The 125,873-nt window shown below is 42.8% G+C and overlaps 2 protein-coding genes across 2 annotated transcripts; one reads left to right on the forward strand and one right to left on the reverse strand.

Annotated features, from left to right (window-relative positions):
• Nucleotides 1–1,642: 1,642 nt before the first annotated feature.
• On the reverse strand, nt 1,643–67,676 carry LOC106639152 (interleukin-1 receptor accessory protein-like 1-B). The gene is made up of 7 exons (XM_014352613.3): nt 66,690–67,676; nt 19,421–19,602; nt 10,501–10,717; nt 4,215–4,351; nt 3,948–4,112; nt 2,978–3,115; nt 1,643–2,502 (listed from the first exon to the last, which is right to left on the reverse strand). The coding sequence occupies exons 1-7, from the start codon at nt 66,920–66,922 to the stop codon at nt 2,042–2,044; spliced, it is 1,533 nt and encodes a 510-aa protein (XP_014208099.2). The 5' UTR covers nt 66,923–67,676; the 3' UTR covers nt 1,643–2,041.
• A 29,860-nt stretch (nt 67,677–97,536) lies between these two features.
• LOC106639189 (acetylcholinesterase) lies at nt 97,537–122,273 on the forward strand. The gene is made up of 8 exons (XM_014352674.2): nt 97,537–97,789; nt 105,711–106,166; nt 107,181–107,411; nt 108,245–108,536; nt 108,619–109,254; nt 109,706–109,867; nt 111,039–111,217; nt 121,737–122,273. The coding sequence occupies exons 2-8, from the start codon at nt 105,725–105,727 to the stop codon at nt 121,895–121,897; spliced, it is 2,103 nt and encodes a 700-aa protein (XP_014208160.2). The 5' UTR covers nt 97,537–97,789; nt 105,711–105,724; the 3' UTR covers nt 121,898–122,273.
• The last annotated feature ends 3,600 nt before the right edge of the window (nt 122,274–125,873 follow it).

Raw genomic sequence — 125,873 nt, forward strand, 5'->3', positions numbered from 1 at the left:
CAGAACTAGAGCCTGATATATTTTATACTGTATTTTGTGCTGAAATACGAGATATTTGAGTTTCATTGTTCAAATCGATCAAGTTACGTGTTTCGTGATAGAACTTGACGTTAAAAAAATTACAAAGCCAAGAAATTACGAGGCTTTGGATCACGTAGACATGTTTCTTTTACAACAAAAAATCCTATTTTGAGGTTTATCAATTATTGATACCAAGACGATCGCTTAAAATACTTACAGCTAACGACAAGGCTATTTTATTACAAAGTACATATCATACGGTTACAAAAAGTGCCTTCGATTTTTTTTTGTAAGAAAAATTCACATGCGTTATGAGCTTTGACTATACGAAGGAGTTTTCTCGTTAAACGATCGCATGAAATTCTAACTTAAAATCGTTTTACAAAATATCCACCAAAACAAACGCATTTTTCAAGTATCAAAAAGTAATAAAAAAAAAAAAAATATCGATAAGGCGAGTACAAGCGTTAATCTAAAAACTAAAACGTATTCTCATTAAAAGGAGACAATCTGAAAAATGGAGAGGAATCAAGAGTGTGCGTAACGTCGTTCGATCGAAATCACATTAGCTTAAACATTAAACAATACATACATATATATATATATATTTATAAATAATATAGTACACATATTGATTCTCGAATAAATAATGGCACGAAAGTGCCAACTTTCAAACTTTTTTTTTTCTGTTTTTTTTTTTTTTTTTTTTTTTTTTTCATTTCAATCCAACAGTGCTCAATCATTCTATGTACAAATTGGGACGTAGGTATACTTAATAACTAATAATTAATAATTGAGTCGTCTCAAGGAAGACCTTTTGGCTTTGAAAATGCACAATTTCTAATAGATACTCGTAACAGAGCAAATCATTTCATAACAGCACGTCGTGTTATGTTATAGTATAAAAACTCATCAAGTCTGCACAAACTCGTGGTTCACTAACAATCAACATAAGACTTATTTCCGTCCTTTATTATTTTCACGATATACTCATGTGAGACATGTACACAATAGGCATTTACCAAAGTACCTATAGGTTGAGAGAAAAAATGTACAATAAGGTTATTTTGTGTTAACTTTTTCTTTTTCCAATTAAAATTAATTACGTATCGAACGAAAAAACATCACTTAAACATTTAATTTCAACGAGTATAAAAAATCTGAATGAAAAATTTGTGCAATCAATTTTCGTTTTTCCTTTCTGGCAGTAACTGAACTTATTATTTATTATCCTTATCCTTAAAGATACTGAATAGATGGTCTTTGTCACGTGGCAATCAGAAGATTCGTTTATACAATTATTTTTATTGAAAAATATGCGCACAAATTGTTTTTTAATTTTTTCAACAATTCATTCGTAACAATTAAATTTTGCATCTTATTGATATTGGCGTACGTTTACTTAAAACGCAAAGCGAAGGCAACAATTCCAACGTATCTACAACTGTCAAGCGAAACTATATTATATTTTACAGAAAATTCTCCGTTTTTCATTCACTCAAAAAAATTCAATTTGACCCCAATTTAAACGGAAATCATACAACCTTGACTTAAAAAACAAATTAATGACTTGTTTTTTTGTATGGAAATTAAAAATTACGCCTTTTGCGCCTCGACGAGACAATCGACACGGAAAATCCAAAAAAGGCCTTACCGCTACGATATACCATTTTGTAATAAGTACAAGAAAAAAATTAAAAAAAGTATAAAGCCCTTAGACTATAAAATCGTTATCATATAACGTTCGTTCGAGTAACAAAGTATCAGTTCTTTTTTTTTTTTTTTTTTACACAAGTCGTGCACGGCAAAGAGAGCAAAGTAACACTTTTGATCGACAATAATCACACGCGCATTTGGACAGTTAAAATCTTATTTACAGGAAAATGCAGACACGTTTCTCGGCAGTTGCAAACTACCAACAACAACAACAACAACAACAACAAGAAGGAGAACAGCCGATCCGAAACCCATAGCCGACTCAAAGAAAGACGGTCTCGCAGTCGCTGGAGCTCTCCTCGTTCTACACGAGCACCTCCAGGCTCTCCCTCGATCTCGCCTTCTGCTGACCAACCACGGCGCCGCCGACTTGATGGACGATCATCGTCCTCTGACTGCCGGTCACGACGACGCTCGACTCCGAGCTCGCCGCCAGCCTGGCCGGGGCCCTCGCGGCCGGCAGGGCGAGCCTCAGCCTGTGCCAGAAGCCCCGCTCGTTGCGCCAGCGCAGAACCTCCGGGCCCGCGACCAGCTCCGGAGTGCGGACCTTGTGGCCGCTCGTCGCTCGGCTGCTCTTGGCGAGGACCGGCGAGGTGGGCACGTCCCTCAGGGCGACGACTATCGTCCGCGACACGCTCAAGCTCGACAGCTGCTTCAGCACTTGGCTCACGTTAGACTCCGTCCAGTTGTTCGAGAGGGACTCGGGGCTCAGGATGACGAGCACGCGCCGGGCACGGGCTGCGTGCGGGCTTATCTCCCGGATCCCTGCAAATGCATTTTGCGTCAGTTTTTTTTTTTTTTTTTTTTCTTCTTCCCTCTTCCTGTATTTTGTTTCATTGAAAATTGAAAGGTAAAATTAATCCTTTTAAGCCTTTGCAAGAAACAAACTGCTGCAATTGAGACCTCGTTCGGGGTGGGCCGACCGGCTAATTACCCAGTCGCGTAAGATTGTGCCCAAAGACATTGTCCTTGCAAGGGGGGGGGGGAAATGAAAAGGAAAACGACGCGTATTGTTTTTGCGAAACGATGAAATGGCGAGTTTTCTCCTCGGTTTTCCGGCTCGCGCAGAGAGAGAGAGGGGGGGAGGGAGTTTAACATCCGAGAAGGCGATGCGTTTGCACAAGCAACTCCTTGGTTCGTAATTAAATTTGATGGGTCGGAGGGATCGCGGCGCCGGTCGAGTTTGAGTAGAGCTAGAGGAGCAAAGGGAGGGACGGAAATCGATCGGTTTTAGACTCACAGTGCTCGCTGAGGCTGGAGAGCTCGAGGGAAGCGCACTTGTAGCGGTGCCTCGTCTCGAGCGTCGATATGACCACGTGGACGGCCAAATTCGTGTCCTTCTCGTGGTAGCAGACCAAAGCGTCGCAATCCTTGCCATCTGGAATTAAAAAAAAAAAAATAAATAAAAAAAAAAAGAAAATGTATGGTACTTTGTGATTTGCGAGTATGGAAATCGTTTTGTGCAGCACCGGCTGAACAATAACCGGCGGATGAATACCAAAATTTTGCACGCTGCGAGTATTCACAGGTGTGCACGCAACGGAGTCGCTTTTGCATGCCGAACGGAATTTCGGATGCGACGAAAATTCACTGCGGCGTGTATTGTGCGGGCGAGAATTGCGCAACCGAGCGATTACCGCGAGCAGAGGGAACCGGTTTTTCCATCCAACTATACATACACCTCGGCGTTTTTTTTTTTCCGGAGACGATAAAAAATACGAGGAAGCGTCGCTGCGTTCAATATTTATCACGTTACGCGAGCTAATTTCGTATTTTAAGCGCCGCAGGTGCTCAGACACGGAAAAAATGATTCACTTGGCACGCGCGTTGTTATCGATGACCCGACTTTTTGTGCTTTATTTCCTCCGTACGTTGACGCTTTCCCAAAGGTGGAATATGTATACATACACGCGTATAGGCAGGTGGAGGAGTGTGTACGTGTTTTATTATTTATAAGGGGATTTTGTTCGAACGAACGCGAGGAATAGAAAAAAAAAGAAAAAAAAAAAAAATGGTCGACGAAGTAGAGGCACACGATGAATAATGCAGCGCGCACCGGACACGCGTTATATTTAGCTCCTCGTGTCCCTATGTATGTAAACTTATAAAACATGCACGCAACGCGATGGGACGTTCGTGTGACGTATCGATGGCATTTATGAGTGATTGAGAAAGACAGGAAAAGGGGGGAAAAAAAAAAAAAAAATTACCATCTTTCTCGAGGGGTGAGAATTTGTCGCGAAAAAAAAGCGTCAGGGGCAGCCAGCAGCGAGCGAAAAACGCCGCAGCCGAGAGCAGGAGGACGAGCACGAGCAGCGACAGGAGCAACGACTTGTGCCACGAGCCGTTTGACGTGGCGAACGCCAGCTGGGACTCTGCAACAGATTAAAAGATTATTGTTTTTTTTTTTTTTTTTTCTTTTTCACATGAGTAGATAGCTCGGTAGATAGTTTGTTGTTTCCCCTCGCTTGGCTTACCTTGGCGGTACAGGTGGACGAATATCTTGACCTCGTCGTCGGCGATGCCGTTGCTGATCTGGCATATGTACTCGCCGTAGTCCTCGAGAGCTACGTCTTCGATCACCAGGTACGCCCCGACGATCTGGCCCTTGTCCCTGTAAACGCCAACAAAAAAAAAAAACAACTCGATTATATTGACTTCCCGTGCACACGTGTATCTATATATATTAAACTAAAAGAGCCCATAAGCGTCGCTCGATTGACGCACTCGCTCGCAAGTGCGCGTCTGGGCTTTGATACCTCGAGAGCCGCTCTTTTATCTCCATTGGGGTATCAAATCACACGCCCTCGGGGTGTATTTTCGGCGCGAATAAATTCGTACGGCTGTTTCGGGCCATTGCACCTATACACTTGAAACAGCCAAGTGCGAAGCTCTTGAAAACTCGAGGAGGAAGGATGTACAATAAGCGTAAAAAAAAAAAAAAATTACAAACGGGGAAAGGAGACTCCGTCTTTTTTTTTTCCTTTCCCAACAAAATTAACAGGAGTATTAGGGGGGAGGAAAAAAAACAGCGTAGGTTCCCACGCTTTGCGACCGAAAACGAGGAAATATTAAAATTACGCGCTTGAAATGATAATTGGACCTTTTCTCCGCGCGCGCGACTCGCTAATTTAATTAGCGCGTGCACACCTTGTTGGGACCGGAAGACGGGTGTGGCGCGGTGCCTTTTTTTTCCACGTCGCTCTGTTTGCCTTACGGTTCGGCGCGCTCGAGATGACCGTTTTTAACGATCGACGCGAGTTGGAGGACGAAAAAAAAAAAAACAAGAAAAAAGTACACACATGGGGCCGATTGAGCTTAGCTTTGCTTGTCGTGCTTAGATGACGACGGTAAAAGAGCCGCTGTTTAAAAATTTAACGCGCAAAACAAGTGCATGGGTGAAATAACAGGTCGAGGATAAAAGAAAAAAAATCCAAATTGACGAGCTGTTATACGCTACACACATGAGCTCGTAGGTTGGTGCCGACGTGTATATGGTTAGTGATCATTAAGTCTTTATCCGAGGTATAAAGTCGTAGCAGCTTCAACGTGCCTTTTCGTCCGCAGCAAAACCCCGGAGCTTGCAACTCCAAAGTATACACGTGTTGCCGTACCTGTACTTGTACGAGTAAATAATTACACCGTAAGCGGCCCTGACGTCGCGTTTTCGGCTTTGTTGGGAAATCGCAGTTATCGAATTACCGAGTTTTAATTAACAAACAGATGCTTTTGGAAAAAAAAGAGTATACGTACGGCACAGCGGAGGAGGAACAAACAAAGTTTCTACTTATTATCGTCGCGGTGGTGCGTTGTTTAATTCTTCTATCTTTCTTTTTGCGTCGGGAATCGCATGAAAAGTTCGTCAAAGGCGATTTAATGCAGTTAAAAGTTGCGCTCGGCAAAGAAAAGTAATAAGCAAGCTCAGGGAGCTGCAATTATATGCCGGAGCGACGCAGGGACGAGAAATTGAAATCCCCTCAAACGAAAGGACATTACGGCTTCACTCTCTCTCTCCACGGGGATTTCAAGTTTTTTTTTTTTTTTTTTCTCAAGAAAATTGCCAAGGGAACCCTTTGTTTTTCCTTTTTCCTTTTTTTGTTTTCTGTTGATTTTAATACAAGGGACAGTGTTGTTACTGCGAGGGTCGTTATTTTTCCACACGCGAGTGATAATTGTACCTATTGTCCTAATTCACCAGTCTAGATACCCTTTTTTTTTTTTCAATGCTCCGCAAAAAATGTTCCTCCCACGACGAAACCCGAGTCCCCGCGGTTCAACCTATCCATGTACGCCCTTTCTCTTCCAAAAAACCACATCGTCGCGACGTCGAGACAAGGAGGTATAACCACGTCGCTAACAATCACATCGAGCACGCGAGTGTACATATAGAAGCGTCGTCATCTCGACACCGTATACACAGTATAATGTATACGTGCAACAAACGAGGTGGAAAGGCAGAGGGGCTCGATGACTGCGCGGATGAAGCTCGTGGACCACCCATTGCACCAAGGATACGCGCCATATGCTCTACAGGTATATATACATTACCGAGGTGTGGGTGGGGGGAGGGAGGACTACATTATATTCCCTTGCTTTACAGGCCTTTGTTCTTGCGCGTCGCTGCAGACTCAACTTTTTTTTTTCTCAACACACTCTCTCTCTCGGCTTGTAAGTACAATCGCGCGAATATATATTTGTGCGATGTACACTCGGTGTTTGGCGCGCGTGGCAACATTTATATAATGTGGGAAATTTTTTAGATTCACGAGCTCGTGAATCATCTTTTGTTTAGGAGCAACAAACGAGACGCGCTTCGCTGTATAAGTCCCCAAGACATTGTCGTCACGATTTTGCATTAGTATCGTCTTCTCGTGTTAATCCTTCGAGAAAAAAAAAGGGAGATTTTGATCGAAATTTAGGATGGGGTGGATTTCTCAAAAACTCTTGGATACGTGGGTGTACTTGTATTCAGAGCACCGCAGTTTTAGCCTAGAAAAGTAATAAGAAAAAAAAAACCCCGCAATGTCACTTTAACAACGAGGGAGCATGGACAACAACAAAAAACAGCGAGTAAAACCATCACATCCCTCTCCATTGCGCATACGCTGTAGGTATGTGTGTACGGGCACAAAGTCACGCGCCAGCCACGTATATAATAGCAGCGCCTCCTCTTTCTCGTGCAGGCTTTGTTCCTTCTCTCCTCCACTTCCGTCTTTCCTTATCCGTTCCTCCTGGTGCACAACCATCCCTCCTCCCCCCCCTTTTGCTATCCGAGAATCAGAGACACTCGAGAAGAGAGCAGCTCGTGCGCTTTGCTCCTGCAAAAAGTCGGATAAAAGCTCGCTCCCTGAAACCGAACCAGAATCGCCTTATCGCCTTCCCTTGGCCCTTATCCTTTTTTTTTTTTCCTCCAGAGCTCTATCGCTACGGACTGACCCTTGGGGCCTTCATTGTTTTCCATATCCCTTTCGACTCGATAAGAGTTAGTGGTGCAGGTACACATGCAAAGAGTAATGATGGCCCTCACTTTAATAAATGCTGCGGTGGCCGGAGCTGTTATGTACACACCATAACATATAGACACACACGAGCGAGATCGTTTATCGGTTTGTGGATACAATTTTGGAAAAAATACCTGTATCATATTATGTGTGGGTAACGTGATCGCGGCGTTGTTGCTGTTATTGTCGATGTAAAAAAATTATTTTTAAGTTAAATCGCTGATGAAAGAGAAATCACTCGAGAGCTGAAAGCTTCGTTAATTGGCATGCGTTGCAACCATGGGTAGAGGTATACACATAGAAGGAGAGCTCAAACGATGGCTCTATTGAAAATTTCGTTTATGGTGTAATTTGTTTTTTGATACGCTCGAATCGTCCATGTATACCTATTCGCCTTTGGAAAAAATTTAATATTACTATACGAGAGAGATCGATGGGGAGGGCAAAAAACGGGGGTTACTAAAAGAACAAAAAATTTAAAACATGAATAAAAGGGCGATGGTGTGGGGGGTAGTTTTTAATAAAAAATGCAAGTGAGCAACTTTGGACGAATTTTCACTTCCATTTATGTGATTGCTGTTTCGGTGAATAATGAGACTTTCCACGCTCTTTTGGCTGTCGAAGGTACAACTTTTATTCGGACATCGAAACGCAGAGCCGTGCGCATCTCCCGAGTAAACGAGGAAGGAGAGAAAAGGGGGTTATTCCTCTCTGTAGTTTGTATCCCTCGGCGAGTGGAAAAAAAACGCAGCAAGGATGAATGAAAAAAATTTCCAATCGCAAAGATGCAGGTAAGAGAAAAAACTCACGAGGAGGAAAATAAGTTTTTGATTCCCGGTATCATGTATATATATATATATATATATAATGTACAATAGCACCGGGGATGCTTTCGATGCGGATGTGATGAACTATATAACAGATATCTTTTTCTTGCTGGATGTATTAATTTTTTTCTTTTTCTTTTTTTTTTTCTTCTCAAAGTAAGTCGACACAAAAGACCAGACGAACAAGAAGAAAAAGGTTTCCGCGTGTAATAAGAAGATGATGGGACATGTCTCCTCGAAAAGTTATTACACTCTGTCGAATTTCTGCAGATTTATCATTACGGCGTACGTATATAAATCATCTCGTATCTATCGAGTCTACACGTATATAATGGAAATAAAAATCTCTCTCGTTCCTTATAGAATCCTCTTCGCCTTGGAAAAAAAAAAAAAAAAAGAAAAAATATCTTTCGATATCTGTATTATCGAAAGAAGAAACGCACCGCTCGATCCTTGGGACGTGAGGGAAAAAAAAAATGTTAATCGAGATGGAAAACCCGATTGCAAAAGAGCGCGCAGCTAACTCATAAATCGATGTGCATGAAAGAAGAGAAAAAAAAAGAAAGAAAAAAAAAGAGCGATGCTCCAAGCGCGCGTGACCGGAGCTGCATTGCAGGGAGAGAGAGAGAGAGAAGATTCCTCCCTTGCGAGCGAGTTACTTCTGCGAACGCGAGAGCGAGAAATCAGCGGCTCGGATCGCGCATACTTGCCGCCACACAATACCACGCCTCTTTGACCGCTGCAACAGCGCATTATGCACGTAATAACGCGCGTCCGAGCGGACCTAAAGTATATCTGGACCCACATCGCGGTTTATTTCCTTTTTTTCTTTCCTTCTCGAAAGCGTGAGAGGATTTTTCTTTTTTGCTAAAATAAAGGCACGCGGAGGAAAGTGAGATCGCGGTGTTTTCGCTTTCGTTAATGATCGCGCGACTTGGTTACGTGACGGGACGAAGGAAGGTTGACCGACGCGTCTTTTTTTTTTCCTCTCAGCGTCGCGTTCCCAAAACTCATTAAAAATTTGTGGAAAACGTAAAAAAAAAAAAAAAAAAAAAAATAGATTACGCGAGCAATGCGAGTCTCGCGCAAATGAGGTAATGGCACGTTTATTTGCACCGATTTGTTGTTGCATCAACGAGTGAGCGCGCGTGCCGTGGAATCCCGTACGGTGCTTGCGTACGTACACCCGTTACAAACCCTGACGGAATTTCACGTTTCCAGTTGTTTGGCTCGAATTGTTTTGCAATTGCTCCACACGCGACAAAGTTCATTTTAAGTGCTTTTTTCTCTTCATTCTCTTTTTTGTGGCGCACTTTTCGATAACGAGCTATACTTGTATATATATATAAATATACTTTTTTTTTACAAGATCGTAATGCCCGTTTGAGGAGCACATCTCTCGTAACTTTAATTGGCCGGAGGAAAAAAAAAAAAAAAAAAAAAAGATACCTTGACGTTAAGGCAACCAACAAGAACTTTTATCCAATGCTAATCGAGGAGCTGCGCACTCTTGGAGTCATTAAAAAACACTTAGGACCATTTATCGAGGCTTCAAGAGCTCCCAGCCCGTCGATGCAAATAGTAGGTACACACGAAACAAATGGGATCGACAACGATAAAACGCATAGATGAATTGTTCCAGAAACTATACCAAGTTGATTCTGCCTCGCCGGTAAATTTGGCGAACTATTCACGTTGCGCTTATTCCTAGCTCGCGTCAGTCAAATTATCGTACATACGTATACATTATGCACTACAAGAATAAAACCGAAAATAATTCACTTGCAATGAGCACATCGTTACATTATACTGATAAAAATATCAAAAAGGGGACGCTTAGTTGTTGTATTAGACCAGCGTACAATATACCTCTCTTGTGGATCCGCGAGTCCAGATAGTTGCCGGCAATCGGATGGAATCCGTATACTGTGCGTATAGTTGTTTTAACTTTGTTTCCAGGTGAAACGCCAACCAATTTAATATTGCGCACGGCAAAATTCCCCGGTAGCCGTGGGCACGGAAAAATACTTGCCATTTCTCATGGACGCATACACACTCGGGGTGTGAAATTAAAAATAAGGGGGTGCGATGATGAAAACTAATGCACTCGGGTATAGAAGTGAAAAAAACACGGCAAGCGCAGCGAGTATTAGCGACAGTAACAAATGAGTTCTCGACAAAAGGTCCGCGCGATGGAGGGAGGGAGCTTTTGTTCGCGGAAAAGCTAAAGGAGGACGTATTAGCAGAAACGGGTGGCGCGAGCTCGGTTGAGTCCCGAGGGAGACTCGAGTCGTTTTTCTGCCGGGAGAGTGATGATGATCGAGCGTACCGCGGGAATGTGCTCTGATTTTCCGTCCCTCTTTTTCCGTGATTGTTGGAGGAGGTGACACGGGCAAAAAAATGAATAAATAAAAAACAATGTAAAAAGTACTTACCGCGAGGCTCGGATGTGCGAGATGCGATCGTAGCCGACGGGAAAGGTGGCGTTGCTGTTGGCCTTTCTCCAGGTGACGGAGATTGCGGCGTCTGGCATCGGAGCCCGGCCGATGTAGGCCTCGCAAAAGAGTCGCGCCCTACCCGCGAGCGGCACCAGCTGCGAGGACGGCCTGTAGGTCGGCAGGGGCCTGCCTCTGTAGTCGTTTGAACTACCACCTGGAAACCATGAATTTTTTTACTATTACTATTATTATCATCGTTGTTGTGGGGGTGTTAAATACAGTTATGTTGCGTCGTTTTGACCATTTACTATACAGATGCTGTTGGTTACACGTTTTTCGCTATGAATAACAAATACAGGAGGTAATTTTTTAATTTTTTAGGTGATTTTTATGACAATAGATTCCTCAATAAATACATATCTTAGTAACGTCCGAAACTGTATATATCTAAAAAAAAACAGCGCCACATATCTTACAAAATGTATAATCAACATTTACCTTTGATTGTGGAGATTTTACAAAAATTTGAAAATAAAAAACGGATTTGAAGTGAGCTGTGATAGAGGGCATAAAAAAAAAAAAAGTTATGAAAAAACGTCATGGAAAAACTTTAAATTGGCCCATACTGGTGTATGTGACCGATGGCCAAATTAGACCAATACCTCTCACAGAAACACATGTACGCATACAGTTTAGCTGGACAAAACGAAAAGCAACAATCGCCAAACTGAGCGTGTCGTCGTCAAAAAAAAAAAAAAAAAAAATCGACTAGCACGCACAGCACAAAGGGAGTCCCCTCAATCACCGTGGCGCGCAAACAGAGAAAAAACAGAGGGAGACTCTCTCGGTGGTGCGCGAAAAAAAAACCGCCCCTCGCCTCTCAAAGCGCCAGTTTCCTGAAAAATCGAGTGATCAACGATTCGCGTCGTACACGCGTGCACACCGAAACGTCATCGCGTCCCCCCGAAATTCAAAGGCAACGTTGATGGATGTACGTGCATCGCAAAGCTTTTTCGTTCTTTCCTTTTTTTTTTCCAACACGTACAAACAGGACGGCGGGTACTGATGTAAAAAACGAGCGAAGCTTGAAAATTACCGCGACGGAGAAAACACACGTGCAGTCGCAAGCGAAACGACAACGAGTCCGAATCCCAATTCTGCCACCGCATTATATAGTACGGCTCTCGTGTGTGTCAGCACATTCGCTAGGGCATAATATATATAAACTTTGGAGTCCCTGTCAATGCATCACATGTACAGGCTATACCTGCTACAAAGTTCCCTCTTGTACACAACTTTTTTTCGACTTTTTCGATGTCACTCCGGTCTCTCTTTTCTTTATTCCTGCCTCATCTTCCATTATCCATTATTTTCACTCGGTTTTACCACGATTATCGAGCAAAATCCATTAGTTCGACAAACCGCGAATTATCAGATAATCGGTCGTCAAACACTAATGGAAATCGCACCGCCATCGATGATCAATCCAAAACCACACGGTTGCCATTACGTCGATTTGCTCTCGTCAAATATTGGAGGGACAGCGTGATACGGTTATTTAATGGCAATAAACGCTCTTGGGGAAGGGGAGAAAAGAAAGAAAAAAAAAAAAAAAAGGAGTATAGACCCTTGATATATTCTGGTCGCGCTGCAAAAGCGCATCCCAACGAAATCAGAGCGAAAGGGGAAGGGCTAAAATAAATAAAACCCAAAGGAAAAAAAAAAGGATATTCGGAGGACGGGACAAGAGTCGAATAACCAACAAGCCGGGTTAGGGGGGTGGGGGAATCAAGTTTGCGAAAATTTTCATCCCAACAAAATCGAATCCACCCTTTAGAGAGAGCCAAGTTCGTTACTGGGTACGTGACGACGCGACGGACCCACGAGCATCCGAGGCAATTGAAAACCCTCCCCCCACCGCCTTATTTTCCCCCGTCGTCGTCGTCGTCCTACACGCGAGAGCAGTCTAGTCTCAGTTTAATTACGAGCCGAAAGCGGCGATCTGTTAATTGAGCTGCAGTTGAAAAAACATAGGAGAAGTTTCACTCGGATGAACGGGTTTATCGAGAGGAGATCTCTCTCTTTCTCCCTCCCCCCGTTCTCAGAGCGCGCCCGTATAGGACATTAGCTCTTGTGTAAGCACCCGATGGGCGGCTGAAACGTAATTTATAGACCTCATTTGTGGTTAAAAAAAAAAAAAAAAAAAAAAAAGAAAAGCGGAAAATTGAAAATTTCGATCGCTACGCGGTTACTTCTCCGTGAAAATGTCATCAATCACGGTAATTGACGTAAACAATTTTTTTAGCAATAAAAAAAAAAAAAAAAAAAAAAAGCGTACCGTTAAATCGGCACTCGCGATGATTAAATTAGCGACATTGGCTAAGAAGAGTTTGCATCGAAAAGTCAAATAATGTACATCGGATGAACTCTCGCGAAAACAATTATTCCCAAGACAAGGAAGGATTAGGAAAGAAAAAACTACTTACCTAGAAAAAAAAAAAAAAAAAAGAAAGTTTGCTCGAGAGAGCCCTGTAGAGCAGCTGCCGGCTCTCTCGCGCGATGGAATAAAATGCTTTTAAAGCGTTGTTGGATGCTCTATGGGTGTATTTGTATAAAGTCGTAGGGTGGGGGGGGTGTAAATACATATAAACACACTTAGTTGGGAAACAAGAAAGGGACGCGCGAAAAAGCGCGAGATTACGGAAAATGGATTACCGAGTCTCCTTCGCCCCCCTCAAATGGAAACTCTCTGTGCGCGTTTGAGTGCAATGGAAAAACACACCGCCTGCTATTTACCGAAGGTGAATAACGAAGGATGTATTTTTTTTTTTTTTTTTTTACAAATCATACTCCCTGTACGTGCCGTGGATTAATTACCTGCTTTTAGAGGGGGTAAACCGAACTCATCGGCGTAATAACTCGAAGCGAAGCGACGACTCGTATAGCCCCGAAATTTCAGCGAAATTTGTCACGCCGCGGGAGATCCAGTTTTGCCTCTCCCCGCACCACGACGCGTCGCTCAGATATCAAAGACGCGTATGTAAAATTAAGTCGCGTTGCAGCTCGACAGTATTGAAAATTGAAAGTAAAAGAAGCAAAAAAAAAAAAAAAAAAAAAAAGTGTCAAGCAAGCGTAGGTACGAAACGTCAGATAATAGAGAAATAAATATACGTATTGTTCAGAGGAGCGAGAGAAACGGGACTCGTGATGTATGCGAGTGCAGGAGACAATAGTCTCGACGCCGCGTGCATGGGTACCTATATAATATGTAGTGACGCAAGACGTACGCGAGATTCCGATTTCAAAGGCTCTCTCTCTCTCTCTATTTTTTCCATTCGCATATACATGTATGGCACTCGCCTGCATTGACAGGTACAGATGAAGAAGGATTACTGGCGTGTGTGATGCAGTGTGGCAACGAAGAGAGAGAGGGACGAGGGGGTACACCTACTTATACGTCACCCGCAGAGCTGTGTAATACTGTTTGACAAATACCGCGGACTCACGGGATTTCCGCGTATACCGGGGGTTATACGCGAGTCGTCGCGACTATCAAAGGACATATACATATATGCATATACGGTCTGGCGTGGAGTCAAGCGGCAGAGAAAAATGGAAGGATCGCGTCGTTTTCCTTTTTTGGTCGCGAGCGCGTGATGGTTGCCGAGGAGTGTAATAGATTATAAGTGACGTGCAATTTTGTAGGTTTTTACAGACTATAACAACGACTAGCGTTTTGTTCAATTGGAAGAGTTTTTGGCTCAAACGGAGAGTATCATTTTTTTTAGTTTGGTAAAAAAAAAAAAATTAGGTTGTTTGATCGGTTTTCCTGATTTTTCCCGAAAAATAGTCCTAATTATACTAAAAAATCAATAAAGTCAATACCAACCGATTGATCAGTTCAATTTAAATTTTCATACCAATAAGTTTATCGGCAATCAGTTGATAATTTACAACAATTTTATTTTAACACCCAAAGTAATATATTTTAGTTTCATTTATTTAATTGAAAAGAGATCGAACAATAAACTAAAAGCCCACGCCGTATACCTGCCATCATCCTTCAACCGGTAAAAATAGTAGTAGGTACAAAGAAGTTGAAAAAGAAAAAAAAGAGAAAAAAAAAATGTTTTTCCTATACTCTAGGAAAACTTAGCAATTAGTTTTAATAAGCCCCTCGCTCGCGAAGGAGAAAAATTAAAAGCAAAGCCCATCGAGAAATTCCGCGCCAAGGCGTGTTTCACGGAATCACGAGGCACTTTGTACGCATACAAATTTGCGCTAGTGGCGGAAATAACAAAAGAAAAAAAAGGGAGGGCACCTTCCTCCCCTCGATAACAAGAAGAGGCACGCTTTATAAGAACAAAGCTCTTCTTCCTCCTTCGTAAGACAAATAAATTAAACACAAGCCGTAACTATACACCCATAAAATTCAACGGTAAACAAATGGTCTTTTTTTTGCACCACTGCTCGTCATCGTCGCGTGAACACACAATTTATGCGTACCCAAGCGGTTCGCATTACACACTCACCATCCCTACCTGGAAGCTAATTCTTATCTATCCAACATCGAGCTCTTCTTTTTTTTTTCCTGCGGTGTATGTAATGTGTGCGTATGTATGGCCAGCGCACGAATAACCTCCGCGCACTTGTTGCACTTTGGTTGTGGTAGGTGTAAGGGTAACGTAAAACACTTTGTCCTCGGTATAATGAAACATGCGTTACGAGGAAGCGAAAAGCGATTAGATGTAGCTCGCAAGTTAAGCTGAAGAGATAAAAATTTACGGTATACGTTAAACTAGGCGTGGTAATCTGGTCTCTTGAAATAATAAAAAGAAGAAAAAAGGATCGATGCATCGATGAAAAAAAAAGCATCTCGTAGACGCGCGAGTACAAAGGTGCAAAGGGTTTGTTGTTCCCTGAGGCGTTGGATCATTTTTCAGTTGTCGATGCGAATCCAAAACGATAGACGAACAAAAAAAAAGGGGGGCTTCAAGTATTTTTATCGTTCCGAGAAAACCGCGAGACGTAACGACAAACGCGGCAGGCGTGCAATTACGATTAATGGCAGGTGAACGACAGGACAGGGAGAGCTCCCCAATACTCCCACGAGTTTTGTCTCCATCCGGTAAAAAAAGAGTGGCGAGCTAAAAAAATAAAAATAAAAATAAAAAAGAGGATGCGAGTATATTATATCGATCGAAAGGGGATTAAAAATGAACGCGGGAGCTTAGGGCCGAAGGAGACCGTGCGAGAGAGACCGGCGCGAAAACGGAAACGAGAGACGATGGGTGCGAGGGAGCATTGGTTCTTGGAAGCGATTCATATAAATATACGCACATAATGTATATACTGTCATCCCAGACACAAGTCTGGGTCATGCAGAGCCATTGGCGAGAGCTACAAGGTAAAAAGCATTATCACGTGGATGGCTATGGGTGAGACTGCAAACAGAGGGGGGCATTGCAATGTTGTCGAAGAACGAGGTGACGAAGGGGAGCTCGAGTGGAATGTTGGTAAAATGGCAAATCTGGTATGATCGCGTCTTAAAAACTTTTTCAATAAAAATTCATGAAAGATTCAGTTGCGTATTTTCACGAGGGGTGGGTTCTTTAATTCCGGATTCAACATTACAGGGACATCAATATTATTAACTTGTCAAATTTTCATCGTCATTAGGACTACGTATAACTTGAAGATGCCAGGACGCCAAATTAGCTGCTCGATGTAACATACGACCCTTTTCAAAGCAGCAAATTTCAATGTACACATATACACTCGCACCTTTAAGTTATGAAGATGACGTTAACGACGTCGAAAGTATTAAAATAGAGAGCAAGTGGGGAGAAAAAAAAAATAGGGGAGTTTATAATCATATTACAAAATTTGAGTTCAATGTACTTATATATATAATAACAGGTAGTATAGGAGTGGATTGCCATCCAATTTGGGGTAATAACAGTAGTAGGTATACATCCGCGTTCGGCTGACACAGAAGACAGTGGCATCGGGCGAGGAGACGCGTACAGCCGTGTATATAGTCTTTAATAAGAAGAGAGTCCTGTCCCACCCCTTTTGCCCTCACTGTGCTCCGCCTCGTCAAGCCACTGCGGAATAAGATACGACGGCCTTAATTGACCGCCAGCCTCTCTGTTCCCCTTCGGCTTAATCTCCCGGTGGACCCTCGCTGTATTAGCTTCTTGCTCGTAAAGGCATACCTGTATACCTTACACACACACTTTGCTCCCCGGCCGCACTAATTGAATCACGGACTCGTGAACTCTCGCCCCATCGTGCACGTGTATTAACCATCTGACGCATTCGTATACACAGGGATATACGTATACAGACCCGATGGGAGATGCAATAACCATATAGAGTCGAAAGAAAGGGGATGGTAAGTTGCCCCCGATGGGCTTTCACGATCGAAAAGCTCGAGCCGCCAACTTGGTGTATTTCTCTCAGCTGTCCGACTCCTGCTCGGGTTGTATATGCATGCAAGCGAGCATCGGCGCCTGGGAAAAACTTGCAAAGTTCATAAGCGCGCGCCAAGTACACAAACAACCCCACCACCGTTGGTCGAAATTCGGAAAAGTGTGCGCCCGTGTATCGCGAACTCCTGCGAGGAGGGGGGGGGGGTACGATCAACTTTGTCGGTGGATCAAAGCGAGGGGGGGGGAAAGAAAAGGAAGAAACACCCCGAGGTATATATACACATGAGGTAATTAGGTGAGCGAACTCGGGATTATATGTGCGCCTCCTCCGTTTGAAAGTTCCTTTGCTTCGGAGGTAAAAGGGGCGGAAAATTCGAGTCGGAAGGAAAAGGAGGAAAAATTATTCGCAGGATGTAGGAGCAAACGCGCCTTTCTTTTCCGTTTTTTTCTTTTTTTTACGTTTTATTTCCTTCCGCGGCGTTACCTGCGGGGCTTTTTCCACTCGTTTGAGTGCTGGTTCGCGGATTTGAGCAGCGAGCCACCGTACGAGCTCTATACATATACACTTTTGCGGGAACAAACGTATATAAAAAAGATATATCGCGTAGCGTGCACGTGCATGGGAAGAAGTAAAAATGCGAGAGGTGCTCTCGCGGGTGGCGGAGGCCATAACGTCGTCCGGTGGAACCGATCGGCGACTTTGGCGCGCAATGGGCCAGCAGAACGAGAAACACGATGGGGAGAAGTCGTGCCGCGAGAGATGGGACAAAAAAAGGGAGGAGGTGGAGGGATTTCGTGACTCGCGACCCGCGAGACAGATTACTTTTAATGGAAGCCACGGAGGGAGCTCCTTTCGCTTACTTTCTTTTTTTTTTATTTTTTTTTTTACTTTGCCCTCTTTCCTCTTGGTCTTATCGGCGCTTGTGTCTTGTCTCGTTGCAATGCAAGTGGTCCACGTGTATACATGTAGATGCGGGCTTTGGGCTTAATTAAGAGGAGGAGAGGAATGTAAGATGTGCACACACGACACGGAGAGACACAAGGGGTGACTCTGGGATAATTGCCCGGGGGGAGTGGTGTCGCTGCTGGTGGCGGGGATTAGAGGAAAGAGTGGGGGTCCTTGAGGGCACAAATTGCCGGGCAGGTATACACGTACATGCTCCGTTCTGCAAGTTACTACCGATGGGTTTTTTCTTTTGTCCCCCCCCTGGGCGGGTGGTTGGTACGACGCATGTCGTACACTGTGGGTACAGCGAGAAATCGCACCTGACGGCCCGAGGTATCTGGCTCCAGTTTTTTTTTTTTTTTTTTTTTTCCTTTAGCTGAGTGTGTACAAGATTGATTCGAGCGATGGCGAGTCTTTAACGAGGTTGGGCAGTTTTATCGAACAAGTTTTTTTTTTTTTTGTTTTTTTTTTTTAATTAGTAGGCCATGGTCTAGGCGTTGTGATGCACCGTGGTGTCGAAGGGCTGTGTCCTTGATTTTTAAAAAATCACTCGGTTAAAAAAAAAAGGGAAAAAATAACATGACGAATTTCTATTCGACCGTGGCTTAGCGATCGATTGTACATACACACACACACACACTCGCACACCCAGGGGGCGCGTATCAGTCAACGAACCCGAGACTGCTCTTCCGTCCAAAGTCCGACACTATCCCGACAACAACACCGGCAACAGATAGGGACCGATTATCGTATTATCACTTCTCCACCTTCCACTTCCTCTTTGCAATCAAATACCTCGATAAAACACACATCATCACCAGCATGTATATGTATGTGAGAGCACGTGCGGTCGCGCGAGGTGATGTATATCGAGAACAGAGGGTAGAAGGGGGAGGTGAAAACCATACGGCTACCGTAGCCCTATACCCGCGGGAACCGATCCAATTGAGCGAAACGGAAGATAATACTTACGGGCCGTGCAGGCGCGCGGTCTCGTCTTACCCCCTTCATGACCATCATTCAGCCCGGGAATGCAAAAACAAACTCACTGCGAGGCGAGAAGGCGAGGTTTTTTTTTTTCATCTGTTGTTTTTTTTTTTTTTTTTTTTTTTTTTTTCCTCTTACATACGTCTCCGCGATGTCGCGATGTACCGATTTACACACTGCACGACGTGTCTTGTCTCGCGAAAATTAATTAATCTCTTGATGATAACCGCAGGATTATGTCGGACGGCGGTAAATAGGTAAATAGAATATTATCTCCTCGCGTTATCTGATTTTACAGTGCTTATAATCCCTCGATTCTATAACAGTATACGATAAAGATGCTTTTATCGGCGTGGGCCGCGTTTTTCGATCACGTCGGCGTTTTGGGATCATGTATACCTCGCACTTGATGTCTGGACGTATAGGTGGCCAAAAATGTGACAAAATGAGTCACCGGACGCCTCGATGGGGATATAAAATAGATGGGAGGGGCGATTCTACGCGAAGAGAAGAGAGAGAGAAAAAAGAAAAAAAAGAAAAAAGAGCTTACCAAGAATGGCGAGAGTGATGTCGCCCTCGAGGGTGGTCGTGTCGTTGCGGGCCCGACAGGAGTAGCGCCCGGCGTCGGATGGTTTGACCTCCTGCGTGTAAATCGTCTGATTGGCGCTCTCCGGGTACAAGATGAAGCTGCTCTCGCCGCCCGGCCACGGGTACGGCCGACTGTCCTTGTACCTGTAACCAATAGCATTTTTTTATTTCACCTGCATACTCTCGATTACTTTTTTTTTTTCTTTCACATCAACGGTGGAACGCATCATCCGCTGGAATTTGAGGTAAAATGATAGGTCGCGTGTGCACGTGAATAATAATTAACCGGTTACTAGAAAACAGAAATAAAGGAAGGGGAGACCAATTGCCCTGGACGGACAAGAGAAGCACGCTCACAAAGAAGGAAAAAAAAAAAAAAAAAGAGTATTAATCAACCGCTCGGCATTGACACCCATATTCCCTTTTTATTTTATTTTCCGATAGTATTTTACACACCGAAAAGGAGGACGAATTTTCATCTTTTTTATTTTATTTTTTTCACACCATTCGGGGAACATATTATAATAAACTCACCCCCTAAACCTACCCTGCTTATCATCAACCCCCGCTTACTTGTATAATATGTACCTACCCTAGATAGTATATTGCCTTTCACTCGCTCATACCTACGTAACTATCACGCGAAGCGTCCGCGCGTATACATAGATTAAATACAACACCGTCATTACCTGCCCTCTCTATATATATTTTATATTTCCATTCGCGTGTGTGTATACAGGTATACGCATATATACGATTGATTGTGTGTTTGATCGCATGAGAAAGTAATGGGAGTATATCAGAGAGTTAGCCCAAGCAAATACGCAAACACTTTTACGCACATGTAAATAAAGTCGAGGGTACGAAAGCCTCGATGGACGTATCAATCGCCGCTAGTTTTCATCCATGTTGCGTTTCTCCCTCGCCATGGGCTATTATTATCGCTGTGTGCGAGGGTGTATCGATGACGATGATTGCTCTATATTTTATATGGTTGGGGGATCCTCCCGAGGGGTAAAAGCGTGTATATATACAACACACGGAGCAGAATCGATGTAGAGCAAAATTCATAATGCATTGTCGTCGTCGTGGGTTGGTGATTAAGCGCGGGCAATTCAGAAACGATTGGGCTTATACGCGTCGTGCAGAGCTTAAATTTGATGCAGGCGTTGGGGGGGGGGATGCTGAGCTGTTTGTTCGTAAGCTCCTTTCAGGTAGAATCTCGCGTCTTTTTTCGTGGAGGTGGCTCGTTCGTTTGTTGAATGGCAGTACGTGGAAGTCCATACGCATGGAAGTTCGATTTTTTGCGATATGAGATCTATACCCGCGTGTTGTACGTGGTATGGCGTGTATAAATATAAACACGGGCTATAGACGCGATGATATATAAATACGCCGATATAAAGTGGAACTCGTGAAAGAGTAATCGTTATTCGGGAAATCGCGCGTTTAAGGATTCATATGGCGCGGTTCTCGATATGGGTGCCTTAGTTTATTTTTTTATTATTTTTTTTTTTTTTTAATCTCAACTCATACATCAAGATATCAGTTTCGTTTAAAAGATTTTTAAGATAATGATGAGCTTTTTCCATTCATCTAGAGTAGAAACGCACGCAGAGTTGGGCACGGGGGCTTTTTTCATTTGAAAATTCGAATACCAATAATATTTTCAATCGAATAATTGAAAAAGTAATTTAAAAATTTGGTTCAGTTACTTCGTAACGAACTGTAAATTATACTTATTTGATGAAAAAAAAAAAATGTTCAACAACAATGCTTTTTATTCGGGAAAAAAACTTTGTTTATTTTGAAACTGAAAATCCATCAAGTAATCGTGTCCTAGCCGGAACATACGTCTATCTCCATAACTCCGATGTGTCTCGATCAAAATCAATGAAAACGAAAAAAAGCCCTCTATCCGATCAACAGAGAAAACCTATCACCCGATTCCAAAAGCAAACTAAAAAAAAAAAAAAAAAAAAAAATAGAAGCGACGACCCTTTTTTTATCTCCCATGCCTGACACCACTACCCTACAGCGGGGCACGATAAATTTGAATATCGACACGAGCCCATCTCCTGCCGCGAGAGGAGAGAAGGACGAAAAGTAAGTCACGTTCGCGCAAAAGACAAAGAAGGAGAAAGAAACCCGCCTCCACCACACTGCACCTAGACAGTATAATATACAACCCAGTGTCGTGTAATTCCCTTCGTCGAAAGAGGTATAGGAAGGGAAAGGCAAAATAGAAACAAGAGTCGACTCTGTGCATAATACCCACCCGGGGTACACCCTTTTCCCCCTTGCAATTTTTTCTCTCCCGTTTGCCTCGCTCGCCTTTCCCACGAGTATTTCTCTTGACTAATCGTTAGCTTAACGCGTCACCCCTCTTTTTTCCCTCCCCCCCTCCGACCGCGGCTTCTGTTTCTCATTTCTGCGAATCAATCTCTGCTTCGTTTCAGATAATTTAATAGTTGATACGCTACACAAATTTGGAGCACGTACATGTCACATCTAGAGCCACACCATTGTATACGTATGTCGCCGCTCCACATATGCCGATACTCGGAAACTAATTATCTTAGAGCAGGTACATGTATACACGCGTATAAGCTACGTCTTCGTAGTCCTCGTTGCCTTTGTGTTTCTCAAGTACATGCATACATATACCATTCCTAAGCCGGTGACTAAAACTTTTCCCCTCGTCGTTCGCCAACTAGTACAATAATTTATCGCTCGCGTCTTTATTCCCGTGTACCAAAGCTTCGTTTCGTCAAAGTATACCGGTTATAGGAATATATGTAGGAACACCCACCGCATACTCCATTACATACAAGTGCGTGTCCCAATATAGCATTCCAGCCGTGTACTCCTCCCTGGCTAACAATAGTCATATCAAGCCATACGCAGGTAGGGGATGCCTCCAGCAGCTTGTGCCCTATTCGCGTACAAACGACATAGTTCAAGTGTATATACCGAACTCGCGTGCAACAGCTCACTTGTGCCCCCCGCCACCGTGTACTGTCCATTCGTAAGTCAAGCGAGGTACGACAGAATATTGTTTTTTTCGGAGATTTTTTTCTCGTAAAACCCTTCCAACTCGCTCATCCGATCCCGGATTAATTTTCATCGAGCTGTATACGACCGGATTATCGACTCGGTTGTGGGTGTACGTTGCACCGGGCTCGCCGAGGGATTCTTTCTTTTTTAATTAATCAACCCCAATAACCCCCCAAGCGAGCGGTAAACTCCCTTTCGTCGCTCTCGAGCAACTTTGCAATTTTAAGCAAAAAGGCACTAATGAAATTTCAATATATATATATACATACATACATACATACAGACTTTGATCGCTTTCCCGAGATTTTTGTTCCCCTCCCCTCCCTTCTGGCATGGGCTACCGATTTAATTTAACCAAAGTTTTTTTTTTTTTTTTAATTAGTTTTCAAGAGCTACGGCAATATTCTAATCGATCTTTTAATGGAAAATTTTAATTTAAACGCGTATCAGCAGTGCACTGAATTCATGACGAATACCGTATGAAAAGATATATTTGTTTTGGATTTTCAATAGATAGTATGGCGTGGATGATAAATTAAACGTGAAAAATCAATTTACAAAGAGAGAGAGAGAGAGACAGCATATGCGCCGAAACGCGGATTAATTACGCAGTATGGTTTTTTCCGTACAATCCCTTTGACGCGCTCATACGCGTTTTTGTAATAACTCTCGTTACCGGTTAAACGTGTTTTTACAATTTTGTGTCCATACGTGCAACTTTGCATACAGCTTTTTTTTTTTTTTTTTTTTTTTTGTTCAAGCTCAATTCGTGTTTGATAAGGGGGGTTTCGGTGCCAGAGTTATTTTGCACGTAACTTTACTCGTACGTGGTATTTTACGTGGGAAAAACTAACTTCTCAAATTACTCAAAATTTATTTTATAGCGTGCGAATAAACAAAAAAAAGTATATGATTACGGCAATGAGTGAGAATTAATAATTAAGAGATTTCATCAAAGGCGGAGAGAAAAATTTTCTAAAAACTCCTCTTCTGCACAAACTTTAATTTCTCACCCAATGTTTTTGCATTACAAAAATTATTACATCAATCCATACTCACTTGCGGCAATGAAATATCCAGTAATTTCCACGTAATATAAATTATTGAAAATCACAAGCATCAAAAACTCCGATTGAAGCTCACGGCGGTATGTATATATTAATTATTATCTCAAATTTCGGATTCTCAACTGAAACTCGGCCAGTCCGTCAGAAACTCGCGCGCCATTGGAAAACTGCATGAATCAGAAATCGAGTCCTCGGAGCGGAAAAGTTATTATGGGTACGCAGGCGAGTCGTTGAATTTACAGAGCTCGTTTTCATTACTCGCGCTCCGCAGGTCTCGTATACACTGCATTTATATACCAAAGGAATCCGCAATTAACCAGGTAAAACAACATTGTTTTCGGGTCGTTTCTTCCATTAATATATATATATATATATATATATATATATATATATATATATATATATATATATATATATATATAACTTTGATTTTTAAGAAAGTTTGTGTTCTCTTACCCTATAACATTGAAGAGTTTTTGTCCATCAGGTCAAGCAATCATTTAAAAAACGTAATTCATGACCAAGCACCTTTTAATAATTACAATGATTATTAATACAAAATATATATTTCAAGTAAAAAGTAACTCTTGATGTTTAACATCTAAAAATGTAATACTCCTCGTACCCTCCGTAAGTCACAACTAATGTGCTCAAAAACTGTTGTACGAAAAAGTTTCCTAATAACTTTATCAATCGGTTTCAATAATTTTTTACGATTTTTGTTTTGTTTTAATTATTAAAACGCATCACTTCCTTGAAACCTCCATATTTTGCATACATACTTTAATAATAATAACAATATATTTTACACCTACAAACACAAACCGATGCACTAACAGTTGCAAATAAATTTCTCTTCCTCGTTCAAAATTGACATACACCCGACTATGCAAGCATTATGTTATGTGACGGATGGGCAGCAGCAATATATTACAACCCCGCAAGACAAGACCTCTCTTTTACACTTTGTACTCGCGTGTATATATATACACACATTCGCATCAAGCGAAATTCAACCGATGCGTGTATATATACACACACCATCGGAGAAAAGTTTTCTCGGTTGTGGTATACTTGCAAGAGCAGAGCAAAAGGACGACAGAGGAAGCGCAAGACCCGCTACACGTACACATCTATATTGTGTATTGTACAGGTACCAGAGTCAGCTGGCCGACCGGTAGTTAGGATAATAGCCGGGTAAAGCTCTTTTTCCCTACCTCGCGCTTCTATACTCTTTTCTCCGTCTATCTGTTTTTTTTTTTTTTTTTTTTTTTTTTTGTTTTCTTTTTTATTGTTCCACGAGCAACGATGCAACAGCAATAATTTCGCCCCTCAGTCTCGCCATCGAAACAGCAGTGCATCGAAAGAGTACAAGGGACGACGATCGTTTTCTTGTTTTTTTTTCTTTTTTTTTTTTTTAAACCTGCAATATGTAGTCCGCTTCCCCTTCGATTTCTCCAAGGAGAAGAGGCTACCGCACAACCGGTGATTTCGCTTATTCGGTATCATCCACCACCGGCACTGGACCCCTCACCGATGTACATCCTACTTATACGTATATATACTTAAAAATCGGCTTCGTTTTCCTGTCCCTCGATCAAACTGTAATTCCCAGCCCCACACAAAATTAGAGTCTTCCGATCCTGCAAGGGTACACAACATATTATTTGATCGCTGCACATATATATCGCACGCGCTAACTATCGTCTTTGCACGTATGTATATACGTCGGCTGTCTGGTAAATTGCACCCTCCCTCCGCATGTATATACAGAGCTCTCATCGTCGTGTGTACTTGTGTGGGGCAACAATCGTCACGCCACTTCTGGCGAAGAGGAGGGGGGGTGGGGGGGGGGAAGCGCGTGGCAATTAATTTTTCCCCGGAGCTCGTGCATCGTTGGGAACGCGCTCGCAAGAGGAGGGGTATGGGAGGACGGGAAGGTGTACGCAATTGTTTCGTTTCCACACATGTAACACGCACGCGAGCGCGCGGAAAAGACGCGACGAGAGGAATAATGGGTCGAGCAACAATGTAACTATTATATACTTGCTGTACTTGGTTGCAAAAATGGGAAAAAAAGGGAAAAAATTATCCGTATAAATATATAAGAGAGTGCGTGCACGCGGGTAAAAAAATGAGGAGGAGTGGGGGAGAGATCCAAGGATGTGTGCGTTACTTTTTTTCACGTCGCGTCGTCACTTCTATTTTACCCTTTGAGTACGAGCCGGCTGTGTATTCTACTCCGTTTCCCTAATTCCCTGCACTCACGTATTCGAATTTATACGTATAGACACATTAGCTATGCGTGTGTATGTGCGCGTGTAATTGCCTTCTGGAAAAGGAATAATTGGCTACTCGCGTGCGCCACCACCGGTGGTACATGTATGAGTACAATATAAATATATGTGTGTGTAGACCGATACTCGGAACATCACACTCGATTCACCCCATTCCCTTGTGCGCTGGTCGCAAATCCAACCGAGTGTTGGCTCGCGATTAGTGTAAGAGCTATAGGTATACGAGGCAAACGAGAAGAAGAACATTGGGTACATATATACACGGGAGATGAGTTACTTTACTAATTTGTGGAGATAATAATATATGATCAGGTAATGTACCTCCACCACAAGTATGATCTACATCGTACACTCATTTGGAAGGTACATAGTTTCAAAAGTTAGCAACGATTTCTTGAGGCTTTGAAGCAGTCGGTTCCCGGGTGTTGGGGGTGTGGGTACGGGTAGCCGAACTCCCTGAGAGACGCGTCCATGTGTCGGGATGCCCATAGAGTTTGGAGGTGACGTGTGTCCGCCTTGTAATCCATAACTGCTCGAGTAAGTAAGTATGGCACAATGTGTATCGTATTGGGAGTTTCGTGAGCGAATGGTGATGGCCACTCCAGTGCACAGTGGTTTTAAAGGGTTTGTTGTCTGGATGCCACCGCTAATGTCCTTGTTGGAGTTGGCGATGGCGTTAATGGCCCTATAATGGCCATCTCGGAAAACTTTGCTTGTACAGTCCCTTGGATGTATATCTTTCCTTGGCTCATGGTAAGTATGTGGAGTTTCACTTTTTCTTCATGTGAGGAAAACCGAGTTGGGCCCAAGTGCTCGATGACGCCGACACGATGAGTGGGCGCCTGGCAAAATGAAACGGCCAAATTGCCGGGAAGAAATCAACTTTTCACTCATATTCTTCACTCTCTCATTTCTTTCAAAATTGTTGGATACTGTATGATTTAGGTTTTGTCACAATATGCAAACATTGTTATTTTTCTATACGAAAATGATAATGCCCTGTTTTACCAAGTGTAACCATATCACACAGACACAAGTTCTCTCTCGCATATCAGTCGTGGACCTTCGGTTGGTTGGTTCTGTTACTCGAGTTAAATTAGTTTATCGGATGTACTATCTCTCGTGCCAGTGGATAAAGTTTTACGTGCGAGTGAAATACCGCGAGTCCAGAAACGCTGATACAGAAATTTGTATACTCTTTCGCGTATACATATGTATATACGAATTCCTGCACGCAGCCTTTCAAAAAGCTTTTAAATGGATGCGATGATACTTCCTTTGCCTCGATTGGGTAATACGTGACGAGGGACTCCTTTCCTCTTATAAATACAGTATAATATATATACATACCCTGCTGGTGTTTTACTTTGGGGAAGCGAGAATATCGTCGGGATGTACAATATTTGGCCCTGAAATTATAAGCCAATATTTCTCTCGTTAGCTCGGGCGTATTTGGGTTTGACCGCTATATGCAATTGGGAACTTGGATGCTTATATATACATAGTCGAGGAAAGAGACAGTGGATTGTTGTACTGTACGGCTTCGGTCGAGCGAACTTTGTCCACGACACAACTTTGGGGCGCAATGGTATTCCAAACCACGTGTATAAGATACATTTTATCCCACGGACACGGGGAGCAGAGCCGTGTAATCTTAACTTCCGGCCAAGTCAGCCTACGCACGTATATATATGGTGTCGTGGAATCGGCCAATCGATTTCACTGGCACAAGTGCTACGTGCCCCGTACACAATCGAGTTTCCAGTTGAATCGGGCCCGAAAAGTTTTGCGGGAGCACTTGAGGTTTCGAGTGCGCGATGATCGCCCTCCTGTACAGCTGTTTCATTTAGTTTTGCGGTCCGCCCGAGATGTTACGTCTAAATTTGATGCCATTAGTTTCAAACCATCCGGTTGGAGTTGGTTTTCCCTTTCGTGGATTCACTCGATACGGATACTTTGTTTTGCGCGTAAAATTGTACGACGATCTCATGTCGGGGGTTTCGTTGTTCCAGCAATGTGTTGAGTTTTTTTTTTTTTTTTTTTTTCATCACTATCCATTCCATAAAAATCACTGGGTTAGATAACTGTAAAATAGTATTGAAAATCTGTTGGAAAAGCCATGGGGGTAAACGACTTGAAAGTTGCAATTGCCGATCGACGATCCAACTTTGTCGGTCTCTCCCTCTCTCGAGTTTGCGTCGTGTAAACATACACTGTACATGCATAGCGAGGGCGCTCGGTGGTTATTAAACTCGGCGGTCCCCTGCGATCACATTGACGCGGTAGTAGTTTAATACACCCACTCTCTGTGGTTGACAAAAGTACACCCCGTAATACACGACATTTGCCTCCGCGTCAATACATACATACATATTTATACATTTGAACATCATGGATATGTGTGTTAATCTCATTGGACAAAGGAGTTGGATACTAGTTCAAAAAGTGCGGGACGGGGGTAATGCAATACGATACACGTACCTCATATGCATACGGTGTACAGATGTGCTTTGCAAGTTTGCATTCGATGTGAATATATATATGCACCCGCGATGCGTTTCATTAGTTGGGGAGTCTGTGGCGGTCCAACTCGTCCCCTATATATTCCTCCTTCCCATCCTTCGGCTTCTCCTCCCCACGGGGGCGAGGAAACTTGGATGATCGTGCTCGGGTGTTCTGTATTTTGAATACGTATGCACGCGTTGAATGTACACCCGAGGAGGGGGTGGCAGGAAAATTTCTCACCTCGGTGCTCGCGAAAGAGGTAACTCAGTGGGGAGGAGGACGCAATAAATATGGGTTATTGCTCGCGGGTGTGTGGGTCTATACAAGCGAGGGCGCTGGTGGGCGCGTAGGTTTCCCGATGTGATGACGGGATTTACGATGTGTGCCTATACCATCATCATCGGGGCACCTCGTTTTTACAACAATTCTTGCAGTGACTTGGTTACTTGTTTTCGATGCTCGAGATAGTATCGCGTGAGTACAAATATGTATATACGTGTATGAAAAAAAAAGAAAAAGGAAAACAGCGGTCTCTCGGGTACTCCCATCGCGGTGCTCGAGAGGAGAATCATCCAGAGCACGGTTGCAAGTAAACTCGACTCGAGCGGGTGCTCGTGATCCCTCGCGCGAGTGAGATGGGATTTTGGAAGGAACACCAAGCGATACAAGAGAAAGGAAACAAAAAAGGGAACCAATAAATCTCTATCCCGTGTGTTTCTCTGAGCTCCCTCCGACCCGAGATGAAATTCAATGGAAGCGAAGTTGACACATCTTCTTCCTCTTCTTCCCCAATATGCGGGGGAGGATGGAAAAAAAAAAAAAAAAAAAAAAAAAAAAAAAAAAAAAAAGGAGCAGGCGAAAAACGCTCTCACGAGGGAGGAAACGTCCGGAAACGCGAGCCAGTCGGACGGAAACGAAAGCTCTTTGATTCCTGTACACACCTTCACGCGCTCCTCCCAGCCGTTTCTCTACTTGGATTTTTTTTATTTTATCCCCGCGCACACTTGGGATTATCATAAAACACCGCACACGTTCATTAGTCGAAGCATCAGAATACGTGTGCGACGAAGCTATACGTACACTTTTATCGCTGAATCTGCTCTCGAGCCGACAACAAACGAAAAAGGAGTGCCGGTGCGCGGGAGCAGGTACACAGGTAAGAGGGGCGCACACACAGGCTATTTATTCCCCCGTCGAGCTAATGCATCTTATCTCCGTTGACTTTGTTCACCGGCGTATTTATCGTCCCGCGAAGCACTTATTTGCACGCGCCGAGTCTCTCTATCCACGACACCGCAGACTCTCCCTCCGAGATTGACCTAAAGAGCGCGCGGGGAGGGGAAAAAATGGCGATAAAACGCGCGGCCTCCGTGTTCTCGTTAGAATTGCCCGCATGCACGAGCGGAGGAAATATTATTACGCGTGGGGGGAGGGGGAGAGAAGAGCCCTCCCCGCTTTTATTAAAGAGAAGTCGGCGCGTGACATTTTTCGACGATCGTCCCCGGGAGGAAAACCCTTCCCCTCGGATTTCCTTGAATCATCGCAAATGTATTCCCGAGGCGGAGTTTCGGTGAGAAATTTTTCCTTGCCATTTGAACGAAAAAAAAAAAAAAAAAAAAAAAAAAAAAAGTCGAGTGCGTATACACTTAATACACTCGGATCCCCGATTCGGCACAATGGGAGCCATCTCGCGACTTATTCAATCGTCGCGTCGCAATCAGTGCTATACAGCGAGAGGGAGAAAAAAAAAGGGTGAGCTTTCTCTCCACGCGGGGTATTATATCCACCGTCAAGTTGTGGGGGTGGCGGCGTATTAAAACCCAAGCGCGAAAAACAAATCTCGTTTCGTATTCATGAAATGCTCTCCCCTCGACAACGTCGCGGTGATGGTGTGTGGACGATGTTCGACGCCTGCCTCTTCTTCTATTCGGCTCAGACGAGCGAGTTTTCCCTCTCCGCCTACGAATCGAGTACACATACATTTATGACTCGGGAGATGGAAGTCAGGAGACGCGCATGAGACTTTGCATACCTTGAAATTGAAAAACAAAGGCGTCGAGCTCGCGGGTTTATGTATGCCGGTGGATTGCGGCTGAGGGAGTCGTGAATATTGATGCCGATGGATCGGCTTTTTTCATCGCCTTTGGCGAGGATGAAAAATATTTTCAGTACCAGTGGAGCTCGGATTTTTCCCGATCCGCTTGTTAAAATAACGAGGGCTTTTTTTGTATCGCGCTGGGATGGGCCAGCGAGGGGGGAAACGGCTCATCCTGTGTAAAAATTGTAAGTGGGTGAAAGGAAAAAAAAAAAAAAAAAACTGAAAACACCCGCACTTCCCAGTGTTTTTAGATAGGCCATCGAGTAAAAAACGGAGCCTCGAGGAAAATTCGATCCAAGTCCAAAGGAGCGGCTTGCGCGCGCGGAGGGCGGAAAATACATCGTATACTAATGAAAGTCGTCATCTACGGTAACACGCAGAAAAGGGATCGAAGAAGAAAAAGATTACAGGCGCATATAGGAATACCCTGCGCATAGAAAGGAAAAAAAAAAAAAAAAAAGAGAGATAGAGAGAAAGCAAAGGAGGAACCTCCCGTCGAGCGCACGACTGCCGTCAACCCCGGTAAACGCAAGCGCGCCCCTCGTACATCCCTTTCTTCATCTTTCCCTCTCACAGTCGTGCAGGCATTAGAGGATCCGCCTCCGGCTTTCGTGGGTGTGTATATATATATATATATATATATATCCCATTGTGCATTGTTGTTATTATTGTACTTGGGTAGTCTGCCTGCCGTTGCGTTGCTGTGGCAAGAGCAGAGGGGGAGGGGCGAAGGAGCGGGACACACGAGACCAGCTGAGCGTGAAATTCGCGCGAACCGGGCGACTATAAATTTCCAGCTCTAAGAGGAATAGGGGATGATGCTAAGATTTTCCGACAATGTGAACGAGGAAGCGAATGAAGAGATGCACATTTCGTAGGTAAATATAAATTTACGTGAGATGGGGGGGGGGGCGGGAAAAGGTACGGTGTCACGCTTTGACTGGGTAGCGAGATGTTTGACTTTTTTCGCGCGTTGGAATGGAGGACTGTGGGGGAACGTGCGTTTTTATTGTTGGGGAGATGATGGTTGCGGTTGTTGGGATTGGAGAGTCGAGTGCCGTTGGGGAGGTGTATTACGAAGGGTGTGTGTAGTGCACAGATGAATTTTATGGAGTGACGATATGTAGAGACTGCGTAGGGGATGCCTCTTTTACAATGACACGACATTTCATACTTCATTTTGCTTTAGTAGATTTAACATTTAATACATAACAGCAGTCAACTATTAGAATCGATAAAAAAACGATTACTGCCACAAGTTCTAACTTGATCAAGTGTTTTTATAGGTTAGAACGAGCGACTCAACGTTTAATTACAATGCAATAAACTGTTTTTTACTACTTCTTTCTTTCAAAAGTTGATGGTCATTATATAATGAATTTTACACGATTTTTCAGAAATACATCGAGTTTTATTTTTGAAAAGAACAAAAGATTGGAAGGGGGAGCCATTTCGCAAACATAACCTCTTTCCCTGACGTTCTTTTGATTAATGATATCCTACTTATCAAATTTATAACAAATATTCAGTTTGGCTAACATTAAGTTGACATCTTGGATATTACGCAATAACTGCCTTATATACTATTTAACCAAAACCATTTTTCTATTCTGGTGAAAAGATAAATATGCATAACGATAAATCCCTTTGAAATCGAAATGTGATGTAAAATTCGATAACATTGGAAGTCCTTTTTCCGCTCGATGAATCCTCGCAGCAACATCCTCTTGACCTCTGAATGGAGAGAAAAAAAAGGTGGGAACAACTAGTGCCTCTTGCACACGAGTGCGTGCGATATATACGAACTTGTATACAATCCAAAAAAAAAAAAAAAAAAAAAAAAAAAAAAAAAAACATACAGAGGCGCCCAGGCCGCAAGGGAAGATAAAAAGGTGCACCGAAACAGTTTGTTGGTGGGTGTGTATACGTATGTACGAGGTTGGTAGGGGCACAAAGCGAAACAGAAGAAAAGGAAGCTGTTTCTTTTTACAAAGGGCCCCAATATATAATACTCTTCGGAACGTACGCCGCATACATACATACAACAGGTATATAGCGATCGAGCAGCGCACGCGACTTTCTGCGAAGAGAGTAGGTTTCCACCGGTTCAACCAGTGTGCCACCTATCGTAATTTTTTTTAACTTACCCCAGCACAAAAGTTCCCCGGCATATGGGTTTTCCGATTCTGCATCGTTTGTACTATGGTGTTAGAGAAAATTCAGAAGACAGTTATTGGAAATTTTTGTGCCGTAGTACGTGAAATAAAGACCCGGTACACGGTACAGGGGACATGTAGGTGGCACTACTGGAGACGAGGTAGAAACCTCTCTCTCTCTCTCCCTCTGTGAAGTTGGTCTTTTGGCCGACGTTTCTTTTTTTTCACGGGAATTTCGTAAAACTTTGCTGCACCAGCTCGAACAAGGGGCTCTTCCCCTTCCCTCTTTTTAACCCACACAATAACAACAAAACAGGACTCTATTCCCTTTAAAATATCATTTCTCGTCCCTCGCCTCCTCCTCCCCGAGAGAGATGAGTGGCAAACGAATGGGAAGTCAATGATTTTCGTTTTTTTTTTTTCTTTTCTGTCAAACCTTTGCTCCTCCTCTTTTCTTCGGTCTCTCTCTCTCTTTCTCTCTCTCTTTTTGAGAAAAAGCCTCAACGATTTTTCGATGTTGCGAGTAAGAATCGTGCGTTTTTCTGAAGCTACGGGTCGCGTGATAAATTGGCACTTGAGGTTTACATTGTACGGGACGAGTATACACTCACCTGTAGATATATACTGGGAATCTCGAATAAAAAGCCTTTAGAGGCCTGACGACGCAATAACATATGTATATGGCATCAATTGGTTGTTAACCATCGAGAAAAACTTCCCAATTTCACAATAATTGAAAAACACCCCGACTATGATACCTGGAAACAAAACAAGAGCGAATCTTTGAAACAATTCCAAAGCCGAGCAATTTTCAATCCCGACAGCGTTAAGCCAGAGGCAACCCCCTAACAGCTCGGCTCTCTCTCTCTCTCTTGCGCACACATTTGCCTAAATGGGCCTTCTCTTTGTAGAAAATAACTCCAGGCATTGGTATTCCCTGTGCTGCCAACATTATACTTTTGTGCCATTAAATTGATAATGTGCCAGTCGTTTTTACTATTGTTTGAAATGGTCCGAGATTGTACCAGGGATAGGTCGTAAATGCGCGTATAATGGCCAACACGAGAGAAAGTGAGCGGAGAAGTTTGCCGTGTAGGTAATGTTACGAGGATCGAGTCGAGCTGACGATGGGAACTTTCGATTGGGCCAATTTGTATACTCATTACTCTCGTGTGTATACATGTATAGCTGAGCGTACACGAAGATAACAAATGGTTCGTAATGTAAGATGACGAAATTTCAGAGATATGCAATTTCAGGCTGTACAACTTTGCACTCTGATGAACTAGTTTGGAAATACGTGGAAATACGTATTACTTCGATCGGATGTAGGAAAATCATACGCCCACCGACAAAATACCGCGAGTACATTAGCTCGCGCGAGCAGGAAGTCCCACCTCCTTGTCATGTACAGCACGGATTTTGTGCTCCTTTTCGATCTACGGACAGAGGAAATTCGTCCGCGTGTAACTACCGTGGCCACAGTCTCTCGTCTCGGAAACACGGACCATAACCATAACCTTGGTCACCGCGCACCGATTTCGCCCAAGAATTTCTCAAACAGAGGGTGAATGGGACCCACACCTATCCACCTATTGGTATAATCTTTGGCTCTCGATGTTTTTTTTTTTTTTTTTCTTGTTTCATCTCCCTTTTCGCGTGACTCCTTGTTTCTCCTCTCGTCTCTCTTTCTCAGCCTTTCTCTGATTTTTGAATTATGCAGCCCCCACAGACGGGATTCCGAGAAAGCCTCCTGCACCGCTGACCAACAACGAGCGAGGGGCCGAGAAGCGAACCATACTATCGGGAGCTCTTCTTCTCGCTCTCGACTCTGCCCCTCTTTTTTTGCATTCCGTCTTTTCTGGGAAGTCCGTCTTCTTAAATGCGCGTTATTTTCGCTATATATATATATACATGTGCGAGCTGGAATAGGTCATTTCTTGGATCATTAGCCGGCAGGACGACGTATCATTGGCGCCCGCGTCCTCCTCGTCGCACAGTATAGCTGCATTACGATAATCATATATACGCTGCTGCGGCGAGGGTTGGAAACGAGTTTCTTCGGACTTTGATACTACATTACGGTGTCACTTCTTTTTTGCCTCTCCCCCATCATACTAATAATCCGATGTGCCATTACAGGACGTTTCCTCTCCCTTGACCATTCGCCCGTGCAATACGAGTATATAATACAATATATATTTATACAGTATATATGTTAACTTGGCGTGGGTGGGTGTACGTGCCGTGATGATAATTGTTTTCCCGAAACATCATCGGCACGTTTGCGTTGCATCGCGTAACAACCGGGGGGTATAATTAATATTATCGCCTCTCCACGGTCTTTAATTGGAAATTGCATGTTTTACAGGGTATAGACGCATGCAGGTACTATACACCGCGAAAATCAATTAGACACGCCGAGCCCCCCCTCACCCCTGTCTTTCTCCCTCGTTATGTGTACCTCTCTCGTGTTTACGTGACGTGGGCACATCTGCAGTTTGCGCACTGAAATTACACGGTCCAGTTCTCCATGCGTGCATGCATCGTGTATAATTATTACCTCTTGCCCTCGAGATCGTTGTACGCAAGCACGCACGCACGGGTTGCAATTGAAATACCCTATTAACAATAACATATTCTAAAAATAAATATAAACGCTGTTTGGTTGTTTGGAAAATGGAAACCATCGAGGTATTTTGTCGCGCGGACCCGAGCAAAAAAGATTTTTATTTTATTTTATTTTATTTTTTTTTATCATTCGCGTAAGACGAAAGGGGGAAAAAACAAATGTGTGGTAGCGAGCGAAAACCTGCTCCCGATCCGAGCAACTGGAAATAAAATGGAAAAAAAAAGGAATAACAGTAATAACATACATATATACATGTAAACCAAGTGTTACCCACACATTGCTGTCACCGATCGATCGGCTGGCCGGCCACTACTCCTCCCTCCCGGTCTAATAGCGTTCGCGGAATCGCGCTTATAGCCGCCCCACCCGCCCCCTGCATGCATGCCTTGTACAGAGCCCGAGTATGGTTGTGTAAAGACAGATTGCAGAGCCGAGCGAGTAGGAGGAGGAAAGCGTATACGTGTCTTGGTGCATGTATATATAGTATTGAGCGACGACGGGGCCACTCGAGGATGGTTTTCTTCTTCTCGCAGGGGATGATGGGTAAAGGGGGAGGAGGGGATCATGGGTTTGTAATCATCGGGGACGATTTTACATTTGATCGGTACCCGAGAGAGTTGCAATCGTATATTGTATCGTTGGGTGTTGCGCGAATCAACGTCATATGTATATACAAATTATGTACTACGCGTGTATGCGTATTGCGCGGGGAGATAATGGATTTTATGATTGTTCCATCCACGCGTGTCGCATTGTACGGGCGAGTGCCCTTTTTTTTTTTTTTTTTTTTTTTTTTTTTCACACGAGCACTTTCGCGAAACGAATGCATTGTTCGGAAAATAGTGCACTTTGCCGGTGCGAGAGCGTTTATTTTATTCGAGTCGCGAGAGAGAGGAGAGACGAAAATTGAAGGGGCGGATAAAAAGCGAGCCGAATGAAATGCAATCTCACGCATGCGTGTGTCGGTTCATTCATCCCAGCTACAGGTGCTCGATAGGGTATACTTGCAAATATAGAAGCTATAAAAAAATGTACCCGCGCAAATCATTTAATTGTATATACGAAAAAAAATCACCCAGAGATTTGCATGGCCATTTGGTCATGAAAATTGCCTCGTACTCCATCCCATTGTTCCAACACGAGCGTGCACTCGCTCTCCTTCCCCGTATCGATATCTTTTCCTCCTGCCAAGGGTACGCGGAAGATGCATCCCTCTTCTCTTGGTTTTGTTACGCTCCTTTTCCCTTTTATTTCCCATCCGTATCCCATCCGCGTCGACGAACGCAATTAGTACGTCTGGCGCGATACGATCGAGGAGGAGCAGCGTGCACACGGTTATACATATATACATATACTTCACGTGTTTTTTTTACCCTTCCTTCGTACAGGGAGAAAAATTTCACTTTCTCCGACGATACACACACTCGTTCCTCGATTAACTCACCTCCTCCTCCTCCTCCGGTGCTGAATACATTTGAGCTCGCTGTTGTACATATGTGTAGATAGGTGGGGGTACCCTTAATGTATATGTATTCATCCAGACCGATATTATGTCATTTCGACGGTGCGGCGCTCCGAACTGGTTATTTCTCTTTGCCTTTTTTTTTTTTTTTTTTTCATCCGGTCGATTAGATTGTACCAACTGTCATACTTATGTGTGTGCACTTTTGCGAGAGAGAAAGAGGGAGTAGTTCGTAGAAGAGCCGTGGGTTAATGAGATAAAAAAAAAAAAAAAGAAAAAATCAGACCAAATTATATGTGGTGAGGTAAAATGTATAGCCTCGATCGACACATTTACGAATACGAATAGCGCCCGACTCGGACGACCCAGCCGCGTGTATTTATTACGTTTTACCCGCGTTCGTCGACGGCATTATATCACAATTAAGCCTATTATTACATGGAAGTGGGTCGGTGCGGTTGTTATGACAAACCGATCGGCTTATATTATTTTTTGTTTGTCGATCGAAGGAAAAAATTGTGTATTTCCGTCTCAGTCTCCGTACGATCATTGTACTCGTTTAAAGGATTTGTAACGTCAGCCACGCCGCGACTCGATAAGTCTTGAGCAAACAGAAGAACCTGCTTCTGCCACCGCATGAAAATGCAAATATTATTCCTCGTTACGAGGCATACACGTGGATTTTATGAGCAGTCGTCGCGTGTGTTTCGTTAAGTTCCCCCCCCCTCCGTATTTGAGCAAACTCTTCAATCCACGGAGTTCTCAATCGACGTGTGCAAATAAAAGGCCATTGTGCACGCAAACCGAAAGAGCGGAAGAGAGACATCAGCTGCAGTATGGAGTGTCAGGTGAAAATTATACAGTGCTTTCGTTTGAAAAAATATACGCGGGGATGTCGATTGTTCTTCTACGAGGGATAAAAGTAAAAATCATCGCCGTCAACGCGCGTCCGCAGAGACAAAAAGGTCTGATGATGAAAACGTCGCTGTCCCCATACATATACATGTATATGTTCAACGCAACGGAGTTTTTTTCCACCCCCCCCCCCCCTTCGTTTCGGTGCGTCTCGTTGACTCCGGCGCCGATGATCCGCGTCCGTCCGAGCAGTGGATGAGGTGTAAAAAAGAGAAACGAGGAGATACCCCGACGACGTGTGTTGATCCAAGGGGGAAAAGAAGGTGGCTCCCGACGCGCCACCCAGCGCGCAATTGAATCGCAAAAAATACAAGGAATAAAGACTCGACCGAGATTTTCTTTTCTTTTTTTTTCTCATGTAGATTTTGTTTCTTGTCTTGAAAAATTACACATGATTCGTTATTTTACCAGAGTACCCTGCAGGTTATTATTATTTCACGCTTACGCGGTACCTGATAATTATACCCAGGAAGACAGAGCTCCATCGAACTCACAAATATGGTGATGGACTCGCGCCATACGAAGAATAATTTAGTCCCGCAAAATAATTGATTCTCGCCTCTCATCGGACGAATTTCCAATGTTTTGGGTGCTAAAAACAAGAAAAGATTTCCCACGTGTATATTTGATCAACAGCTAGTGGGTGGTGCAACAGCACCGAGAGGGGTATGAATATTAACACGTGTACACGGAGCTCAGAGATCGAAGAAGATGAAGCTATACCTGTGAGTACGCGGTAATATGCTGTAGGCACGTGTCTAATGTATACATACGTGCATGCATCGATGCGAGTGGCGCATGGACGAACGTGTAACGTCCGCTAGTGCAAATCTATGCACACAAGTAGACCTGTTTCCGTGCGTATAGATGCATGTATACCTAAGTACAAACCGATCAATACGTGATTGACTTTCATCGAAAGGACTGCGCCGCACGAGCGTATTGCCGGCTGCCTCCAGGGTGATGGGTTTGGATTTTGTTTCTTTTACAGGCGCGGCAGTGCTGATTGGAATCAATCGAGTGATGGCGATTGATTGTTTAGAAGCTGCGTTTTTTCATGAAAGGGTTACTCTCCTCACTGCACTTGACGTTTCTGACTATATAGGTTTTTCAAATTCTACGATTGATGGGTAGATACATCGACTTGTATTTCGACATTTCTGCAGACGCCTCGTGCAAAATATGTGCAATGTATGTGGTGTGCGTGTAGGTGGTAATACAAGAGCTCCCGGCGTTTGTTGGGCTCTTCGAAAGTGTACTGTATGCAGCTGATAAATAAAATAATCCACCACCGCAGCCGTCGGGCAACAAAAAAGTGCACAAGACGACTTCATATTCGATTAGGAGTACAAAAAAAAAAGCTGTACGTGGTACATGAATTATTAAAATCTCTCCAACAGAGAGTTGCACTGCTACGCGTGCCGTTTTTTCCCTCTCCTCCGATACACGTTCGGCATGAACATTTTTGTATAAATATATATAATAATAAAGAAATACGGTTTATACCTACCTACTCGCGTTCTCGAGGTTTTTTACGACTTCATGATGACGTACGTAAACTTCTTTTACTTTTCATTTTTCATTGAGAGTTACCATTTCCAATGGTAAAACTTGAAAAATTTTCAACGACTTCGACTATGTAAGTCATGTTATCTGATGCACAATTTGCGGGTTGTAGGAATAAACAATGTTTGTATATTGTGACAAAACCTAAATTATACAGTATCCAACAATTTTCAAAGAAATGAGAGAGTGAAGAATATGAGTGAAAAGTTGATTTCTTCCCAGCAATTTGGCCGTTTCATTTTGCCAGGCGCCTACTCATCGTGTCGGCGTCATCGAGCACTTGGGCCCAACCCGGTTTTCCTCACATTAAGGAAAAGTGAAACTCCACATACTTACCATGAGCCAAGGAAAGATATACATCCAAAGCACTGTACAAGCAAAGTTTTCCGAGATGGCCATTATAAGGCCATTAACGCCATCGCCAACTCCAACAAGGACATTAGCGGTGGCATCCAGACAACAAACCCTTTAAAACCACTGTGCACTGGAGTGGCCATCACCATTCGCTCACGAAACTCCCAATACGATACACATTGTGCCATACTTACTTACTCGAGCAGTTATGGATTACAAGGCGGACACACGTCACCTCCAAACTCTATGGGCATCCCGACACATGGACGCGTCTCTCAGGGAGTTCGGCTACCCGTACCCACACCCCCAACACCCGGGAACCACCTGCTTCAAAGCCTCAAGAAATCGTTGCTAACTTTTGAAACTATGAACCTTCCAAATGAGTGTACGATGTAGATCATACTTGTGGTGGAGGTACATTACCTGATCATATATTATTATCTCCACAAATTAGTAAAGTAACTCATCTCCCGTGTATATATGTACCCAATGTTCTTCTTCTCGTTTGCCTCGTATATCTATATGGCTCTTACACTAATCGCGAGCCAACACTCAGTTGGGTGTGCGACCAGCGCAGAAGGGTTATTGGGGTGAATCGGGTGTGACACTCCGGTTATTGGTACTACACTCTCATACACATGTATACCTTTGTTATTTCGAAAGAAACGGAACGAGCATCCGGTCCCCCTCCTTTTTTGGCGAGAAAAAAAAGGGGATATCGAAAGAAGGAAAGAATGGAGCAGAGATAAATATCACTGCGGGTATTTAACGATCTCAGGAAATGACGAGACTCACCGCTCTTTTTTTTTCATGTTGTTTCGGACATTCCGAGAGTCCTAATTAACAGAGGACCTTCCTACCAGCCGCTCTTTTCATCTTGCCTCAGCCGAAGCCCGAAAACGCGGCTCTCTCTATCTCGTTCCCATTGTCCCCTGGCGATCTCTTGGGCTCCGAGTACACATACGCGCGGAAAGGAAGGAGGGGGCAGATAGAGCACAAGGATGTATACGTAATGTACAGGTTGGCTGAATTCTAAATTAGACCGCCGCCACCCTCGCTCGCTGGACCCACAGGGGGAGTCCTTCCCGATGGCCATCGGATCATTCGGTCCTGCCTCGGTTTCCCCTCGTGGGTTCTCCGATCGGTATGGGCAGGCTAAGGGGGCATTGTGGGTCTACTTCGGGATGAGCTTTCTTTCTCTCTTTAGATGTTACGTGTGTGAGGGTAGAAAAAAAAAAAAAAAGTATAATTCAAGTGAGTCTGAACTAATTTTCATCTTACTTTTTTTGCGTGTCCTCACTCTTTTATACGGACTCGATGGGTGTCGTTCGAGCGATTACGCAGATCTGCCGGTACGACAATCGTAGCACGAGGGAGTTCGATTTAACACGATGTACTTGAAAACTTGGGAGAAAATTTTCTTTTTGAAACTCGATATTCATTGCACGCCGAAAGCACCTCTCGGCAGCGCGAGCGTAATCTCCGGAGACTTAAAAAAGTCGTTTCCCTTTGTTCGCCGGGCGAACACGAGCAAACAAACAAAAAAAACAGAGAAAAAAAAAAAAAAAAAAAAGTTAGCACCAACACAACAGTCACCGGCTTAGAAAGAGGAAAGCGAAACTTTGTGCCGGAGCCACCACCGCGCGCTTTGGGCTTTCTTTTTCGCGGCAGCTAAGCGCACGACTAAACGAGACAAAGTTGAGCGTAACAGAAGGCGGCAGCTACGAAGTGCACGGGGGAGCCGGGCGTAATGAAATTCTAAGCTAGATTGACGCCGAGCGGTACATCTACACGGCAAAGTGCGCGAGGGAGTTGTGTATAATACGTATGTACGGGCAATTTGGAAAGTTCATGATTTTCCGGAAAACTTGTTGCGAGCTTCGGATGCGCCCCCGTTTCGTTCGGATGGATGGCAGTTTCCAATAATTATTATTTCGTTGCTGTTGCGTGTACGCGTACATTCATATTCAAGCTTTCTTACCAAAGTCCAAGAGTATATATTATGTTAACAAATGCACGGGATAAAAAAGCTCATCCTCACCTGAAACAAAAAGCAAAAGGATATTTTATTAGCAAAAAAAATATTTCCACTTTACGGTCTTACGTTTATTGAAAAATACACGTTCGCGCGGTCGGGTATGAAATATGGAAACAATGGGGGATGGGGACGTACGACGGGGCACATAAAAGAAAATTTAAAGTCGCCGATGCACGGGATATCGGATACGTAGAATATTCGCGAGCACCGCATTGCGGATATTATAAAGTATTGCGATGAAAAGGGGGGAATCCCAGATGTAAGGGTGTGCACGTCTAAATTCGATTCTTGAGCGGCACACGAGGGGTAAAGGAAAAAAAGGGGGGAACAAAAGGCACCGCGGGGGTCTATCAAAGCGGCACTCTTGTCTCTCGAAACACGCGCGGTGAACTTTGTAAAGGAGTGTTTGCGCGAGGGTGTCCTTTGTCACGCATATATACGCATACGAGTGTATAGCTGTCCATTTTCGGACACCCGAGACGCGCGTGATTGAATTCCTAAGTATATATTATATCGTCGACACGATTATTCAGCGACAGGACCGATCGGCGCGTGACGGGTCGAATTTTCGCGCGATCGCGTTGCTTTTTGTAAAAAATTTGTCCGAGTGGCAAAAACAAATACAAAAAATGTATACGTCCTTTGACGTCAAGCGATCCCTTTGAACTGCGACGAGGGCTTTTGAACCACGTTTGGTCGTGACACGGAGCGGCTTATGTTTTTTTTCACTCCCCGATGAAACGGCGGTGTCGATTTATCGGGCGGAAAATCGGTAAGACGCACGTGTAAAAGCCACATTCGATAGAAAAAAAACAAAAACTATACTGTAAAAACGCCCTGTATAAGTTCCATAACCGATTTTCGTTTCATCGAAGGAGGGAAAAACATCACCATGTGTACCCTCATAAAGAAAGGATTGAAATCGTCCACAAGCGGGCGGGTCGACAAAAAGAGCTTGCAACTAGAAACTCTGTATGCGGGGCAACAACGTAGATCCAAAAAACGCACGCACATCCCCATTCTGCAGGTATAAATAAGTACAGCAAGCCCAACGTCCACATATACCTATGTATTACATCGTAGACTCTAATGACGAGAGTCACATCTGTTCTGTCCCCCTCTCTGTAACGGATACGCAATATTATCTTGGTACATTTGGTAGTTTGGTCAGCGTTTGCGCAAGTCGATTATGTATAGGAGTGTACAGATAGATGGGAGCACGTACGTATGACCGTACAGGACGGAAGGGAGGTCCATCAATACCCTACGATTGTGCATGGAAGAGACGTATCGCGTACTTTAATTTGGAATATTACATGATAGCCGGGAATTTCATTGCGAATCGCAGTACCTGCATGTGTGTACATGTATAATATTATTGAAGGAACAAGGGAGCTTTCTTTGTGCCCATGCGAAACTAGAATAGCCGATGGCGAGATATCGGATCTATATGGTCGGCATATAAACACACGGGATGACTATGCGTTGCACGTGCAATTGTGATGATGAATTTTGTGGCGTCGTATGTTGACGGTATACATTTGCGGCAACGAATCCGCGGTTTGTATGATCCATTTGTCGATTGCACGAAAAAAAAAAAAAAAGAACAAAGGAGGTTTTATTCGGTTTTATCTCCGCTTCTCGTTTTAACAGCTCAACCGAGGCGCTATCTATTTTTCTTGAACCCAAATTTCCACCGCGACGGGCTCGCCTAGTGCCCGCTGTCGCATGCTAAAGTGACCCGAGCGTATAAAGTCTCATCCGCCTCATTTGCGGGTACGGCGGACCTCATGAATTATTAATCGGGCCATAATCCACTTGAGCCACACAAGAGAAAGGAGCCATTAAATCACGCGCTGGTTTTCAGATTGAATTCCAGAAACGACGACGCAAACTCCTATAAACATGTACCTACACGGTATACATTTTTGTAGATACACTAAGTGACGAGAAATTGACCTATACGAGACACAAGTGTCCGTGGATTTTACACTGAAAAAAGGAGAAGAGCTCGTTATTTGCAAAGGACGATCGATCTGGAGTCACGGGGGGGGGGACGCGATCGGATAAATCTACGGAATCCTGTACAGTATATATATGTCTCGCTCTATGTGCTACCTGAAAAAAAAGAGTGGTCGTTTCGCGCTCTCTGGTCTCTCCTATATAAATATACGAAATAACGAAATGAGTCTCCTGGTGTTTGTGTGTGTGAGTGTATATACGTGCAATAAAAAGAAACGAGAGGGAGGAGAGGAAGGGGGGCCCGCACGGCTCGCACGGGGGTCCGGTTAGTCGGTCCCTTTTTGTTCCTCTCCTCCTCCTCGTTGTTTCTTTTTCGAGTCCCGACGCGCCGAAATTCCAGCGGAGCCTTTTTGGGCCTCACAGGGGTACACGGTACCTGTTGAAACTCGTCTCTCCGTCGTCTTCGTCCCCCAGGTATGTAATTTTGAAATCTAACGCGAGAAGAGCAAAGTAACCATCGTATACACGTCCTTTCAGGAGCAAAGTATGCTGGCTGGCGCGGTTGTACGTATATGTATGTAGAGAGAGAGAGAGAGAAAAAAAAGGGGTACACAATATACCTATACCTGCAGAGAAGAAGAAGAAGAAGGAATGTGCAAGTATAGATGTATACACGTGTGGCCGTGTTTGTCGAAAACCGGACGGATTTCGTCATCATCCTCCATAATATACACGGGGGGGCGCCCACGCTTGGGTTTAACAACGCGAACTGGCTCCCATATAGGCAGCGGCGCGTGTGAAAAAAAGCGGTAATCTGATAACCGGAACACTTGTTTCTCGCGCTTATCTGTCCGAGCTGATCGGCGTCTGGGAGATTTTTTTTTTTTCTTTTTTTCGGCGACGCTGTCGTCGAGCTATAACGAGCGAGCACCCTGTACATGTGTATTTTGGACGAGGTGTCGTTTCGGTGGTGCACGTGTATTACATATTATACGCACGGGTTTAATTGAGACCTCTCGTTTTTGATGCGACCGAATGCGCCGGAAAAGACAAAAAAAAAAAAAAAAAAAAAAAAAAAAAAAAAAAAAACATCCGTGTACTGATACTTGCACGTGACATTTCATAAAAAGATATATGATGCATGAATTAATCATGCGCAGGTATATATTTGCCGAGGCCGCGCACGATTTTCCCTTCATAATGCACACACCTTGTTTTTCGTATACTCATCCACGTCCTTCACATATATATATATACGTATGTATATATAATATATGCTCGCAATGAAATTGCACAGCAAAGCCTGAATACGCGCTGTAATGCGATACGTGTATATACACACACACGGAAAGCACAAAGTTGCCCTGCATATCATATACGCGCATCACATGGAGTCTCTCTCCCTCGATTGCCGCTCGCGCCCCATCGCGCGGGCTATTTCTCTCTCTCCCTCCCAAGGGTACGTTTCGCCCCATCCACTTGTGTGTTATTACCCTCCTGGAAACGACTACCCGTGAGTATATATCCCTACACACACACATATATATATATAGATTATATGCTCTCACTTCGCGAAAGAATGTGCAATCAAGTGTGTAATACGCTCGCGCGTGCATTGCAGGTATACCTGGATGAAATGCCGATGTATACGGAGGAGGAGGATGATGGATCGACAGCGGCCAAAGAAGGACTTTGGAAAACTGATGGTGATCCTTGCAAGAGGGGGGGAGAGGGGGGGATGGCACTGGATGACGAAAATAGGAGTAGCAAGTATACCTCACGCGCAATCGGCTGATGCGCTAATGTAAGGATTCGCTGTGTTGAAGCTCGACTCGAGAGTTAATTGTCTTTGATCTCTTTGTCCGCGCGGCGCACTCATGGAGGATTATGCAGTACTTACCATGGCTGTATCGAGGTGTACATTGTTGCATCCCCCCGCGCGACGTCGTCGCGCAATTTCCTTATTTCAAAGCCCAACTTTGTAGCTATAATCTGCTACTACCTACAAACGCCTCTCTTGCCGAGCGCAGCTTTGCGATGGATTTCCTCAAGGTAAAAGCCGTAAGCGTGCTTGTATATATACGTAAATATACTTTCTTTCTTTTTTTTTTTCAATCAAACGACAGATTACACCACTTGCCCGACTCCCAAGTTTAAGGTTCAACGAGTTCTGGGAAATCCAATCAAATCTCGCTTAATTGCGCGACGATCGAAAGAGCGGCCGGGATTAGCTGCGACAGCGACAGCTTTTTAGAGTGCAGCGTATATATATATATGTATATGTATATGTATGGTGGCGTCGACGGGGGACCGATAATGAGCTCGTTATCGGGGATTTGATATTCCTGTGCCGACACCCCATCCCCCAGGTCTCTCCGGTAGGTGCGGGGTGACATTTGGCTTTTTCACCACCGTATACGTATATGTACGGGGCTACAGAGAGTTGCTCGTGCAAGTTATACAAGCTAAGTGTGTGCATTGAGAAATGATGGAGAGAAAACACTTCTCAGAGCTTGAATACACACGCCAACGAACGAAATACCAATTAAAGCGGCAAAGCGACGTATATGGCCTTTTTTTTGTTTTTGCCGGCTGATGGTGTGGTTATTCAGGCTTTGATGCAATGTACATTGCTGTGTGTGAACGTGTATACCAAAAAGGGCCATTGTGTGACAAAAAAATCAAACATCAGTGCATCAATGAAGTCAAAGAGTCACCCATCCATTCGACCTAACCACATTGAAAACTGCCCCCTTGGAACGTGTAGCACAGAGGGGCTTCACTGTATCCACATTATAACACACACACACACCTACGTGTAATGACGTAGAGGAGCAAAATGAGGGGGTGGCGTTGTATAGGGTGTCCGGGGCACTTAATCGACCATGGTACGCTAAACAATTATCCTTCGATTTCGGGAGCCTGTACCTGTGTGGGTGTATACATGTAGTGTATGCGTATGCGGGCGTTAAACACACACTTGCGGCAGCCGTTATGAAGCCCGAACGAGCTTGCAAGCGCACTAAATAACTTTCATGGGCCCTGACTCGCGGTGTTCACTTGACCCCCCCTTGGCCACATAGTTATACCGGGGGTATTCGACGATGTAATTTGTTTTCATTTTGTTGACTTTTACGGGAAACGCTGACGACTAAAAAATATATCTCGGGCTCGAGTATAACTCACTCAACGCTGAGATGAGAGGGGTGGGGGGGGGGGCATCAGCGGCGCACTTGCCCTTTCAAGGACATGACTCCTTGGCGCGACACGGCTTGTTTTTTTTTTGTTTTTTTTTTATCTCTTGCTCATCGTCGTCTCGTAAATTATCGGCTCTCGTTTTCCATATGGCTCGCGTGTGGTGAGAACAAAGCTAAGGCGCGACTTTGATGCTCTCTCGGCTTGTATAATTACGGGCTCGCTGGTAAAGGAGGAGCACCGGTTTATCGCTCTACTCCTACCTTTGAGAGGAGTCGGTTGCTTGGTTTATTTTTACATTTGCCTCTCAACTTTTGTAAAAAGTGACGAGGTGTTTTTACCTTTGCCGTATCTACTAAACAACTATTTAATATTGGCGCTACCGCATTTCTTCCGACATAAACAGCAACATGGGGTAAGACACGCTACTATATATAAAATATAGACCCAATGTGAGGGAGAAAAATTCTCGCGAGGGCGCGTATACATGTATCACGTGACTCGCCGTGCAGGCCCATTTTACTTTCGCAACAGCATCCATCTGTCATTCACGTGAAGTATATGTACAGGCAACTCTTGGCGCTATCGAAAAGCACATAAATATTACACGCATGCAACTCGCATACGCACGAGAAAACTGTGGATCGATTGCGCAAGGAATATATAATTTATATCCTGCATCATCGGGGCCCATTTTGCTCTCTCGTTATACCGAGAAGGCGAGAAACGTTTAACACGTACCGTCGGCGTGTGCGCGAGAGAAAGAACTTTTTCTTCTCTACATAGGGCGAGGAGGAAAAAAAGAAAAGCTTTTAATGCCGTAGTATACACCCAACATGGGCTGAAGAGGGAGAGGAGAAACTCGCAGGGGTTGCAATTAATTTTCCGTCCACCGGCGCGCTGCTTAAGGGTGTTTTTTCTTAATTTCCAGCGAGCTTTTGCCTTCCTTCCCGTTGGAGGAAATTAAGAGAACGCCTAGAGGGTTTTTTTTTCTTTACAGACCAATGGAGATGGGATCAACGAACGGCGAAACTGCGGACGAATGTATTGTGTGTGTGTGTGTACTCGAGCACGGCGCGATGGCATTTCACCCAAGGGGAAAGCTTTTTTCTTTCGCACAATTAACGAAAGAAAAAAAAAAAAAAAAAAAGAGAGAGGGAGGGAGTTGGTGCGTATTCACCCCTGGAGAGTCGCAGGCTGCGAGAATTTTTCCAGAGGCGCAGCAGAAAAAAATGTCATACATATATATATATATTACACATTGTCCAAGCGCCGGGTCCTCTCGCGGAAGTCCATTCTCCTTGTTCTTCTCTGTATGTAGCCAAGATGCTGGGCGAGGACACACCACAGGCTCGCCTCTCTCTTCTTTTTTTTTTTGTTCTTCCGGCTCCTTCGCGTCTTTCACCTCGGTTCGAGGAAACGCCGCCGCCAACGACACGCACACACTCACTCACAGAAGAGGAGGAGGTGGAGGAGAGTTACGACGCTTATGACGACTTCTTTCGCCCTTCCCCCAACCCCCCTTTGTTCCAACCTGGTTTCACCTCTCGTCGTCATCGTCTCTCTCCCCGCGTGTTCCCTCGCTCCTTCCTTCCTTCACACAATTCCTTATACTATAGAGATATGTGCGCATACCTATACGCATAGTATCCGTCTTTTCTCTCCTCGCTCGACGAGGAGTCATCGTCGACTTGTTTGAAGTTTCCGTAGGTGAAACAATAGGTCATATGTAAGTTTTTTTTATTTTTTTATTTTTTTATTTTAGCCTCGCGATGATGCTTTACTACAGGTATATATTAGAACAGTCAACGTCCGCTCCTCGAGACCGCAAGTATGACTTTACCCCCTTAATATTTTTACTTTCTCGTTTAAGCATATAAAATAAGTGCACATGTGTATGTGGGTGTAGAGGCAAAAGGAGGAGCAGATCGGAGCAAGTGTATGGGAGACAAAGTTGAGCATTTACCCCCTCGGTTCGGAAGAAAAGGAAGGGCGCGAGCGAGCGAAGCCATATGGGAAGCCAAAACGGCTATTGGGCGCCCCGAGTGCCATATGCAAAGCAGCAATGGTATATATAAGGGAGTATGGGCGCTGAAATATCCCATCACCGCGAAAAGAAATTTCAGCTCGTGTGTATAATAATAATAACAATAATGTACGCGCTCCCCCACCTGCATAATCATATACATTATCGCGCCGTAGCAGGTCCCATTACGTATTGTGTGGGTAAAAATGTTCTTCCTCCCTTGCGAAACTTGCGGGTACATTCAAATAGCTCCGGGCACACGCGAACAAGAAGTGGGCTCGGAGTTTTCCCTCGATGGGTATATATGTATATGTACAAGCGCATTGTTATTTGCTTGTATACGTTTGATCCAACAGTCGATTTTTGTTTTACTTAAGGATCCGTTTGACGCCAGTGGAATCGGTATACCTACATCCCAGTGGATCAGATGGAGCAAAAGCTCACACGTTACGTCCGAAGCTTTTTTCAGCCGTAAGCTCACACGTCAGAGTGAAGTACAAGTACACGACGGTGATCGAAAAAAGAAAAAAAAAAAAAAAAGCGGGACAGGATGTAGGTACTCGACGAGAAAAGGAATCATGAAAATCTCACCCCTCTATATAAATATAATCCACGGTACGCCTGTAATACACCGAGGGAGCTCGTATTGATGATTTCGAACCGTCCAAAATCGCGTTTGGAGGATAAAGCACACACGCACCCCGTGAACCCTCGAAATTATATATACGTTCAAGAGCTCAGCTAAATTTACAAATATTAGCACACGAGAGAAGAGGGGCCGTGTGGAGCAGCTGGCGTTGACGCGTGTGTGCACTTTAGCGCGTACGCATTATATATTATAGGACAGGTGAAGCGCTCACGGTGGGCTCATCCCGTGTAAATTTAGAGAAAAGAGATGTGATATTTTGGCCAGGGCAGCGGATTAGGTATTACGGGGAGCATGCAGGGGGTTATTAATGAGAGAGAGAGAGAGTACGCGTCAGTTGACTCCGATGCCGGCCAAATGAGAATGTACACACGTACTCGTATATCTCTCCGATGGACTCTAAGCGCTTGATTGGCTTTGAATTAACGCTATCGTTGCGCGAGTATAACGCGCTTAACTCGAGTGCAATGTGAATTTAGCCAAATTGCAATTGCACGTAAATCCTTTCAAAATGTTACATCACGAAGGGAGAAAAGATAACATTCACGATAACACCGAGAGGAGGTCACACGGTATCTCTGGGATGCGCGTGTGTGTGTATAATCGTGTATAATATATACCGTGTGGGACAGCTCCTATATAGCCATGGGACGTTTTACTCGGAGCATCTCAAAGGGGGGGGGGGAAAGGAACGCGTAGCAACGATCGAGAGCAGAGGAGATCACTTTTTATTGTTACGGTGCATGCCTGCACGTAATACCTACACGGGCTCGTCCTCTGTATACATATATGATGTGTACGTATGACAGTACGATAAGGAGCGGTATCTTTCTCTCCCGAGTGTAGAAGCTCGGAAAGGGGCGGGGTATCGAGAGTTGCCCCGGAGATAGCATCGATATTTTCCAGGATGGCGTGGGATGTGGTGACGCGTGTGCAGGTAAGTATACGTTTGTGCGGTGCTCCTCTCTGTCCCGGCAGGGAAAAGGAAGCGAGAAGTTGCCGGAGAGGTGTGTGTGTGTGTGTGTACTTATGTAAAATATATTTAGGAACTTTGTCGTTGGTGTAGGACCCTGCAGTTGACGTGTGCACCCGCACTCTCGTACATATATGTACGGTTGTAGGAGGACCAGGGGAGCCGGAGTTTTGAAGAAAAAAAATTATATTTTTGTGTCACTTGACACTCTCGTGATTGAATAGTATAATCTTGGGTAAAAAAGAGCCCAACTAAAAGGTTAACACGTGTCTTATTGTTAACAAGGAAGAAGATATATGTAATTACAACTTATTGTCAAATTTTTGTTCAAAATTAAAGTCAAACAAGAAATGAGCGATGCAAAACAATAATACAAATGAAGACACGTGCTAATAGTAGTCAACAATGAAATGAGAAAACAAGTGTGTATATACACCCACTCACCGTATGTATCTAAATAAAACTCGACACTATATAAATAGCCCCGGAAAACCTCTTGCAAACGACATTGGACGCGCCATCGGGACACAATGATGTGTATTTTCCTCTTGTCCGAGGTCCCGAAAAGGAAGGAGGGGGAGAGAGAAATCGATTTGCAGTCGGTGCAGTTATCGGATATACCGTCTACGAAAAAAGCCCGACAGGATGCGAAGCGCGAGGAGTCACTTCCCTTTTACAATACCTTTGCCTCCTTCCTCTCTCGTACGGTGCAGCTTATATATAAGTACGTACAAGACGTGCATCAGCACATATTATATATTATAGAGAGAGATGGTCGTAGGTGTGCGTGTATATATGTTTGCGAAGCCGAGAGTTTTCCTTCCTGCAGCGTAATGTGTGCCCATGCAAGTACTCTTGGGCGCGTGTACACTCTCGTGACGTCGCCGCGTCGTTTGAACTAGCTGATGCGACTTTTAAAATTGCCGCGTGCGGGTGACTCTCTCTCTCTCTCTCGAGAGGGAGATAGGAAATTCAATTATCTCCTTTTCTCCCTCTGGGCACATATATTATTATCATGTTTGGAGAAGCGAATTTTTAATTTTTTTCGCCATTTCATTTATGCTGCTCTTGAAGTGTCGTATAAGGAACCAAAAAAAAAAAAACTTTGCCAAGTAGGTGGGGAGGAAAAAAAAAAGAAATTGAGAGAGTCCCTCTTGGAAAAGTACGGCAGCGCGGGAGTTTTGATCCCCTGCAGTGTACTCTCCGCTTCTGGCAGCTTTTATTTCGAGAGGAGGGGGAGAGAGGAAAAGAAAAAAAAAAAAGAAGAAACTTGTTCACTCGAGTCGTTTTTGTTTCTCAATCGGTATACTGGGACAACTTTTGACGTCTTGCCCGTGCAAGTTTTGCCTCAAAGCGCCAAAAAAGAGCTCAAACAAGTCGAATAAATCCAAAACGCCGAGCAGTACAAATGAAAAAAACGGGTGTTCCTCTCCCCCGAAACCCTAATCACCGCAAATCGACCACCGACCAACTCTTTCCCCGCTCCGACTCACACACTTTCTTTCTCATCATTCAAACTCCCCGCCACTGTGGCCCATGTACTGCATATCTCGCGCAACATTTGTCCGCGACGGGCAAAGCTGCAGTTATATATATATATACGTGGGCCGTAGCAGTCAAAAGTTGCGAGACTCCCACCCTCGGGGGGTTGTTTTTTTCCCACCCCCCACCCCTCGAGACACAAATGAGAGCGTAACAACCATTGTTGGGCGCAAAGTTGGGGCTCTCCATAGAGAGAGAGAGAGAGAGAGTCAACGAACTTTGCTCACCTATATCGCACGCACCCTCCGGGTTTCCCTTTTTTTTTCAAAAATCCCGACGCCTGAAAAAATAAATCGTCCGTATTGGCGCAAACGATTCAACCTTTGTCGCACCGTCTCCGAGGGAGCGCCCAAATGAAAAATGTACAACTCGTGCCTGACGTACCTTCTCTTTTTCCTACGCACACAAAAGACAATATTTGCTCTCCCGCGAGTGAGGAGTATACGCAGTGTTCTCTCGTAGGAACTAGTGTTTCCTCTATAGTCAAAGTTTCGAATGGACAATCCAAACGCCGCCAAGACCCAAAGTAGGTACTCATAGGCTCGTAATCATACCCGGGACGTACACGCGGTTATAATTGAAAAAACCAACTGTGGCCCTCGAGAACCGGGACACGAGAGAGTACGCCGTTCCCACGTAAATTCAACCTCGGCAATGCGTCTCCATCAATCCTTTTGCCCGCGTGTCCTCTTTTTTTCTTCGGTAAAACCACGCGCGCACGGACGGGTGGGGTATACAATACGCATTTGTCTGTAATACGTCAACGAGCTAAGCCGCGCGCACACATTTGCCCGCGGGTCCTCCGTATAATATATTTCGTCCGAGCGCGGCGATCCATCTCTAACGATATCGCGGCTACGGATTTCGATTCGGAAATCTGATGGCTCATCTCGGTCGCGCTCGTAATTCGGAGAAATCGAAGGGCATAGTATGGTCCGAGGGACGGATAGGAGAGGGCACGGCTTTTTCAGAGGATTACTTTTTTTCGTTTTTTTCGTTGGTGCGCGGAGGATTCGGGGTTTAATTGGGACGCAAAGGGATAAAGTGTAGCGAATAACACACGGCTCGCTGTTCGGAGAAACTATGATTGGAAACAAAAAAAAAATAAAAAAAATAAAAAATACACGAGTGCGGGATGCCAAAGGCGCGAGTCATGCTTCCCTCTATGTGTACTTTGACCTTATATGGGTACACCGATCGAAAACTATATGTAACTGTGCGTTATAGATCGATGATTGTGAAAAATATAATATGTACCCGTGAGTGGGTAACGTGTGTATATGAAGTGCCACCACTTTTGCGGTGTACACCCTCGTGTAATTAAAAAAGGAGAAGAGGAGTATAGTTCATATTTTCGGGGCTTCCGAATAATTTGCTGCGAGAGATATTACTGGCAAAGTGCAGCCACTAAGTATCCATAGCCTATACATCGCGATTCTCGTTTCCTCCGGCTCGCTTTTCGTCTCAATTTTCCTGCACGCAGCCCCGGAGAAGAAGAAAGGAGCTGGACCGCCTCCCATCCGCTGTGCGAAAGCAACGGGGGAGGGGAAAAAAAGGTCCCCTGCCACTGACTAATGGCCACGGGGTTACAGTGCGCAAAGGAGTCGCGTTTTTTTTTTTTTCCTCCATTCTTGCTGGGTGACGGCTCTATCGGATTTTCTCTCCCACCCCTTAGGTTCAACTTGTATATACCCATTGTGACTATTTTTTGAGCGTTTCCCTTTTTTCCCCGACTCGCCTGGGCTGGGAGTTAAAACGGCAACAGGTTGCCCCGAGTTACCTTCCATTCAAAGGGATCTGGTAGGTATACGTATATGTACAGGGAAAACCTTCTGTTTTATCCTGCCATTCGTATGTATATATACACTACCTTCTGTGTTTGGAAAGGAGACGAGGTACGGATCAAAGCCAAAAGCTTCTGCAGTAATTGGACGACCGAGTGACCGAAGAAATGGCCACAATGTATACAGAGATAGAGAAGAGGAGGAGGAAGGAGCAAAGTTTACGGCTTTAACTGCGGGAATCGTTTTGGAGGAGTTCATAATGTGTATATAATATATAGTGGGTACTCGAAGGGTGTGCTTATACATACTTGGTACTTTGATCGTGGCTTTGGGGTAGAGGGGTAATAATGCCAATTTTGTGTGTGTATACCCACGAGCGAGAGATAGCCCGGCGTTGGGTATACACTTACACGTGTACATACTAGAGTATATCCGACAGATGGTTAATTTTGGATCCAAGTTTCGACTGTGCATGCCGGCGATGATGAAGTTTATACAAACTAATGCGGGAAATGAAGGAGAAAATTATAATGTATATAAGTACACGCGATTCTAACGGGAATAACCAGTATTTAGCACAATCAGAGAGATGAGCATATAGGTGCGACTCATACTTGGCATATATTATACAAATGCACGAGCGCGTGAGCGTTTCATTGGGTTATTATGGGTTAACCATACAAGTGATTATTGCGTTTGCCACTCGTATAGTATACAGTTAAACGATCGACCGGAATATACATACAATAGAGAGCACTACACAGTCACCGGATACTGGAGACTGGAGATCACCCTTTGATATTCCGACTCTAGATCGCCTTTGATTACATTGTTTCGGTTGTCTCGTTCTCTGATTATACACCCTGCCTTTGAGGGGAAGAAAATATTTATACTGCATTCAAGTCGGTTTGTCGAGTTTAAATGAATAATAAACGCGGATTTTCAATCGTGGTGTCCTCAGCTTTGCTATACTTACACGTTTGTAAATGAGAATGTAATTTACGATGAAAGTCGCTTTTTTTGTTTGAAGGATTATTCTTTGGTACGAAAAGAAATCCAGCTTTTACAATGACGAAAAAATTTATTTTTCATGTACACAAGCCCACTTTGACCCTCTATGCGATTTGAACTTTAACTACCATAGCTGAAAGAGAAATATTTAATTAACACGCTACATGTTCCAACGTCCCTTCGATATTGGTTATTGATGAACGCGCTTTAAAAATTATCTTACAAAACGCTGGCGCATTTGTTTATTACTCTAAATTTAGAAAAACCGCGTGCATGTGCGCGCGAAAAAAACAAGAGTTATCTTTATATGTGAAAACACGACTTTATCCCCCTAAAAAGCCAATAACTTGCCATAACGATAAAGATAATAAAGATAAACCGAATAAAGAGTGTATAACGCTCGGGAGAAAAAAACAAGGGGGAAATAAACATAATTTTATTTCTCAATAAAAGCACACCCACGAGAGAGAGAGAGAGAGAGAGAGAGAGAGTATACGCCAGCTCGTTTTCTCGTTAATTCATTAGCTTCGTTTAATCTCCATAGCTGCGTTCGACCGACCGACCGACTCATTACCATTTCAAATATCCCTTGGGGTCGTGCGTGCATGTGCGCGCTTGGGGCTAGCTATGCACACTTGCGCACGACCTGACCGCGTGCACGTGGATGTATAGTTGTGTGTGTATATATATATATATACGTACGTATAACTGATGCCTCCTTGTCCCTTTTAGCGTTTGCTGCTCCTGAGACCGCAAATAATGTACGTCATTTGTGAAAATCGTGTTTAATTCATTATCGGCGTTTCACTTGGTAATGAAGACACGTGGACTACATGGACTACATGGAATAAATAAAAGTTTCATGGTTTTTCCACAAAATGCATAAGATGCGACCCATGGATTGATAATAGACGAGGGAAAGGTGTGAGTATGTAGTATGAATAGATGAGGGAAAGAAGGGAAATTGTCTCATGAAATCTCTCTGCATATGATCTATAGACAAAAAAAGGTGTCTTTTTTATTAACTCTAATAATTATTGGGTCATTTAAAAACTTGTTTGCAATTTCATGTCGTGGATATATATTTTTCTAAAACATTTTAAAAGTATGTTTTTTTTTTATTTTTTTTTTGTTAGTACTATTGTAAATAGTAAACTCCTTAATTTAAAATTAAGGGTAACAGTGCCCTCCATAAATATATACTGTTTCGTTTATCGGTGGACCAAAAACGTGACGATCAACGTCTGTCAGATATACGTATTATAAATCTGCAGCCATTTTAGATACCGTATGAATAATGTACAGTACGAAAATGGACGTAAAACGAAAAAGCTCGTAAAATTGAAAAGATTAATTATTCGTGCGGTTAGCTTGGCAACGGGGAATCTTCTTGACTCGCTCACTATTACGATACAAAAGATCTCATCCCGTGCAAATTAACAGTGATACTTATTTAAATGGATAAAAATAACAATTGATCATAAATACTATGACATTAAAGAAAACAATTGATGCCCCGGTGTTGGAGCACACATACTTTTTTTACTGGTGTTGCACAAATGATGTAATTTTTAAAAAATAATAATAATCGACATCGGTAATGATTTTGTATAAATTAATGGAAAAAAAAAACTTTCCTCAAAATTTCTCCAGTTCATTTTCTTGAAAGTCAGTACTATAGGTGTGTAAAATGAAATGAAAAATCGCAGGGGAAATATACATATTCTTGGTTTTCGAGCTGCAACATTTTTTTCTCCATTCGCGAACACGCCTTTGGCTCTAGCTATCGATAGCCCCCTTCATTGTTATTATTTTTTTTTTTTCCTTTTTTTCCCAACAAACAGTTGCACGAAGCACCACACACGCGCCTTTTTTTCAATCACACAGTTTTTTATTCCTCTCTCACATCATATACCCGCACGTAACACGCCATACGCGCCGCCGTATTTTTTTCCCCCCCTCCTACACGCTACCGTAAGTTATCTCCTTTTATTTATCTGTTTCATGCGCGAAACGTTGCAATAAATATTCCCAGGAAAAACATTCACCGAGGTGGTGACGACACGGTGTCACGCGCGCGCCTCGTCGTTTTCCCGGAAATTCATCCGGCTTTCCCTCCCCCGTGGAATAAAGCGAGAGATATGGAAAGAGATGCGTTTCACGCGATGGAAACTCGAGAGGGCACACTCATTGCCGTTCTCCACGTGGTTTGTTCTCTATGCTATACCTAGGGGTTGAAAAAAAAAAAAAAAAAAAAAAAATCCTGGTGACCCTGGATTTTTTTTATTATTTCACATTGACAAATATGTCCACTCGCAGCTTCATTTCCATGTCACCCAGGGAAATACACGAAAAACCAAATCGGCATAGCGAAAAAACAACCTCATGCATATATATGGGTACAAGCAAGAAACTTCACAGGCGCACGAGAGACAATGACTGTGCTTCACTGTCATATTAGGTATGGCTTTGGCGTTCGTATACCTTATACACCTATAAACTTACTTTGAAAGTGCATCAAAAGTGTGTGCGCTGGTATTGTTATAAGTACAGAGAGGATAGTTGTTGCGGCGTATAACAATGTATATGTATATATAAGTGGGAAACGAGGCGTCACGGCACATCCACGAGCACCACCTTCTCTGGCTTGTCGTACATTGTATTATGGTGCGCACAGTATGTATACCGGTACATCGGCGTATGTACACACATATAGAGGAGTGAAATGACTTTCCGCGAAGCAATTATAATGCCCCAGGCGGTGGCTTCCGTTAAAACTTCAACCGCACGCGCGTCTCTGCATCATACATGTACATATATACATGTAAGTTGTACGTACACGGTACATTCCACACGTATATAGGTGCCTATTTGTGCAATACGATATACGCTAGAGTTTATACACATAGGAAGATCGACGGAATATATATGTATACACTGTGTGCTCCTTTTTTCCCATTTTTCTTTTCCTTTCCATCCATGTAAATGTATCCAAGGACCCGTGGGACCTTTTCTCGATGTCCATTTTATAAAACCCTTCCTCCTCCATCAATGATGGCTCATTTCTTCGACGCTATCCCTTTGTTTCTCCTCCATTGACTTCCTCCAGTTTGGGGTCCGCTTTTTTACTCCGATGGTTTAAAATATATCAGTGAGTTCGGGGATGAGTTCTTTATCTCTAATTGTTTCGTTGTTGCGTTTCAATAATCCACGCGGTGAGAGGGAAATGAATCGAGTTGTTGTTTTTCAGTGTTTTTAACATAATGTGCCATTTTTCACGTACAAACAAGGCTAAGGAGGTGAACTGTACCAAACGACACATACATCGCATTTTGCACGCACGTAGCAAATTCGTGCCTTAAAAAGCACAAACAATCGCTCCTCCATGGAATCGTTTATGGATACACTCGCGTACTTACACCCAAAACAGTAACAAAACAAGATGAAGAAGAAGAAGAAAAAACAACACATATATATCCTCATGGTCACCCAATATATATATACCCTCTCATAAGAACACAGAAACGCGTCGTGGCATCATTACCGTCATTATCACCGCAATTACTCGCCACTCTTTCCCTCTTTTTTTTTCACCCTGACCCTCGGATCTTTTGTCCTTCGCAGACCGCAGGCGAGCGGCTAATAGTCGCGATGGCTCGTCACCGCCTTCTTCGTCGAAATCGAACGGCGCGCAAAACAAAAAAAAAAAGAAAAAAAAAAGAAACCTGCTTAAGGTAAGTATATTGCAGCTGCTCAACCTTCGCGGATCGGTAATTTCACCTGCAGTCATTATAGTACGTCCCCTCTGCTTCCCCCCTTTTTTTTCTTTATCGCATCCTCCTCGTTCTTTTTTCTACACGCCTAGAGTTTTTCGATCGTCGATCACGGGTTGCTCGAGTGTCATAGTCCCTATTTGTAATTTTTATATATACTTCCCAGTAGGTACTTGGACAATTATTATTTGAAAGCATGGGTGTGTAGGTGTCCCTCCCTCCCTCGGACTAAAATCGGTTTTGGGGTTGCCGAGAAAAAAACGCTATTGTTTCAGGCATCTTAGATACTTTGCTTGGAAAATAATTCATGTGAAAACAGAAAATGCACACGCATCATTAATTTTCGAGGCAAAGATAGACGGTGTATTCGCATGGATAGAAAATCGGTAGCTCACAGAGCGACACCGAATGTATACACGGAAAAGCTGAAGGAATAATGAAAACACCCTGTGGCTGGAAATTCACAGGAACGAGTCATTTTCCCGTAGACCTAACGCAGTAATAACTCACCTGCCGATCGTAAAAATATGCTTTTAAGTTTGCCTACGCGATCGTTCGGTCGAGGCGGCTGTATCCGAAATCAAAAGGAAAAAAACACGCCCGGAAAAAGAAGGCAATGAACATCTCACTCTACAGCGCCGCCGTTGGTAAACCAAAGGAAGGGTATAACGACCATCAGGATTCAACCTGCACAGTTGTACATGCACGAGGGCCCAATCCTTTTGTTTACGGGCGTGGTACTATTACAGGTAATTTTAATGCATTGCAGCCGGTTGTAATGCATACGATGACATTTTCCACCTATTCGAGACTTTTTCAGTCCCTCTACAGTAACGGTTACCGCGAAATTACTCCATGGTTAAGTTATAAATTAATTGAAGTACACGCAAAATTTTTATGCTTTAGCTGATGTAACAACTATTTATGTAATGTATATTTATTTTAATTTGTAGTTAAATAAAATTTTTTGCCCTAATTTTGGGACAGTGTTTATTGCTCGGTTTATTGCAGGTTTTACACTGTATAAAAATTACCGAAAATTACTGTTTTTCCACTACAAAAATTCGGAACATTACCGTAGTTTCGTGGTGTAAAAATGACTAGCTTTTTTTAGTTGCCGTTTCGCCGAAGTTGGCGCTGGAATTTCGCAGACAAGCTTCAGCCGAGCGACGTGTATTTCTTCGCGACAGTGGACACAAGTACTTATATTGATAATTTTAACGGGAGAGATTTATGGGCTGGGCTTTGTGCGCCCGAAGAGAGAGGCTGTGGGCTTTGACATAACATTTTTAATACTCGGAGGAGCCCTTCCCTCTCGACGACGAGCCTCGGAGGAGAAGCATTGCGTTTGAGGACATTTTTTACCATTTCGTGCCCAAAAGCAATTTTCCTTTGTCACGGGGATGTTTCTTGATAATCGTGCACTCGGTCCAATCGATTTCCCCAAATGGAAAAGTTTACATTTTTCACGAACTGCAAAACCATGAGATTCATGCAACGAGTCCCTTCCACCCTGGATATACTATCCGTGGAGGCAGACGAGGCTATAACGGGATTATCCGACCCCCATTGTTCCGTGAACAAATATTTATGCAAAAACTTCGAAATCTCCTCTGCCTCCTCCTACGCACCGCCACCGCTCACCTACATCCTCCCGAGACGTTGAGTTATTGCTCCCTTCCTCGATGATTTCAAAGGGTTCGCATACACCTTTCCAGATTTTCCCAACCCCCGCAAGTCTCGGGGTACAGGATTATTTTTGGCCGAAAAGCCATTTATTATGTTTCGCAGGCCCTTTCCCAGCTTTTACGAGCGGGTCATCAATTTTAATGATGCCCCCTCCCGCACGCCTTCGGGGGTTAAGGCTAAACAAATCGGGAAAAACCCGTTCGCTCTCCCTACATGGCACCGCTCAATTAGTCGGTGAAAAACACTTTGCATCGTTCCCCCCTCTCCCTCGTGTCAAACACAAACAATGAAAGGAGATGCACGATTTTTACGAATCATCGCCATTTCAACGTATATATACTTGTAGCGCAGGTGAACGATTCGTCCCTTTCATCGTATTTGCGGAAAACTGATTTCGCGTACGTCACTCTCGTCAAATGGCACACAATCCACGCAGAGATAGCCCCGTAAAATCTGACGCATGGATACGCGTATACGAGAGCTTCGGATTGATACGCTCGAGTTTACGGGCGCCGGGACAATGAAAAGGAGCCAGGACCATACTCTATATATATACATAAAGCGCTGTTGGCGTGCCATTTCCGCTGTACTATAATCTGTATTTATACGAGACGAGTTTGGTGCGCGCTTTCCTTTCCCCCCCCCCTCCTTTGGCGTTTGGGTGTGTATTATGTGTTTTTTGTCTTTTTTTTTTTTCTTTTTTACAACTGCGGCGTGGGTATACTGGTTGACCGAGAAATGATTGTCGGCGAACTGCGTTGGGGAATATATGTATAAAGTGTATTCGGTATTGGGTGTACAGTAGAATGTGTTTTACGACATAAAGTCGAGATTCGAGCGAAAGAGATAAAAGTTGTTTTTTGTTTTCCCGAAATATTATTGCAACGTTTCTGTTTCCTCATCCGCACCTACGCGTAGGAGAGGAAAATTATCATATATCTTGGAGCTGGAAAAGCGAAAACTTTTTTTTTCATATTACTTGGAGTTAACTCTCCAAAGAGTGGGTAAACCAGTGACTCGTGTAAGGTGTACTACAATGGAGTTTCCTCTGCCGATGTGGTCCCCGAGAAACTTTCTACTCGTGATTATGGATTACGTCGGGTGCACGCGTGACGCAATGCCTGCACTTCGCAGCGTGGATGGGGATCTTCTCTTGCACACGCGTAACGTAACTGCTTCGCGTTTGTCTTCGGGGGGATAAAAGGTGGAATTTTTCCACGTACTTTCATCCAAGGGAGTCATCCGTGGGGGAGTTTAAAATTTAGTCTTTGCGATAAACGTATTAGCAAAGAAAACATGGAAGTGACTAATTGTCGTGTATTCCATTGAAAAGTTCGGAGCAGCGCACCGGAGGGACCCGACAAGCTCTTCGGGTGTCTTTGTCACCTGTAATTAGCCGAAGAGAAATCGGTCGCGAAAACACGTTGAAACGCGAGCAGAATATACACGGAAGGCTGACGGAGCAATTTTTTCTCTCCGAGTCGAAGAAGAAGAGGAGGAGGAGGAGGAGGAGAAAAAACTAGTCCCCGGAGAAAAAGTGAGAGGAAATGGAAGAGCCATAGGATTCACGACTCGTGAGAACAATGGGACGAGGCTCTTTTACTACTGGCAGCCGGCGAAACTTGACGGGAGGGCAGACGGAAGGAAAGGGGAGATTTACGGCGCAGTTTCCAATTTTCACGCTGCCTGAGTGTATACATGTATATATGTACACGCACCGCTGCCTGTGCAGTATATAAGACGAAGCTTATCCGAATGAGGGGGTCTCCGAAAAAGAAGAGAACAAAGAGAGAGAAAAAAAAGTGGGACACGCGTGGAGGAGGGCCGGATGGCGCGTTGTAACCCGAGACTCACCCTCGAGAGATTTTTCCTGCCGATCGATAGCGCAAGATCGGTCGAAGGCTGTGTGTGTGTGTGTGTGTGTGTGTACTCGTGTATCGCGTTTCCGGACGCGCAATGGTTCATACAATCAAAGCCGCGAAACTCGAGACGCGCATCCGATCTTTCACGTGCGTGGATCGGAATCGCGTGATCCGATGTGTGTCTCTTTATGAATGGACGCGGGCTTGGATTTCTCTCCTCGGAAGTATTATCATGGAAGCACCAAAGATCGGGTATAGAACATTTTTTCTTTTGTTTTGTTTTTGGGAAATAATTTTCTTTGGCCATTTTCGGGAGAACAATGACGGGTAACTTTGTTTTCGGTAAATACGATTTTTTTTTTCCGGAGACGATTGTTGGCTGGAAGCACGTGTATGAACTTTGACGAATATGTGTTACTGTGCCAATCTAGTTCGATAGTTCTCAATAAATAAAAAACTTAAAATTCCTATTAATAAAAAAAAACAAAAAAAAAAAAAAGTGATAATGAAAAATGAGACCAAGTGGACGCACTCGACATTCAACGAGCGTAACAATTATTCAGAATGAAAATACGTACAACAGTACATGACACGAGTTAAACGCCAAACTCATCCAACTATTAATCAATGTTCCCGATAAATAAAAAACCTGAAACACCACTAAAAAAAAAAAAAAACATCACTCGACGTGCAACAGGTTCAACTAAAATTCACGGAAAAAAAAACAAGGAAAAATGGTTGTTTGATCCACAAAACAGTTGAAAATCTGACACAAAGCTATCAAATACCTATCACGAAGTTTTCCTTTAAAAATAGCTTTCCGCAAATCGTATCTCATGCATCTATGCATGTACAAGTGTGCATAATACATTTTACACACTGAGCGAGCCTAAAAGACTGTGAGTCACTGCACGCAGCTTGTCATTATTATTATATGCACGTTGGAGCGAGCCGAGAGGTCTTCGATCTCTTTCACGATGACGTATAATCTTGGCACTGCTGCTTTTGTTTCATGTATAATATGTGGTGTGTATTATACACGTATTTTTTTTTTTTTAATTTTTAAATCACATCACTTGTGTTATAGGTACAACTTACGTGAGCTTCGAACAAAATTGATTCTTGGAAATTCAGAAAAGCTGCATCGATATACTTATGTAAGTGGATTTTTGTGTCGACCTGCATATTCACGAGCTCGTTCACGAGTTCGCGGGAAACCGGAAAATTAAATTGATGAAAATTACGAGCATTGATTAGCATTCGAATCGATTTTCACTGCATATTACTCGTATATATATGGGTATGATTAATCGTTCGGTTTATTGGAATCTCTATTGCACAGAAATTGCGAAATTTGTTATTTATGTTCTGTCGCGGGCGAACGAGTCTGTAAATCGTAATTAACGGCAAAAAATTATCATGTCTTTCATAACGACCAATTTACATGATCCGTCACGGCGTGCGAATACTTCATAAATTTCGTTTATAACGGCGACGTTTTAAAATTTTCCTGATTTCCGAGGAAGGGGGAAAATATTTCGCGGAACGAGATTCAATTTGCGCAGGACGGCAACAATGTGTGTCCGTTGGATTAACCGAATCAAAAATGAATCGCCCACGCGAACTTTCAAATGCTTGTGTAATATGGCACACGAAAGAGCGCTCACGTGAAACGTGTTGTTGAAATATACTCGTTAAATTTACTGGACGCTAAATTTCGTGACAAAGTGGTTTTAAAAAATTTACGTCACCCGCGTGAATCGAGTAATTAAAAATATGATGTTGGAAAATAAGACAAAATTGCTCCTGTAATCAATGATTCGGACACAATTTATGGTTAAGTAATTTCTTTGGTAACCCACAGACACAGATAATACAAAAAAAAAAGATGCCAACGAAAGCAGTTTTACGGGTAACTGTTACATGATCTTCTCGCATACGCTTGTGACATTATTCATTGTATAAATACACGTGCAATGACAACCAAGCAAGACGTCAACCTGCCTATTGTCCGCGAACGAAACAGATTTAAAGAAAAAAGAAAAAAATGTGCGTCGGAAGAAAAAGCGAGGGGTGTCGAGTTTCCAATCAAATCAGTGGAACCGAAAGATTAGAGGGAGATGGGAGTCGGATTTGGCGGACGATAATTTTGCGAAAAACGAGAGAGACGCCGCTTTCACGGAACGGCAATTCGATAGTCTCGTAAGAGGATGACGATATTTTAAGCGTTTCGCTATTGTACGTGTGTGGGCGTGTTTTGACGCTGACTCAATCGCCAAGATACTTCGCCTCTTTATCTTCTTTTCTCGGTGTATAGTATACATAGAGACATTTTTTGCAATAACATTAATTTTTTCCCCAAACATACATTGCAACGTACGTATACGTGTAGTTTTGGATTGAGGTATTTTTTTAAATAATTGTAATTTCTTGTATTTTTAGATCACGAAAAAAAAATAAGAAAATTGCTACATCATCATAGGACGTGACGTTTTTTCTTTGAAAACAATTTTATGACGCGTACGTTGAAACGAGGACGACCTATACACACTCGTTTGTAGCAAGTTAGCTTTTCGTGGTAAATCATAAATAACACAGAGCGCGTAGATTTTTATCATAGGGACTTGAAAAAATATCCTTGATCGCGATCCTATTCTGTGAGGCGGTGATTGAAACGTTACAGGTCAATCAATAGTATCTTGTTTATTAATGTTATGTGTGTCTTTTTTTCTTCCTTTTTTTTATACACGTTTTTCAAGTGTATCAAGGTAGATTTCGAAGAATCAAACCAATAACAATTGTGTAGTTTGAACAATAGTTCCATCTCTCGGAATTTTTTTATCATTCGAATGAATTGCAAAAACCTGAATTAATCTATTATTTATGTATACGTACATATGCCGCAGAGCACATTTGCGTACAGTGTCTACAGACTCTAAATGATAGTAAGTAGTACCCTGTACACATTTATTTATTGTCTTCACCTCGACGTGCGATAAAAAGCATTTTCACGATCTAATGTGACACTGACGAGACAAATAACGTGGTATGCTTGCGAGCAAGTGGAAAAAATTTTTTCCGGGAAAAATCGCTGTTATAATTTAATGGGATTCATCGATTTTTCAGACACTCGAGACTTTACGCTCAACTCGATACATAAGATACGGATTTTCTATCATTTTCAATACACATTTATGCGAGCATTTATGTCTCCTAGCAATTTTCTGACTGACGAATGAAAATCGCCATGGAAAATGGAAAATTCTTACATCTAATGGAGATCGCAAGACGGAAAAACATATTTCATTCACAATGGAAATCATTTTTAGGAAAAAAAAAAAAAAAAAATTTCCAACTTCTGTTACGTCTCACCATTATAATACCTCAACAGCGGCGGTATATCTGCAGTCGAGTTGTAAAATCCCGGCTTAAATGCAACAATGCATGCAATTTCTCGTAATCCTTACGCTCATGTACATATACCCACTGTTGCATTCTCACGACAAAAGGATACTCCCACCAGACACAACTACATTTCATGCATAATATACACATGTACTCGTACTCTTATTCATTTATACATGCACACAGCTTGGATACCGGGGAACGAATCGAGGAAAATATTATGAAATCCAGCGGAGGTGGCCGCCGACTTGCACTACCTGCGAAATTTCCGCGAACTCGAGCACAATCACGTAATACACGCGCGCGTGCACTGTGTCAAAATACATGTGATATGGGCGTGTGTTTGCAAACATCAGGGACGACCCGTGTCACAGGCGATTGTACTCGAGCAAATAGAGATCATTAAATTTTTATGATTCGCTCGAGTCGAAAGTAGGTCGAAATTTTTTATAATGCACCGTAAAAACGTACGATTGCATAACAACTTTTGGTACCACGGATTTCGAGGAGTCGTAAAAATGTGTTACGAGTCGTATAATTTATTAAGGAAAAATAAATATTGACACGCTGTACACAGCGATACCTAATCCGAATTTTGTACACACGTGCGGGCACGTGCGGAGTGTATCTGTTACCGTTATCGTATTTTTTCCTTCGTATACGCGAATCGACGTGATGTAATTTTTTAACAACGCCAACGTTGCCGTATGAATAAAACAGTTTACATGAGAAAAGAAAAAAATTATAATTACATATCTGTATTCCACGTAACGGCAAATACATAAATCGTACTATAATAAATTGTTAAAAAAAAAAAATTTATAATTAACATTCAGAACGTTCCGGGAAACGGTGCTTTTAAAAATAAATGCTATAAGAGTGTACCCGGTGAAACGAATATTTTCACGTTCGTAATTTAAAATACCGTTTACTATTTACTTTACATAATCACACGCGCGTAAATGAACATAATTCAACAAGCAAATGAAAAACTTTATAACCTTTCATTAAAGAATGCCCGATTAGGTATAAAAAAATACAACCATCCAAAAGCCGCGCGAAAAAAAGGGGGGGGGCCAGTTTAAATCGACGATTGGTTCAACATATACATAGTACGGTACGGAGCCACGTGCTTTCCGGGTACGGAGCGCCGCCAATTGAAAAACTCCCCCACACGTGCTCCGAAACTCGGGAAAAACAAAACAGCAAAACTCACCATTCGATGCTTCGGTAACCGCGAAGGCAGCAATGTATCGCCTTGAACAGCTTGACACTCGCGTACTCGTTGCTCACGACCTCCTTGGTGAACCTCAATCCACCCGGTAGATCCTGGTAGCTGTGCGTCGAGCAGTACTCCTTCAGCTCGTTTTCGTCCGTCCGGTCGGCGCTACTCGCTGCCGCGACCACGACAATCCCCAACAACAAAACAAGTCGCGCTTTCGTTTTCATTTTGTTTACTTTACTTTTTCGGAGCTGAAAACACTCTTCTCCCCCCTCTGTAACCGCGGCGTGACAATAGGTATGGAGATCGCGTAACGCGGGTGTTGCGAGTTTCACAGTATACGATCTACGCGGTTATCTCGTGTCACATCTTTGAGGGGTATAGTCGGCTTTTCCTCTCTCTCTCTCTCGGCTTACGGTTTTTCTTGCCCTTGCTCCGATGTGGCTTATATACAAGGCAGAAAACAGGGATCAAGAGAGGGGCACTGTCCTTTTTTTCCGCTCCGGCCGCGCAGCAGAAGGAAAATCAGAGATCGTCGCTCGAGATGGACGAGAGCCGCACGGGCCTTCTTTCGCAGAATTATACACTTACACCGAGATGTACACGATAGAACGCGGCGATCTTCTCTTTTTCTTTTTTTTCCTTTCGGTTACCACAAACCGTCACACCGTCACTCGCACTCGAAGCGGTTTGCGGTTGTTTTCCCTCTCGCACTGATTTCGTTCTGCTTTTTTCCGCAAACAAATAAAAAAAAAAGTAGACGATCAACCAAACACTCGAACCACTTGTACACACGACGACGATATCTCTGTATTAAAACTGACGATTCACTGATGCATTAACTGTTTACATTGACATTCGCACTTAAGAATGACGGGAGCTCCGATTTACCTTTTAAAAACAATAACAACAAAGACAACGAGGACTTTGGTACAGCGTAGATGGAAGCAAACGTCAATGAAATACACAAGACCTGCTCATTCGGCGGCCAACGACACACTGCCGTTGATTCACGCGAACTTCAGCTTCAGCTTCGGAACGGAGTTACCCAAGAGCGTCTGCTATGCTGCGCACCGCTGCTTCGGTAAAGTCCCGTGTCTCTCTATTTACGCACGCACGTGTGGCGCTGCGAGCGTTAGCTTTGCTCTCTGTCCCCTTCCCTCTTATGAAAGACTGTAGTCTTACCTCCCCGCTTTCTCCTCCGTACCTATCGATGTTTAGGTTTTATCTTTTATTATAACATATGTTTCCCGCGCCCCACGCCACAGGTACATGTTTCCGCGAAATTTCAATGTTCAACTGAGGGAATGGGGAATGTAAGTGTTATGTATTTCTATATCTATATAAATATATCCCTCGTGGGGGGTAAACGATGAGGTCCAGATGCGCGGATCAGAATTATGTTACTTTGGTTACATTTTATCATCGGAGGCACTTTGAATTTGATTATTGATTCCCGAAAACACTCAGTTGTCGATACAATAATACAACATTTTTTTTACAATACGCAATGAAGCAATTTACTATTGTAATAACAGCGCATTTTCATAGACTTTAAAAATTAGTTTTAAAAACGCATTTAATTTGCAAAAAATTACTTATGTCAGCCATGTAACAACATGTTAGATTTTTAACAAGTGCTCGTCGAAGTTTGATGGTCTGGTATGACAAAATGATCACATCATCCATTTCGAATCAATTATATTGGGTAAGGATGTACAATTTTGCTCGTATTCATACATTTAAATATATATCCATAAATCAGACTGTTGTTCCGTACATTAAATTTGATTTGTTTCCAAAATGCAAGAGGGAACAAATCCCAACGCGTCCCATGTCTACCCTGATTTTTTATTCTTTTATCATAATTTAACCCATTTTATCTTAATTTAAAATGAAAATATAGGCGTGTTGTTAACAAAACTTGTTTATTCCGACTTGGAAAGAAATAAATAATCAGCCACATTAAGACTAATACGTATTACATTAACTGAGTAAGCCATGCAATGTTCTAGTGCACATTGGAACATATCAGGATTCCCGTCTATATTAATCCTTTGACAAATTATACGCATGAATTGCTAAATAGGTACACACGCGTTCTCAAGCACATATACATGTACGTACACGTGTACACAGATTAGGTACAGAAAGCAGCCGGCAATCGAGTTTCGAAAGGCTTTTGTATTAAGTACTTACACCTGTACACGTGATCTCACCATACATCGTGGGCTATCACCGAAATTTTAATTTTCGAAGATTATTTTCCTAAAAGTATGAAATGGAAAATTGTTGATTTATCAGATTCCTTTTTATTTTACGAACACAAAAACGGGCTTATAAAGTAAAAGAAACATTGTATAGCAAAAAAACGTGTAGACGACATTCCATACATATTTTTTTTTTCGATATAGCTAGAAACATTTAATTTTCCACATTATCAATTATACTCTCTGAAATGAAACACTCCTACATCTTTTAATCACACCGCTACATAATATACTTTTAACGAATCCCGTACTAGGTAACGTCTCTTAATTCCACTGCTTCCGGCTACTCCCACCAAATTAGTTAAAAGTGACGAAAAATACTACGCATGTAATTAACACGCGCGTATATATATTTATCGCTAATCCTTTGTCTCTCTATAGTTCATAATCTCGTTGCGACCGACCCGCCTCTTCGCGTTCCAACGAACGAAAACAGTTTTCACAAAGACACATTTCCAATTTACAATTAGCATCCGCGGAAAGAGCGACAAAGGAAGAAAAAAAAAAAAAATAAATAAACAAAAAAACCACAGCCACGCAAAAAACAGCGCTGGGACATTCCAGGAAATAAAACACAAGGTACAGCTCGGGCTATGCGTATATTAGGATGCGTACATTGTGTGACACATATCCCGACCAGAGCTATAAGGATGCGTCACTCGTTTTTCGCGGAAGGTAATTAATTAAAATTGGAGGGGGGTGGGAGGAAAATACAGGAGAGATATATGGATGTGGCGTGTGACTGGGAGGTGTGGGTGTAGAGGAGAAAGAGAACGGGTGCGCGGGGAGATGGATAAACGTTAAATGTGTACTTAAAGCTTGGCGTTTGAAGGGCACGCAGGCGTTCGCCGAAGTAGAATTGATCGAAGGGAATAATAGAAAGGATTTCTAGCGGTGTGGGTGATGATTGACGGAGCTATTGTCTTTGATTCCATTTATACTACATACTTGAGTGTGAAGTGTTTTTGGTGACGGAACATTTTTTTTCCTTCTTTTTAATTTACCGCGTTGAACGTTGATTTGGTTTCCCGAAACACTTGAACAAATTTTTTGAGGTTTAATACTTTATCATTTTGTATGAGCGTCGCTGTACATTACTAGAAAATGTTTAAGTAGAATTATTTTTTATAGTTGTTATCTTCCAATTTAGGCGATCAAAAGACATTGTCGGTCGAGAATGCGGTAGACTTGATTGATCGGGTTTTCACTTGAATTTTAAACAAAGTGAATGTATTTTTTTTCTTTTTTTAATAAGATAATGCCTAGGAATATGATAAACGCGATAATTATGTTAACATGAGTTATTTGAATTATTTTTACGAATATACTAATACCAACTGAGCAATGTCGATAAGGCAGTTTACAGATTCACTGTCTTATACCGACGAGCGGAAACAATCACATGGCCTACCGTTTTCTGATATGCCAGGAATCTACTTTTCCTACACTGAATGTGTGATTCTCCATTGGTTAGGCAGTTTTTTCGTGTCGGTAAGGAAACTTCTTTTATCACAAAGCACAGAGTACATTGCACGCATAAGTAAAGGAGCATATAAATGCATCAAATTATTAGTGCAATTAAGGAGAAATTGGTACATTTTTAATGTTATATGAGATAATGTTAAAATGAGATGCTGAAACGCAAAAAAAGAGAATAAGTAGTTGAAAACGCTGTGGCACTACTTTTACAAAAAAAAAAAAAAAAAAAAAAAAAAAAGGTGAGAAAGGAAATTTGGGGGAAGAGAAATTAAGAAAAGCGTGGTAGTGTTATTTCACTTGCAATTTAGAGCGTCGGAGGAAAAAAAAAAGTGAGTGGGAGAATAAACGGGACGACGCGACGGAGGTGCCAAGACATACAGGGTGAAGACTTTTTTTTTGAAAGCACGTTCGGAAGTTCTTGTGTCTACAGGAGGAGTCGTTTTTCTTCAACTGCGTCTCTTTGATGTGACGCGCGCTCGAGACGAGATTTTTACTTCGTTTGCCTTCAAGGTGTTTTTCTTTAATTCGCGAGAGCCTCGAGGGGTATTCATTTTTTTTTCTTCTTCTTCTTCTTCATCAAGATCTCACAGTCAAAGCTGTGGTTTCATTAAAATGACAAGCCGAAGGTGTCTCCCTTTCATGTCTTTTATATGTATACCTGCCCGTATTTATTAATGTATGGTATGGTTTTATACAAGGAGTGAAAAGTTAATAACATATACACCTGAATCGAAAAAAGAGTCCACGGATTAAAAAAGAAACCATTTAAATTAAAATTATTCTTCTATTCAAAGTAAAGTGAGGTACGTAATTTATTTATTCTAAAATGCATGCGTTAAATGAACAAAGAAATTTGTAAATCACAAGTATAGTTAAGAGTAAAGATGTGCTTTTTCGGCCTATTTCACGAATGAGCACAAAAACTAAAAAAAAAAAAAAACAAAACCTTAAAAAATTAGATCTAACAAGAGTAACCCAAACACAGAAGAAAAAATTGATGCAGCGACAATTTGCTGATGAAAATATACAGCTAACTCTATAAGTTTCTGCATATACGAAGCATGTTAATGTTGACGACGCAGTTGACTCGAATAAAAATGTCATTCTAGCTGTACTGGTAATAAAGTAATGGCGCAAAGGTAGATTTTATTATTCTATCAGTGGTACTTTTGTTATTATAAAAAAGAAAATCAAAAGACAGGCGGTATAATGTAATCTGGTCGATCATTTACTTGATATGGTTGGATTAAAAAGAAATTTAAACACAACAAACTTGATGCTGGAAAAAATTACAGCTACCATAAAAACGAAATTGAGTTTTAAACACAATTTACCATTTTTGTTTGACAAGCACTTTTTCCGACAGAGAAGCAATTGCCAATGAGCTCACGAATGTAACAAACAATAAAACAAGTTGAAGGCTGAGTCCATCTGAGACCAAGGACTTTTTCCCGTTATGCAAATACAATTGTTGCTGCCAATTGCAATATTATTATTTCTAATACCTTCAACTCGACTCGTTCACCAATCAACGCATAAACTAAAAAAAAAAAAAATTGTAATTCTGAACCGTTTAGACACTTATCTACTAAATTAATTGTACCAAAATCGACTCAAATGATCTTTAAGCCGTAATCGTTGGCACACACGTGTACAGATTCACGAAGAGACACTGACACGATAGGTTTATCGTTTTGAAACAAGAAAATCAGGAACCCATTGAAAAAAAAGACAAAACAATCTCCCAAAAAGCTCATAAGCCCAATCGTGCCTTTTAAAACACACACAAATCGCAACGATGAAAAAGCCCATTCAACCATACGCTACAATGAGTGAACAACAAAAAAACAGGAAAAACAAAAAAAAAAGTGTATATGTAAATGAAAAAGGAGAGGCAAAGAAACAACATCGGTATATTGGGGGAGGTAGGGGGGGGGCGCAAGCTCACCCTCCCCCTCCTTTCTTGCAAGCTCCTCGCTCCGTTTCATGCATGCGCAGTGAAAATCGCGGATCGGAGAAGGGGTACCCACACACGTATAACGGAGACACATCGGATGGGAGGGAGTGAGTTCTCTCTTCTCCTCGGCGGTAGAGAGAGAGAGAGAGTGAGTACACGGGGATAGAGTAGCGAGCGCTCAGTCAGTGCGGCCTGTACGCTTACAGCCGGCCTACACCCCACAGTGGCAACAACATCAGGACCGGAGTCATTTCTCTCGTCTCGCGTCTCGTTCGGTCACACTCGCCCCACGCATATACCTATTATACGCCGTACGAACCGACCGTATTAGCGCGAGTGCGCGGGTTCCGCTGTTGTTGATTGTCCTTCGGACCCAAGCTTTACATTTTTTTTTTCTTTTTTTTTTTTTTTCTTTTCTTCGAACTATTTTACGCGTGCCATGCCGATCGATGCATGAAATTGCGTTTGCCGTAGCCGAGAGAGGCGTGGGATTTGTTGATTGTCGGTGCGCGCGGTCGGCGATCAAGTGAAATTCGAAAGAAACAAAAAAGAACAAAAACAGAAAAAAACAAAAAAATTTTTAAATATATTGATCAACGGGGAAAAGAAGGAGTTACCAAGCAAAGAGTTACATGCCGTCGTTAGATAACGGATGGACGGGACGGACAGCCAAACGGATGGATAGATAGTGTTGCTGTTACTACTGCGAAGAAAAGAAGGAGACACACAGAGGGAGGGAGAGCTTGACGGAGAAGCGGCGCACTCCTAACCCCCTTTTTTTCGGGAGCCAGCCGAGCCTCCCTCTTATACACGTCTCGTCGACTGAGAAGAAGAAAAAAAAAAAAAAAAAAAAAAAAAAAAAAAACAAGAAGAGGAGCACGAAGGGGGAAACGATTAGCGATCGATCTGTTGTCAATCGGAGTCTATTTGTCTCTCTCTCTCTCAGTGTGTGTGTGTGTGTATATATATGTGAACATAGGGTGACACTGCCACCAACATACACACACACTTACGCTTAAGCGGTATAGATTTGGCTCGCGATAACAAGACATTGTCACCGGAATAACGTGGGTGCCCGAGTAAGGATATGGTGTTTGGTTGATCGAAGAGTGGGTAGATACATATATTGTTGTTGCCCCTCGCAAGGGAAGAGGAGGATTCGAGGGACCGGAGCTTGAAGGAGACAACCGGAGACTGAAGGTAATCATATGCTACCTATACAACAAAAAAAAAAAGAATAATAATAATAAATAAATATAAATGCGATGTGGTGATAGTCGCATGATAAGGTATACATGTGCCAATAACCCATAGGTAACTATGGGTGCGTATGCGGAAATAAGCGTTAACGCGGCAGGGATCGATTATGCGTGAGCGGGGTATATTATGTGTATTGCGTGTACGAGCGCCGGGATGCGGAAAGGGAGGTACAGAGAGGAGTTGAGAGCAGGAGCGAGATGAAGGTGTATACACACAAGCTAAGCCAGCAGAGATAATACGGATATAATATACAATTTTTTTCTTTATATTATAGTGCTTTACGTCCGGCTCCTATAAAGCACTTTCGAGAAGGAAGGGAAGAGGGATTAAGGAGGCCTCCCATTACTGGGAGGGGGGTAGAGGGAATTATGCTGCGAAGAGGTCACCTAAACCCTCCTCGAGGAGCATTGCGTGGTGAAAAAGCACATGTGAAAAATCACAGAGGTACTTGCCCGAAAAAGTCGCACTATGGCCGGGAATCGAACCACTGTCTCCCCCGCGTGTCAATCCACGACCTAGCCGACTGAGCCACCGCGCGCTCACGAAGTAGAGCTTGCGCGTTGATGCGTGTAAGTATATATATATACATACAAACAAAGTTTGAGGGTGCGAGGGTGCGTGTGCGCGTGGGGGAGATCATGATGCTGCGCGGCGAATCGCGAAATCACGTTGACTGCGCGTGGTTTTTATTTCCCCGACTACGGGAAGCTTTTGTCCTTTGTACGTGTGTATCGCGCCCATTCGTTTTCTTGACGAAGAGCGTCCATTTGACCTCGATCGAGTGATCAGCCCCGCGGGTGATCGATGGGTTACGTGGCGATTTATCGGTTTGCGTCTTTTTTTTTTTTTTTTATTTGGCTACTATACATTGGAGTACTTTATTTCATCGATGATTGGCTTTATTAAGCTGTGATCTTTTTCAAAAGTAAATATGTAATTTTGTCCAAACAGCTGCAACAATCGTCATCCTCACAGTCACTTTACCGAAAGTGGCTTCATTTCCTGTAAGGGTATTTATTTTCACCAAAGCGACCAACAGAGAAAACCTCAACGAGCGGCGCGTCGGGCCGTTATTATTTTTGGATCCTCGCTGCGCGGAGCTTTTTTTAGACCTCCCGTCACCGTTTCCATCGCACTTTCAAGAGGTAGAAAAAAAAAAAAAAAAGAAACGGTACAACGTGTAAAACGTGGACAAATTGCACAATCGCTCGATCCCTCGATCGCGACACAATGAGGGGCGTGCAATCAAACGCAAACGCCACTCGAGAGCCAACATACAGGGTGTCCGACAAAGGCGCGGCAACAAAAACACTCTTTTAACCCTCGCGTGTATGCAAGAGCCAGTCTCACTCGCCGGAGCTTTTATCTCCGCACAAAGCACCAACTACGGCAAAGACAAGCCAAGGAGGAGTCGGAATGTGAGCGTAACACAAAGCGCGTGGGATCTCAAACTTTTGTTTTTGCTTTTTTTGCCTCTTATAATAGTCACCACGAGGGTTAAGAGCCGACAACCGGTTGCGTATATAGTTACGTGCTTACCGCGCTCGTGTGTCCCCTCTTAAATGCAATTATCCCTCCGGATGAGGACTGTTTTACGGTGTGTGTCTTTTGTCGAGGTTACCATCAGTAATTAGTTTTGTTTTTAGTCTGAGAGTAAGCTTATTTTTTAATGCAGCTGACACACTTTTCTTCAAAATGCAATAGTCCTCGATCTTTTGATGAGTACGTGTAAGTGACGAAAAAAAAAAAAAAAAAATTGATAGGATAAATTTTAGTTTCGAGCGATAGAGCTGTGATCGAAAGATCGAAAAATTCAAGTAAGCTTTTGAGAGACTCGTTAGCTCCGTTATACAGAGGCACGCGTCTTTCCGGAAAATCGGCGTCCGAATAGAAATAAACATGATAGGCCCACTGATGGGAAAATGGGCGAAAAGTAATGGCACTCGTCCTGTTAAAGACAAAAAGAGTCGATCCCCCATAAATCTCCTTCTAGCACCGGCAGTAGCAGCATCTGGCTCGCATTAGTTGAAAAATGACTGGTAGTTTATCCTTTCTCGCGCCATTAACATGCATCAAAGCTCGGAAATTTCGTACTCGTGGGTTATACGTTATTATAAGTAAATTTTCGAAATCGCGTGTCGGACGGGATATTAATCTTGTTTTCTCCCCCTCTACCATTTTGGTACTTTCCTTACCACTTAGACTTTGCACGAAATCATCGGCTTTCGGTGAGTTTGGCTGATTTTGTGGAAAAAAAAAAAAAAAAAAAAAGGTTGAGCTGACTATCTTTTCCTGATGCATACACGCACCAGTGGGTCTTACCGATTCAAGGTGCTCTTTAGAGGAAATTGAGTTTAACAAAAACATTGCCGAGCCGCTAATGTTGCATATGTTTTGGCTTTACTTTCTCCAACGAGCCGCCAATGAGAGAGACTGGGTTAACGGCACTTGTGGGACAATTAACAACAATAATAATTGGTTGTAACTCAAGTGCGAGACGCTGGAATTTCTAGATGAAGATGACTTGTGCCGATGTAAAAGACATTTTGTTAAATCGCCGCTGATTAGCAGCAGTGACGAAGAACCGACAATCATATATTTCGAAGAAGCGCAAAGCATTGGCTGAAAATCAGTTTGGTTGTTTTACCAGATTTTACAAGATTAAGTCTGTTGGTACACCAATCGTTGTTCGAAAACACAGTTTGTTTGGGGAGGAGAAAAAAATGGTGCTGCAAACCACTCATTCTTCATTTTATCCAGAAATCCGAGTCAATATCAATTTTCCGAAAAACCATATTGTGCCATTAAAAAAAACCCTTTTTTGTCCAAAATGTAAACCTTTCAACCCCTCGTGCCTTCATACAAGCACCAAAATTCGCTTCCCTCCGGTCATTCATTAACAAGCGCAGTTCAAGTTCTCGTGAATGGAAGTAAACACACACACACACACGAGTCTAGCTCTGTAAACTCGAGAGCAAACATCCCTTCGAAATCAAGTGGAATCAAGCCGGGAATTCATTATGTTGGCCCCTCTCATCTCAGGGAACCGGGCGAATTTTTTCTCTCCCCTCTCTCGAAAATCCAAAATTAACCAGCTCGATTCAACAGGGGCTCGTAGCGAGGGAGCGATGACAAATAAAACAAAATAAAACAAAATGATCAGTGCCATTGGCTTGATGTACGAGGCTCGTTAGGCGAGTGTGAAAATTCGCACCTCCTCGGACCTACGAAGAAAGGAAAAAAAAAAAAGAGGAAAGAACACGGTATAGACAGGAAAGAGGGAAGAAAAGCGTAACGACGTACATACCTACCACCTCACCCCCTACACACGAGCGCTCACGCGATTTATTTCCCTCTCGTACCTTCATACACTCGAGCGTGTATATATGCTACCTTATAGCACCGCGTGCCATTTATTCGTGAGCGCAAAGTCGATTTCTCATTACGTATACTTCAGCACCGATATTCTTCTTCCTTCCTACTTTCTCTTCTACTTTTTTTTTTTTTTTTTTTTTTTTTTTTTTTTTTTTCTCACTTGATATTATACCCACTCAGGTACACGTGTATACGATGGTAGCCGATGATTTATTATTCACGAATCGAGCCTTACATCAAGTGGGCGAGTGGGTGGGCCGACACGGGTTTACACACGTATAATATCGGGGCAGGGGGGTGAAAATAAGGTTGCAAGTGTATACATAATATACGCTGGCCGAAGAGTTTTCTTTCCTACGCTTGGTGTGTTTTTCTTTTTTTTCTTCTTTTCTCTCGAGTTTGGACGATGAAAAAGAAAAAAAAAAAAAAAAAAAAAAAAAGTAATTTTTATTGGAGCAGATTCACCAAGTAGGTCTGCCCAGGACGTGTTTTCTAATAATCAAATTCCCCGATATGTCGCAGCACTCGCGGATCTGTCGATCAAATCGCCCCACATTATTAACCAAAGTCGTGTGGGGTTACTTTTAAATTAAAACACACGTATAGTTAGATGAAAATTCGGGCTGTTGGATGACAAAAAAAAAAAAAAATAAAAATAAAAATGTCTGTGATGAAAAATTCAGAGCCGAGTTCGGGGAATTTCATAGATTATTAATTAATTCGTGACCGATATTTCGTTGGATTTGCTAATCAATTTTGGGTAAGCCGCAAGGGTAAAAAGTTTGTTGGGGCGATGACGATGAATACCCGAAAAATACATACACACATACACCCTTGGCTGTACGTATCTCTCTCTCAGTCTTTCTTTTGCCTTTTTTTATAGCCCACGTTGGTTGAACTAGTTTTAAAAATAGAAAGCATAAATCACGCTCGGCGCTCGTTCGGCGCTTGATTATTGCCGCCCGATAATGACGGTTGCAACTCCTACCCCCTCCCCTGCGCCCCACTGTATACGGGGGGTATTTAAAATTGAGAGGCGAGAGGGATCGATTGAGCCCGATCGCGTTTAATCTTTAGTGTGGCGTAATTTATTTACGAGGGTAACGAGGTTACGACAAAGTTCATTTATTTTTATTATTTTTTTTTTTTTTTCAACGAAAACAATTTCATTTTCAATCAGTGTTACTCGCTGTTACGTTCAATAATCCAACTTTTTTTTTCAGTTAACGATGAAGGCATACTCCCTCGGCGTGTTTACACATATATATATGTACATTGAAAGGCAGACACGTAAATTTTTCGCGCAATCCGATTTTCCCCTCATAAGCTCTCCTCCTCCACTCGAAGCGCCGAAAGCTCCCGCGGCTCGTTAATCATCTTGTCAGAAGAGCCATTTTTCTTTTCCACCCCCCCCCCCGTAAGCTCTCCTCATCGAAGAGTTGTACCCCCCTCCGATTATCCGCCAATACATTGAATTTAACGCGTCGATAAATCGCCAAGTCAGGTTTTTTTATTTCATTTTAATTTATCCCCCCCGTCAGTGAAAAATCCGACTAATCAGCTCGGAACACGTTGAATTGAAAAAAAGGGGTGTACCTACGAGAGGGGGAATCCGGATGAATCGCAATCGAGCGAGATTCTTCCCGACGTACCACACGTATCCTACATTCAATTGTAAAAGCAACTCAATCGCGTATGTATGTATGAGCGGGTGTGTATAATCTCGTTATAAGATTCTCTTTTTCCATGGCTAACGAACTCGATTCTGTAGGCCAAGGGGGAGGAGGTGGATAACGAATCAGCGTATAGGTATATACACGAGCACACACGCTCAGCAAGGATGAGAGAAAAAAAGAAAAAAAAAAAAAAAAAAAAAACACCCTTGGTCAGGTTATTTTCGCTTTGGCTGTTTTTTCCTTTGCTTTGGATCGCAGACAGACAAACGTCGGCAAAGTATACCTACGCCATAGTGAGGATAGGCCATTGGTTTATATAAGTTGGGGGGAGGGAGTTATTGAGATGGATTGGGTGCTGTATTCGAAGCGTAATAACACGAGTTGGGAGAAAAATGGACCGGAGTTGTCCCTTTGGGACCACTTCTTTCGATGCGTATGACATATTTCAGACGGGCGAAATCGAATTGCTCTCGTTTCTCCTCGACGCTGGAAAATAAGTTTTCATTTTGATATTTAAAAAATAATAAATTAAATAAACGCGCTTCCGTCGATCTGTAGCTTAGATAATTAGTAAGAAAAGAAAAAAAAAAAAACATGGATGAAGAAATAAATAAAATTGCAAGTAACGGAGAAAATAAAGCAGCTTTGCCCATACACAGAAAGTGGGAGGAAATGAGCGAAATTGCTCTCATTAGAGTGATGAAATGACCGAGGCGGAATCGGGACACTTTGATTGAGTTTTATTTTTGTTTGAGCTACGATACGTTACTACATATACGTGTTGAAATCATGATGAATATGATAAGTATAGTTGATTTATACACTTGACAACCACGAAAATTTTCCTTTTACAAACAAAACACTCGTTTGATTATTCAGTTCTGACGTTGAAAGCGTGAAACAATAAACCATCTCTCTCTATGGGCGCATCGCAAGATTTTCCCTTAGTACAATAACAATTACATCTGTAGGCGTCCGCGTGGCCTTTCCGCTCCACCGTCGTACAATTGCCTCGTGCGACGAAGAGTTTCCAATACCCCAAGTCGTCGCGTTATTACACTCGTACCATCAAGCGCTCGAATCAATCCATCATCCGATAAATTGCGCTCGATCGAGCGGGAAACTCTTTTTTTATTCGGCGTAACGTGATTTTTCCTAAATTACGCGCTCGGTGGAGCATCGAGCAAAAACTACTCAGGCCTTTTTTTTTTTTTTTTTCCACAGCTCCGTGTGTACACACTCCCCGGTGATCCGGTTACTTACGGAAGTTAGGTTTCGTTGTGCCGGTGGAAACGTAAGTAAATCAGACCGGTCGATTGCATAGTGCTCACCGATGCACGTTACGATCTCATAGCTTTGAGTTGCAGAAATTGCAGCGACATCAGGGACAAAGTGGTGCCATTACCATCAGTTACTGGCTCGTGGAGGTTGGTTATTTATAAGAATCGTTATGTGTATGTATACATGAACTCGTATGCCGTAGTTTCGTGACGAGTAATTTAACCTGCCATAGGGTAAGAAACTTGTTTTGGCGTATACAAGGGAGAATTGCGCGGTGTATGATTGATACCCCGGATTGGTAAGCGAAAATGAGGATTGACTTTGTGTCTACGGGTGGCAGGGACATGGCATGTCCCGATGATGCCTCGTTACTGTGAGTATCTTATGTGTGTGTCTCTTGGAGTTTCAAAGGATTTCCTTACTTTTTTATTTATTTATTTATTTATTTGTGTGTAAATATAAGGAATCGATGAATGCTCGTTTGTCGAAACTTCAGCAACAAATATCAACATTTGACCAACAAATTTTCTCAAGATCTGTTGTATATTAAGCGAGATGCATGAAAATTTTTAAGATTATAGTTGAGTTGAGATTATTTTGCAAAGAAAATGCTTGTGCTGTCTGTAAAAGTGACTTGACAACTTGACGAATCAGACGCCGTAGTTTGACAAAGTTCACTCCACGTGTTGGTGAATAGTAGGAAAAAAACGATAAAGAGGAAAAAGTTTACAAACAAAAAAAAAGAAATGAAAAAACCCACTCTGTTTCGTTGAGGAAAATGAAATTTTTTCCGAGTCTCTCTCTAAAAAAAAAAAAAAAAAAAAAAGAAAAAGAAAAAGAAACTGTTTGCAGCACGCGTGCAAAAGAGATAGCATAAGCCCGACTGCCTGCGCGCGCGTTTATTAAAATGCCACGTAAATCATGCAACTTTCCCTCCGGAAATTCCTGCTCGTTCCTCAAAAAAAAAAAATAAATAAAAAAAAAAAGCCAGAGGCATAATTACGCGCAACGGTACAGCGGTAGTGGTGGGCGTGGAAATTTAATTTTCCCGTGTCCGAAAAAAGGGAAACTATAGCGCGTATGACAAAGGAAGGCGACCTTGCGAAAAAAAGAGTCGCACATAATTTTCCTATGAATTACGCGGAAGAAAATAAAACAAAGAGCGAGAAGGAGCTCGGGAATTTTCTAAGTTAAAAAAAAAAAAATCCACGGGGGAATACATCGACGGCACATTCCGACTAATGGAAGGCACCCCTCTTTGGTCGTCTATTTCTTTTCTAGTTTTTTTCTTTTGCAATTAATATTCCTGCAACTGCTTATACGTCACGAGACGAGAGAGTTTTTCCTTTTCCTCTTTGAAAGAAAAGCTCGGGAGGATCTTCTTTTTCTCTTTGGTGCTTGTGCGAGTCTTTGTATTTTTTTTATCTCCATCGCCGACACAAAAAGGGGCTGTTTTTTTTTTTTTTTTTTTTTTTTTTTTTTTTTTTTTTTTTTTTTTTTTTTTTTTTTTTCATCAAAGCACCAGGAAAATCGGGGTCTTTAGAATTTATAGGCCCCCGCTTCGCTTTAAGGTCTCGTTGGCAGTTTTCATTTTTTCTTTTTCGCGATTGTTCGTAGCTCGAGTAGCCCGTTTCTTCTTTCGGAGTAATCGTCGCGCTGTCGTCGACGATTGGAGCAGTTGTTGTTGCTACACGGGCTTTGACACAAAATTAGGCAATTCCGAGGGAGTTTGAAGTGCTTTTTCTCTCTGTGTGGGTGTGTTTTGCCGTCGTCGATTGTCCTTTGGATTGTTCATTCTTTTCCGATGCATATGCAAAAACTTGGGATTATATTTTTTTACCTTTTTTTCGCTGATAATCCGTTTCAATCCCTTGACATGATTTTTCCTAAATAATTAGTACTTTTTTAAATAACTATCCGTTTAGTTTCGCTCACACGTCGAACACACACGTACGTGCAGGATTATTTTTCGGACGTAACTCGCGATTTACGTATAAAACGAAAGCCCCACCCTTAACCACTGGATATAAAAAGTCTAATCCGCTCGGGTGTGGTAAAACATGAACGAAGCACCGTTTAATCCTCTCCGGTGTAACTAAAAAAATACACCCTTAAAAAAGTTAAAAAAAGCAATCCTTTTTATTTTCCTTGCTCAAACCTACTTACAATTTCCGGAGGCGAGCGCACAAAGGGTCGGCGCATTACGCCCCCGATGCTGGAAAAATTCATCTATCGGGGAAAAATATAGACGATGGAGGATAAAGGAACGGAAAGAAAGCTCCCATACACTCGCGGGCGAGCGCAATTTGCCGAGCCTTTGCTCTGGCCTTTAAGTCACTTTTCACCAAATGCAGGCGGGAGATGAGAAATCTCGCTCTACCGTTTCTTTTTCCCCATCCCTCGCCCACATCCTGGCCAAGACATTTCTTTTCATTCGCAACGTTTGTGAAAGCACTTCGATTCGAATCGAGAGTCAACGGAGAGAGGCTGTGCACGTGCGATGAGGGAGTATAAGAGATTGTTGGTGGTGGTGGTGGTGGTGTTGTTCGGACCTCCTTTCGGTTTGGGTATTTTCATCACGTGACTCGATTCTGCGATGAATTGGTGCTTGTTAGAAAACTATTTTAATCAAAAAGAGAAATTTTCTTTCTTTTTTTGATTACCAAAAGCTATCACACGTGATGAAACCATCTTGTGTTGGACATTACGTCGGTTTATGCGAACAACATCACCCAAAGCTGTTTGGTCTTGGGCATAAAGTTATAATGATTCTTCAGCATTTTTACGTGCTCCTCTCAAATTGTGTGGCTTTATAATATATACCCTGTATACCAGATACGATACATCCGTACTCGAGACGAGATAACGATGAAAAAAGAGAAGGAGGAAAAAAGGTAAAAAAGTTGTTCATATAATAACAAGTTACAACTTGTTAGCGATTTATCTTTACATGTAAACGAATTACGTGAAAGAATAACGACCCTCGAGCATTTGATAGGCACTATATACACCAAGGACATCTAATTAGCTTCCAAAGTAGTTTATAACGAGGGTGTAATATAACTGCTTTTAAGTTTACGATAAGTTTCTGAGCAGTTCCAGTTCCTCTTGTGCTTGTATATTATATACTTGTTTGGAGTCTGCTCCATCCTACTTTATGCTTGACGAAGTAGCACATGTATTTGCTGCCATTACGCAGTAAAGCTTATTATTTTTCCTTAATACTCTTGGCAATTTTTTTCCCTCTCAATTAAACATCTCGGTGAACTTTTTCAACTGCACGTAAATTTATTTTTATCGAAAAAGTTTCGTCGAGCGCAAGACGTGGATGCTTGTTTTTTTTTTAAATGTTTTTTGCCAATACGTAGACCGATGACGCTGCGGGTAGCTCCGTTGCCGCTTCCAAATGCCAAAAGCATCGAAAGGAAATTCCCCAAAACTCATTCGATACGGTCGGGCGCGCGAGAATTTTTCTACCCGCCTCCCCACCGAAACTCCCCTCTCCGGTCAATCAATCAGCAGCCAGTCCATGCGAGGCCCACCCACCTGATATATATATATTGACAAAAATTCCCTGGGCAAAACATCCACGCACACGACCCGTTTCACCTTGACCCGGGGAAGATAGTTTTTCGAAGAAAAACAGACACCCTCCCCCACCCCCAATTAGCCCGACTCTCGCCTACCCCCTTTTACCTTCTTGAAATTTTCACGAAACCATCTTCGCGCGACCACGACCGCGCGAGCCCTGAAAATTCAATCTCGGCGCAAAAGAAGCACCGAATCGGCAATGGAGGGAAATTACAACGCCGCACACGACGCGGCAGAGAACAGGGACAAAGAAGCGCTGCTGCGGCGGACTGTGCACGTATATCTATAGAGAGAGAGAGAGAGTGAGAGCCGCAATGCAGGCTCGGTCCCGGCTACCTATATAAACATACTGCTCCTTTTCGCGTGTCCTGCGAAATAAAAGCCGCAGCGGCAACTTTTGGTTGGTTTAATTTTGAATTTTCATCCAACCGGCTATATACGTGTAAAATTTTTGGTGAGCTCGCGTGCGAAATCTGTCTCTTGTATAATACAATACCCGTACCCGATTACGGCTATGTATATGCTCTCGGGCGAGTGAATTAACTTGTCCTTTGGAGTACGGTAATTTTGCCGAGGGGCTTTACTTTTTCAAGAGGTCGGACGGAAACGAGGAAAATCGGCGCAAAGGGTATATACTTTAATGTTTCAAAAGCTTGGCTTTGTAATTTTCGGGTGATCGACTGCACTTGGACCTGTACCCACTGCTCTCCGCGCGGAGGGAAGTTATAGGGGAGTTTGTTTGTTGGTTTGCCTTTCCATTGATGCACGTGTGAGCTCGTCGCAGTGGGGCGTATGGACGGAGAAAAACAGGACGTGCTCGTAGCATCGGGAAGATACAAGTGAGCGGAAGCTGTACCGCAGTCGAAGTTTCGAATTTCGGTGTGAGAGCAGTGCCTCTTGAATTTTTCATTTCGTGCTTTTCCCGAGGAAAATGAGGTTTGTGCTTTTCTCTTTGCCTCTTAATCGCATTATTTTCCACATGTGCTTTCGTACGAGAGAGGGACCTTTCGAAACAGATAATGCTCCGACTTTGGAATACGTATTTATGAGGAATGAAATATGGGGCCGTGAATTTATGGATTTGTAGCCAGTGCGAGATCGGGAACGGGGCTCGTAAAGGCTGGTTTTTATTTCATACTTGGGAGAAGGGAACAAAAATTTATTGAGACGACGTTACTCTTCTGTGAAGGGGTGGGGTGGGGAAAAAAAAGAGTTACACTTTTATGGGTGTTTGATTTATAAAAGCAATTTCGTGTAATAAATTGTGGAAATCTAATGAAAAAGGGACACACGTGGTACAAATGAGGGAGATTGAAAGGAAAGAAATCGTAGGAAATCGCGTAAAATATGTTGGGATGAATTATTTCCACTATCATCGTGAACTTTCGTTTGCGTACAAAATGATCGCATCGCGTATATTTTTACAATTTTCCGAACGAAACGATCTAAGTGCGCATCAATGTCTCGATAAAAAGTTATATATATTTTTGGAGACGTTTGCAGTCTTCTTCAATGTTCTGGAGAATTAGCTAAAATCGTCCAAGAACACTTTGATAAAACTCGTATGAGAAATTAAAAAAAAAAAAAAAAAAATATGGAAAAGATGGTTTATCGAGTATTTTTTCATGTTCTACAACATAAAGTAATACTTGAGTATGTATACCAGATGAGTTTGCAACTTAAAGTACTCGTTACACAGATTGTTTCGTGTACCCTCGAATGGCTGAAAAGCAGCTTACAGACTTCCCTCGACATCATCGCGTTTGTAAGCTTCCAGAAAAAAAGCAAAAGACAATAGAAGAGTCCCCAACACGGACGAAAGCCTCGCTAAATAAGCAAACACATGAATGCGAAATCCTGCACCAAACGTATACAAACGTGCACACGCACGAACCGCAACAAACTCTTTGCAGCCGTGGAGGATGAGCGGGAGGTCAGCAGTGGCGGGCGGCTTTTTCATGCACGGTAAATTTAGCAGAACAATTAGGTCGATTTGCGGGGCATGATACGTCTGCCTCTTCCCCCTCCCTGTCTGCTTCTCGTCGCTTTGTATTCTGCTTTTGCGTGGAATTTTTTTTTAAATCCGAGTAACACGCAAAAATGTATTGAAACATCAATGGAGTGCAAAAATTGATCAAAACTCCTTGTTTTGGCTTCAATGTAGTGGTATAAGTTTCCTTCCGTTACCTCCCCCTACTCCTAACCCATCCAAAGACTCAAGCGATATTTTACTTTTAATAAGTACACTGCACACACGCGGAGGGAAGGTCAGTTCTCTCGAGCTCGATTGCTCTCTTTGGTGCTTGAAAAGAAGAGTCCAGTTAATTGGATGCTGCTGTTTTCTACTGTCACTCTATTCCTGAATCTCCAAGTGTTGGGATTTTTTTTCCCGTCTCAAAGTATTGCAAAATATCTGGTTAGGGGGGCAAAATGTGAGCTTTCAGAGAAAGCTTGCAACTAGTGGAGCTTTTTCTGCCAAATCGGCTATTTCAAAATAAATTCAGTTGACAGTGAAAGTGTTAAAGGCAAGCCGAATATCCTTGTATTTCCCTCTCAAAGTAATAAAAGAATCATCTCTGTGACATTTTTCGTCGAACCAGAGTATACAGGGTATACAGGGACGTACAGTTTCGAGAGATGATGCTTACACGCCCCAACGATTATATCCTCGTAGGTTTGCGATTGTAGTGCAGTTGAAGTGCAATCGGCAGTGGAAATTGTTCGCGGCGAGAAGCTGATTCGCAAATTGCCGGGTGAGCTGTTACTGCTGCTGTTGCGGTGCTTACGCCACTCGGCAGTCGCTTGAGCTTAATATACCTGCTCGAGCAATTTCGTGATCTGTATTACACTTGATAGTTTTGAACTGTGTTTTAAAATTGCATCGAGGGGTGGTTTTTTTTTTTTTCTTTTTTTTTTTTCTCGTATACTATACTTGGTGGGAGGATAGTATGTTTGTATATGAGTGGTGATGGATATTTTTTGTCTTGCGGACCAAGTCAAACGATTATCCGACAAACGTAGTCAAACCACTGATAATGATTTTTGTGAAAATAAGGAATCTCTACTCGCGTTTTTTTCGACCCAGTAAAGAACTCAAAAAACCAGGGGAAGATAGGAAAGGAGTATATAGATAGGCACCATCGTACCCCGACACGCGGCGCGGCGGAGGTTAGGTCAATATTTGGGTCGACAGGTGCACTGCACGGCCGCGGCGGCGGACGACTGCGCCGCAATCCGGTCAAGGACCACATCACCGCCACGCGGGCCGCGGGCCACACTTGCGATACCTACCTCTCCGACAACCTCGCAGTTGTTTTTTTCGTTTTCTTTTTTTTCTTTTTTTTTTTTTTTTTTTTTTTTTTTTTCCCTCCATCGTCTCTCGCCGAGAATCGAGTAATTATTTTATTGGTTTGTTTTTCTCGTAAATACGTATGTATGTGTGTGTGTAAGAGAGAGAGAGAACACTTGATCCCAACTTTTCAAAAGCGTGACGATTTTGCCACACAAGACATATTTGTACTATTGCCCTCAAAGTGCGCACACACGTGCAAAAGAACGATTGAACACCGGCAGGTTAAACAGCGCAAGTAGTATAAGTCAGCGCGAGGTCAGACCCCGAAGCGATACTGCTTATTCCGCTGGCAATTAAATCGCCTCGCCACGGCTAATCCATTCGTTCCAATTACACGGACGGACGGCTAGCGCCCCTCATGCCCCACCCCCCCCCCACCTCCACTTGCCTTTCATTGTTTAAGAGTTGTAACGAAGATTAAACGCGTGTAGAGTCTGAATCGCGGATTGGTCAATTTTGAGTTTTCGATTTTTTTTTTGGATGTTTAATTGGGAAAGCCTCTTTGATTGATTGCTCATTTTTTTAAGTGGGAAGGGTGTTGTTAATTAACTCGTGTAAATGAAAATTGATGGACAAAATGCACCCGATCAGAGAAAACGCGACGAAACTTTTATTTTTATCGATGGATTTCAAAGTGTAAACTTATTGAACGTATCTTTAGATAAAACATCGATTTTTCCTTGGCTCAAAATGTTCCCTATCTGATTCGTGAGTCAAAGTTGTTGAGAGAAAAGGGCAATACAGCGCACGAACGTTACATCATCAGTATTCGTGTAAAAATCACACACACCTAGATTTTATTTCGAATGAGTAAAAAAAAAAAAATTATGCTGTGATCTTGTAAGAAAACGAGAGCAAAAAGGCACCACCTGAACCCTCGATTACCATTTCCCGCACCCAACCATCGCCCTGTGAAAAGAAAAAATAATAATCCGTCCCTTTCATCGCCGCGGAGAGGACAAGAAGTCAACGAAGAAAACCAAGGGATGAGGGTGTCGCTCGCGGCGTCGCGTATCGATTCCCAACGTCGTCGGCGACAGCGGCCCGCGACTCCGCCTCGAGACTACAACGGCGCGCCAGCAGCAGCGGAAAGTACTTACCCCACCGTCTCGGTGCGGCCTCAAAAAATCCTAATGAAATATTAAACAGTCGTGCGCGCGGCTGCAAAGACACGCTCGTCTGACCGATTTTTCGATACGTCTATACAATATACGCGCGTGTGGCAGGGGGGGTGGTACAATGTGGTTTCTTCCGGGACTATAGGCTGTTGGTTTTAGTCCCGTGACAGCGTAGTTTAGCGGGTGCACGTGAGTTGGATCGTCGACAGCGAATCGCCGTATACATGTTTACCGTGTGTTGCGTGACTGCTTTTTTCTCATGGGTCTCTAAGTTTTATTTCTAAAGCCGGTTTTTTTTTTTGTTTTTTTTTTCAAATTCTCGCGAAGGTGATTTTGGGGTTATCGGGTGAATGTTAATTGCCATGGCTATCCCTTCGACTGAAAACTCGAAAATCATCTCCCAATATTTGCTCGTTTATTTGCGTGCATGTTTACTCGTTTATGCCACCGAGTTTGGATTTGCGCAAGAGTCGCTCGGCGAATCTGATTATCTTATGGAATTACAATTATACGTGTGCTGCTTGGAAACCGTATTTATCGTTCTCGTTCAACTTTTACGACTCGCGTAGAAAAAAAAAAAAAAAAACAGTGTCAGCCAGCCAACAAGTTTTTTTTTTTTTTTTAATCTTTGTTAACTTGATGAGTGAACATTGTCACGTTAATTGAAATTTACCAGCCTCTGTTTACTTGTTATTTCAGTTAATTTTTTATACGTTTCCACATTTTTGATGATTCCCTTTGATTTGTCTTTCATTTAACTTCATTCATCAACAAACAATCGATTCTGGATTAAAAGTGACCTTCAGTTTAACATTGCGTGCACGCCCATGCGTAGTCGATGCGCATTCAATGGAAGGTACGAATATTACTTTCTCGCACCTATCGCCCGTACACGCACGTACGTAGACTAAAAAACGCTCACTTATTTTTGTTGTTGTTTGTTAATTAATCGCTGCCCACGATCTCGTTTAATACCGGGCGCCCGCCGAGATTGCTTGGAAGTTTATGGGCAGTTGTGCGCTTACCAGGAGCCTTACTCGATAGCCATCTGGATATATCTTTTCCTCGAGGGAGTCCTTGATCGCGATCTAAATTGTCACTCGGCACGCGACCGATTCTCTAATGAATGTCAATGCTAGCCATGGGATTATTCTCTTTCCTCGCGATTTGTGGGAGGTGTACATGCTACTTTATTTTATTTTTTCCCTTGAACAATTGTACTTACGGATTGTTTAACTTTTTAAGGGAAATAAGAAAAAGTTCCCCTCCTTGCACGATCAAAGAGAGCTGGTTGTCTGTAACTTTTGTAAAAATCCATCAATGACGAAGGATGTAATTTTTTTCTGGGAATCTGTCATCCTCCCCACTGTATCCCCCCCTGATATGGATGCCTACACTTATTCTCTAAAAATTCATAAAAACGCACATCTCACGCCCAAAGATCCATCACTTTATCGCTCTCTGATCTTCCGACAGTACTGCTACGAGGTCAATTTAGCGTATTCTAATTACCAGGGCTCCTAGACCTCTCTTGGAGCGCGCATGTACTCGTAGTAATTGCGCTCAACTTTTCTGGTTTGGTAATCGTATACCGTAGGAGCAGCCTCGCGTGATTTATTCCTCGGTGGGGACAATTAATGGCTCCTTTTCGAGCTGGCGCCGTATGCCGAGCTCATTAACGTTTCGGCATTTTGTTCCTCCCCTAACATGTGCTTAAAACAGTAGGTAGTTGAAATTTCATAAGTTATATGGCACGGACGTGACTGCCATGGCAGACGAGACGTATACGTGCGTATTAATTTAGGTTTATTCTCGTCACTCCACCTCAGACACAGGTCTTACACGAGAACGAGAGCTTCTTGCACGTGTATGTACGTGTTGTTTTTTTTCGAGGTCAATGAAGAATTCGCGAATAAAAAATCAATGGCCCAGATGCAGGTGCCAGCGGGCAAAGGTCATTTTCGATGAGTATGACTATTCGAGGTTGACTTTTGCACGCGTAATCGATAAAAATCGCTCGACTGGAGTTTGGATCCCTTTGAACTTGCGTCGGGCATGTTTTCCAAATAGCTGGTGAATCGAGTGCGCTTCGCTGGGCAAGCAAATTTTCCGTAATCCGATTTTAATTGGCCGAGTTGATTTTCGTAGCCGATCTAGGGTCATATTGAGAGATATATCTGAATTTGTTGTTTTTTTTTTTTTTTCATACAACTCTACGTTATTTTATAGGTTTACTGTTGCTACTGATAATACTGTAGGATTTTAATTATCAGCTCTCCTTTTCACTCACAAAAATAAAAAGTAATAGGCAATTTTTTTCAGCCATTGAAACAAAAAAAAAGGTAGATCAAGAGGCAACAACAAATTCTCGTTAATTAGATCTCACGTTCCTGAATTCATTGAATGGGGTAGCCAGTGCTTCTCCCTTCCAAAGGAAATTAATAAAACTTTCCGCGTTCCTGAGTCAGTGCGTTTATTCATTTTTTCAACCCAAACGTACGTATAAGAGAAGTAATAAAAAAAAAGCTGCCAAGCCAAAGATCAGCCGTAGGCCTGAAGGTAGAAAAAAAAAAAAAAAAAAAAAACCTTCGGCCCTTGCTTTCACCGCATTTCCGACTATTTATATCACCGGAATAAAGTAAAATACCCATCTGCCCGCATACCTGTGCTGGTTTGCAATCTATAGGCGCCGTTTGAGCGACTGCCAAAGCCAAAAAAGAAAGGAAATATCCGCCAAAGTCCCCGTAACCTATAAATAAAGGCCACCGACGCGAAATCATTACTTCTCTCTTCCTCTCTCCCCCCCCCCAATAATTCCTCACCGATGGAGACACATTACAATGTGTATCTTCCTTTTAACGAAAGAGGCAAGAGGCCCACACACGTCAAGGGAGGAGGAAGAGGAGAGAAAAAGAGGATTCGAGAGTTCGCAGTAGTACAGCTCAAGCACGCGTCAGACGCGCCCGCGTATGCCAGGAGAATTCGGCTCTGTTTGAGTCCATACACTCTTTCTTTCTTTCCTGCGCGCGTGTGTGTGTGTGTGCAGGAGTAGATTCTCTCTCTCGAACAATATGTAGTGCACACGCGGGAGAGTATCAACATTGTCAGGACGAGAGAAGGGAGCCGGGGGGAGGGGAGGGGAAGGCTAATGTACTTGTGCATGCGCAACGCGGCGTGGCGAGCATACACACACACAAACACAGAGAAAGGGTATGTTCAGCAGTGTGTTCTACAGTGTCCCCCTCCCGCCCCCGGTGTGTACTGCGGATATGTTGCGGTTTGCCCCTCTTCCTCCGTAGGCCGCCGCCCAGACGCTACTCTCTCCGTGTATATCCGTTACCGCGGGTTTGTTGGTGCCTTGGCAGCCTCACCTGAGGGCGCGTCCTCCTCTGCTGTTTCGGACAAACAGGGTGTACGAGGTTGTTGTTGCGTTGTTCCCGCAAAGGGAAACCTTTAGTTGGATCTACCGTCACAGGAGGATCCTTCTACGTTGCCCGGTGTATATATAGGTATCGACTGCGGTTTTAATCGACTGGGGGGGCGGGGGGCTAATGGCTCCGGTTCTAATGAACTCGCGGTGCTTTGAGGGGGTTCCGTGGTGTCGAAAAAGCTTAGGGTTTTTCTTTTCCTTTCGCACCGAGGGATCGATAGACGGTGAGTGGGGTGACGCAAGATTCGAAGTTATCCCCTCCACCCTTAAAACAGCGGCCAACAACTGCGTGCGTGGGCCATAAAACAAAACAATTCAGCCGCGTTGCCCGAAACGAAGAAGGATGTGTGTCTGGTGATCGTTGAGGGATAAAGAAGGTGCGAAGCGTCGAAGGATCGATGAACAAATTAAAAGGTAGATCCTTGTCTCTTGATCCTCCTCCTGATTTGCTTGAGCAACGCCTTTTTTTCAGGGCTTAGCATTTCCTCCTCTTGTTACCGCTCTTCGCTGCATTTTCCTTAAAAAAAACTTTTTTTTTTCCGCACCCTTCCAGCGTTTCTCGGGAGGGCAACTTTAAACGCGCAGTTTCCCCGACACCTGCCTGCAAGTGTGATATGTGGATACAGCCAACAAACGATCCAAGTTTTTATCTTCGGTATCGATTGAAATCGCATTAGTTTTTCATACTTGTACGATTCGCGGTACATAACTCGCTTTTCCAGACCCAACGTTAATAATAAAAGATAATGATGGGCGGGATTATACGTGCACTCGATATCAAAGCCAAACAATTGTAGGCATTACAATGGATAATACATACATACACATACTTACGATACCGCATCGTTATCCGGAACGAGTTTTTCCCGGAAATCACACTTACATGTATTTCTCATGTTATGCCTGTACACGTGCAAGTGTATGCATTCGAGAGCTGAAATAAACATGATGTCTTCGGAGAACTCGTTTCTTTTTTCGAGCGATGGGGGAAAAAAAGATTGTTCAATTGGCGCCTCCTCAGCTGATGATACTACCATTGATGCATAATACAGGGATGAAATAACGATACACTTCCAAATGTATTGGGAGGAGGGATACTTTCGGAGGAAAGTAAAAAAGAGACTCGAGAATCCAATCATCGTCGAAAATCGCCACCAAGACCATTAATCTTTGAGAGAAGGAAATAGAAAAAAAAAAGAGAGAGATGTAGAGGAAGAACACGTGCTTGTACTCGAGGTTACTGGTAAACAGATCGATAGTGGACATGTTTCGTGGGTACATGTAAAATTTTTTCGCCCTGCAACTATGATGATGATGACTGCTTATTGATTGGCTTGCCTGGTGGATATCGCAGTAAAATCAGTGGTGTAGAGGAGAGAAAAATAAAGGATGAAATACTTAATCCGACAGCACGTTAAACACAATACATGTAAAAATGATAAGTTTACGACTTTTGTGAATTTTACTTTTATCGTCAGTTACGATGAGTTTGTGGTGTAAGTAACCATACTAACGCCACTAGTGGTAAACAGATGGTGTCTATAAAAACTTTGGTGTCTTTTCTCTTCGAACTAAAAATCATTAACATATGAAACGCATCAAATCTACAGACAAAAAATCGCAAATCGACAAAAAAAAATTCCACACCCTCGTTGTGCGTTTTACAAAGATGAAAGTGGGGAGAAAAGGGATGGAAAGAAAATTGGAAGTAGTATTCATCGGCGTATGAGCTCCTATATTCGGGCGCGCTCGGTCGATGCATTCGTTTTTGCCTATCGGTTATCTATTTTCGGCGAAACGTCGGGAGCACGACGGGGGAGGGGGGAGGATTTCATTTCGTTATTAAAAGCCGTGAACTAGAGAAACGAGAGGGTTGAGGAATCGTGTCGGGCTATATTCTCCGGGGGTGCCCTCTTTCTTACTGTTCGTTTATTTTGTGTATTTTGTGCTTGTAAATCGAAATACCGGGTGTAGATGCTCTCGTTTTCCTTTTTTAGCATACCAACGCACACTAGTCGGCGACTCGTTCGCTTTCCATGTTCTTCGTATCCATCGGAAGTCTTTTCAAATCCATTAATGTCCTCTATATTTATTTAAAACTTTTAGTTCATTAGGACTTTTTTCATTCACGCATCGATGGTAGGTACAGTACGTCATCAAAAGTAACCGGTCTACATTCACATGTTCCCTTATGTCACGTACCGATTTATCAATACCGATTGAATAATCCAACGGAAACTCTTGATGGCTCCAAAATACACCCGAGACGGGGCAAAAATACACCGATCTATCCTCGTACCCATATTATCACCCATACAATCACGTTATAGCACTCCACTGTCAGTTGTACGCCACGGCTATTGTTAGCAGATTTGGTTACAGTATACTCGCATATCATTGGCTATTTTCAAACCGAATGGTCCGCCATCGTTTACGGGGAATCGTCGATTCAGTAGAAACGTAAACGTCAGGTCAGACGCGGAGCTTTTTCGATCCCGTGCAGTCGACAAGGGGGGAGGGAGGAGGTAATCGCGCACACGGCCGTGATCATCGTGTACACGGGCCAATCTCGAGATCAGGACACGCCTGAGTTGTCGCTGCAGTGCAGAGAGTAGGCCTGTATGCCGTCCTCCTTGCACACACGCCCGCAGCGGGAGGAGGAGGATGAACGCGGGCGAAGCGAGGCTTAATCGAAGCATCGCCGGCTGCCCTGCCGCGTAATGGCCGTGTACAGCAAGGCATCTATACGCTGCTGTTAGGGACATCTGGGCTTTCCTCCAGGATATTATGTGCTGGGGGGGGGGAGGGAATGTGCATCGGGGCGGTGGCGCGGGCCGATCGGCAGCCCATACTGTGGCTGTGCCATCACGATGGTTATGATGATGATATGCTCCGATGGTGTACATATCGCTCGTAGCTTGTAGATGCGAGTGGTGACGTTGACCATCATATGAGTGGATGAATGGCTTCTCTTGGTTATACCTTCGCACAGTAGAGCTAACGGAAATATGGGGAAAGTGCAGCAGCATGAAAATATGGAAATAATAATCCAAGCTAAAGTATCAGAGATAACTGCAGAATTTATATCGGTAGCTGGGAGTTTCGCGCACTGTATCATCGTGCCTTATCGGGCTTTTCGTTGTTTGTTTGCACCGCAGATTTAACGAAAACTACGAATTCTCACGTTTCCACGCGTGTCAAACAGACGAAAGAGATCTGTATGGACCGATAAATCGGCGCCGACAAGATTTAGCAATATCCAAATAGATGAAAAAAAAAAAAAAAAAAAAAAAAGTACCTACAGTATTTATTACACGCGAGTCTCGGAAAATTGATTTCCGTCCGATGAAAGCACATTGCATCGTTCGTTCCGGCCGTGTATGTTCCGTGCACGTGACGCGCATAGGCATAGGTATACACCTACGACATATCACTGCCGCTTTATGAATAATGAACAATCGCACGTGTATAACCCGATGGCATACATATATATATATATAAATATGTGTATGCACAAAGGGAGGCCGTTCTATAGTTTAATAGCACACATGGTTTACACCCACGGCTCGCGTCTAGCGCTACTTTGGCGATTAAAATTCACGCGCATAATTTGAAACGAGTTTTACGGATTGTTTTTACGCGATGACAAGCACTTTTTACGAAATTACACCATTCTTGGGGGTGATGAAGTTTCACACGCGAGAAAAGAACGTTGTCGCTTCGAGCAATTAACAAAAGCACCCCTGTTAATGAATCAGGGGCTCTGCTGTGTAATTTCGATCACGCGACCGACACCCGTGACGGTAAAAAAATCCAAAAAAAGTCACAGGACTCGGGAATAAAGTAATAACATTGGTACGCACGAATCAAAGAGGGAGTTTACTGCGGGTAACATGCATACATACAGCGGGGGAACAGCAAAGTGCAAGGGAGGGTTTAATGCTCGGTGCGCACGCCGATAGGCCGGTACTGCATCCAAGTGCGGGTAGTACGCGTGCAGGTGGGTACACACCAGAGGGTTACGGATGGCCCATGGGCACGCTAACCCAGTGACGCGTCTAGGTCAGCCCCTGCCTCCGACCGCAGAGCCACACTGTTTGTCAAGTTGGGTGTGTATAGGTACACGTAAAAAATAGGGGATCACGCCAGCCTGGGTTGCAGATCGCAGGGATTTTCGGGGGTGACGCGTTTCGTGCGCTCCAGGGAGGTTTTTTTTTTTTTTTTTTTTTCTGTATCGAGCCGAGGGGCAATTTATTGGATGATGCGACGCGCGGCTGGGGAATTCGGGTGTCTTGGTTCATCGGCTGCCGCGGGGATTAATTCGAGGATTCTCGGGGGATTCGGGTTTCCGTTCGTGCGTTACAGAGCTCGCGATGATTGTGAATTACGTCCAAGGGTACACACGTATTTTTATTTATTTATTTATTTTTTTTTTTTTTCGTTGCAAGTGTCGGGGTTTGGGGACAAGCGTTGGTTTTTCACTCACTCGGAGAAAAAAAAAAAAAAAAAAAAAAAAAAAAAAAAACAGGGATGCAGGATTTCCGTTGGCAAAGACGTCTTACTTTCGTCAAAGTGAGAGAATAATCGTCACATACGTGTGCAATGATGCATCAAACAGCATTATATACGTGTAATACGAAAAGCACGCCATCGATCCAAACATACGTATGTACGTACCTATACGCGTTTATTATGCACGTGTATGATAATAATACAGGTGTACATGCAGCAGTCGGTGTAGAAGGAGGGTTTGTTTGAGAGATTCCGTAGGTGACGGGAGGGATAAAGTAGGGTGGAAACGTTTACGACTCGAGGAAGCGTTTTTACGCGTACCCATCGGTCTAACGATGCGGAAGGAGCCCTTATTCTTCCTCGAGCGGAAGTACATCGTAAAACTTGCCTTTGGATCTGCGTTTTATTGTTGCGAAATGCAAAAAGAGCCGATAAGGTATAAGGCTCTCGAACGCTCGCGCTGGATACTACGGGGACATTTTATTGGGTCGTGAATTTTTCTTGTTTTTGTTTCGAGGGTCGTTTCGGTTGCCCTAGCGGAGAGGGCAAGAGGAATTATTTCACCTACTCCCAGTAAACAATGTACTTTGATGCCTGATTTTTTCCAAATGTAGCTCGTTGTTTTTTTCCTCCTTCCAAGTACAAATTTTAGAAAGGGAAACACCAATAACCCACAGCTCGTATGTATATATCAAAGCCTGCGCGTAAGTTTCGTTTGCCCATCGAGTCTTAACAATCACGTGAAATTTCGCATGTTTTACCATCAAAGCGTTGTTGAGGGTTTCTAGTAGCTGTTATTCTGTCGCGTGGAGTGTAATACACGCTGTGTCGGTAACGCGACAGCTATTTACATCGAGTAAGTGGAGGAGGAAGAGGAAAAGGAAGCTGTGGGGGACTGGAATTGTGTCGGCGCTCCAATTTTACGTGTACATACGAGACGACGATTACAGCGCTTCGCAAGTGATGCAAGTGATATATGCTCTCGTGTGTTTAGGCAGTAACATTTTTAACAATTTTAAGCCTTTTTGAAAATTAATTAATGTATTTTTCAGTAACGTGTACGCTTATCTGTGCTGCCTTACCGACAACCCCAGCTACAGAGCTAACGATTGATCTTGCCTTTGTTGCGATTTACATAGCCGACAACTCATCGTGACGAGCCATAAATTTGAATCAACAAAATCACTTTTTTTATCCCACTCTGCTTTGTAAACGCGAAAACAATAGCCGAGGGGAAATACATATCATAAAAAACACGTGTCGTTACGCTGTTCAAACTATTTGTTTGAGGGTACATGTTTTTAATGTCATTTTTCCGACTTGGAAAAAAAATTAATACATTTTTCTGGAGTATCATCAGACGATACACGTTTTTGGAAAGATAATTTGCAATTGATACGTTTTATTCTAAATTATTGCGAGCCAATGAGTTATAAAGATAAATGTTTGAAACATCACCATAAATTAGTAAAGATAATGTTAGTTTCCTATGAATAAAGTCATTAAAAAAAAAAAAAAAAAAACTTTGATTTTTAGGACGAACGGAAAATGAGGGCCCGAGGCCAGAGGCCCGAAGTGATGTAGAGGAGCCAACCAACCGGAGAATCAGCATCGCAGTCGGAGCAGTAGTGGTACAGTTAGTAGCGTAGAGGAAGATAAATAGAGAGAGAGCAAAGGTGTCCACCAGGCAGTTATCGTCCCAAGGTTTTGCTTCCACGTCTACCGTCGCCGGCTTCTCGGCATCCACTTCGAACCCTACGTGGTTCAACATCCTTCCCTTGGCTGGAAAAACCGTGAGTTCTCTCGATATTGTTACTTGGGGGTTTTTCAAACAATTACTTTTTCTTTCTAGTTTTTTTTTTTTTTTTTGGAGCTGCGTTAAGGGCGGGTTTTTCCTTGTCAGGGCTGGAGGGGGTAAATGGTAACTCCTATATTGGTACTGACACACGATACGAGAGCAAAATGTATGAAACTCCCATACAAGTGATATATAAGTACTGACAACGAGAAGCCTCGTGTCGTTCATTCGCCTGTCCAGGGAAATTCGTTTCAATTTGTTTTCCTGCGGAATTGGCAAAACTTTTTTTCTTCTTCAAAAATAACATAAACAGAGAAAACGTGAGAGAGGGAGAGAGAGAGAGGAACTAATTTTCTCCTTCAACGATAGCTCTCGCACCCCTTTTATACGCGTGCAATACGTACAACGTCGAGTAGGCACGTATGCTTGCTCTCATTGTGCCCCACTTGAATTTCTCATAAGCGCGCATGTATACATGTATATTATACCTATTGCATCCAGAGAAGAGGAAAATGGATGGATATACACACGTATCCACGCGCGCATCATGTGAAGTGAGCACGTACATATACGTACACGCGTGCTTGAATGCGCACTCGCAAAGTTTCTCGAGGGTTGTTGCTGGAGTGCGTTGTGCACACGAATGCGATACTTGTGTTTTTTTTTTTTTTTTTTCATTTATTTTGTCCTCGAAATTTTTCCCTTTCGTCATTTTTGCGCTACTCCCCTTTAAAATCTTATTTTCCGACACTGACAATTAGTAACGTTGTCCTAATTGCAATATACTTTTGACAAGCACTCGCGTGCACATGTCTACACCCCTCGTCCTACTCTACGTAACATTGTCAACACCAGCCATCCTCATAAATGTCTGAAAATTTAATACCAAAGTTACACGTGGAGCCCCAAAGTTGTGGTTACATCGTCCCACAACGCGCATCTATTATTCAAAATGTAAATAATTTTCACAAGTATTCGAACAACAAGTTCTCAACAACAACAAGGCCAGTGTAGTGAAATGTTTAATATTTAATTAAAAGACTGTCTTTTTTTTCTTTTTTTTTTTCCATTTCATCTCGTTTCGCAGCAGCAACGACCCACACCTGTCAACTCGTCCCGCGTATCCTTACAATGAAAAAAAAGAAAAAAAATCAGACAGCGTCAAAGCTCACGCGTCGACAGCCTCCAATCACTGCAAGCTCGCTCGTCCGCACAAAGAAGCGTATATATACACATACACATGGGGACACTTCCAACCCGGGCATATTACACGTAGTGATACGCGTCGCGGAGCAATATGGGCTACAATAGGGGCACAATTTACGAGCCAACTGCCGTTGTTACGTGTATAAGCATATGCTTCTGCCCTCCGGGCGACTGCAGCTCTCTCTCTCTCTCTCTCTCTCTGTGCGCTCTTCCTTCTTCGTTACTCTGCGTCGCGTTGTTACCACTCGACATGAGTATGGTATATAATGTACCAACAGCTAGTTCTTCGACTTGCAGATCGAAAAAAGCTTTCGCAGCTCATTGGCGGGTCGTTTCATCAACCATGTACATAATATATACGGTACGTGAAAGTGGTGTAAGTACGGTGGATCTGGACTTTCGTGGCGAAAGCTCGTCGTTCGAGTGTAAGCTACACGTACACACACAGTGTACATTTTGTAACGTTGCGAAAAATCCAAATTCACAAGGCAATGCTCATTGTAAGTTTGGAGCTTTTGGATTTTTGGGTGGCTAGTGGGTAATATTTGTCTGCTGTAGATCCGAAGGGGAGAAATTTACTGTAAAATATTATTAAGTGTACATGTATGTACTGAAGAGGAGGTGCAAAGTTCAATGGAGCTTTGAGAGCGCGGTTGACGCACGACGTTACGTGCAACGGTGTATAATGTGCTCTAGATTCGATGTGCACATATCTATACGTGCACTCAAGCGGAGTTTGCTCCAAGTGTGTAGGTATATGTATGTGTCGTTACGAAAATTACTCTGTGTCATACCGTATCATTTGCTTACTCTGTTTTTGTTTAATCTGCAATTTCATACATATAATGATGGATGGATTGATTGGTACATGCAGTACGTACTCACGTTGTCGTGTAATTGTGTGATGTATCGAAAAACACGACAAATGGTACCGCTCGTACTCAAACCTGGGCACAATCATTTTATGGGATTTTCAACATTGTTTTTACGGACTAAATTCCATTCCACTAATTAGAACATGTAATATTAAGACAATCAATTTTCATCCGATAAATTAAGTATTTTTAATCAAACATTTAAACACGCCATCTAATACTTTGACACTTTTTCTTTTCTCAATTGTTTTTACTTTCGAACTGTAATATGTTGTTTTTATTAGAAAAATTTTTGTTGTAACGCTCTTTCGTGTAAGTAGCAGTGAAATAAAATTTCATTGGGCACAAACCATGATCTACATTTTTAGAAAAAAAAAGTCATTCGTGTCTAAGTCTATTCGTGCTTCGACGCGTTAGAATCCTTCTCATTGATGAAAGAACCAAGGCAGCACTTTGATACTCGCAAGCTTCGGTGAACGAACAATGGTATTCCGCACGGCTGTGTGCTTGTAAAAAAAAAAAAAAAAAAAGTATACTTTGAATTGTCTTTGTTTTTTTTGACGCCAATCGTGATCTAGCACATTACTCACGCTGCCGTCGTAAACGTTAAAAATCTACGCCCAACGAGATCGAGAAACAATATAGGGCGCAAAAAAAAAAAAAAAAAAAAAAAAAGGAAAAAAAAACAAAGAGCAAGCATCGGTATAGCTGAATTGAGTTTCAATCGAGAGAGTAAAAAGAGCGGTCGCGCGGAAAAGGACGCAGCCGATAAACCGATAAGTAGGCGAGCTTTTCGCGTAAGCTCCCTTCGGAGAAGAGATATCCGTTACACCAACAGAAAGAGACGGGGAAAGAAGTCAGAAGAGAAAAGATCGTCCCTTCCTCCCGAGAGAGTAAAAAACTTGCACGCGAGCGAAATCAATTTCTTTTTCTTCTCCCCCACGATACTCCGCGCGCCCGCGTCCAACTTTCTCCTGCTCCTTTTTTATATTCTTCCCTCGGAGATGAGACTCGCTTCCCCCCCCCTCCCTTCGACGACGTACCGAGTCATTTTCTCCCCTCGAGTTTTTATCTCCGCGGGAGAAAAAGCACAGGTGGTGGTGCACTTGGAGATAATCGTCTCGGCGGAAGGGAGGGTGGGTCCAATAAATTTCCTAATAAACTCACGAGCGTTTACCCATCACTGTGCGCAATATATGGGAATATATATGTTTTACGAGACAGGGGAGAGCAGTTTTTTGATGGATGCCGGTCTCGCTTCATCGTTTGCGCGGAGCTTGTAAATGCTCGAGCCTCCGAGTACCCGCTGAGAGTTGGCGCTTCGATTTCGTTGGGAAAATCCACGCGTGGGTTACGAGCAAACGTGATTGGAGTATAAAGCTGTACCACAGTGAGTTTTGGGATCGATTCAGGAGAGCAAATCGCGGGTGAAAAAAACCTTGTGCAGGGTTGAGGGGGCAAATGAGGTGAAAAATACACGAGTTGCGGCGCATGTCGAACCAGGGGGGTGGCTTGAGATTGGAGTTGTCGAGCGATGACTTGACGCGGGCGTTCTTCGAGGAATGTAATTTTTCGAGCCCGTTGAGGTCGTGCTGCGCGTTGCAAAGTTGGAAGAGTTCGTTGGGCTGGTCGATGAAATCGATCAATCGTGTGCTTGTGAACGAGTGAATTTTTTTCACTTTTATTTTATGGGTTAAAAAAAAAACTAAAAAACCGTCGTCGACGCGTTGAATTTTTCAACTCAGTGTATTTTACTTACGAGTACTTTTAATTCCATTTTAAATTAATTAATTACAAAAAACCATCGGAATGAATTAAAGCTTACACTTGAAATTTTACCTTAAATATTATACGTTTGATTTTTAAAATATAGTTACTTCATCAATGTAATAAATTCCATATTTAAAAAGAAAAAAATTTTTTTTTTTAAATAATCTAAATCAATCCTGATACACCAGATATCTTGTTATAATATCACGTATTTTTTCCGTAACTACGTTGTAATTGTAATAACTACCAAAATAAATTCAAGCTTATTTCAAAAGCATTTTTTTTAATATTTTTTTTTTTAATTTCAATGAGCCCTGACCCCTCACGGGTAAAAACATGCAGGTATTTAATTTAAAAAAAATATATATACATCTATCGTTCTCTTATTAAAAAACATGTTATTCAAGAAAAAAAACCAAAACCCAGTAACCACTAGGACCCTCCCTGACACCGGTTAGAGCAGCACTTATTCCAACCTCTCCTAATTCTTCTCGTTTCCCAATTAAGTGTCCCTTGCGCTTTCCCCGACACCTTCGGCAACGCTCCCCTCCATTCAATTACAGTTCGACTTCGGAAACAAAATCGTAGAGGCGTATCCACCAATTAAGCATCATTTTCTCTCGCGATAAAAAGAAAACCAATTTTTTTTTTTTTATTAAATCGCTAAACAACGATCGTGTGCGAGCGTGAAATGAAGGTACGTCGCGAATATAATAGCGTGTGCCTATTCCATGCATCGGGGGACCGTATGTGGAGCGACTACTCGTGGGTGCTTTCGTTAATTACGTGCACATGTAGAAGGAGGAGGAGCTGTTCAGCTTACACACAGTAGCCCAGCAAATTAATTCGGCTCCGGCACGCTTCTTCGTCCCATCGTATATATATATATATGTACACACGTGTGACCGGCTCCATGTATATACGTATGTATATGATGTACGTGCAGGCACGCGAGCTCACGTGCTTTGATTCTATGTGTGTGTGATTATTATTACGTAGGTGTACGGTTTGTGAGTTAAGTGCTCGTTTGAGATTTGCTTCCAAACCTTGCGTCGGAGAGTTTATTTTGGTCTCGTGGAATGTCCATCTGAGAAAAATTATCACGAATTTTAGAGTATATATTATTATGTTGTACCCATTGAAAGTTGTGTGTACGTTATAACAATCACAGTAAAACGAAGTAAAAATATATCCATTTAATGTAGTAATTTTTATTTAAACGTTAACAATTTGTGCTGTTCGAACAAAAAGTGTGTCACTTATAAGAATTTAAAAATGAAAAAAGTGGTATTGTTTTTCACAGAAATGGGCTGAATTCGTGGGAACGATTCAAGGGTCGATCATTGAATCGTAACGGCTGTTACTTACCTCATTACGTAATGGGATTTCGAAAAAGGAACAGCGAGCGAGATAATCGTGTTCAGAGAGCACCTGTTGCACACTCGTACATACACTCACGCGGTCCCTGATAAGCGAATCTGTGAATTTTAATCCTGCGAGATTTACCACCGACTTTTTTTTATTAGAGTCCACGTGAAAAAATAGAGATCACACTACTAGATTTTAATGATTTGACCTTTTCAGTTAATTTTCGATACTCAATTTTTTTTTTTTTTCATTCGTATCTTACACTCTTAATTCGGATGAGCAAAAGTCCATTAAAATGCAGCTGTCCCATTTAAATTCACCTGCTTAAACGAAATCCCCATTTATTAAATTCATTCAAATTAAATCACAAGTTTATAGGTATGGTACTTTTTAAATTCACGAATGAGCCAAGTTACACTGTTTCGCAAATCCAAAGTAAAAAGCGAACGTTTTTTCGTGAAAAGTCATGAATATCCATGAGATATGCGGAGAATAAAAAGTTAACAAAATGAACAGAGAAAAAGTGGAGCTCTTCTTTTTTTTTTTTTTTTTTTTTTCCTGCGCGCAATTGAGAGCGAACGAGCGCTGATGCATCGACAGAAGCTGTTCGGGGAAAAATCAAGCTTTCTCCTCCCCCTATTTCCTTTTTTTTTTCGTGAGCGCGGCACAAATGAGAATTCGACTATTCTCTCTTTATACGAGCTCTGATGAAAAAGACGTCACGGAGCACGCGAGCGAGTCTGCGAAAAATCCTTCACCGAGTGAGTGGACAAATTTTTTGACTCTCGTAACGTGGAGAACTAATTGTTTTTTGTTTCGTTAAAAAATGTAGTTGGAGAAAAAAAAAAATTTGGACCATCATTCAACTATTTTATTGGTAAAAATTAATCATTATCGTTAAGTTATTAATTAAAATTTAAACTAACTAAAGTATATGAAAGTTAACAAGTCCTGTTTTACCAATAACGTTAAATTAAAATAAAAACTCCCGTTAACCTACAAAATATCTTTATGATAAAAAGTGCAGGCATTGTACCACACTTTGAAATACACTTAGTATTTTAAAAGCCATAAAAATATACCTAAGTGTATACTTCATACACTCACTTGAAATCAGGGACCACTGAAGAAAGAATCTCTGAGAAATTGCAATCACTTTTTCGTATACGATCCTCTCCTCAATCGTCCTTTGACATGCAGATGGAATACTAGCGGTAATATTCAATTAAAAACAGTAATAGCTATTGAGCCTCGTATTGAAATGTGGAAGGAAAGAAGTTTTGAGGAGAGATTTAATTAAAAATTATTGGAATGGAGTTCAATCATTATGATTTGAATGCCGAGCCAAAGAGTCGATCGATTAAGAGATAATCATCTTACTAAAGTGGCAGTGCTAAGAAGCCCATCGTTCGATGAACTGAAATTGATTCCAAAGAACAAAGTGCTTCATTTCAAACGTACACCACAATAGTTTAAGTAGAATTGGTATCAAATGGAATTGGAGTGCCAGAAGAAAATTCAAGGAAAATTGAAAATAAAAGTTTTAACTATTCCATACCAAAGTAGAGATTGCTTTGAAAAATAATCAGATGAGAAGTTAATTCCTCAAAACTGTCTTGAACGTCAGCAGTATTTTAAGAAAATTCTTCCAACAAACAATAGTTCATTCTAATTAAAATCTTTTCCATAAAATGCCGCCTAAAAAAAATCTCGCGTTGAATCAATGATGTGACCCCCATTGTCCTTAAAATTTGTATGACGTTATAAAATAAAAGGAGGCAGGTCCCAAGCTATACCTTTAGAAAAATTTTTATTAACTTCCGAATAACATTTTTTGTGGGTTCTCTCGTATACGGAATGACGCACGACAGACCAGTCACAGGGGACGCCATTGTTCTTCAGCTCACCTTTTTTTTCTCGTTTTATTTTAATCAAACGCTAAAATTGACAGGCAAATTTTTCGTTGACGCTCGTATTTGTGTTGCGGAAAATCGAGTTTTTAAACTAGAGTTCCGTAATTGCGTTTCTTAAAAGAGTCGCGCTGTACGTTTTATTATGCGAATCCTGTGTTGAACGCGTTGAAAAAAAGATAAAAGCAAGACTTTTGTGCTACTCGCTGGATAACGAGTTTCTTTAAAAGTTCTTATCTAAAAATTTAAAAGGACGAGGAATATTCTCCGTCAGTGCTCGAATTTCTCAAAGAAGCGAAGCGTATGATATTACACTGAAAAACACTGCCACGAAAAATTGGATGAATAAATAGCTGGGCTACCTAGTTTCATATGCTTCTAATTATATTTTATTACTGCGGTGAGACTAAATTTGGACTCGTTCCACTTAGAATTTGACCTCAAGAAAAGGAACAGTTATTTCTTTAGGAAAAAAAAAAAAAAAAAAGAAAAAGTTATTTCATCGCAACGAGTAGTGCGTGATTTATGAATTTCCATCACTTAATTATGGTTTATTTTCACGCAAAAGATACATCCATAAGATAATACAGCGGAAAGAGCGCGTGTTTCGTAGGGATGTGTTGCAACAGTCTCATTTTTTTTTTTCCCTACTTTTTCAAGGAGACACCAATATAAACTCTTTCATCTAAAAAAAAGTCTACAGTAAACTCGAGCAGCTCCAAAAACACCCGCACACTAGACACTCACCGGCCACAAAACGATAAAAAAACCCAACCCTCGATTGCAGGCTGCACGAGAAGGATGTCGCACCAGCATCACCCGGAGCGTAGGTGGCCGATGCGGGGATACCTGGTGCTGCTGTCGCTCCTTTTGGTGCTCGAGCTCGGGCTGGGCTCGCCCTCCCACCGAGGCCGTCACCACGCACCGTCCGACCTCGAGCTCCAGCAGGCCAGCCAGCAGCACCTGCAGGACGACGAGCCCTCCGCGCTCAGATCGATGGAGGCCGAGGCGTCGATGGCCGCGGCAGCCGCTGCCGCCGCCGAGGCCGCCGTCGAGGGGATGCTGCCACGAGCCGAGCACTTGACCGGCGCCAAGCTCGCCTCGGCCTCCCAGACCGCGGAGGATGAGGACCCGCTCATCGTCAGGACCAAGAAGGGCAGAGTCAGGGGCGCCACGCTCACCGCGACCACCGGCAAGAAGGTCGACGCATGGTTCGGGATACCTTACGCCCAGAAGCCCATCGGTGAGTACTTACCCCGGGAAAGGCTTTTTTTTTTTTTCTACTGATCGAGCCACGGTTACATTGGCGACTGAATGAGCGTGCGAGGAAACTTGCCGGTGTACGATGGGGGTGTTGTTATTATTCTTCGAGTAACACGGACTCCTCGACGTACCGGATTACAAACTTTTTTCACGGCCACTCGAGCTGCCCGTGGACAAAAAAAAAAAAAAAAAAAAAAAAATAGTAGGGGAAGGAATCTCACGTCTTTTCACTTCTTTGGGGGAGCTTGTGGTGACCTTCGCGTGTGCGCTGTGCTTCTTGTATACGGTGGTGTAAGGGTATAAATATATTGCGGCGTGATGGAGTTTTATTGCTACGCCACGATACAAAAGTTAAAGCTTTGTAAATTGATCAAATGACTTTTTTGTTTTGTGTTTTATCAGCCACGTGATTTCTTAATTGGATATCGAATGAGTTATGACGTATGTTTCTTCGTCCCTACAGCGACTTACCGTTGGAGAGGAAATACCGTGATAATTCACTCTCGTACGTCTCTACTCGATGATTCGTGCTCTCGACTTGCCCTTCACTATCCACGATCTATCTGAAAAGGGGATTCGTGTCTGGTTCAAATGAATAACATAGAGCGACTTTGACTTTAATTCACGTATTTATTAAAATAACCACAACACCTCTCTTTGGTCCCAATTACACTTACGTAATCCCTCGATCGCAACCACGACGCCAGTGGCGCGCTCAGAGAGACACGATGTTCGCTTACACACACGCACTCTTACACTCTCTTTCTTTACCACACGACTCTCGGTTGGGGCCAGGCCTCCTCAACGCGGATGGCTTTTTTATTTTGCACATGAATAAAACAATGGGGTTTAACGACTACAAAACGTTGTGAAGAAAAAAAAAAAAGGAAAATGTAGAGGTATTATCGCGTCGTCATCGGCAATATCGGAGAATCCTCAAAAAATTCCACGGAGCGGACAATCAAATGCAATCTCTTTTTTGTTTACTTTTCAGATAAATTGAGGTTCCGCCACCCCCGGCCTGCCGAAAAGTGGGAGGGCGTCCTCAACGCCACGAAGCCGCCCAACAGTTGCGTCCAGATCCTTGACACGGTATTCGGCGATTTTTCCGGGGCCATGATGTGGAACCCCAACACGCCCCTCAGCGAGGACTGCCTCTACGTGAACGTCGTCGCGCCCAGGCCCAGGCCGACTAATGCCGCTGTCATGGTATGGATATTCGGTGGTGAGTTATCCCTACTCCCTTCTCAGAGCAAGCACTCGCGTTATCTTTTTTTTTTTTTTTTTTTTTTTTTTTTTGCATACCGAACCGATTAGCTGTAGATGTACAGTTGTGTAGCAAGTAGTATGAACCTACGTTCAGTCAGACACGTACACGCGGTGCTGAAGACCTTTGCACAAGGATCAATTTAGTATAAAAGCCGGCCCAATTTTTTAAAAAATACAAGTTGATTCCCAACCACATGTGACATCGATTCCCCCATGATAAAACGCCCAGCGAATCGATCCAGCCTCGCTTGCTCGCTATTCTTGAATATTCATTAGCGGCGGCAGCAGTAGGTAAACGTCGTCGATTCACCGGCAATTAAATATTTGGATCAATGTCAATGCCGCGGAAGGTTGTATACGTTACGAACGACGGACGAGCTTACGTAACCCGTATACATACACCTATGCACACACGATACGGACGACCTTCTTTGGTTAACGATTGTTGTTTGTATACCCGCTCGTGTACGTTATATGTATACACACGTGTGCAGGTGCCCTCCTTATTCCCTCGCTCGTGAATTGCGAGTATCAAATTTTCCAACTATCGATTCGATCCTTTCGTATGTACGCGTGTCTTTCTGCAGCGATGTATGCGTCTGTAGGTTCCTACTCTTCACGAATAGCATGGAGAAAAAAAAAAAAAAAAAAAGAATTGCCAAATGAACGAAGCAGGACACCAATTCTTGTGTACTACATTTGTTGTCCCGGAATGAAAAAAATGCAATAAACTAAATTGAAGATTTTTTTCCTCCCCCTGTTTAAAAACAAACAACCCCATGCGCACAGGTGGCTTCTACTCGGGCACGGCGACGCTGGACGTGTACGACCACAGGACCCTCGTGTCCGAGGAGAACGTGATCCTCGTGTCTATGCAGTACCGCGTGGCCAGTCTCGGTTTCCTTTACTTCGGCACCTCCGACGTCCCCGGCAACGCTGGAATGTTCGACCAGATGATGGCCCTCCAGTGGGTACGCGACAACATAGCCGCCTTCGGTGGCAACCCCGACAACGTTACCCTGTTTGGCGAGAGCGCCGGTGCCGTCTCCGTCTCGCTGCTCCTGCTCTCGCCGCTGTCGAGGTGACCTTTTTTTTTGCTCCCCAATCAATAGCAAGGAGAGCAATTTAATGTCGAGAACTACCGAGATTTCCACTGTTCGTAGGCACCTGTTCAACCAGGCGATAATGCAGTCTGGCTCGGCAACTGCACCCTGGGCCATAATATCCCGGGAGGAGTCGATAACCCGTGGCCTGCGGCTCGCCGAGGCGGTGAATTGTCCGCACGAGCGTAGCAACCTGCGAGATGTCATAGACTGCCTGCACACGAAAAAAGCCGTGGACCTCGTGAACAGCGAGTGGGGCACTTTGGGCATATGCGAGTTCCCGTTCGTGCCGGTGATGGACGGCGCCTTTCTCGACGAGACGCCCCAGAACTCGATGAAAACGGCCAGCTTCAAGAAGACCAGCATACTAATGGGCTCCAATACCGAGGAGGGCTTCTACTTTATCATTTACTACCTGACCGAGTTGTTCAGGATCGACGGGACGGAGGACGTGAAGGTGTCGAGGGAGGAGTTCGTGCGGGCGGTCAGCGAGCTCAATCCCTACGTCAACCCGATCGGAAGATCGGCCATCATGTACGAGTACACGGACTGGCTGAGACCCGATGATCCGGACGCAAATAGAAACGCCCTCGACAAGATCGTTGGGGATTATCACTTCACGTGCAACGTCAACGAGTTTGCGACGAGGTACGCCGAGACGGGGAACAAGGTCTACATGTACTATTACACGCACAGGTAAGTTTTTTTTTTTTTTTTCCTTTCCTCAGCGTACCGTAGTGAATTTGTCTATTATCAATTACTTTGGTGGGAAAGATGGCTCGTGAGTGCATGTGAGTATAAGTTTATGGCCACGGTCAATGGCTTTCAATAATATACTTAAACTTAAAAAAAAAAAAAAAAAAAAAAAACTGTTTCATTCAAACTGTAGGATCTTTAAGAAGAAGAAAATTTTTCGCGCTTTGTAAGCTTCGCTCGCCAAATCTACGGTGTTAATCTACTCCTCCCACCCTCTCGATATTTGAAAGTCAAAGAGCAGAGAGCCATCAAAATCAACACCAACGTTTTTTGCATAATAACAAAGAGCCATTCCGATGCAAATGCCACCGCGATCGTTTGCCATCAAAAAAAAAAAAAAAAAAAAACAAACAAACGAAGCAAAAAAATTAACGTTCGGTGTTGGTGACAGGTCGGTGAACAATCCATGGCCAAGGTGGACGGGCGTGATGCACGCCGACGAGATAAGTTACATATTCGGCGAGCCACTCGACCCTAAAAAGAAGTACACGCAAGACGAGGTGTACTTGTCCAAGAGGATGATGAGATACTGGGCTAACTTTGCGAAAACTGGGTAAGAAGCTCATTCACTAACTTTCATCTACCACCCACCCCTCCCTCTTTTTTTTTACTTCATCTTTATTATTACTCGTCCTCATGAATAATGCTAAAAATATCGCACACTTTGCTTTTCCCTCTTGTGAGATTTGCATACGTACTGTAGGCACAAGTTTATTTTTGCGAGACAAGAGAAGCTTATTACCCAATACACCCAATTATAATAACGGGGTGATGGTATTATGAATATGCAGCGTCGCGTGTCGTAAACAGGAACTTTTTCCATCCGGGGAATCGAGATTTTCATAAAGCTCCGGCCTTTTATTCGCAAAGTACGGCGTGTCGTGAAAAAAGGAAGAAAAAGAAAAACAGGTAACCCTCGCGCGGGACGACCTTTGAGACTCTCGAATTTGCGTGTGCTTTCGTGCGGATCGAAGAAGTTTCGTTTTACAGGCAAAGTTTATGAAGTTGGCGCGCTGCATTGTACTTTCGGCGCTGTTGGTTTAATGGGACACAATTGTGCAATGGGACAAAACGATTTGTCAGAGCGCCTCGAGGTTTTTATGCCTTGAAACGCGATCTCGTCTTATCGTCGTTTTATTAAAAAGTTAAGAATTTAGGGCGCTACTGTGTTCAAGTGACGATACGATTTAGTATAGTGTGGTTGCAATCGAATATTGGAGCAATTTTTATTGCATCGATACTAAAAACGGCTTTTGACTCTGTCGGAAGCACTTTCGCAGCTGTCTTCAATTTTGAAGCGACCAAGAAACTACTTAAATAGTTGGATCTATTGAAAGTAATTTCAGGAATCAAGTGTATTTACGAGTCATTGATAATGAAGAAATTATGTGATAAGAAAAGACATTATCTTCGTACGTCGGAAAAAACTTTGTTTTTTTTTAGATACCTTACCATACTGTAGACAAAGATACTGCAGATCAATGTTTTATTTTCTTCAATGTTTAACGCTTCAAATATAGCATCGATCGTTCATTAAAAATTAATAAAAATGTAAAAGTAAAAACGACTTGTCAATCGTTACCATCAATCTTTTCTTATCAGTTACGGTACATCGAATTTTCTCCGGGTATGTCCCTTCAAATGTATCCTACAGAATAGCAGCAATGAAACGTAAAGGAAAAAAAAAAAACGAAATCGAATAAAGGACAATCGATATTTTCCAGCGATCCAAACTCTGGCGACGACGGCTCGTCCTGGACAGAAACAGCCTGGCCGATACACACGGCTGACAAAAAGGAGTACCTGACCCTCGACATCAACACAACGGAGATCGGCTACGGTCCTCGGGCGAGGCAGTGCGCCTTCTGGAAGAAGTACCTGCCGCAGCTGCTCTCCTCCACTTGTAAGTCAAAACCAACGTCTTTTTTTTAAACTCATATTCTCTCACTATCCCATTTTATGAGTTAGCTTTTCGACAGTTGACATTAAAAAATAAAAAATTTTATGGCACAATGGCACTCGTTTGGAAAAAAAAAAATAATAATAATGATTGCAAGACACGAGTTTATTCTCCAAAACGTATCGTCATCTTTATCGAGTGTCCAACCGATACAAACACTCGCATGTATTACTCAGCCTCTCCTCCTTGAACCCAAACTGAGAGTAATCCCAAGTATACCCCACACCGACGTACTCTCTCAACTCCAACGGTACATACAAGTACAGCAAGCGGCTCGTCAATTGTCTCTTTCCCCCCACCCCTGCTTCGTCACCCACACACTCACGCACACTTGAACCGACACCTGTTGAGTCGCAAGTGCATTCGGAATACCTCAGTTCTCACCCTTACTCGAGTCGAGGCGCGCCCCTCGGCTTTCCATTAATTGTCTCTCATCCTCACTATTGACACTTTGTAACTATACACCGAGTGATAGCTTTTTCCCAGCCTAATGAAATTTGCTTCCTCCAAACTTCCCTGAGTAAACGTCGGGGGGAAGGGGGGTATGTTTATATTGACTAATTGGGGGACTCGAATGGATTAAGTGGTGTACCATCAACTTTGGAACAAAAAATATACCGAAAAGGTTTTTTATTTTTTAGACTAACATAAGCTCGACGATGTAGTCGCTTGATCTCGAAAGTAGCGAGAAACGAAGAGTTGAAATGTTTCTTTGGACAGTCCGGACGATGAGCAAAAAAAAAAAAATTTCAAGTTTCATGGTATACGACGCGTATGAGGAGTAAGAGCGAGTGGAAAAGGAAGGAAGTCGTCGAGAGTTGTACGTGTGTGATTTATTCAGTCAGAGTCGACTACTGGCCCACTTGGACGGCAGAGCCAAAAGAGGGGGAGAGAAAATTGGCAGGGACGAAATAAACGTGCAAGGGTCGAAGGGAACGGGCTAGCGCGTCAGATGTATGAATTTTTCAAGCTCACCAACTGTGCGGACGTGAGATTTCAGGTGGATCGATGAGTTGAGAAAAAGAGTCCAGCTTGTCTCTTTACGAGGTATCGATTTTATATGTTTTTTTTTTTTTTCATTTTATTTTATTTAAGAAAGACGTGAATTTTTCGTGCATAGGAGTTAATGGACAAAGACGAGGTAGATAATCATCAACAGCGAATGCAATAATATAAACATATATAATATACCGGTTGGTTGTTACGAGTGAAAAATCGCGCTCTGGGGTGCACTCGGGACGAATAGTTTCCAAGTTGCCGAGCGATAAATTGCTAAATAAAAACTTCCTCGACACTGTTGGTACTGTTGAAAAAATTACTTGGGGCGATTTAAAGAAAACGAGGCTCTGCTCCTACGAAATGTGGTATCAAATTGCCAGTGTGTGTCAATCTTGGTAATACAGAAACGTCGGTGTCGAAAGAAAAACCACAAAGAAGAGAAAAAAAAAAAAAGTCAAACACGCGAGAGCGAAACAGACGAGATATCGGATACGTGCGATCATCCCTTACACGCGACACGTCACCACCTCGAGGGGTAAGGATGTCTACTTAATTAGGGACGACAAGTCTCTGATGTAAAGCGCGCCGGGCGATGCTTTTCATAATTAAACCCTTTGCTGGAGAAGCCGCATTGTCTGACGCTCGAGGCTATGTTATCGGCTCATCTTTCTCCCGCGCAAACGGGGACGTGCGATCGCTATACTTTTCGCGGTAATGAGACGGACGTGCTTGACGGCTTCGTTAAGGCCAGATAACGTGTTGGTTGACGTTGTTCGTTTGGGATTCTAATAGATCTACATACAATCATTTATTCACGTATCGGGTACAAGTAGGGCTCTAAAAGTGTACCGAGTTCATAAATTTTTGTTGAAAAAAAAAAAAAAACTGTCACTTTCTATCTCTTTCTTTGGTACGAGTGTATATATTTACGCGTATAAGCTATCACAGCAACGAGGCAGATGCGCTGAAACAGCGTTTAAAATATTTAAATGTCGCTCTATTTTAAGATGCTTTTAGTCAAATTGCCGTGGGAGTGTTATTATTTTCCTTCCATCTCCTCTCGTCTGAGTATGTGTATTTTTGTAATCGTGATTTTACCCGTTAAGTATGAAACAGTTTCTTTTTTTTTTTTTTTTTTCAACTATAAACACTTTTTTCCTCGTAATCCAGGCTTGTTGGGCCAAAAAAACGAATGTCTGACTAAACGCTGATTTGTACTACTTTCGGATAACAGCGAGCTGCCCCGGAAGCCCAAAATAGACGGTCTATCTCGCGAAAAGTAAAACAAAAGTAAACGTACGTATTCTGGAGCGTAATATACTCTGATTCCTGTTTAATTTCGCTTGGGCTGACTATGCGTACTCTTTACTACTTACCGCGGGCAATTATAAGGTTGTAAGGTTAGCAGCGCCCCGCTGAACCGGGGATTTTTCAGGTACGTCCAAACAACGACTTTGGAAAATGCAATGGTAAACAGAAGCCGTTTTCTGAGAAACTGCAGTATGGAAAAAAAATTCCAAACTCGGGTAGGAAAAAAAAAAAAAGAAAAGTGGGTAGTAGATTTCTCCTGCAATCTCATTTCTGTACGCTCGTCATTTGTATGCGATGAAAATAGCTTGCAGTGGATTATCATACCACGTATATATCACTTACGTCCCTTCTCGTGCGCCCTCGAGACTCCAAAGCTAGCGACACGAGACTTTATTTCTCTTCCTCGCAAATTCGCAATCTTTTCCACCCCCACCCTCCACTTCGAATCCTCTTTCTTCCGTGCAATATTGTATACCTCTCATTTTCGGCGAGTTGCTCTGCTGGAATGGAATTTCTCCTGCCGTCGCATCAGCCCGAGTGAATTTACCATTATTTATTTATTTTATTTTATTTTTTTCAAAAATCCACAATGCTGGTAGTGCTCATCCGTAATCTTGACTGTTTCCCCGTTTATTCGCACTCCAGCTCGAACAGGACACTTGTGCGGTACCCCTTGTAGCAATCTGCAGAGAGAGCCAAGCAACCACTGTCACACCAGCTTTAAAGAGGAGGGGCCAGTGTCCTACAACTCGCACACACACCAAGCCCGGAGGGCTTGAAACAGTGGTGCACGGAGATGTAAAGCAGTGGAGCGACGCCGGCGTGGGCGGATGGGAGCTAAAAATAGCTGCCGCTCCCCGCCTCCCTTCTTCTCCTCCGGTCCCTTCACCTTTTCTCTCTCTCTCTCTCTCTCTCTCTCGCTCTCCCCTTTTTTCACGTACCTACTCTACATTTGCAGTTGCGCGGTCCTTCTCCCCTACGCGCGTTCCTTCCCTTCTCTCTTTCCTTTTCTCCGGTTGTTTTTTCCCGTCACGTGGCACGGCGTGTGCTGACCTGAAACGAAGTCGAGGGTCCGCACGCGCCTGTGTATGCACACACACACACGTACGTGCAGACTTTACTTACCCACAGAAATGAGGGGAAGGGGGAAAAGAGTCACGAGCAGCACGTGGCCGGCTGACTATTTCCGATTTGTACTACTTGATTTTCCGACTCGAGACCGTGTACATGACATCTCCATCGCTTATCATCCGAACGTGGGTTAAAAAAACAAAAAAAAAAAAAGGTCCAGCTTTACCGTTAACTACCCAAATTGCTCGCACGCGTTGACGAGGCAATTGGACAGCACTAATTTACTCTCTCATAATTAGTGTAAAAAAAAAAAAAAAAAGAATGAAGCTGAAATAAAGCACTTGATCCCGTCAAACCGAACCGTCGACAGTTAAATAAAAAAGAAAAAAAAAACTCCAGGAGCCAAATAGAGGAGATTTATCTAACTGGGTTACAGGTCCTTATAACGGCGTATACATCACGTATGTGTACGTACAAGCGCGAGATGACCCGAGAGGACGTACGAAGGAAGCCTCGTAAAAAATAATACCGAGCCTTACCGGCGTCACATAAAAGCCGAGAGAGAGAGAGAGGGGGGTCGCATATATGTATACACGTATATATTTACGTACACGCCGTGTATTACACACCAAAGAGGGGGGGGTAGCATTCGGTGAGCGCGAAATAACTAGGTTATGACGTCGATGCCAGGGGATAAAAAGAGAGAGAGAGAGAGAGAGAGGACCAGTCAGCAGGGCTTTTGGTATATAATACGCAGCAGCCCGACTACTCCCTCTCGGCGGACAATAGGCTCCCCCTGGCTCAGCGGATATGACTCGGGGGCTATATGCTCTGACGTCACGCGCCGGGACGACGAACGCCACCCCCCCCTCCCGCTCATGCTGGGACGACTGGGTTGTGTGTACGTGTGGGTATGACCGCAGAATGCAGGCTGCGCGTACATTACGCATCCGCGGATGGGGAACTCTCTTCGTGCGGGCGTGTGTACGTGTATAAACTTGGGCTGCAAGTGTGAATCGACTGCTGATGATGCAACGACTCCAGCTGCTGGCACTTTGGCGTGACGTAGGTAAAGTGCTGCTGGCCAATGGGGGTGTTTTAGGGGTGTACACAACGTTGTCGTGCGTTGTGGTGTATTTTTGATGAAGATTATTATGTGTTTTTGGCTCCTGAATGGGAGGAAGAAAGAAAAAAAAAACCAATAAAGTGTATGCGTTCGAGGGGGATTGGCTCGTGAATTACGAAATCCGTGCGCGTTTACGTGCGGAGTGGTGCGGTTAAAGAGTAACGAGTGGAAGCCAATCGCTCGAGCACCTCTTCTCAATTTTTCAGTCTGACGCAGTAGCCCCTCCTCCCCCTATTTTTTTCTTTGACTTTACGGAGGATTCTTTGTTTAACTCTGCGGTTAGATTTCTTTTTTTTTTTTTTTTGAGGAATGAGTGCAGGTGTGCTCCCACGGGATTCGGGGGACGGGTGGTTTCCAATTGTTTTTTTTTTCTCCCCTACGGAGGTATATACGTATATATACATGCATGAATCTAAAATTACGTCGCTGATAGCGAGTGCTATTTCGAGTCGGAGGGGCTTGCATGCTGATTGCAGAAAATATATACCGTATATTTCGATCGAGTGGAGTGGAAATTCGATGAATAATCTTGTCGATTCGTCCGAGCGCCGAGGACGGGGTACATTTAATTCATTTCCTCCCATCTATCGGATCGAGGATCGACCGCTGTAGCGCAATGGTGCGGGAAAACTTAAAAACAAAGCCCCCATTCGACGACAGGGGAATACGCACGTGTTTACCAAGGTCCTTTTCCCTGGAAGAAAAATAAAAATAAAAACCGCTCGTCCGCGTCCGTGTGTTTGTACGTATGCGATAGGAGCGCCGAAGCAAATTCGATTTCCTCGCATCCTTGTCTCTCCTTTCGGAGGATGTCTTACGCGCTTGTGTGTACACACGGCAAGGGGACACGTATGCCTCGAGGGATAAGTGGTGCGGTGGAAGGACGTCCCTGGTAAACAGCACGTTTTTTCGAGGGGGACGTCGCTCGGGGAGGGGAAAAAAACAATTTGAAATGGAAGGATCGCGAGCGTGTGTTTGTCTTCGAGTGCGTGGGTGGTAGTGAAATTTTCCTATTTACCTTCGATCCTGCCTCCCTACCCCCCCCCCCACATCTTGGTTTTCCACCGTTCGAAGGCTGTGCTGGTAAGTGGTACTGACGTGGACGGATGGACGACTAATTTTCTTGACTTTTTTTGGGGCAGGGAGAACTTTCCTAGTTTCCCCAATTACTCCGTGAGCCCGTGATGCGATGAAAGTAAGATTTTTCCGGGGATTTTCCTAGTTGAAAATTCAAAGCAAAACCAAAAACAGGAGAAAAAATGTTCCGAAAATTCCAACGAAAGCCCCGGCTCCTTTCGGCCAAATTGTCCTTCGCGTCCTCCTATTGGTACCGAAACATGGTCCAGATGACGATGATGATATCTCGTTACCGCTTACATTGTCCACTGCCGTAAAGGGGCCTCTTGTCGCGTGCCAAAAACCATTTCCAGTTCCTTTCGGTCCGTGACTCTCTACTTTTGTTGTATCTTCCTTCTTTTTTGTGCGCTAGGGATATCGCGAAAGGATATCTAAGCGCCTACAGTTGCCACTTCCACTCGGACGAGTATTATGTGGGTCAGAAGGTGGGTCGAAGATATATTTTTTTTTTTTTTTTTTTTTTACAATTGATCCGTAATTCGATTTGGGGAAAATTTATACTCAGGGTGCAACGCAGGTCTGATGGACAAAGTTTGAGAAAATACGTCCGAGCGGCAGACCCCGGGAGAATCGCACGTAGAGTTTTCTGCTTTCGTCGCAATATCACCGCAAAGAGATCGTAGAAAAAGTTTATCTGTTTTATATACCATCTCATTGAGAAAGTGTATGTGGTTGATGCTCACTCGTTTCAATTACCTAGGGAGTATATCTAAATTTTTTTATCAATTTTAAATAAACAAAATAATCATAATACTCTCGCACAAAAAAAAAAAAAGGAAAGTACAATCTACGTAAGTAGAAGGCAAGAAAAATAGGTGACGCGTACAGAGAAAAAATAGTCTTTGGAAACGTACTGTGCCAAAGAAAGCGAAAGAATTCAATGAGCCGTAGGTTTGGACGTGTAGCAGAGAATATAAAACTCTGGCAAGCCACCAGCTGACGGGAAACACGTTGGTGCAGAGGACGAAATGGGTGTATGTGTTTAAATGGGTTTGAGGAAAAAAAATGTACATTGCCATTCGCAGGGAGGATTACAAAAGACCTTTTTTGGTATTTAGGTTGTTCTCCAAAGTTTTAGTGTGATAAGAGAAAAATGGTAACTTTTTAAAAAAGGTACTTTCACGTTCAAAGATTTAAAGTTCGCATCATTATGAAAATAGTGCTTGCAACATGAAGTCCTTGGTACACGGAAAAAAAAAAAAGAAAATAACAAAAAAAAAAAAAATCGAAAGTACTTTATCCTTCGGCCGTGCAAAAGCTTCTTTATTGCCTCGCCGCGTTCTTTGTTCCATAAAGACCATAGGCACATTGGCACACATCCAACGTACCCTCGGCAGCCCCACCCATCTAATCGGGCTTATCTCGACGAGTCTTAATTAGGTACGCTGCTTCGCCCTAGAATGGCATATTTCCTGCTCCTTATCTCTACTCTATTATTAGACTCTCAGTAGCGAAATTTTGTGCCTCATCTCTTCCATCTTGATGTATGTAATACCCTAGTCCATTATCACGTGAATAGGGCAACCGAATAACACGGAACCTTCTCGTACTATACTTTTCCTAAGTTATTCCCCGTATGTACGTGATGTATCGACAAGCTTATACTTTCGAAGATACATTGTCATGCATCGGATGTGTGCGTGTTACTTGTCGATTTTTCACTCATCCGTAAAATAATCAAGCCAATTTATTTTGTTTTTTTCGTAACTATGAGTAATCTTAAAGTATAATTTACTAAGTGGGAGCTCGCGTGCATTGACAAGACTGGAATATTATAATTTCATCGTATACAAGCGGTACACCCTCTAGAATGAATGTACAGCATATGATTTTAATCAAATTCTCTGAAAAGATAGTTTTTTTTTATTGGTTGTTTATTTTAATGGTTTTATCGAGGATTGTTGTGTTTATCATTTTCACATGAAAAATTATATTTTTCAACATTATCTTATTTCTTCTTTTACTGTCACCTTGATTGGCTCAGTCGTTGAGACTCATTCTGTCACGGTGAAATCAAGAGGTTCGGTACCCCTCGGTATGACTCGAAATCACTGAATACCTAGTAATTAATTAAAATAATTTGTATATTTTTTTTTCATCGCTATAACAATATGCCTGAGTAACGTATCTCAATTTTTCAATGTCCTATATGATTTTGTATACAAATAAATATTGTATCGATTTACAACGTCAACTTTGTGAAAACTGTTTACAATCTGCCATAAAAACTAACAATTTTGTGCTATTACGGACTCAAAGGGTATTTTTTTATAGCTCCATTGATGATGAAACTCCATACTAGCGCGTACGTATAAAAATATCTCTGAAAAATATCAGATTTGGGAACGCTGTTGGGATTTTTGGATGAGGTTTTCTTTGAGTAGTTGTACTCTTGAATTATTTTAATCTAAATGAATTCTGAGCTAACCATAAGTAAAAATGGAAAATAAAAACCATCACTTTTACCGAATTCGGTGTACATTTGTACGTATTTACAGGATGAAAGTGATAAAATCAAAATTAGATATTTAAGTAATCAAAGCCAAAGATAATTACAATATTAATCAGGACAAAGTAAAGCTTTGCAAAAGCCTGTGATGCCAATTTTAAATATCCTATATCTCTTGTGCCAATTTTTTTCAACGTTTCATCGTACACGCGTACACCCCGCGTTGGTACAGGTATCCACCTTTGCCGTGTCCATCCGTACCTGTATCTCCTCTGTTTTATCGGTAAAGGCCACTCGTGCACACACACACACATACGCACGCTCGCTCTCGAGGCCAAGCAAAGCCAAGCCCGGATCTCGATAATTCACGACCGCTGCGGCAAACTCAGCCGCCAGAGTGTGGTATATATTGACACCAACCCCCCTCACCACCCCCCAGTCACGTATACACGTAGCGTAACAACTGTTTGTCCGTCTGTTGCTATCTCTTTGAACTTTGCGTATACCTATGTAGTGAGTACGTCTGTTTTCTCGCGCCCGGGACAATTTTCTCTCTCTCGTATACAAAAACAATTCCGGCATAATAGACACTTAACCCTCTCCCCTCCCTCCCTCAGTCCTCCATCCGACGTTTCCCTTTTGTACTTTGCCCTCGCTCTCTCTCTCTCTCTCTCTCTCTCTCTCTCTCTCTCTCTCTCTAATAAAGGTGTGTATTTACTTACCTCTCTGCTCCGTCGTTCTCCGGGTAATGTTTACCATTTTCCGGGTCCCCCATCCGGAAAAGGGAATGCCTAATGTAGCGCCCGGAATCTCGTGCGATTTTTTCTATTGTTATTATTTATTTATTTTTTTTTTTTTTTTTGCCATACAAAACGAGTTTTCAGGGCTCAAAGGGGAGAGAGATTTTCACGCGTTGGAGGCGCAAAGGGGTGCGCAGCTTTTGACGCAGGGGCCATTCACGGCTGGTTGTGAATGGATGAGGGTTTGCAAAAGAACTTTCGACAAAGCTCCGGGAAAGGTAATCATCCCTAATTGGAGTGGCGAGGGTTTTGTTGGAAAAATGAATGTTTTGCATTAGAGCAGAGGAAGCTTTGAGTTATACACAAAATGACGTTTTTTAATAGCGCGTACACGAATGCGGGCTTTTTTTCTTTTACGTTGAATTTTTTCGCCATTGACCAACTTGGTCTCCAATAAAAGCAGTATTTACAAAACGTTGTGGCACGTGAATTATCGTTGTACACTTTTCTTGTTATTTGCAATGTCGTTTTCATTATCAACGAATGGACGACCTAGTTTTTTGCCAAGTATCATTCCCTTTGAAATTCGTTTCCTATACATTATTATATCTTGTTTTTAAATTTACCAAATTTGGTGAAAAAAAAAAAAAAAAAAAAAAAAAAAAAAAAAAAAAAAAAAATGTACGAAGAAGAACGCACATTATTTTCCAAAGAAGTGCACGTATAGGCAATTAAAATTGACAACCAAATTTTTGAGGATCCAACGGAACGCAGAAGAGCAGCTATTCCACCCGAGTAACTTTTCGCGAGGGTTGTGTGACTTTGGCAAAGATTGACTCGTGCAAACGGCTCGAGATGGCTTTGAATCAGCCAGAGTCAGGAAATTTCGAGTGGGTGTACTTACGGATGAGAAGTTCCGGGAGGGCGAACCGGAACAAACGCTGCAACGTCGCATTAATAAGCTCGTTTTGGGTTTGTTATGGTTGTTTTGACTGCGGGGGAAGGGGGAGAGTGACGGCCTATTGCGAGAACCGCATGCACGAGCGGATATTATAGGGTTGGGATGCGATCGTTCACTGTGTTGCTTTATCGTGGGCTGTTTGATTGGTGGAGCGATGGAACAATAACTGTGGTATCTACTCCGTCGGAAATCGCGATTCCATGCCCGAAGGTTCATCTTTGCCATTTCAAGGGACGCGCGTGAAATCATGCTCGAAAAGCTAACTCAACAGCAGCTCTGTCAGATAATTTCACGAAGAGTCATGAACAATGATTGGTTGTAAAACAAATTTTTATTTAATTTTTTGAACGCTTTTGGAAATGTTTTTTTTTTTTTTTTTTACATATATCGTACAACGTGATGAATCAGAAAAATAATGGTTATCCAAAAATCTAATTGGAAACAAGACCCAAAACATGAAAATTTAAAGGTGATTTAATTTTGCCAACTGCACGTTACGTAACTTTCGATCAATGCATCGTTTTTTGACTCGAAAAGTCCCTACTTGGAGTTATTTAAAAAAAAAAAAACCCGTCGAAATAGCTGATTCATCGATAATAATACGACCAAAACAAGAGAAATTGCAAAGGCGCCCAAACGAGTAATAACCCTCTCTCGATTGATTCCAGCAAAGCTCGAGCAATCGTCCAAGGAGACCTGCAGTGGCTCGTCCCCCGTCCGACTGGACTCGCGAGGGGCCTGCCTCCTCCTGATGTCCCTGTTGACGATGGGACTGCGCGCCCTGTCCGGGGCCTCGCAGCTCTGGCCTCACCCCCGCGGACCGGTCTAGCTCCCGGCCGAGCTGGCCCCCACGACGCCGGCGGCCGTCCCCAACACCACCGCGATCATATCAAGCCTCGAGCTGCGTCTGCCGGCGTCCCCGACCACCACTGATCACGCGACTGTTACCACTGGCCTGCCAGAGCTGGCCCACCCGCAACACTGACATATCAGCAACGACAGCAGCACCGGTGCCGAGCAGCTGGACCAGCGACAAGGGCTGGCGTCCACGTCGTGGGACGAGGGTTACGTCAACGCGACGGAGGAGAGCACCGAGGAGGACGCGTCCAATGGGACGAGCACCGATGCTGCGCTTCCGACGAGCGAATCGGCCTGACGATCGGGCGACGAGGTGGTGACAGGAGCTCAAGGCGCTTAACTTGCTTTTCTTTTTTTCTTTTTTTTCCCCTTTCCTTCCTTCAATTTGTCGAGGATCGTCGGTCCTGTACGTTACGCGTAGTGTGGGTGGATGATCATTCGTTGATTTTTTTTTTTTTTTCGTTTTTTCTTTTTCACATTAATCTTCTTCTGAGAGACTGGCATCGTCGATCGTAAGTACATAACAACGCACGGGGAAAAGAAAGAAAAAGTTAAAACTAGATTTTACAACAAAAAAAAAATTAATAACTAAATAACAATAAAAAAAAAAAAAAAAAAAACTAAAAAAAAAAGCGAACAGCCGAGCGGCATCAAACTGCGACATTCGGTGTTTTTTCGAGGCCTCGGACAGGAACGATCAACAGGAAGAAAAAGTATATTATTTTGGTGCTGCTCGACCGTTCGCCTCAAGACTCTTTTCACTATAATGCAACGCTCAGTATTTTAGTATAATTTCTTAAAGAAACGATGAAAAAAAAAAAAAAAAAAAAAAAAAGAAAGAAAAAAAAGCAGTCGTAGGGGCTAAACATTTAATAAATAAAAGTAAACTATTCGAATAAATATACTATGTGTATCAACACGAGGTAAGAATAAAAAAAAAATTTTTTTAAATGTCAGAACAAAGATAAAAGAAATGAAAATGTTGGAAAATTTGGATTCAAGTCGCGCGATTCCGTAGTTGTATGATTTGCGGAAAGTTCGTATAAAGAAATAAACGATATACAGTACATACTCGAGAGCAATCGAAGGCGTATATAATGATGATGACGATGGGAGGAGAGGCCAAAGAAAAAAAAAAAAAAAGAAAAAAAAAAAAAAAACAATTCGTGACGTGCTTTTCTACTGTAGATACATAAACGTCCTCAAGATATAGCCGCATTCCTGACGTAAAACTAACAGGCAGAGAAATATATATACGCACGCGAATGCTTGTCTGAATTTGTTTCTCTCTCACGCGTTACTATCGCATGCGCATATGTTTCCCATCATTTGAGACACGCGCCAGGCATACACACATTAATCTTATCTCAACACACAGACACGTACTTTCGTAGAACGTATATTTATACGCAAGACAAGTATAAAAGTCACTCCAGGTATACAAGATGTGAGAGAAGAAAATTTTTATTACAGCTACAGATATACATTCAACTAGAGTTGATATTTTAACCATAAAAAAGTGACGTATGGATAAAATAAATTTATTGAAATAAGCTAAATGCGCGCGCGCGCACCAAAGAACCGTCATACTGCGTCACGATATTTTTTTTCAGCTGCAGAAGCGAGAGCATATTATAAGTATACAAATGTATGAATAAATATTATTAAAAATAATGGTTAGGGAAATCTTACGGTAGCGTTTTGTCGTTTCCCATTGTCTCCAGATCGACGAGTCTTGAAAAGAAAAAAAAAAAATTTACGTCTACGTGGGAATCATACAGATATTGCATTTTTGTTGTAGGAATAATAGTGAGTATGATGATTGAATTACATTTGAAAAAAAAAAACAGAAAAATTACGCATTTTGATAATTTCGAACGATAACAGCAACAATGACATCAAAGGAACCAGCAGTATTACCATCAAAATGACACAAGAAAAAATAAAGTTGACAACCAAAGTATAAGAATAAAAAAAAAAAAAAAAAAACTCGAGCGCTTCCGAGTTTCTTTTCTGAAAAAAAGGACACTGAAAACATACAACCTCTCGCGTCTTCCTTTAGCCAAGCAAGGGGAGAAAAAGTAGTATCTATGAACTTACGATCCTCTGCCAGAATGCGATTTAATCATATTCTCGAAAACCAACTAAACAAGCACAACAATAAACGAAGGAGTTATTCTGAAACGCCGGTGAGAAAAATAAAAAAAAATAAAAATTCCATACTCAAATCAGTCACGACGCTTTCACGTACCGTGGCGAGGCGCATGCAAATTTTACGAGCCACGCGCGCCATTCTACTACCTATGGAGCCTTGTCTTGCGTGTCTCACGCGTACACGAGATCTTTCTTGCGCTTTCCTACCTATTTTCAATCGTTCCACTCCCGATTTAATTTTCCTTTCAATGAGCCTTTTCAAAAAAAGCTCGAGACTGTGTGCAGTAACAAATGTTAGCTTTGAATTGCTACATCGGAATGTCTTGAAAAGACTAAAAAATATTCAAGTTTCGAGGTACCTCTTTCAAGTGGAATAAACAAGGTTTTTTTCAAAGAGATACTTACGCAATACTCATTTTTTTGTACACCCATCTGTCAAGTGATTCTAAAGTCACTAATATTCATAAAGTTAAACTAAACTTATTTATTGATAATCACACGTAAATTGTTAGACTCAATTGTTACATTTTATACAAAAAAATAACGTTAACCCACCTTGTTTAAGTAACCTTTAGTAAAATATTAAACGTTAATTCTATAAAATTTGAAGTACCATTCATCTGTCCTCTTAAAAGATTTATCAAATTTTAGCCGATGTGAAATCGCACGTTTTAATTTAATAATTAAATACAATGATTATTCCATGAGAAAGAAAAAAAAAACCACAAATCAACCACGGAATGTGTCCATCCGAAAAATCAACAATCAGCGAGGCAGAAACTGCTTTAGCCGATTTCACTACTCAGGCTACTGATGAAGACTTTTTTTCTTATTCTTCGATGTATATTTCTTCTTATTTCGAGTCCATCTCTTTATTTTCCCGTCCAGGCCAAGCCGATTGCACGCGATGATGGAGCAGAGAGTTCCGGCTGGCGAGAGCGTTTCGCTTTTCCGACGCTTGCACGCCAACTCGCGCTTTTAACGAATTTTTTTTTCCCCACTTCATTTCTCTCGCTTCACCCAGTTGTCTTTCAGTCGCGATTCCGCTCAACTGTGCGTTTCGTTTTAACAACTCGAAAGGTTTTAATTAGCAAAAAAAAAAAAAAAAAAAAAATTCTCTCACGTTAATTAAGCTCCAAAGCAATGCAACGAGGATAAAGAATAAAGGTAAAAACATTTCGACCATATTTTCAATACGTGCAAGTAGAGATATTTTTCTCTCTCATTCGAGCTCGTTCAGAGATATTTTCAAGCCAACAAAACTAAAATCAATGCTCAAATTCAAATAAAATGATGGCTGACCAAACTCGCACTCGAACTACTTACCGCGCCCCCCGGAAAAATTACGATTACACAATTATCACGCGCTTGTTAGCGGACGGAAAATCTTATGTTGATTGGTATGGCCGACACGCTTATGATAATGCAGATAGTGCACGAGATCACGTGTAATCTACATCCAATGGTACAAAGATGCGTAGAACAACAGACAGCATTAAATTTTTCTTATAGTGCGTAAGGACGTGTCTTAATGACTGTGCCCTGATTTATAAGGAAACTTGTTTTTTATTGACGGAATGCGGGCTCTTTTCGAATATTCCAATGGTATTGCTATGTCTCGAGTTCGATGCTACGGATACAGAATATTCCCTCGTGTCTCCAAGATGTTTACGGATGGTTACAGACGAGTTAATTGCGCGTCTGATCAGATCGCAGATTCGAGCTGTTGCAATCAGTGGTACGTGCATAGCTGGAGTAACGCTACGTGGAAGCAGAGGAAATTATGAGCGAGA

The sequence above is a fragment of the Copidosoma floridanum genome, unplaced genomic scaffold (genome assembly GCF_036245765.1).
Source record: "Copidosoma floridanum isolate Cflo_tuat_1 unplaced genomic scaffold, Cflo_Japanese_pri ptg000021l, whole genome shotgun sequence".
Classification (NCBI taxonomy): domain Eukaryota; kingdom Metazoa; phylum Arthropoda; class Insecta; order Hymenoptera; family Encyrtidae; genus Copidosoma; species Copidosoma floridanum.

Coding starts and splice junctions, on each gene's coding strand:
- LOC106639152 (XM_014352613.3), bottom strand. CDS start 66,922: ATGAAAACGAAAGCGCGACTTGTTTTGTTGTTGGGGATTGTCGTGGTC. Junction 4,352..10,500: donor TCGCACATCCGAGCCTCGCG/GTAAGTACTTTT, acceptor TGGCGTTTACAG/GGACAAGGGCCAGATCGTCG. Junction 3,116..3,947: donor CTCACCCCTCGAGAAAGATG/GTAATTTTTTTT, acceptor TTTTAATTCCAG/ATGGCAAGGATTGCGACGCT.
- LOC106639189 (XM_014352674.2), top strand. CDS start 105,725: ATGTCGCACCAGCATCACCCGGAGCGTAGGTGGCCGATGCGGGGATAC. Junction 106,167..107,180: donor TTACGCCCAGAAGCCCATCG/GTGAGTACTTAC, acceptor TTTACTTTTCAG/ATAAATTGAGGTTCCGCCAC. Junction 109,868..111,038: donor GCTAACTTTGCGAAAACTGG/GTAAGAAGCTCA, acceptor GATATTTTCCAG/CGATCCAAACTCTGGCGACG.